At 51.2% G+C, this 144,179-nt stretch overlaps 1 protein-coding gene across 1 annotated transcript; it reads right to left on the bottom strand.

The window, feature by feature from the left end:
* Nucleotides 1-69,966: 69,966 nt before the first annotated feature.
* Nucleotides 69,967-135,287, bottom strand: slc5a5 (solute carrier family 5 member 5). The gene is made up of 15 exons (XM_072482250.1): nt 134,556-135,287; nt 121,794-121,859; nt 116,287-116,338; nt 113,277-113,344; nt 111,382-111,536; nt 106,992-107,132; nt 104,769-104,898; nt 104,136-104,224; nt 93,090-93,202; nt 86,847-86,917; nt 84,202-84,288; nt 82,199-82,404; nt 76,797-76,900; nt 73,213-73,313; nt 69,967-70,661 (listed from the first exon to the last, which is right to left on the bottom strand). The coding sequence occupies exons 1-15, from the start codon at nt 134,916-134,918 to the stop codon at nt 70,458-70,460; spliced, it is 1,950 nt and encodes a 649-aa protein (XP_072338351.1). The 5' UTR covers nt 134,919-135,287; the 3' UTR covers nt 69,967-70,457.
* Between the last annotated feature and the right edge of the window lie 8,892 nt (nt 135,288-144,179).

Genomic DNA, 144,179 nt, shown 5'->3' with positions numbered 1-144,179 from the left:
GTGCATACCTCAGAGAGTAGTATAGAGTCAGGATCTGCACATGGTTGGTCATGAGGCAAGAGCGGGTTGCAGTCGCATCAGGAGGAAAGTTGTGTACCGGCTCACCGGGGGGGGGGGGGGGGGGGGGGGGGGGGGGGGAATGTCAGAGATGAATTCCAATTCAAGGGACTCACATGAGCGCTGAGATGGGGTAGGTGGTCAGGGATTGCTGATGGGCATCCAGGGAGAATTGAAGAGGAAGATCTTGCAGGGAAAAACATAACAGAATGGGATCGACCAATTGGTTAGATCTTTCAAAGAGCCAGCACAGACATGAGGGGCCGAATGGCCTCCTTCTGTTCAAATATTAATTGAGCCATGTTAATGTAATTTTGGTTTTGGCTCTCTCTCTCTCTCAGTAGGTTGTGTTCAAATTGTTTATCTGTCTGCAAACATTTGGTAATCAGAGTGTAATAACTGGCAATGCAGACGCCATTAGGTCTGGCCACCTGAGCTTCGTAATTGAGATGTTAAAGGAGGATGACCTTGGTCACCTGCTCTTTGACATTTGAGCTCTGACACTTGACCTCTCAGAACTCAAGAGCAGCCATTTGATGTTTGCTAAATGAATTAAAGTCGGTCTAGCCGTTTAATAGCTTTGGGGATATTTGGGTTTTAATCACCTCAGGTTTTTGGGCCGGATTCACCTTTGACCCCTTGTCCTGTTGTCTTCTACATGACAAATGGGAGCTCCTTTCAATTCCACAAAAACACAGATGTCTGTTCGATAGTGTGATCAATCAGGAAGAATATTCACCCTGAATAATCATGAGATATTATTGAAGAGTGAAGCATTTTCCTGTCCTTCTGTCAAACCATGACAAGTCGATATTAATTAATTTTGGGGGGCCTTATTTACATCACTTCAAAGCTGTGTGATTCTCCTCTCACACAGATTTAATTTTTTTTAAATCTCTGGTTAAAATTGACTTTAAAAGTCCCCTGACGATGGTTCAGTCAGCGTGGACTATATCTGGTTGAAAATAAGCCAAGCAAAAACAGGCTTGCGGTTATATTGCAACCTTGGGACACCTCAAAATGCTTTCCATGTGACGTCTTCCTTGCGATGTTGACACTACGGCAGGTCGTGCACGGCAAGTCCCCGTAAATAGCACTGGCTTGCTTTCTGACGAAACGATGTTGGTTGGGGGATTAAATATCGGACAGGATACCCGGGAGAAAACAGATGGGGGTCTCAGTGATCAGCGTCTCAGTCATCAGCGTCTCACATGAAAGATGGAAACCGCCCACAGTCGCACTCTCTCAGCACGGTACTGGAGTGGGCCCCACCTTCCTCGCAGCATCTGTGATTGGTTCACAAGATTGGAGCCTAACCACCGAAGACCAATGATCTTTATCAACACGAGGTATTCTTCTTAAATTTCATCAAGCCCAAACACGTTAGCACGACAGGATGGAGATTTTGCAGCTGCCCCGGTAAGTATCAAACCTTAATCTTGAAGCTGAAATTGTCCCCACGGCCTCTAGCCTACAAGCGCACTAAATGTTCTTTTGTTCAGTTGGTATTTTGTGGAGGGTTGAAGAGAATTCCGTTGTAGTTGTTGTGCTTTCCACTTGATGGCAGTATTACAATCACAATGTCCAGGTAGTCAGGAAGACTCCTTCAATCCTTCCCTCCGGTAAACAGCTCATCACCTGAAGCACATTAACCTCGGAGCAGCCTGACTTGCTTTTGAATGTCTGCAGTCCTTGTCAAAAAAGCCTCAGATCCAAAAGCTGCGGGGGAGGTACTGTCAACAATGGCCAAACCGCCACAGCAGCAAATGACAAGGGCTTGATGCCCGCTTGACATAAAACACCCCAGGCCGCTTCGTCTGAGCATTATCAAAATAAGTATGAGACTGGGCCGCGTACAGTCCCAGACCAACATGGTGCCCCCTGCGATGGCCCAGCTAGGCACTTGGTCATTTGGGCAGCACGGTGGCCCAGTGGTTAGCACTGTTGCTTCACAGCGTCAGGGTCCCAGGTTCGATTCCTGGCTTGGGCCACTGTCTGTGCGGAGTCTGCACGTTCTCCCCGCGTCTGCGTGGGTTTCCTCCGGGTGCTCCGGTTTCCTCCCAGAAGTCCCGAAAGACGGGTTGTTAGGTGAAATTGGACACACGGAATTCTCCCTCGGTGTACCCGAACAGGCGCCGGAGTGTGGCGACGAGGGGATTTTCACAATAACCTCATTGCAGTGTTAAGCCTACTTGTGACACTAATAAAGATTATTATTTCAACCTACTGCCAATCTGGTTGAAGGAGGTGTGCTACCAACACCTTCTTGGAGCAAGTATGGGTGGGCAACAAATGCTGGCCTTGGCGGTGAGGTCCTCATCCCGGGAATTAATTAGGGAAAAAACCTGGATTGAGACGAGCAAAGCTCGTTTCACATACATTTCTCAACAGTCTTGTTTTTACCCTCTCGATATTTATCTTAATTTCACAGTACATTAATAATTAATTGCAATGACATTAAACGTGATAACTGCCGTTTAACGTTACTTCACAGGCTGTGATAAATGGTACTTTCCAAAATGCATTTGAAAGTTAATTAACTCACAATAAAAATAGATTCCTTTTTTTTCCCAGTTATTACAATTTAATCCAGAAATCGCGAGTAAACTGAAACCAACAGCAATTAAGAAGCAGCTGAAAATAATCGGAATGGCAAAGGAAAAAATGGGGGGATATTTAAACAGAAGGTTATCCCAAAAATAAAATTAAGATTTCATAAGTAGAATGGTGGAATGGATTTGAGGGGTTTGGGAAGACTGAGAATGAGGAAATCGAATCTGGGTGCTCGAACGTTTAATATATCGAATTTATTTTTCAAGAATCGAACCCTTGAGAGACCTGATCGAGGTCTTTAAGATGTCACAGTTATTCAGTTAAAGGCCTGGAGGAACAGACAAGGTTTTACCTTTGTGATGAATGACAACTGTATAAATGTACCTTTAATGTGATGATCCCTTTAAGACCGGGTTTGGAACCCTGGGGGACTCCGCCTCAGGCTCCGCCCCCAGGAAGCTGTATATAAGGTAATGTTCAGTGGGCAGCGTGCAGTGAGCACACTTCTCGGCAGCTGTCTGGTTCTCTGCTAATTAAAGCCTTTGAATTATCAATCTCCTCTCCCGAGTCGTAGTTGAGGGTATCTCAACCTTGAAGGATGGGGAGGCCTCCATTATGAGGAGGGTTTGGAAGAGTTCTCTTTTTAACAGAGAAGTTTAAAAAGTGACCTAATGGAGCTTTATAAGATGATGAGAGGTTTCGATAGAGGGAGAAAAACTATTCCCTTCACTGAGTCCGAGAATGCAAATCACTGCCGACTAATCTGGAGCTTGAGACGAGAAGAAACCTATTCACTCAGATGCCCTGATTTTGCTCCTGATTTCGCTGTGAGTGCAAACAGCGATGTGGGTGCAAAATAGCGCAAGAGTGAGAATCTTGCCGGCGAGATCTCGCTTCCCGATGGTCCCCGGCCCCCTGGTCGGTGACATCATGTCGGCAAGGTTTACAATCGCTTTTTTAAAACGGGAAGCAGGCGGAAGGGACCTGCGCAGGTTGGTATGTCGCCCAGGCGGAGAGGGACATGCTTGGGCAGTATCCTGGCATTGCCCTGGCACTGCCCCCTGACACTTTCCCCCTACTGCTCGGTTGCAGTGCCAGGGTGTCACGTGTCTGTGCCAGGGGGCAGTGCCAGGGTGCTGGGGGCAGTTTCGGGGGAACCCTCTGGGGAGCTCCATGGTGGGGGAGGGGTTCCCCTTATTGGTTGGGGAGCTTCCCCGTGTGCATGGACGGGGGGGGGGGGTCTCCTTGTCTCTTTGTTTTCAGGAGGGGGGGTCCCCTTGTCTTCAGGAGGGGGGGTGCCTTGATTGTTGGTGGGGTAGCGTGGTGGGGTCTCCGTGGGAACGTGGCGGTCACTCCTGTGTTGCCTATTCGGAAACTGGGCCGAACATTAAAAATGACGGCCTGACCGCGGGATTCCCAGCTGCCGGCATTTTCGGTCCTGCCCCGTGAGTGCGATGGCGTGGGCCACGCCTCCAGATCACCTCTGCGCAGAGTGAAAACACACGAGGAAAAACATTTTACAGGGTTACGGACAAAAAAATTTGGATGTGGGACTCGGCATGACCACAATTTCCAAGAGCTATCGGGTAAAATTGGGCAAAAGGGTCTCTTTCCCTGGTGTGTAAGCTTGGATGATTTTAATCGGGAAGGGTGTGATCGTGTATCCGGAGAGGTGATTTTTCCACATTGTGGCGGGGCCAGAACTTAGGAAAATAAATATAAAATAGTCTCCTTCTTGTTCAGCGACCTCTCACGAACGAGTATGATTGTTCACCTAAGAAACTCTGTTACGCATCATTGGTTCTGTGGGTCCTTGTGTGGCGGATGAGCCCAATCCTCGAGCCACATCTTCAACCGCAGACATAAAAGGTGCTTTCGGGAGATGGGCTCAGTCATTAGCCTGTAGATCGCCGGTATTCCTTTCCCAGGCTCCTTTTCCGGGCCTCCACTTGCCGTCGGTTGTCCGCAAAGAATTGTGTCCCTTCGATCAGGAGGTTCCTCTTCTGAGGAAGGGTCTCCCAGGCGCTGACGTCTATGTTGCATTTCTTGAAGTGACTTTGAAGCACTCCCATCGTCCTCCACTTCTGCGGGGGGGAAAAATGTAGACACGTTTCAGGGGAAGCTAGCTAAACACAGGAGTGAGAAAGTATGGTGAGGTGAGATGAAGTGGGGGTGGAAAGAGACTTGTGGGGAACTAGTTGGGCCGAATGGACTATTTCGGTGCTGTAAATATTTTGTAATATTAAATAATGAACACACACAAATACACTCGCATACAGAGACGAACATCCACACAGAGACACACAAACGCACACACAAACACACAAGCATACATAGACGCACATCCACACAGAGACACACAAACACACACTCTGCTGCTAGAAATTGTCATCATTGCTCTTCAGTTCAGAATCGTAGAATAGTCAAGAACTATCTAACACTGATTAAAGAGAAAAGAATACAGGGCAATGTGGAATGGGTAGAGGAATGGGACTAACTAAATTGCTCTTGCAGAGCGCCAGCATGGCTCGGACGGGCAGAATGACCTCCCTCTGTGCTGTAACCATTCGATGATTCTGTGGCCAAGAGTGAGTTATTAGTCAGTACGCACAACACAAGTTACAGGAACAAACATGGTTTAGATTCTGTCTACATCCCATAAACTCAAAGACATTGTGATGAATGGTTACTGTACCCTTAACACCATGTAGGGGATGCCCCTTTAAGGCCGGGTTTGGAACCCTGGGGGACTTCGCCTCCGGCTCCGCCCACCAGGGAGCTGTATATAAGGCGATGCCCTGTAGGCGGCACTCAATAAGCACACGTCTCTGTAGCTGGCTAATTCTCTGCTCATTAAAGCCTTCATTTACCATTCCACACTCTCATGTCGTTATTGAGGGTACTACAGACATCAAACCAATAATTCAATGTAGCGATTCAGGAGATGGTATAGACTGTGGGGCTCAGTACGTTAGATGTCCCCTTTCTTTTATTTTGGAGATTAAAACGCAGCCTTGAACTTCCTGTAAACAATGGTAACGTTGCTGAGATTTCTGCCATATTCTCGCGAATGTACTGGTAGCTGCTTTGTAGAACTGCACAAGTCCAGTAGTTATTCGGTACATCTCCCTCAAGGCTGTTTGTCAGACACCAACAACACCCTGCATTTATATAGCACCCTGAAGGCAGTAAAATGCCACAAGTTATTTCACAGACGTTTTCCCAAACAACATTTGACACCGAGTCAAAAAAACCCAGATATCGGGACAGGGGACGTTAAGCTCGGACACAGAGCTAGGTTTTAAGGAGCATCAGAAAGAAGGAGAGCAAGAGGTGGAGAGGTTTGGGAGAGAATTCCAAAATTTAGGGCCCAATGGTGGAGAGTTGGAAACTGTAAAAGGCCAGAATTGGAGGGGTGGCAGAAATTGTGGAGGGTTGTGGGAAAGGAGGAGGTTACAGAGATAGGGAGGGGGGGTGAGGCCATGGACGGATTTGAACACAAGGCCAACAATTTTAAAATTGTGGAGCTGGTTAACTGAGAGCACAGGGTGAACAGGTCTCGGTGAGGTGAGGCAGTGAGATTTGGCAGGATAATTGACTGTGGCGAGGAGGTTCTCACCTCAGTGATTCTGGGTGAGATGCTCCCCACTAATCCCACTGTCTTTGAAATGAGCAGCACGGTAGCACAGTGGCTAGCACAGTTGTTTTACAGCTCCAGGGACCCAGGTTCGATTCCCGGCTTGGGTCACTGTCTGTGCAGAGTCTGCACGCTCTCCCCGTGTGTGCGTGGGTTTCCTCCGGGTGCTCCGGTTTCCTGCCACAGTCCAAAGATGTGCAGGTTAGGTGGATTGGCCATGCTAAATTGCCCTTAGGTTAAGTGGGGTTACTGATGCGGTGGAGGTGTGCGCTTAAGTGGGTGCTCTTTCCAAGAGGCGGTGCAGACTCGATGGGCCGAATGGCCTCCTTCTGCATTGTAAATTCTACGATTCCACCACGATTCCAGACGGGTTCAGTCTGCACTCGCTGATATCAGATTGTGCGATGCTGTTTCCTGATCCCCCTGTAAGGAGTGCACATTGTGGGGACAGGATGCATACAGTGGGTTTGCATTTGTTTGACTTTAGATGGTTGAGGGAGGCCCCAATCAGGTGTTTAAAATAATAACTTTTCCGTTTTCGCACAGATGATATTTTGCAGGTTTGCATGTCGAAGTCCAACTCGGAGAGCCAAGTCACGGCAGTTGTGTGTTGCTCGGTGGTTTGCCTCGAACCCCCCAGCAAATTAATGGGCTGCGTATGTTGAAGTTAGTTAAAAACAGTGTGGACTACGTGACGGTTAGCATCTTCATTGAGGAGCTGAACGAACTCGTCCTGTCCCAAGGTAAATGGGAAGGAGATTAGAAACAAAATAACACAACAACCACTTGCCTTCATATAGCACCTTCAACATCATAAAATACCCCAAGGTTCTTGACAAACGCCCTTTCAACGAGGCGCTAATTTACCATGAACCTACTTCTCATCTTCATTAACCAATCATTCTTCCACTGTGAACAAGATAGACGTTAAAACCTAAACACGTTTATTTGAAAGAGACAAGGTTCTCCTTTGCTGCTTACTGCAGCGCTTATATTTAATGATTTGACCTCCAGCCCATGGAGGTTTCAGGCTTGTGTTTGCGTGTCACTAATGGTTCCGTGATGTTGAGGACGTCCGTCCCAGGCAAGAAGATTCCTGAGCAGGGTAAAGTCCTGGGAGCTGTATCAGTGAACATCTAATCAAGCAGTGGCAGATTTTTGGCAAGTTCTCCTGTCAAATGCCTTCTTCATATTTTTTTTCATGTTCATCGTGGGGTTTTGGCACATTTCCTCATGCTGTTCGTTGAGATGTTTTTTCTTTTGTAACACTGATGCTTAATTGGCCGTGCCAACACTGCCTGTGGTTAAACCCTCTGCCAGTTATAATCACACCCAAAATCACAAAACAATTTGCAAAGGAAAAATATGATTGCCATCTCGTCACTGAGAATTTGTTTGAAGATCAAAGTTAGCCTGTCCGAGACAGCTCACTGTGTAAGTACGTGAACCAGGCTGGCACAGGAAGGACTCGAGGAGTTGACAGAATTTGTTCCCATTGATCCAACATTTCAATTTGGCAGATATGGGTGGGGGGGTCAGACATAGAAATGACAAAGGTTTTGGGCTGGGTTACATGTCAGACGGTGCTCTGTTCCAGAGAGGACAGTTGACCTGGGGATTAAATTGTTGGTTCAGCTGCTAAGTGTTGGCTCTAGAACTTTCAAAGGTGATTGGGCCTGCCTGTGGCAGCCAGCAGGGCAGAGTTTGATAGCGGTTCCGTTGGCTGAGCCGCGTGTTGGTAGGGCCTCTCAAGCAGGTTGGCTGGGTGACCGCGATCACGCGGTGTCCCACCAATTAGCAGAACTGACCAGTGGGCCCATCCAATTAGATGAAGGATGTGGGTCAGTGCAGGAATGCCTGCATCGGCTGACACAACCTCATGCGTGGCACCATTTTCAAATGACATCCAACCCAACAATGTTCCTTCAATGTTCCCCATCCTTTCTAACCCCAGCTCTTGCCTTGTATTCACCATACCCTCTGACCTTCTCATCTCTGAGGCTGAATGTGCTGTAGTCAGCAAAGGGCTCAGCTTCATGTCCTTACACACCCACCTCAATGAATTTCGGGCTCAACACAATGCTGAGCTCTTCTTCTGCCGCCTTCGTCTCCGTGCTCATTTCTTCGGGCAGGAGTCCTCCCCCGTTCAACAAATCCATTTACCCGCTTTAGTATTCTCTCTCCATCTGGACCCCTCCCTCCGGCTACTTTCCTGTTCTTGATCTTTTCATTCAGAACTGTTGGTGTGACATTGACCGTCTCAATTTCTCTGCCCCACTCACCCACTCTAACCTGTCTCCTGAACTGGCTGACACTTCGCTCTCTCAGGTCAAACCCTGACTTTTGATGTGTTAGGCAGGTCGGTTCGTTGTGGACTGCACTTGATGCAGCGATGCGAGGAACAGACCTCTAACACTATAGGAGATCCAACTCGGTTTTATTGAATGATAGAACTAACATACATATTTAACTGTGGGTCGACACTATACTGAACTGACTGGAGACCTTGTACTAGCCTGACCAGACTTACTAGCTACCGCATGGTGTTTGCACTGTGCTAGCTCGTGGACTCTGACTGTCTCAGTGGCTGGGTCCTGAGAGAGCGGGAAACCTAGTGCCCTCTGGCTTTATAGTGGTGGTGTCCTGTCTGGTGATTGGCTGCGCTGTGCTGTGTGCTTACTGGTCATCCTGTGTGTCAATCACTGCCTGTCTGCACTTCATTATATACATGTATGGATATTATGACATCTCCCCCCTTTTTTTTAAATACTAAGGTGGTGACGCGTTGAACAAGGTTCAGGAGCTTGCAGGCACGAGCACCGAGCAGAGATGCTCTTTCAGGCCCGACAATTTCAAACGTCAGCGTTGCCTTGATCGCCTTATTGGATACCCCCAGTTGACACGAGCCACTGGCAGCTATGGCGTTGCCATTGTAGTCAAGGAGCTGGCAGGCCGGTGGAAGAATGCTTGGTTTGGCGCGGATGGTGTCGTGGTCGGATTTCGAGATGAGGTTCGCCAATGCGCCGGTGTCCAGTTTGAACCGGATGCGGGCCTTGTTCACTGTGAGGACAGCACACCACTCATCATCGGGATCCACACTGAGGATCGAGAGGCGTTTCGCCGTTGTGGTGGAAGGCAGTGCATGTGTAGTTATGATGCCCACCCGGTATGGGGTCTTGAGGCACTCAGCATCAAGGTCCGTTGGGCTGTCGGGATCGGAATCTGGCATGCCTTGTTGTATTGAGCGGACACTTCTGCGCCGCAGCTGGGATCGCTGGTTGCTGAGCGGTGGAGCAGATCTGCAAAGGGCTGCGTAGTGGCCAAGCTTGCCACACTGTCGGCACTGGCGTCCTTTTGACAGACATTGCCGCTTTAAATGGGAAGAGCCACAATTCGGACATGTCATGACGCCGACGTCAGCGCATTCCGTGCGCCATCGCGCATGCGCAGTGCGGTCGGTCGACATACGCACCTGCGCAGTCGGGTTGTCGGGCTTGCCGTCCACTCGGTCGAGGCGCGCATGCGCAGGGACCCGGGAAAAGCGTGCAAAACGGCCACTCTCCTCGATGCTCAGGCCCTACATTTGTGCAATGGCCTGCACCCATTCCGCCTCGTGGGAGGCCAGCTTCACAGTTTCTGCCGCCCTGATGTGAGAGTAACAATTCTTAGCATGCTCATGGACAACGCACGTCTCGATAGTGACAGAGAGGGTCAACTGTTTGACTTTCAGGAGCTGCTGCCGAAGGGAGTCGGAGTGGACCCCGAAAACGATCTGATCCCGGATCCTGGAATCAGCCATCGAGTCATAGTTACATGACTGCGCTAGGATGCGGAGATGGGTGACGAAGGACTGAAAAGGTTCATCCTTACCCTGAAGCCTCTGCTAGAAAACGTACCGTTCAAAGCTCTCATTCACCTCAATGTCGCAGTGGTTGTCAAACTTCAGCAGGACTGTTTTGAATTTCGTTCTGTCTTCGCCGTCAGCGAACATGAGGGAGTTGTAGATGTGGATGGCGTGGTCCCCCGTGGTGGAGAGAAACAGCGCGATCTTCCTGGCATCCGATGCTGCTTCAAGGTCGGAGGCCTCGATGTACAAGAGGAACGTTTGCTGGAAGAGCTTCCAATTTGCGCCGAGGTTGCCGGAGATGCGGAGCTGCGGAGGAGGCTGGATGTTTTCCATTTCGCCGGATGGCTGCTTGCTGGTCAATGCTGATTCACTCGAGGTAGGTCCGTCAATTTTCAGTATCACTCCGTGGTACCATGATGTGTTAGGCAGGTCAGTTCGGTGTGGACTGCACTTGATGCAGCGATGCGAGGAACAGACCTCTAACACTGTAGAAGATCCAACACAGTTTTATTGAACGATAGAACTAACATACATATTTAACTGTGGGTCGACACTATACTGAACTGACTGGAGACCTTGTACTAGCGTCACCAGACTTACTAGCTACCGCATGGTGTTTGCACTGTGCTAGCTCGTGGACTCTGACTGTCTCAGTGGCTGGGTCCCGAGAGAGCGGGAAACCTAGTGCCCTCTGGCTTTATAGTGGTGGTGTCCTGTCTGGTGATTGGCTGCACTGTGCTGTGTGCTTACTGGTCATCCTGTGTGTCAATCACTGCCTGTCTGCATTTCATTATATACATGCATGGATATTATGACAACTTTGTCATCACACCCGGTGACAAGGGTGGGGCTGTTGTTGCCTCTCAAACTGACCTCTACCTTACAGAGGCTGAGCGCCAACTCTCAGACACTTTCTCCTACCTCCCCTTGGACCATAACCCCACCACCGAGGATCAAGCCATTGTTCCCAGGACTGTCGCTGACCTCATCTCCTCTGCAGATCTTCCCTTGTTGCTCGTTTTGATCCCAACAGCGTCGCCAATACTGTTGCTAATATTAATGATAATGTTGGTGAACCACAAACCTCCCCTTATATTGATCAAATGACCATACAACCAGTTAGTTAGTTCAAAAGATGGTTTATTTACATACACAAGAGTTACCTCGATATGCAAACACAATATCTACTACGAGTTTAACTACACCTATCAGCTACAATAACCTAGACTTCAGGGCGACCGGCACTGCGCAAATGGATAAAGGCCTTTATCTGGATTTCACTTGGCTGGTTCAAAGAAAGCGGCTCTGTCTTTGCTGGGCTCATCCGTCAGGTAGCGATCGTTGGTCTTGAACTTGGCTGGCTGTTCCTGCTACAATTGGTTTGGCACAGGCCGGATCCAAAAGAGACAGAACACATGGCTGTGCTCTCTTTTATCCCTCTGGGATTTCGCGCTCTTCGGGGCGGTCCTTAACCTTGGACCCAATAGCTCGACAGGGCTCTGATCACTGTCTTCGATTTCGGCCAATAAAGGGGCGAGTGCCTTGGTGGCTGGGCGGGTCCTTAGCGGTCATTGACCTTGGCAGTTGGGCTCTCTGAGTAAGGGGAGTGGCGCCGATCAGTCTGGGGCTGTACCGGTTGCTTGATTGGAGTTCCATTGTCCTGAGAAAATGGGCCATTGAAATGCAAACGAGTGGGGGTTTTGATCAGGCCTGGTGACCTGTGTTTCAGTTACACATCGGCTCTGTCTCTGTCTGAGTCCTGGGTTAGCCATAATTCCCATGGTCCTTTGCAGGTGGCCATCTTAGATGGCTACACCCTCCACAGTTTCCAACCTCATCGTCTACCAAACCTGGGCAGCCCGCTCAACCTCCTCCCCAAAATCCACAAACAGGACTGACCCGATAGGCCCATCGTGTCAGCCAGTTCCTGACCCACCAAACTCATTTCTTCCCCATCTTGACTCCATACTCTCTCCTCTTGTCCGTCCCTTCCCACCTACTTGTGCGATTCCTCCGATGCCCTACATCATATCAACAACTTCTAGTTCCCTGACTCCAACCGCCTCTTCTTTACCGAGGATTTCCAATCCCTTCCCCACCAGGATGGTCTGAGGGGTCTCCTCTTCTTCCTCGAACAGAGGCCTGAACAATTCCCATCCACCACTACTCTCCTCTGTCTGGCTGATCCTGTCCTCTAAGTTAACTTAACATTTCTACTTTCACCGGTCTCACTTCCTCCAAACCAAAGGTCCCAGTTTTGCCTGTCTCTTTATGGGGTACATGGAACATTCCTGGATCCAGTTCCACTCCAGCCCCATCCCACAACTCTTTTATCGATACATCGACGGCTGTTTTGGTGCCGTTCATGTTCCCACCTGGACCTGGAAAAATGTATTCATTTCACTTCCAATTTCCACCTTTCTATCACCTTCACATGATCCAGCTCTGACACTTCCCTTCCCTTCCTTGATCTCTCTATCTCCATTTCTGGGGATAGACTGTCCATTAATAAGACCATAAGACCGTAAGACATAGGAGCAGAATTAGGCCACTCGGCCCATTGAGTCTGCTCCACCATTCAATCATGGCTGATATTTTCTCATCCCCATTCTCCTGCCTTCTCCCCGTAACCCCTGATCCCATTATTAATCAAGATCCCCTTATTAATATTCATAAAAAACCCACCGACTCGCACAGCTATCTCAATTACAGCTCTTCACACTCCACATCCTGTAAGGACTCCATCCCATTCTCCCAGTTCCTTCGCCTCTGTTCTGATGATGCCACTTTTTAAAACTGTGCTGTTGACATGTCTACCTTCTTCCTTCATCGCGGTTTCTCACTCACTTTGGTTGACAGGGCTCTCAACCATGTCTGACCCATGTCCCGCACCTCTGCTCTCACCCCTTCCCCTCCCTCCCAGAACCAGGAGAGGGTGCCCGTTGTCCTCACTTTTCACCCCACCAGCCTCCCCATTCAAAAGATCATCCTCCGCCAGTTCCGCCAACTCCAGCATGATGCCACCACCAAACACATCTTCCCCTCACTCCCCCTGTCAGCACAGGGGGCTTCGCCTGGGTGGACACCTATACGACCTGCAGCACTAAGTTCACAGTGTGCTGTTAGCGGCATGGGCAGCTGCATGGCTGCCTTACTGGTTACGGCAATCGTGGTCCGTTGCCCATCTACCGCAACCACATAACCCACCTTCTGGCCAAACCACCCCCCCACTTTACTTTTCCCGGCCCTGGCAGAAGCCCCCGGCCAGTGGCACAACTGTCAGCAAGCACACTCCCCGTACGGACACTCCCCGTACACCCCCCCCCCCCCCCCCCCCCCCCCCCCTCTCCTTCAGCAGCTACTTCGCTGGTTTCATGGTTTTTAAAAGCACGAGTGAACCGCGCCGTCAGAAACTTGGCCCATCAGAGGCGGAGCATCGCGGAGGCCCTGGAGAATACTTGGTCGGGCCCGCTAATGATACGCAAGCGATGTCTACTGTACGTGCGTTCCGGACCACAATGACGCCGCTGTCAAGGTGACGGAGAATTGCGATTTTGTGTCAAATCGGCGCCCGCCGCGCTTTTGGCGTCGGAACTGATTCTCCGCCCAATCGCGTTTAGCGATTTTGGCATTAGCCAGCAGAGAATCCCACCTCAGAACTCAGCTCCCCTCTCTCTCAAAGCTTTTCCAAACTCATAGCCTCACTGTTTTTCTGGTCTCCACGGAGCAATAACCTAATTTCCCTAAGCTAAAAAACAAATGATCTCTGCAGGCTGCAAAAGCACATTAACTGCCCAGGGACATCCCCAGTCAAACCATAATCCATTAGCCTAGACTGAAAAACACATTCCTCCATCAATTTCATCTGCTATTCCCCAGAAGCAAAGCAATGTCCTTTTTAAAACTATGATCACTTGTGAACAGAATTATTTTTAAACAAACACATTCTAACTCCAAGCTTTTAAATTGCCCATTACATTTATAATCCAATTTTCCTAACATCTTTCAATCATCACAATACACGCTCACACGCATACGCTCACACATATACACACAAACACTCCCATATATACACACACACACTCCCACATAAACACATACATGCTCACACACACATAGCACACTCCCACACGCTCACAGGCATACACACATTCCCACATACATATACACACATGCTTACACATGCACACTCCCACATAAACACACATACACATAAACACAGATACTCACTTGCACTCGCACACAAGCACAGACACATATACCCACATAGACACACACACAGATGCACTCACGCTCACACAGTCACACGCAGATACTCACATACACACACTCACATGCATACACACACTCAGACATAATCACACAGACATACACACACTCACACAGACAGATACTCACACAGCCACATGCACACAGACAACACATGCACACAGACAGACATACTCACACACACAAAGATGTGTGCACACACACTCAGACACTCAATCACACATGCATACACACAGACACACATTCACACACAAAGATGCACACACTCACTTGCGCACACAGACACACATGTGCACAGACACACAGGCGCACAGACACACATGCACACAGACATACACAGACACACATGCACACAGGTGCACACAAGCACACAAGCCCACAGACGCACACAGACACACATGCACACAGGCACACATGCACACAGGTGCACACAAACACATGCGGACAGGTGCACACAGATACACAGGCGCACAGGCACATACAAATCCACAGGCATGCCTGCACACAGACACACATGCACACAGGCACACAGGTGCACACAAACACATGTGGACAGGCGCACACAGCCATACATGCGCACAGGAACACACAGACACACATGCGCAGAGACGCACACAGACACACAGGTACATACAGATGCACAGCACACATGCGCACAGGCACATACAGACACTTATATGCACAGATACAAACAGATACACACAAAGATGCACCCACGCTTACTGACAGCTATTCCACCATGACAGCCACATTTGACAAACATCTCACAAGTCCCTTTTTAACGCAGGGTCCCTCTTTGTTTTGGGAGGAGGTGGAAACACAACACCAGGCAACAAGCTGCCACAGTGTATGGCCTTGGCCATCGGAGACACCGGAGGAGACACTTAGTAAGGATTCTAGCAATAAGAATCTTTATTAGTGTCACAAGTAGCCTTACATTAACGCTGCAATGAGGTTACTGTGAAAATCCCCCTAGTCGCCACACTCTGGCTCCTGTTCGGGTTCACAGAGGGAGAATTCACAATGTCTAAATTATCTAACAAGCACGTCTTTTGGCACTTTGTGGTGTAGCCATCTAAGATGGCCACCTGCAAAGGTCCATGGGAATTATGGCTAACCCAGGACTCAGACAGATACACAGCCTATGTGTATCTAAAACACAGGGAACCAGACCTGATTGAAACCCCCGCTCGTTTACATTTCAATGGCCAATTTTCCCAGGACAATAGAACTCCAATCAAGCAACCGGTACAGCCACAGACTGATCAGCGCCACTCCCTTTACTCAGAAAGTCCAACTGCCAAGGTCAATGACCGCTAAGAACCCGCCCAGCCACCAAGGCACCCGCCCCTTTATTGGCCGAAATCGAAGAGAGTGAACAGAGCTCTGTCAAACTATTGGGTCCAAGGTTAAGGACCGCCCCAAAGAGCGCAAATTCCCAGGGGGATAAAAGAGAACACAGCCATGTGTTCTGTCTTTCTTGGATTCGGCATGTGCCTAACCCAATTGCAGCAGGTACAGCCAGCTAAGTTCAAGACCAACGATCGCTACCTGACAGTTGAGCCCAGCAGAGACAGAGCCACTTTCTTCGGACCAGCCAAGTGAATTCCAGATAAAGGCCTTATCCATTTGCACAGTGCCGGTCGCCCTGAAGTTAAGTATAGGTTATTGTAGCTGATAGGTGTAGTTTAACTAGTAGTAGATATTGTGTTTGCATGTTGAGATAACTCTTGTGTATGGAAATAAACCATCTTTTGAACTAACTAACTGGTTGTGTGGTCATTTGATCAATATAAGGGAAAGGCTTGCGGTTCACCGAGATAAATAAATAGAGCAACAGTGGGAGGAAACCGGAGCACCCGGAGAAAACCCACGCAGACACGGGGAGAATGTGCAGACTCCACACAGACAGTGACTCAAGCCAGGAATCGAACCTGGGGACCCTGGAGCTGTGAAGCAACAGCGCTAACCACTGTGCTACTGTGCCACCATATTTCATTCTCCTTGCCTCTTCTGACTTCTCCTCTCTCCCCACACTCTGCATATCAAACTTCCAATGTTATCAACACCCGTTTTTGGATTCTCCGCTGGCCACCAAACCACAGCCTCGGTTTATGTGTTCGCTGGGGGGGCTGCAGGGTGTGGGTTCAAGCCCCACTCTCGTCAGCTGAGCACAAAAATAAAGTCTGATACATCCTGAGCTGTCAAAGATCTTTGGGACGAGATGTTAACCAAGAATACCCTGTCCGTCCTCACAGGCAGATACTAAAGATTCCAGGACACTATTTTGCACCGTATATATCAGTCAGTGATAACCTCTTTGCTGAGGTGAAGCGATCTCAGATGTTGATTCTTTGTTGAGTTTCAATAAAAAAACAAACCAGGGGAAAACAGTAAAACTTGGAAATGACTGGTACCAATATGGCTGAACTGACCTTGTGCACCTGAAAATGGAACTCCAGTAGTGCTAGCTTGTACTGTTTTTTGACAATTTTTGAACCATTTTTCTTTCTACATCCCATGGCATTTTTCACAACTTCAGGATGTGTTCACTAGTGAGAAGGACATTTTGGGAATGGATATCAGGGAGAAGGACTGTGATCAAATTAAAGAAATTAACATAGACAGAGAGGAAATTCTGAGTGGTCTGACAGGCTTAAAAGTAGACAAATCTCCAGGGCCAGATGAAATGCATCCCAGGCTATTGAGTGAGGCAATTGAGGAATTAGCAGGGGTGCTGGCAATCATTCTCAGTTCCTCTCTGGCTGCAGGAGAGGTGCTGGAGGACGGGAGGATCGCCAACATGGTGCCATTATTCAAGAAGGGAGGAAGGGATAAACCAGGAAACTACAGGCCCGGCAGTCTAACCTCAGTGGTGGGGAAACTATTGGAAGCAATTCTGAGAGAGAGAATTAATCTACATTTGGAAAGGCAGGGATTAATCAGGGCCAGTCAGCATGGTTTTGCTGAGGGGAGTCATGTCTGACCAACATGGTTGAATTTTATGGAGAGATGACCAGGTGTGTCGATGAGGGCAATGTATTTGATGTTGTCTACTTGGACTGTAGCAAGGCTTTTGATAAGGCCCCACCCACATGGGAGACCGATAGCGAAGGGATCCAAAGAAATTTGGCGAATTGAATCCAGAATTGGCTGAGTGGCAGGAAGCAGAGGGTGATGGTTGAGGGGTGTTTTCCTGACTGGAAGCCTGTGTCCAGTGGGGTCCCGCAGGGATCGGTGTTGGGGCCCTTGCTGTTTGTGGTTTATATAAATTATTTAGATATGAATGTCGGAAGGTTGATCAGTAAGTTTGCGGATGATACGAAAATTGGTGGGGTGGTGAATCGTGAGGACGATAGCCTGGGATTACAGGAGGACACAGACGGGCTGGTCAGATGGGCTGATCAGTGGCAAATGGAACTCAATCCGGTAAGTGTGAGGCGATGCACTTGGGCAGGACAAACAAGGCAAGGGAATATATGATAACGGCAGGACCCTGGGAGGCACCGAGGATCAGAGGGACCATGGTGTGCATGTACACTGATCCCTGAAGGTAGCAGAGCAGGTGGATACAGTGGTTAAGAAGGCATACGGTATACATACCTTTATTAGCTGAGGCATAGAGCTTAAGAGCAGGGAGGTTATTCTGGAACCATATAAACTGTTAGTCAGGCCACTGTATTGGGTGCAGTTCTGCAATCTGCATTAAATGAATATTTTTTGTCAGTATTCACACAGGAAAAAGACAATGTTGTCGAGGAGAATACTGAGATTCAGGCTACTAGACTAGAAGGGCTTGAGGTTCATAAGGAGGAGGTGTTAGCAATTCTGGAGAGGGTGAAAATAGATAAGTCACCTGGGCCGGATGGGATTTATCCTAGGATTCTCTGGGAAGCTAGGAAGGAGATTGCTGAGCCTTTGGCCTTGATCTTTAAGTCATCTTTGTCTACAGGAATTGTGCCAGAAGACTGAAGGATAGCAAATGTTGTCCCCTTGTTCAAGAAGGGGAGTAGAGATAACCCCGGTAACTATAGACCAGTGAGCCTTACTTCTGTTGTGGGAAAAATCTTGGAAAGGTTTATAAAAAATAGGCTGTATAATCATCTGGAAAGGAATAATTTGATTAGATAGTCAACACGGTTTTGTGAAGGGTAGGTCGTGCCTCACAAACCTTATAGAGTTCTTTGAGAAGGTGACCAAACAGGTGGATGAGGGTAAAGCAGTTGATGTGGTGTATATGGATTTCAGTAAAGCGTTTGATAAGGTTCCCCATGGTAGGCTACTGCAGAAAATACGGAGGCATGAGATTCAGGGTGATTTAGCAGTTTGGATCAGAAATTGGCTAGCTGGAAGAAGACAAAGGGTGGTGGTTGATGGGAAATGTTCAGACTGGAGTCCAGTTACTAGTGGTGTATCCCAAGGATCTGTTTTGGGGCCACTGCTGTTTGTCATTTTTATAAATGACCTGGAGCAGGGCGTAGAAGGATGGGTGAGTAAATTTGCAGATGACACTAAAGTCGGTGGAGTTGTGGACAGTGCGGAAGGATGTTACAAGTTACAGAGGGACATAGATAAGCCGCAGTGCTGGGCTGAGAGGTGGCAAATGGAGTTTAATGCAGAAAAGTGTTAGGTGATTCATTTTGGAAGGAATAACAGGAAGACTGAGTAATGGTAAGATTCTTGGCAGTGTGGATGAGCAGAGAGATCTCGGTGTCCATGTACATAGATCCCTGAAAGTTGCCACCCAGGTTGAGAGGGTTGTTAAGAAGGCGTACGGTGTGTTAGTTTTTATTGGTAGAGGGATTGAGTTTAGGAGCCATGAGGTCATGTTGCAGCTATACAACACTCTGGTGCGGCCGCATTTGGAGTATTGCATGCAATTCTGGTCGCCGCATTATAGGAAGGATGTGGAAACATTGGAATGGGTGCAGAGGATATTTACCAGAATGTTGCCTGGTATGGAGGGAAGATCTTATGAGGAAAGGCTGAGGGACTTGAGGCTGTTTTTGTTAGAGAGAATAAGGTTAAGAGGTGACTTAATTGAGGCATACAAGATGATCAGAGGATTGGATAGGGTGGACAGTGAGAGCCTTTTCCCTCGGATGGTGATGTCTAGCACGAGGGGACATAGCTTTAAATTGAGGGGAGATAGATATAAGACAGATGTCAGAGGTAGGTTCTTTACTCAGAGATTAGTAAGGGGGTGGAATGCCCTGCCTGCAACAGTAGTGGACTCGCCAACACTAAGGACATTCAAATGGTCATTGGATAGACATATGGACAATAAGGGAATAGTGTAGATGGGCTTTAGAGTGGTTTCACAGGTCGGCGCAACATCGAGGGCCGAAGGGCCTGTACTGCGCTGTAATGTTCTATGTTCTATGTTCTAGGAGGAATTTGATAGCACTGGAAAGGGTGAAGAGGAAATTTACCAGGATGTTGCCTGGGATGGAGAGTTTTATTTATAAAGAGAGACTGGGGTTGTCTTCCTTAGAACAGAGTGGGGGACATGATTGAGATGTATAAAATTATGAGGGGCATAAATAGACAGGAAGAAACTTTTCCCCTTGGTGGAGGGATCAATGACCAGAGGGAAATAGATTTAAGGTGAGGGGCAGGAGGTTTAGAGGGGATGTGAGGAAAAATCTATCACCACAGGGTGGGAATCTGGAACTTGCTGCCTGAAATGGTGGTGGAAGCAGAGACCCTCATAACATTTAAGAAGTATTTAGAAGTGCACTTGCGATGCCAAGGCATACGAGGCGATGGGCCAAGTGCTGGAAAAATGGGATTAGAATACTTAGGTGGTTGTTTTGGATCGGCGCAGACTCGATGGGCAGAAGGGCCTTTTCTGTGCTGTAGACATCTCTGGCTCTGTGTCTCAAAGCACTTGACAGTTTGGCTTTGTTCCCCGTGTGCTGTCTTCTGGCTGGATACATTTTCTTTTACTCATTGAGTGATTTGCAGGTAGTATTAAGTTATTCTTAAAACTACTTGTTTACACCTATTCACATCGAAGAACTCATGGACATAGACTGCATGTCTTGTGACTTGCTCCCTTGGAGTCTCGTAGTCACCTGACTCTGATGTCATGCTTACATCATCATTGACATCATTGTCTAATTAAAATTACAATTAACCCTTTCCTCGACATTAGGTCCCTCTGCAATGCAATATAATGTAGGAAGACAGACAATTTCGCACAAGAAGCTCTCACAAGCAACAATGTGATAATGATCACCTGTTTTCAGTGCTGTTGTTTGTTGGATAAACATTGGCCCAGGGTACTGGCAGGAATTCCCAAGCGTTGGCCTGACTCGGGCAGTAGCACTGCTGCCTCTGAGCCAGAATCTTCTGGGTCCGAGTCTCACCCCAGGACTTGGTGAGCACAGAAGACCCCATCTAATGGTGCAGGCACGTCTGTGTGTATCGGTGCTAGTCTCCAGCTAAGTAGAAATGTCACCCGGCTGTAGCAATCCAAAAATGATGGCTGACCAACCAGCATCGGGATGACTCCAGGCAAGATGGGGATAGAAGCTAAAAATCAAAGAAGGAAACATTGGTGAAAACGCCTCTGTTCTCCCTTGTAGAGTACTGTGTCGACCAGAGTCAGAGATTTGGGGGCAGTTGTAGTATAAAGCGGGCTTTTTCAAAGTGGGGATCATGCCCTGTGGGTGGGCTGTCGGCGAGTGTAAAAAGGGTCCCAGCGCACCCTGAAATTAACATAAGTATCCCAGCTGAAGGGAAAGAGTGCCCCCACGGCACAGGCCCGCCCGCGGATCGGTGGGCCCCAATCGCGGGCCAGGCCACCGTGGGGGCACCACCGGGGCCAGATCGCCCCCCCGGCCCCCCCCCCCCCCCAGGACCCCGGAGCCCGCCCGCGCCGCCTTGTCCCGCCGGTAAGGTAGGTGATTTAATTTACGCCGGCGGGACAGGCAATTTATCGGCGGGACTTCGGCCCATCCAGGCCGGAGAATCGAGCGGGGGGGCCCGCCAACCGGCGCGGCGCAATTCCCGCCCCCGCCGAATGTCCGGTGCCGGAGACTTCGGCAACCGGCGGGGGCGGGATTTAGTCTTGCTGGGTGTAACAGGCAAAGCTGATGTTGCTGTTGAAAAACTCTATTGTGTTGATTTATTTTTGGATTGTTCATTGATGGAAGTTCTCTGTTCAGTTTTGATCCAGATCCCAGGAGGCGCTACACCTTCTGGACATTTGTTGTCGGGGGAACTATCCTGTGGTTGTCCATGTATGGAGTGAACCAAGCCCAGGTTCAACGTTACGTCTCCTGCAAAACCGAGTCTCAAGCACGACTGTAGGTTTGAGTGAGTAAAACCCAAACTGAGCTGAGAGCAGCTGTTGACTGTCTTGGCTGAGGAGGTGAAGGAAAATACATATTGGAGTACGAGATGGCAGGAGGATCCCTCTCACACTCATCAAATAGTTTGTGAGGGGAAACTGGTGCCAATCAAATTCATTTTCCCCAGTTCGTTTGCAAACTTCTAAAGGATAGAGACAGAGGTCGGCATTCTCTGTTGCGAGTCGGCCCTGCTATCACTGCTCACGAGGATGGAGAATTTAGGACGCTGTTCACTGGTAGCGGGATTTTCCGCTACCGCCGCTGTCATTGCAAAATCCCATTGGAGAATCCCCACGCTGCCGGGAAACCCACGGGTGGGGGTATGCGGCTGGCGGGACAAGAGGATCCCACCACCAGCAAACGTCCGCAGGATTCCGGCCAGAATATTTGAATTCCATTTAGCGTGGCACCCAGTGTGGCAATGAATGATAAAGACTTTACAATCCAGTGTTGCAATGGTGGAGTCATACCTGGCACAAAATGGTTTTGCTCCTTGCAGGCCAATCATCTCAGTCTAAGGACATCACTGCAGGAGTTCCGCATGGCTGGTCCTAGGCCCAACCAGCTTCAGCTGCTTCATCAATGACCTGCCTTCCATCATAAGTGGGGATGTTCGCTGATGACTGCACAATGTTCCGCAATATTCGCATCTCCTCCGAAGGAGTCCATATCCAAATGCAGAAAGACCTGAACAATATCCAGGCTTGGGCTGACAAGTGGCAAGCACCATTGGCACCACACAAGTACCAGGTATTGACCATCTCCAACACCAGAGAATCTAGCCATCACCCCTGATGTTCATTGTCATTACATCACTGAATCCCCCATTATCAACTTCCTGGGGCTTGCCATTGATCAGAAACTGAACTGGACTAGCCATATAAATACTGTGACTGCAAGAGCAGGTCAGAAGCTGTGAATCCTGTGGCAAGTAACTCACCTGATCCCCCCAAAGCCTGTCCACCATCTACAAGGCACAAGTCAGGAGTGTGATGGAATACTCTCCCCTTGCCTGGATGAGTGCAGCTCCAAAACACTCAAGAAGCTCAACACCATCCAGGACAAAGCAGCCCACTTGATTGGCACCCCTTCCCCAAACATTCAAACCCTCCACTATCGACACACAGTGGCAGCCATGTGCACCATTTACAAAATGCACTGCAATTCACAAAGGCTCCTTAGACAGCACGTTCCAAGCCCATGGCCACTACCATCTCGAAGGACAGGGCAGCAGATACATAGCAACACCATCAGCTGGCATTTCCCCTCCAAGCCACTCACCATCCTGACTTGGAATTACATCGCCGTTCCTTCACTGTCGCTGGGTCAAAAACCTGGAACTGCCTCTCGAACAGCACTGTGGCTGTACCTACACCACACGGACTACAGCGGTTCAAGAAAGCAGCTCACCACCACCTTCCAAAGGGCAATTAGGGATGGGTAATGAAGCCACATCCTCTGAATAAATTAAGAGAAGGAATCTCAGCTTGGGGGGTACCTGTGCGGCTCTGGGACAAGGAGGAGATGAATCAGCCGCAATTTTTCCTCTGGGAACTGTAGCTGGGAATTTTAACCGGGATTGGGATTCAGGGAATGGAATGGCAAGTCCCCTGCACTCCTGAGATTATCTGGTTTGTAGGAAACCTAAGACACGCTAACAGAGTTCCTCAAGTACTGGGGAGTGGAAATCTGGGTCTCCCCCACAACAAAGCTGTTGGGGCTGGGGATTAAATGAGATGGACAGAGTTTTGTTGAGTAGCTGTATTAATGCCTGAAAATGGGGCAAACTGAGTCAAGACATAGAACCAATGAAATGGGGGTGGGATAGGTTTGAGGGGCTGAATGGCCTCCTCCTGTTCCTGTGTTTCCAGTTGAGGCGTCTTAAGACCGATTGGCTTTGGATTGATCCAGGCCGGCCCAGAGATCCCAGTTTGCTGCCTTAGAACAGGCACAGGTACCTCACCGGCAGAGTCACGTGTCAGTGAAGATTCCCAACAGGGATCCTCCTGACCCATTGCCATTGAGGACCGAACCGCCCATCAGGCCAGGGGAGGGACCCAGAGGGGGAGGCTAGCGTCAGCCCAAGCTCTATAGGCGTCGCTGCCTCTTCAAACAGATGATTGACAACATGTGCAGCAGGAGGTTCCGTCTCAACACAGGGAGGGTGTGGCACCTGTGCCGTGCCCTTGAGGACTTGGCACCACGTGGAGGATAACCACTCGCGGTGGCCGCCAAGGTCACCGCAGCCCTGAACCTTTACCCCTCAGGATCATTCCAGTGCTCGAGCGAGGACTTGGATGACATATCCCAATCGACAGCCCACAAGTGTAACCGTGAAGTCACAGATGCCTTGATTGCCCGGGCAGCTAACAATATAAACTTTGACATGGACCAGGCCCAACAGGATGACCAGGCAGCAGGATTCTCTGCCATTGCCAGGATGGCCCAGGTCCAGGGGGTAATATTTGTCGCTCTTGTCGCCTTGCGCGCATTGGGGCATCAAGGAGAGCCCTTCATTGACAGGAATGGGTTCCACTCCTTGAATGTTCAACTTGTGTATGACCACCACATGAAGATTATGCAGGTGTATGCATGCTTCCCAGATAATGTGCATGACAGCTAAATCCTGGGACAGTCAGTCATCCCCGGCATCTTTGAGGGACACCCCAGGATGACCAGTTGGCTCTAGGAGCTTAAGGGTACCCGCGGAGAACCTGCTAATGTCGCCAGTGTTCAGGCCGGAGATCGAGACAGAGACCCGATCTCACAGGATCCATGTGGCCACCCGGCTGTCATTGAGCGGTGCGTCGGACTGCTGAAAATGCACTTCCAATGCCACGACCGCTCTGGTGGTGCCTTGCGGTACATCCCCCCTTCACAACCTGGCAGAGCAGAGGGGCAACGGCTGGAGGTGGAGGAGGAGGAACATGCGGCCACCTCCAAGGAGGAGGATGAGGACAAGCCTGGGGAGGACCCGTAGGACCAGCTGGAGGATGGAGGACAAGCGGCAGTGGCAAGGGTCTCGCATGACCGGAGGGCCAGGGAGGCCCTCATCCCCGCCCGCTTCACATAGGACGTGGTTATGTCTGTCGTCTCACTCCCCCCTTCCCACCCATTGTTCCACCACACCCGTGCTCCCATCCCCCACCCGGCCCTCTTCAACCCCCTCAACACCACCCATTCTCTACTCTCCCCCCCACTCCCCTCCAACAACCCTGTTCCACCCTCCAAGGGTCTGTGTCGTATCACTCCAGGGTGATGATAACCCACTGTGAGCTGAGCACTGGTGTTCCTCACTCTTTCCATAGTCTGACTCCTGTCCCCCTGCTAAGTGCTCGCTCACACCCATCACCTGCAGGACCACCCTGTCCCGTGGGGTGGGGGGGGGGGGCGGGGGGGCTTGGGCAGGGGGTCAGGGGACGGCCCACATTGTGAAATAACATGCCACAGGCGTCACATGTCCCGGGTGCAGCGTATTTTATTGTTTTACACATGTTATCCCAATTGCCCCTAGCCCCCGATGGTGCTGCCCCCCTTTCCCACCCCTCCGCCTGACCCCTTTCTCCGCCCCCTTTCCCCCCTCCATGCCCCCCTGCTGTCCCTTCTCCACCCCAGGGCCCTCTCAGTCTGTTTGGCCCTCCGAGCTTGGCCTCTACTGTGAAACTATTCAAATACACACTATATTAGATCATTTTTTACCTGTGGCATGCTTAAAAGTGTTTGCATGTTTTAATTTAGATTTTGGTCATAAGATTTGTCAACCGCCCCAGGACTTTTTGCTGTCACTGCTCTTGTAACATCTGATATTTTTTTGATTTGTGTTTATAGAATCATAGAATCCCTACAGTGCTGAAGGAGGCCATTCAGCCCATCGCGCCTGCACCGACATTCCGCAAGAGCACCCTACACAGGCCCATGCCCCTGCCCTATCCCCGTAACCCCATTTAACTTTTGGACACTGAAGGGCAATTTAGCATGGCCAATCCACCTAACCTGCACAGCTTTGGACTGTGGGAGGAAACTGAATCACCCGGAGGAAATGGCGGTGGTACTGTGGCACAGGGGTTAGCACTGCTGCCTTAGAGCATCAGGGACTTTGTGGAACAATGAACAAAGAAATGTACAGCACAGGAACAGGCCCTTCGGCCCTCCAAGCCCGTGCCGACCATGCTGCCCGACTAAACTACAATCTTCTACACTTCCTGGGTCCGTATCCCTCTATTCCGATCCTATTCATGTATTTGTCAAGATGCCCCTTAAATGTCACTATCGTCCCTGCTTTGTATGTTCTCCCAGTGTGTGCGTGGGTTTTGTCCGGGTGCTCTGGTTTCTTCCCAGAGTCCAAAGGTGTGCAGGCTAGGTGGATTGGCCATGCTCAGTTACCCCTTAGTGTCCAGGGAAGTGCAGGATAGGGCGGGGAGTGGGCCTAGGTCAGGTGCTCTTTCAGAGGGTCGGTGCACATTTAATGGACCAAATGGCCTTCTTCTGCTCCATGGTTGTAGGAAATCCATGCAGACATGGGGAGAATGTGCAAACACCACACAGTCACCCAAGATCTGAATTTAACACGGGTCCCTGGTGTTGTGAGGGAGCAGTGCTAATCAGCATGCCACTGTGTTACCCATGTTATTATGTTTCTGCCTCATTTACTTCAATTATCCTATTCATTTATAATTTTCTCATAATTAAATGTTGTGTTTTGATGTTTCAGTAAGACATTTGTAGAAGGTTGTAAAGTATAATGTAAAACATTTATTCACAAAAGTAGTTTTATAAATACAAAATTTTGAAACCAGTTAACGTTTAACTTAACATTTAACTTTATCAGCTGGACAGTGACATTAAACTACCTCAACTTTTACTAATTTCTTGCAATAAATTGTATTTTCTCACTTACACACAAGGGTCAACAAAATATATTTCCCCACATAAACACCAATGGTTCTGTCTATTTGTAAAGAGGGTAGGAAGAAGACGGTTTTGACATATCAGTTATTAATGTTACAAGTTCAAAGTCGGAAAGCAGCAGCTGCTGAAGTGCAGTGTCCTGGCACACATCTTCTTTGACATCATTTCGGGGTGTCCTTTGATAGTACGCTCTTAGGCCTGGGTATTTGATTCGCTGCAATACCTGTCAGAGAGATAGTTCACATTAGCTTACAGGAGGATTGCATATGTCAACTAAGGCATTAAACTTTGTTAAAGCATTTGAAGTAATCACCGAGGCTTGTAAGGATGAACACTATATCAGGGAGACTTCAATATCACAGATTAAAATACATTGCAAAGTCCAAATGTACTTTAGCTCTGAATCAGTTGGGAGGACAGGTATGCTAACATTAGTGTCCTTGAAGGAGTCGATAGCGCCAGTATAGAGACCACGATCAGCCAAAACTAACTCCACTGGGCCACCCATATGTTTACAACTGCCAAAGCAAATCCTCTTCATTCAGCTCAAGGAAGGATCCCGAACAAAAGGAGGCCAAAGGAAGCTCTTCAAAGGCACCTTGAAGGCTTACCACAAGAAATGGAACATAGACGTCTACACCTGCGAAGCCTTTACTCAGAAGAAACCTACTTGGAGGAACCTCCTGATTGAAGGATCACAATTCTTCGAGAACACCCGATGGCAAAAGGAGGCCCGGAAAAGGAACCCGAGAAAGAATACCCGCATCCAAGGACTGATCCCATCATTTGGAAACTCCTGCTAAGTGAGTGATTGAAGATGTGGCTCTAGATAGGGCTCATCAGCCATGCAAGGACCCACAGAATCCGTGACCAGTGAGATGGAGTATCTTAAGTGGAAAATAGTCCTCTTTAGCAAGTGATCACCGCATTCTATCCATTATAGTTCCTTTAATGGAGTTAACATCCTTATGACAAACCAAAGTTTAAAAAAAAAATCTTTCTTTCACTTTCTGTGCCTCCAAACTCCCTTTAATAACAGTAATAATAATAATAATCGCTTATTGTCACGAGTAGGCTTCAATGAAGTTACTGTGAAAAGCCCCTAGTCGCCACATTCAGTAAAGTGCCCTTTTAATGGAATTAACAGCCTCATGACAAACCATTAAATAAAATAAAAATATATCTTCCTTTCACTTTATTTGCATTTTAAACATATTTATAAATGCTGAACACTAATAATATAAAACATAAATCGACCAAAAAATTTCTCCCCATGTCTCCTGCCTCACTGCTAGACCAAAAACTAAAAGTGCAAATAAAAAGGTGTAAAAACTCACCTAACATAGGGGCAAGTGGTCCAAGTTAGCGCTGCCCCTACATTGTTCATTCGACAGCTCCAGCTCAGCGCACGGCTTCAAGCAGGGGATAAAGAAACAGCCTGAAGTTTAAACACCACGCACTTCCAGCGTGCATGTCCGTACACCCGCACATCCAGGTTATCACGCCGCGCATGTGTGATCGACCAGCGACTTAAGTCGCTGAACGGAGAGGAAGTTACATGTCAGTATTAGACTATCTTAATATCACAGAAATAAAGCTTAAATAGCCAGTTAAACAATGCTTAACAATAAAAGGAACCACTTTAAATTCTAATGTATGGGAGGGTGAATTGTGACAAGGATGCAGGGATCCTACAGCAAGATCTGGACAGGTTGGGCAAGTGGGCAAACCAATGGCAGATACAGGCAGATGCAGTATAATTTGGATAAGTGTGAGGTTATTCATTTTGGAAGCAAAAACAGGAAGGCAGATTACTACCTGAATGGTTGTAAATTGGGAGAGGGAAGTGTGCAGCGGGACCTGGGTGTCCTTGTGCACCATTCAATGAAGGTAAGCATGCAGGTGCAACAGGCGGTAAAAAAGGCTAATGGTATGTTGGCCTTCAATGCAAGAGGTTTCGAGTATAGAAGCAGGGATGTGTTGCTGCAATTGTACAGGGCCTTGGTGAGGCCACACCTGGAGTACTGTGTGCAGTTTTGGTCTCCTTCTCTGAGGAAGGATGTTCTTGCTCTCGAGGGAGTGCAGCGAAGGTTTACCAGACTGATTCCAAGTATGGTGGGACTGTCATATGAGGAGAGATTGACTAGCTGAGATTGTTCTCTCTGGAGTTCAGAAGAATGAGGGGGGATCTCATAGAGGCTTATAAAATTCTAACAGGACTAGACAGGGTAGATGCAGGGAAGATGTTACCAATGATAGGTATGTCCAGAACCAAGGGTCACAGTCTGAGGAGTCAGGGTAAACCATTTTGGACAGAGATAAGGAGACACTTCTTCACACAAAGAGTTTTGAGCCTGTGGAATTCATTACCACAGAAAGTAGTTGATGCTAAAACTTTGAATATATTCAAGAGGCGTCTGGCTATAGCACTTGGGGAGAATGGGATCAAAGGCTATGGGGAGAAAGCAGGATTAGGCTATTGAGTTGGATGATCAGCCATGATCGTGATGTATGGCGGAACAGGCTCAAAGGGCCAAAAGGCCTCCTCCTGCTCCTATCTTCTATGTATTTATGTATATCTTCTTTATTAAACAAAACCCATCACAGATCAAAACCCACTTTTAAACATAGTTAGCAAACACAGGATTACTTGCCAATCTTCAGATAGAGTTTATTTTAAAAGACTGCTTGGTGAGAGGGAGTTCCAGTCAGGAAACAGCCTGTAGATTCTTGCCTGTGTCATACTGCTGCTTAACCTGACAGCCTTTTGCAGAAACTACTTTACACCTCACAACTTCCAGAAAATTAACTCCAAAGCTGACTGAGCCAGACCTGGCTCCTCCCATTAATTATATCATCCCCATTCCACTCAAATTCCAAGACCTACTTGCTTAAGTTTAAACAAAATGTTTTTAATTATCTACTCTGCAGGGGATCCCCAGAAATCATAACAAAATCCCATTAGGCTTTTCCTTTTAAACATAAGCATGGTTTGAAATAATGATGATCTCACTTTTACAACAGCTTAATTGCACCTTCTGCAGTCAGTGTCTGTCCTTCTTTTAAACCAGGATTTAAAAATAATATTACTGCAGGCTTTTTTAAAACCAGTACTGTACCAAATACATATAATACAATACGTATACCAATTTCATACATTCATTACAACTCTGCCAGTGTCCACCAGACACATCCAAAACTGGACCCAAATCGACTTCATTCTTTCAAAGGTGAATAGAATGAGACAGACTGGAGGGAGCTACAAGAAATCTGAGCAACTGAGGCCCTTCTTTACTCGTCAGGACGAGTTGACGTGTGAGGATGGCGTGATTCTGCGGGGATCACGAGTGGTCCTTCCATCTCTAGCCAGGTGACCCTCTTTTAAGAGCTACATAGCACCCTGATAGATCTGTACTTGGTTAATATATCTTATATGGCGCCGCACTATATATCACCCGACAGAACATAAAACTGAGCTTCACGTGTGAAGTAAAGTGTAGCTTTATTGTGTCAGTTTTAAAATGCTTCTTGTTCGGGTCAGTTTGTTTGCAAATACAGAGTTTTTAAAAAGTTTGTTGTGTCCAAGCAAATACAGACGACTGAGTTGAATTCAATACAGATTACAGTCCTTGATGATTTCTTCAAATCATAAATACACAATACAGAGAAGTTGGAAATAAACAAATTGGCGGCTTTCAAAGCAAAAGCACAGGAAATAGTTAAAGAAATTAAGTAAGATGATCCCGGGATGAATTGTTCAAAACTGGCACCTAGTTTAAAGGTAATTGCTATTGTTAATGTTCTGTCCTCTTTCTGTCTGTGATTGGGTCATAATAATTATAGTTCATTTAATTCGATTGAAATGTCTGTCCATCAAATTTTGATATGGTGTGACTGAGATATTTCGTTCCCACCAAACTTTATCCGTTGTCATGAAAACCGGACTAGGAACGCTGCCCAGATTTTCATACCAACAGATGTGCCCTTACTTCTGTCTGGAGTTTTAATCTGATCATTCCCATGCTATTCAACAGTTCTCACTGTCTGTTTGAACTGTGTGACCTTAATAAACAATTTTAATAAACCATTTTAATTCTGAGCCATTTCTTCCTTTAAACTTAACAGATATTAAAAGTTAGATTTCTATCACACCCGCCCAGGGCAGACAAAGATGAAGATGCTATATTTGGTGGCCAGGCATAGATAAAGCCATTGAAGAATTGGTGCAACAGTGCCACCCGTGCCAAATGAAGCAGTCCTTGCACCGACCACCACGATTCACCCTTGGGAATGGTCAAGCCTCCTGTGGGCCCGGGTCCACATTGACTACATGGGCCCTTTTATGGGCAAGATGCTTTTTGTCCTGGTGGATGCCCACTCTAGGTGGGTATTGGTTCAAGTGATAGGAACCACGACTTTGGCGGCCGTGGTGGATGCCTTGTGCCGAGTGCAATCGTTTTGGACAATGGCACTCTTTTACTGGCGAGGATTTCCCGTTTTTTTGTACGAGCAAATGGAATACAACACGTGAGGATGGCCCCATACCATCCAGCGTCTAACGGCTTGGCTGCGAGGGCCAGTCAGACCTTCAAGAATGCGTTGAGAAAGCAATCTGATAAACCACTTCGCCAGGGGGTGGTAATTTGATCCGTAATTTCACTTCAGGCCCACCTGGGTTAGCTCAGGTTTGTGGCTCAGGCGGGGCCAATGTCATTTCTGGTCAATGTCAACAGGAAGACCTTCAGGAAGTACGTCAACCACTTGCAGAGTCGGGGATTGGGCGATCCCCAGATTGGAGTCGATGAGTCCCACCAGCATCGTGAACACTCCTGTAACTCCATCCGGTCGAGGATCTACTCAACCAGCTGTAACCGTCGAGGCAGTGAGGCCAGCTCGCCTGTCGCTGAGGCGGTGCCTCCTGAGGTGACACCGACTGTTGACAATTTGATTGCCCAGAAGGATGCTGAACCTGTGGCAGGGCCAAGGAGGTCCGTTAGGGCACAATTGAACTTTTGATGGACTCTCTTTCCCCGTTGTCTCAAATAACATTTGTAACATCCGTATATAGTTTTTTTGGGGTAGTTGTACTAAGGGGAGAGGGATGTGGTAGCGTGGTCCCTTTAAGGATGGACAGGCTCCACGGACCAAGTGACCAGTTCAGGGCCAATTGGGTGAGAGCATGCGAACCTCAGGGAGTTTGTGTGGGGCCCTGGGAGCAGGACCCCAGGCAGTGTGGACCCCGGAGCTGAAGTACTAAGACCTGTTATATTGTGTTCAGTGCCTGTTACTTAACTGCCTTTACCTTTCATCTTCAAACTCTTTTGTTAACTACTGGACACCGCCAGTGTCTGTCTCGAGCCGCCACACACACATACGGCCTTCAGGGGAAGAAAGACAAATAGCCTTTGCGTCACGTACCTCAACAAGTTCTGAATCAAACTATGCTCAGTTGGCGAAGGAGGCACTGAGTATTATACCCATATGGTCGTTGCTTCATGTTGTTCACAGGCCCTTACCAGATATTTTTGGGCCACATAAATGTATTCCTTCGTTGGCAGCAAGTAGACGCCAAGGATAGTCCTTGATTTAGCCACACATTCAAATACCTTCAGTCAGAGAGCCAAGCCAGTGCTGCTGCATTGTCATGTTTGCCTTTGCCTGCTGGTCAGAAACCACTTGGTAGTGAAAATGTCTTCTATTGAGCGCAGATTGAACACGCTCCTCAGGTCCAACAATATACAGAAATGATCCCGTGATGGGCAAGGTACTGGAAATGGTACTAAAAGGGAGGATAGAGGGAACACATCCTGAATTAAACCCGTATATTTCCAGGAAACTCGAGTTGACAGTACAAGGCGGATGCCTGTTGTGGAGGATGAGAGGAATAATTCCTCAAAGTTTACGACAAAGAGCATTGGAACGGTTACATGAAGAACACTAAGATATAGTTTGAATGAAGGAGCTCGCGAGGAGCTACTGCTGGTGGCCAGGAATCGATGCCCAGATTGAGGAAAAGGCAGGACTGTGCCAGTCATGTGGGCGGGTAAGGAACGGACTACCGTTGTCCCCATGGCATCCATGGGAGTGGCCTAAAATGCCTTGCCAACGTCTACACGTTGACTTTGTTGGTCCATGAGGAGAGAAGGCAATTTGAGAAGACGCTTGTTTAAACGAGGAGAGAGCAGGTGTTGGCGTGCAGCTGGACCACTAGCGAGAAGTGGGTTCCCGCAACTGTATCGGTTCAAACTGATCCAATCTCTTACATCGTACAAATAGAAAATGAGTTAGTGTGGAGATGACACGCAGATCAGTTGCTATCTTCTAACACAGTGTTCTTCAAACTTTTTTTCCGGGGACCCATTTTTACCAACTGGCCAACCTTTGGGACCCAACCCAGCGACCCACGCCAGCCGACCTGCGCAATCCACCATTTTCTCTTACCTTGTTTGCTGCTGACAAAAATGCAGGAAATGGTTTTGGGTCCCTTTGGCCCTCGTACGCGCTCCTCCAATGGAACCTGTTGGATGAAGGTGAAGCCTTCCGGTGTCGGAAAGTATGGAGTCTCCATCTGTCCAAAGTTCTGCATTTTTAAAAAGTTTATCAAATAAAACCCCCCCCGAACTTGTAAAAAGATAAAAGTAAAATGAATAAAATAAATGAGAAAAATAAAAATTAAATGAATAAAATAAATGAATAAACCCCCCCCCCCCCCACGAACTTGTAAAACAAAAAGCTGCGACCGTTTAGAAAAAAAGCAGCCGCACTGCGCATGCGTGCCCGATCATAGTTTTGCGCATGCGCGCCGTTGATCGGGCACGCATGCGCAGTGCGGCCGCATTTTATTTACATGTGCGTGGCCATTTTGAAGGCCGCTTGCAGCCGGCATTATTAAAAGTCGGCTGCTGCGGCTGTTGCGCGCAGATTTGCGCGATTGGGAGCGCCGCGACGGACGGCTCCGTGACTCTCCCGACACCCGCGGGTCGCGCCCCCGAGTTTGACAATGCCTGTTCTAACATACCTGTGCCAGTGCCGTTTGAGGGGCACATAATAGATGCACATTTCAAGCGGTCCTGATGAAGTCAACAACCACAGAACAAACCATTGAAAAACGTGATGAGATTTCCGCCAGAATTGGGAAACTAGAACAAATCGTGAGTGACAGCGGTTCACAGTTTATAAATCAGGTGTTCGAGGATTACCTCACAATGAGTGGTATTCAACACAGAAACTCAACACCTTACCATCCGTCCATAACGGTTTAGCCGAAAGGTTTGTTCAGTCTTTGCAGCATCAACTGAAAGCTTCAAAGGACCAAGGTTCATTACATCGCCGCTTAAGCAGTTTCTTGGCGATGTATCGCAACACCACTCATGGGACTGCACAGAGTTCCCCAGCTTTACTACTACTGAAGAGGAAGCTGAGAATTACATTTGATTTACTCTTACCGCAGGAGACATCCGAGATACTGGAACGCAATCAGCAGTCACAGATCACGAGGAGAGAAGGTCATTTGAGAAAATGCTCATTTAAACAAGGAGAAAGCAAGTGTTGGCGTGCAGCTGTACCACCAGCGAGAAGTGGGTCGTGCAGCTGTATTGGTTCAAACTGATGCAATCTCTTATACCGTACGAACGGAAGAGGAGTTAGTGTGGAGATGATACACAGATCAGCTTCAATTTACACGTATCGGTGTGCCAGTGCCATGTACGTCAGAACCAACTCAAGTGGAGACACCATCGACACAGCCAGATCAGGTGACTGCGACTTCTGCTCAATTCGCTGAGGCAGAGATTGACGAAGAATCCCGAGCTGCTCATCTTCATTCCGCAAAAGAGACTGCGACGCCGTCCAGGGTTGAGTCATCCGCAGAAGAACCTGAGGATACATCTAAGTTCAAGGACAATCAAATCGCCGAAGTGCGTAGGCACCAGTGCGGAATAGATGCCCACCTGATCGTCTTTCCTATTGACTGCATCATTTCTGTGTAATGATTTACTGTCTGACCTTGCATACATATTTTAATAGCTATGTAAAATTACGATAGCGATTTGTTGTGTTGGACCTACGAAGTAAACATAGAACGTATAGTGCAGAAGGAGGCCATTTAAGCTCTCACTTCCACCCTATCCCCGTAACCCAATAACCCCTGCTAACCTTTTTGGACACTAAGGGCAATTTTGCATGGCCAATCCACCTAACCTGCACGTCTTTGGACTGTGGGAGGAAACCGGAGCACCCGGAGGAAACCCACGCAGACACGGGGAGAAAGAGCAGACAGTAACCCAGCGGGGAATCGAACCTGGACCCTGGCGCTGTGAAGCCACAGTGCCATCCACTTGTGTTACCGTGCTGCCCAAGTAGATTCATGCCTTTCTGTGGGCATTGTTGCTGGCAAGATTGGCACTTATTGCCCATCCATTATGGCCCTCGTAAAAGAGATGATGGGCTTTTCGAAGAAGGACGAGTCTCAGATGCTGGAAGGACGTTGGGGGTGACGCCAGTCCAGTGCTGAGGCATTAAAAAATTATTTCTCGGGACCTGGGCTTCGCTGGCGAGGCTAGCGTTTGTTGCCCATCCCTAATTGCCCTTGGGAAGATGGTGGTGAGCTGCCTTCTTGAACCACTGCAGCCCATGTGGAGAATGTGCTCCCATTGTGTTGCTGGGAGGGATGTTACATACGTGAGTTAATGTTGTGTTGTTACATAGTTCCTTTAAGAATTCCGTCATGTGACAGCCATGACATATTGGCTACTTATCGGGCTTAGAGTACGTCTAGATCATGCCCTTGTACACTTAACAACCACCGAATAAATCTCTGTTGATTATTGTATTCAATCCATGTGCTTTAGCAATACATTCTATCATCCTGCAAGCATAATACACAACACCCAACATCTCCAGCTTTATATTATGCGAATCTTCACACCATTTAACCAGAATTATTTCATCTATTCACTTACTTACTTGCTTGTGCCTGCGTCCATGATGTTCCACATAATGGCCCATGGCCGCCCACCTGAGCTCTCCGCCTAGAAAACTAATTACAAATCCTTCGCTCCAATTTTCTCCCCCTTTCATTTCATGATGGTGGCGAAAGACACAGTAATCCTCTACCTAAACCCAAATTATTTGATGGGACAATGTAGAAGAAGCTTAACTTTGTGGGTGGAATTTTCTGTCCCTTCCCGTCAGCAGAATCCTCCAGTCCCGCCAAAGCCGACTACCCCCGTGACTAAATTCCCCAACCGGCGAACAACGCGAATGGTCATTGTCTTTGGCAGGGCGCGATGATCGCACTGACGACCAATGGTGAACCGCCACTGCTGAGGGATAACCAACCCGCCACGGAGCAGGGGAGAGTCGGAGAATCCGACATCTAACCCCGTGCTGTACCTGTCCTGGGAGTGTTTGATGGGGACAGTGTAGAGGGAGCTTTACTCTGTGTGGTAGTCAGTGTAGAGGTATTACGGTACCTAGTAATGCTGGAACACCATTGGTAGATATTGTACGTTTCCTATTGGTCATGCTGTATGGTAGCTCCACCCTGCAAGGCGGGGTATAAGAGCCCATGCCACCCCAGCAGCCTTCTTTCTGTACCTGAGCTGCTGGGGGAAACATCTAGCTTATTACAGCCTTCAGTTGGACTACAACCTCGCTTTAGTGGTCATTGATCGTGCATCAATTTAATAAGCTAGATTTAAAAGGATGGAGCTCCGAATCAAGCCGGAGTGTCGGCAACTCAGCCCCCACGCGGCGAACTCAGCGGCAATCTTCAAGCACTGGCTGGCGTGTTTTAAAGGGTATCTCGGAACGGCCGAAAACACACCCACAGGAGAGCAGAAAATGCAAGTCCTGCACTCAAGGGTGAGCCCGGAAATTTACACCCTCATCAAGGATACGGACAACTTTGACGCAGCAATGGAGCTGCTAAAAGGACATTATATTTGCCCGGTAAACCAGGTCTATGCCCGACATCTGCTCGCAACGAGGCGACAAATCCCTGGGGAATAGCTGGAAGAATTCTACCGTGCGCTCCAGGTATTGGGGAGAAACTGCAGATGGCCGCAAGTTTCGGCGAGCGACCACACACAACTCTTGATCCGGGATGCTTTCGTGGCTGGTATGCTGTCGTCCCAAATCCGCCAGCAATTGCTGGAAAAAGCCACCCTAGGCCTCAAGGAGGCACGGGCCCTTGCAGGCTCCCTGCAGAAACGCCCGCGCTTACGTTCCCCTGGGCAGCATGGAACCCCTCCGCAGCCGACCCTGAGACATCCCCATCCCCCCACAAGCTTGTGCTGCAAGGCGGCCTGGCAACCCCGGGGGCCCCACTGCTACTTTTTCGGGCAGGCCAAGGACCCCTGGCAGCGCTGCCCGGCCCACGCCTCCACCTGCAACTGATGCGGTAAAAAGGGGCTACTTCGTGGTGGTAAGCCAGGCCCGTGCGGTCGCCGCGGTCTCCGCCGCCAAATGCGGACCGCCACAACAAACCTCTGCACGGTCCCCGTGCGGCCAGCGGGCGCCGCCATCTTCCTCCTGCAGGGCCATGTGCAGCCCCCGGGCGCCGCCATCTTGTCCCGCGGATGCCACATTCGATGGATGGGCGCCGCCATTTTGTGCATTCCCAGCCATGTGCGACCAATGGGAGCTGCCATCTTGGATTGACTCCCAGGACCCCAGCTCGGCTGACCACACACTGCCCGAAGAGAACACTCAACTGCTGCGATTAGCCTCGGTGACTCTGGATCAGTCCCGGCCTCGAACACTCTCAACTGCTACAACAACAGTACCAATCAACGGGCACGAGACGTCCTGCTTAATCAACTCTGGGGGCACAGAGAGCTTCATACACCCCGACATGGGAAGGCACTGTTCTCTCCTCGTCCACCCGGTAAATCTAAAAATCTCCCTGGCCTCCGGTTCCCACTCAGTAGAGATAAAGGGGTTTTGTGTAGCAAACCTCACAGTCCAGGGAAGGGAGTTTAAAAATTACCGGCTCTAGGTCCTTCCCCACCTCGCGTGGCCACACCCCTAGGTTTAGACTTCCAGTGTAATCTCCAAAGTCTAACTTTCAAATTTGGCGGCCCTATACCCCCCCTCACTGTCTGCGCCTCGCGACCCTCAAGGTCGATCCGCCTTCCCTGTTTGCGAACCTCACCCTGGATTGCAAACCCGTCGCCACCAGGAGCAGACGGTACAGTGCCCAGGATCGGATCTTTATTAGGTCAGAGGTCCAAAGGCGACTGAGGGAAGGGGTCATTGAAGCTAGCAACAGTCCCTGGAGAGCTCAAGTGGTGGCGATAAAGACCGGGGAGAAGCATAGGATGGTCATCGACTACAGTCAGATCATCAACAGGTTTACGCAGCTGGACGCATACTCTCTCCCCCGCATATCCTACCTGGTAAACAGGATTGCGCATTACAATGTCTTCTCCACGGTGGATCTTAAGTCCGCCTACCACCAGCTCCCCATCCGCACTAGTGACCGCAAATATACTACCTTCGAGGCAGATGGGCAGCTCTACCACTTCTTAAGGGTGCCCTTCGGTGTCACCAACGGGGTCTCGATCTTCCAGCGCGAGATGGACCGAATGGTTGACCGGTACGGTTTACGGGCAACATTCCCGTATCTCGATAATGTCACCATCTGCGGCCACGACCAGCAAGACCACGACACCAACCTCCGAAAATTCCTCCAGACCGCAAAGATCCATAACCTTACATATAACAAGGATAAATACGTGTTTAGCACCGACCACCTAGCCAACCTCGGTTACGTAGTGCGAAATGGAGTTATAGGCCCCGACCCTGAAAGCATGCGCCCCCTTATGGAGTTCCCCCTCACTCACTGCTCCAAGGCCCTGAAGCGCTGCCTAGGGTTTTTCTCTTACTATGCCCAGTGGGTCCCCAACTATGCGGGCAAGGCCCGTCCCCTAATCCAATCCACAGATTTCCCCCTGTAGATAGAGGCCCACCAGGCCTTCAGCCGCATCAAAGCAGACATTGCAAAGGCCACGATGCACGCCATCGACGAGTCCCTCCCCTTCCAGGTCGAGAGCGACGCGTCTGACGTAGCTCTGGCGGCCACTGTCAACCAAGCGGGCAGACCTGTGGCCTTCTTAAGACCATAAGACCATAAGACATAGGAGCGGAAGTAAGGCCATTCGGCCCATCGAGTCCACTCCACCATTCAATCATGGCTGATTCCAACTCCATTTGTCCGCTCTCTCTCCATAGCCCTTAATTCCTCGAGAAATTAAGAATTTATCAACTTAGCACCGACCTAAGTGTCTTAAAGACACTCAACGTCCCGGCCTCCACCGCCCTCTGTGGCAATGAATTCCACAGACTCACCACTCTCTGGATGAAGAGATTTCTCCTCATCTCTGTTCTAAAGTGACTCCCTTTTATTCTAAGGCTATGCCCCCGGGTCCTAGTCTCCCCTGCTAATGGAAACAACTTCCCTATGTCCACCCTATCTAAGCCATTCATTATCTTGTAAGTTTCTATTAGATCTCCCCGCAACCTCCTAAACTCCAATGAATATAATCCCAGGATCCTCAGACGTTCATCGTATGTTAGGCCTACCGTTCCTGGGATCATCCGTGTGAATCTCTGCTGGACCTGCTCCAGTGCCAGTATGTCCTTCCTGAGGTGTGGGGCCCATTCTTCTCACGTACCCTCCATGCTTCCGAAATCCACCACTCCTCAGTCGAAAAGGAGGCCCAGGCCACAGTAGAAGCTATGCGACATTGGAGGCATTACCTGGCCGGCAGAAGATTCACTCTCCTCACTGACGAACGGTCGGTTGCTTTCATGTTCGATAATGCACAGCGGGGCAAGATAAAAAATGATAAGATCTTGCGGTGGAGGATCGAACTCTCCACCTACAACTATGAGATCTTGTGTTGTCCCGGGAAGCTAAACGAGCCTCCTGATGCCCTGTCCCACGGCACATGTGCCAATGCACAAGTGGTCTGCCTCCGAGCCCTCCATGAGGACCTCTGCCACCCGGTGGTCACTCGCCTTTTCCAATTTATTAAGACCCACAACCTGCCCTACTCCATCGAGGAGGTCAGGACAGCCACCAGGGACTGCCAAATCTGCGCGGAGAGCAAATCGCACTTCTACCGGAGAAAGCGCACCTGATAAAGGCTTCCCGTCCCTTTGAACGCCTCAGCATGGACTTCAAAGGCCCCCTCCCCTCCACCGACCACAACACATACTTCCTGAACGTGATTGACGAGTACTCCCGGTTCCCATTCGCCATCCCCTGCCCCGACATGACAGCAACCACCGTCATCAAGGCCCTCCATAGCATCTTTGCACTGTTCGGGTTCCCCGCTTACATACATAGTGATAGAGGATCCTCCTTTATGAGCGACGAACTGCGTCAATTCCTGTTCAGCAAGGGCATCGCCTCGAGCAGGATGACCAGTTACAACCCCCGGCGTAACGGACAGGTAGAGAGGGAGAACGGAACGGTCTGGAAGACCATCCTATTGGCCCTACTGTCCAGGAATCTCCCAGTCTCCCGCTGGCAGGAAGTCCTCCCGGATGCCCTCCACTCCATCCGGTCACTGCTTTGTACCACGACCAACCAAACACCTCACGAATGTCTCCTTGTCTTCCCCAGGAAGTCCTCCTCTGGGACCTTGCTCCCGACCTGGCTGGCAGCTCCCGGACCCATCCTGCTCTGAAAACACGTGCGGGTGTAAAAGTCAGACCCGTTGGTCGAGAGGGTCCATCTTCTCCACGCTAACCCCCAGTACGCCTACGTGGCATACCCCGACGGCCGACAAGATACGGTCTACCTACAAGACCTGGCGCCCGCCGGGTCCCCACTCACACCCCAGCCACTGGTCCTACCCTCCCTTACAGTGCACCTTACAGGAGGATCGGTCCTTCCGTCGGCCCCGTCTAGGCCCCCAAACCCACCGACGCACCCCGCAGACGCTCCCTTCCCAGGTCAACCGTTTTCCCCACCAGCACCGTCTAGGGGTGTTGAAGCTGCCACAGAAATCGAGGCCACACTCCCGGAGTCACAGACGCCCGAGCCTCCACCGGAGTCACCACCGAAGCTTCGACGATCACAGAGGATGACCAGGGTCCCCCGATCGACTGATTGCTTCATTTTAAAGTGTATAGTTAATTATGAATCTGTAAATAGTTACAAAACGCCATACGGCGGTATTACGGTACATCCATAACTATAATTTCTACCACGTTACCATGTTGTAATATCAAGCCACCACCCCCGCCGGACTCTTTTTTAACAGGGGGTGAATGTGGTAGTCTGTGTAGAGGTATTACGGTACCTGGTAATGCTGGAACACCATTGGTAGATATTGTACGTTTCCTATTGGTCAGGCTGTACGGTAGCTCCGCCCTGCAAGGTGGGGTATAAGAGCCCGTGCTGCCTCAGCAGCCTTCTTTCTGTACCTGAGCTGCTGGGGGAAACATCTAGTTTATTAAAGCCTTCAGTTGGACTACAACCTCGCTTTGGTGGTCATTGATTGTGCTTCACTCTGTATCTAACCCCATGCTGTATCTGTCCTGGGAGTGTTTGATGGGGACAGTGTAGAGGGAGCTTTACTCTGTATCTAACCACATGCTGTACCTGCCCTGTGAGTGTTTGTTGGGGACAGTGCAGAGGGAGCTTTACTCTGTATCTAACCCCGTGCTGTACCTGTCCTGGGAGTGTTTGATGGATACAATGTAGGGGGAGCTTTACTCTGTATCTAACCCCGTGCTGTACCTGTCCTGGGAGTATTTGATGGGGACAGTCTAGAGGAATCTTTACTCTGTATCTAACCCCGTGCTGTACCTGTCCTGGGAGTGTTTGATGGGATAGTGGAGAGGGATCTTTACTCTGTATCTAACTTTGTGCTGTAGTCGTCCTGGGAGTGTTTGTTGGGGACAGTGTAGAGGGAGCTTTACTCTGTATCTAACCCCGTGCTGTACCTGTCCTGGGAGTGTTTGATGGGATAGTGGAGAGGGATCTTTACTCTGTATCTAACTTTGTGCTGTAGTCGTCCTGGGAGTGTTTGTTGGGGACAGTGTAGAGGGAGCTTTACTCTGTATCTAACGCCGTGCTGTACCTGTCCTGGGAGTGTTTGATGGGGACAGTGTAGAGGGAGCTTCACTCTGTATCTAACCCCGTGCTGTACCTGTCCTGGGAGTGTTTGTTGGGGACAGTGCAGAGGGAGCTTTACTCTGTATCTAACCCCGTGCTGTACCTGTCCTGGGAGTGTTTGTTGGGGACAGTGCAGAGGGAGCTTCACTCTGTATCTAACCCCGTGCTGTACCTGTCCTGGGAGTGTTTGTTGGGGACAGTGCAGAGGGAGCTTTACTCTGTATCTGACCCCGTGCTGTACCTGTCCTGGGAGTGTTTGCTCGGGACAGTGTAGAGGGTGCTGACAGCATTGTGTGTTAAATTTGTGTGTGTGGAGAATTTTTGTGTGTGTGTGTGTCTGTGGAGGTTTTCTCTGTGTACATGCAGAGCTTTCCTGTGTGTATGAGAGTGTGTGTATGGATTATAGATACTCGCGCACCAGAAATGGAAAATGAGATAAAGTGAAATGACTGGCCTGCTGGGCTGTGCTGTGACATTGAGGCCAAGGTGATGCTTGTCTACTCATGCAGAGAGCACAGACTGATACTTTCACATGAGCTAATATGCCAATAATATATTCACCAAGAGTATCAGTAACTCCCCGGGGTAGTACTTTGTTAGTGAGCAAACTTATTTGTTTGCAACTGGTTGGTAAAGATTCCATTAATCTTTAGTTTGAATTTTACAAAGGGATGACTGAGGGGTCATCACAACGATTGTCCAAATCCACAAAAGGGACGACGTCCTCTTCCTTTAATAATTTCCTCATCCTTCCGATCACTTCAACATACGCAGACTCCATCTGCCATTCCGACACCCTCATATCAACTCAATCTATTAACTCAAATCCCTGAGAAACATGTCAGAAAGGTGAAAAATTGGAAAGGATTAGCACACCATGATTTCCTTCTGGATGTTAGCGGTTCATTTATGAATCTTGCGAAAGGTTAACTCTTCCTTGTCACCAACACACAACGACCAGAGGAAATCCCTTCTCGTATTCACAGTGTCAGTAGCACACACACACGCACATGCACACGCACACACACGCACGCACACACACGCACGCACACACACGCACACGCACACACGCACGTTACGTGCCATTTCCTTATTAAATTCTTGTGCGGGATGCTCCGATCCCTCGCCGGGTCCGCGATGGGCCGAGAGTCCGCCCGTTTTCAGCCTGTCCCGCCGGCGTAAATCAAACAAGGTCCTTACCGGCGGGACTTGGCTCTGCTGGCGGCCTGCGGAGTCCTCAGGGGGGCGCGGGGGATCTGGCTCCGGGGGGGGGGGGGGGGGGTACCCTCACGGCGGCCTGGCCCGCGATCGGGGCACACCATTCCGCGGGCGGGCCTATGCCGTGGGGGCACTCATTCCCTCCGTACCGGCCGCTGTAAACATCAGCCATGGCCGGTGCGGAGAGGAACGCCCCTGCGCATGTACTGGGATGATGCCAGCACGCGCTGGCGCTCCCGCGCATGCGGCAACTCGTGCCGGCCGGTGGAGGTCCTTCGGCGCCAGCCCTTCGGCACCGGCTGGCACGGCGCCAACCCCGCTGGCACCAGCCTAGCCCCTGAAGGTGTGGAGGATTCCGTACCTTCCAGGCGGCCTGACGCCGGAGCGGTTCACGCACAGCTCATCGCCGCTACGGCCCGTCCCGCTGGTTAAGGGAGAACCCACCCCTTATGTCTAGGATAAGGGATTCCCTGGACTGCTTGGCTCTCTCGCGCTTGCTTCGTAATATTACAAATCAGTTACAGAGACGATGGGCTGAATGGCCTCCTCCAGTGCGCTATTTTTCAATGAATTCACCCTACAACCAACATTCTATCAACCAATAAGCCACTCAGGAGTTCAACAAAACCTTTGAATCACTGGTCCTAGATTTATATAGCGCCTGTCACAACCACTGGCCACCCCAAAGCACATTACAGCTAATGAAGGACTTTTTGAAGTCTGGTCACTGCTGTAATGAAAGAAATGCAGCAGCCAATCAATACACAGCAAGCGCCCACAGACAGCAATGCGATAATGACCATATCACCTGCTTCAGTGATGTTCAGTGAGGAATAAATTTTGGACAGGACATCAGAGAGAACTCGCCTGTGCCCCGCAAGTCATCCCGCCCCAGACTTGATCGGAGGGAGCAAGGGGAGCTCCGCCCCACCCTCTCCCACCTGATCATATGGTTCCCGTCCCACCTCCATGTGGTGATATGCATCTACACATCAATATATATAGTTGTCTGTCAGTGTACACAGTTATCGGTACAACCTCCGACCAGCAGGTGGCGATAGAGATCCACCACATGACTTGAGACAACGGTCAGTTGGTAGTTAGTCGTACAAGAGGATAGTCGCACTTGTAAGTCCAGGATAATTCACTGAATTCATTTAGTAGCCATTGTCTGAATTATAGTTTGTTAGTTATCTTTCCATCTTTCCATGCATCATCACCATGGTCATAACATAGAACACAATACTCCAAACTTGCTTCCCAGAAGAGAGAGGGCACGAACTTCCACCTAAAGTGACCAAAACTGTGTGTCGTGCTCTGGGATTGCTCCTGCCACCAATCTGTCAGTATAACTGGTGTTGAGAGGGTCATCCCAGTACTTGACCAGATGCATTCTAAATCTGCACTTTTGCAACCTAATTTACTTGGCTCCAGAGCCAACGCCGCTAAAATTCTCATTCTTGTTTGTAAATCCATCCACAGTCTCACCCCTGCCGAACTCTGTAACTTCCTCCAGCTCAAACACGAGGGTGGGATTCTCCGTTGGCTGATGCGAAACCGCCAAACGCGTTTGGGCGGAGAATAGGTTCCGACATCAAAATTGCAGAGGGCGCCGATTTCACGCCAAATCACAATTTCAATCGCCACACAGGCGTCAATGCATTCTGGAATGCACGTAAAGTAAACACCGTTTGCATGTCATTAGCGGGCCCGACCCAGTATTCTCCGGGGCCTCCGCGATTCTCCGTCTCCGATGGGCCGAGTTCCCGACGACGCGGTTCACTTGTGCTTTTAAAAATCGTGAAACCGGCGTGGTGTCTGACGAGAGAGAGAGCGGGGGGGTGCGGAAAGCGCCCAATGTCACCATAGTTGCTGGCAGTTGTGCCACTGGCCAGGGGACCTCTGCCAGGGCCGGTGGGCAGTAGCGGGGGCTGGCCAGGAGATGGGCTATGGGATCGGGGAGGACGGGCACGGAACACCATTGCCGCAGCCGGCAAGACAGCAACGCAGCTGCGAACGCCGTTAACAGCCCACTGTGAACTTAGGGCCACGGGTCATATGGGTCCCCCCCCCCCCGCCCCGCCCCAGGCCACCCCCCCAAGTGTTCTCCGGCCCCAGCTGACCCATCAGCTGTATGGGCGCGCTCCAGCACAACCAGTGCCATCTTGTTGACTGGGATGAGTGTGTGTGGGGAGTGTAATGTGTATGTGTACAGTTTGTCAGCCTCCCGAGTGTCACTCACGGACCCGGCGAATCCCGCAGCGTTTTTCATTGGAATCGATTGTGTTCCACGTGTTGTCGGTACGAGCCCCTCTGACAGCTGCTGAAAGCTTTGGCCAGTTTCGTTGGCGTGGAACTCCACGAATTCTGCCCCGGCGTCAACATTTAGTCTCAGGAATGGAGAATCCCGCCTGATATATCTACATTCCCCCAATTCTGGCCTCTTAAACATCCCTGATTTCCGCCAACGCTCCTGTGGCGCTGTCAGGGATTGGAGAGGTGCAGGCCTCTGATTGGCCAGCATTTGTGGGGGTGGGGGCGGGAGAAGCTCGGGCTGGGGGAGGGGGCAGGGGAGAGATTTCAATCCTACTAGGGGCTAAATCAGACGCCAGGCCCAACGCTGCCAAGGTAAGTGCCTGATTGAACTGAAATAGCTTCAGGCGTCCCGGAGACAAGTGATGCACGGCTTCCATTGGTTCTTCATCGGTTGGACGAGGCCCCCGCCACCCACATGAAATCCCGGCCCATGGGCGAGATTCTCCGACCCCCCGCCGGTTGGCGGGGGCCCCCCCCTCGCAATTCTCCGGCCCGGATGGGCCGAAGTCCCGCTGCTAGAATGCCTGTCCCGCCGGCGTGGATTAAACCACCTCTCTTACCGGAGGGACAAGGCGGCGCGGGCGGGCACTGGGGTCCTGGGGGGGGGGGGGGGGGGCGCGGTGCAATCTGGCCCCGGGGGGTGCCCCCACGGTGGCCTGGCCCGCGATCGGGGCCCACCGATCCGCGGGCGGGCCTGTGCTGTGGGGGCACTCTTTTCCTTCCGCCTTCGCCACGGTCTCCACCAGGGCGGAGGCGGAAGAGACCCCCTCCACTGCGCATGCGCAGGGATGTCGGGAATTCGGCAGCCGGCGGTGGCGGGATTCACGCCGCGCCCCGGAGATTCTCCGGCCCGGCGGGGGGGGTCAGAGAATCCCAGCCCCTGTTTGAGATATGGGGCAAAATTCTTCGATATCGGCGCGATGTCCGCCAAAAACGGCGCAAATCTGTCCGGCGCGGGCCTAGCCCCTCAAGGTTAGGGTTCGGCCGGTCAAGATGCAGAGGATTCCGCACCTTTGGGGCAGCGCGATGCTGGACTAATTTGCGCCGTTTTTGGCGCCGGTCGGCGGACATCGCGCCGATATCAAAGAATTTCGCCCCATATCTCAAACAGGGGCTGGGGCTCTCTGACCCCCCCGCCGGGCCGGGGAATCTCCGGGGTGCGGCGTGAATCCCGCCATTGCCGGCTGCCGAATTCTCCGGCGCCGGGGTTTTGGCAGGGGTGGGAATCGCGCCGCGCCGGTCGGCGGCCGCTAGCAGCGGCCCCCCCAGCGATTCCCGACCCGCAATGGGCCGAGCGGCTGCCCGCTGTAGGCCGGTCCCGCCGGCATAAATTAGACCTGGAGCGAAATTCTCCGGAAACGGCGTGATGTCCGCCGACTGGCGCCCAAAACGGCGCAAATCAGACGGGCACCGCTCCGCCACAAAGGTACGGAATGCCCCGCAGCTTTGGGGGCCGAGCCCCAATCTTAAGGGGCTAGGTCGGCGCCGGACGAATTTCCGCCCCGCCAGCTGGCGGAAAAGGCCTTTGGTGCCCCGCTAGCTGGCGCGGAAATGACATCTCCGGGCGACGCATGCGCGGGAGCGTCAGCGGCCGCTGACGGCATTAACGCGCATGCGCAGTGGAGGGAGTCTCTTCTGCCTCCGCCATGGTGGACACCGTTGCGGAGGCGGAAGGGAAAGAGTGCCCCCACGGCACAAACTTGCCAGCGGATCGGTGGGCTCCGATCGCGGGCCAGGCCACCGTGGGGGCACCCCCCGGGGCCAGATCGCCCCGCACCCCCCCAGGAGCCTGGAGCCTGCCCGTGCCGCCTTGTCCCGCCGGTAAGGTAGGTGGTTTAATTTACGCCGGCGGGACAGGCATTTTAGCGGCGGGACTTCGGCCCATCCGGGCTGGTGAATCGCGCGGGGGGGGCCCGCCAACCGGCGCGGCGCGATTCCCGCCCCCGCCGAATATCCGGTGCCGGAGACTTCGGCAACTGGCGGGGGCAGGATTCACGCCAGCCCCCGGCGATTCTCCGACCCGGCGGGGGGTCAGAGAATCTCGCCCCTTGTCCTTACCGGCGAGACCTGGCTCTGCAGGCGGCCTCCGGGGTCCTCGGGGGGGCGCGGGGGGATCTGGCTCCGGGGGATGCCCCAACGGTGGCCTGGCCCACGATCGGGGCCCACCGATCCGTGGGCGGGCCTGAGCCGTGGGGGCACTCTTTCCCTCCGCACCGGCTGCTGTGGGCATCCGCCGTGGCCGGTGTGGAGACGAACCCTCCCTGCTCATGCGCTGGGATGACACCAGCACACGTTGATGCTCCCGCGCATGCGCCAACTTGTGCCGGCCGGCAGAGGCCCTTCACCTCCGGTTGGCATGGTGCCAAGCCCCTTCCGCGCTGGTTGGCGCGGTGCCAACCCCGCCTGCGCCGGCCTAGCCCCTGAAGGTGCGGAGGATTCCGCACCTTCCAGGCGGCCCGACACGGAGTGGTTCACGGCACTCCTCGGCGCCGGGACCGCCCACCCCGCCGGGTAGGGGAGAATCCCGCCCAGGATATCAGGGCATTCACAAAGGTTCAGTTGATGGGAAGAGTAACCAAGATAATTCCAGGCCTCAGGGGAAATGAGGAAAGGTACAAGTGATTAATGATGGTACTGGAGTCTCCGCCCCGCCCCGCCACATTTCTGCCCCGATCCACAGGCGGGGTTTCCCATTGTGGGGCAGCCCCACGCCATCGGGAAACCCCCCGGTGCCGGCAAAACGGAGAATCCCGCCGGCGGAGAATCCCGCCCCATATTTTCACAAAGAAGTAAATTGAAAAAAGGCATTCAAACGGTCAAAATAGTAAAATTTGTGAAGTCGGGCTGGATTCTCCCAGCCGCGTGTTTCTTGGCGGCGCGCTGTTCGCTGGTGGCGGGAAGACGCTTGTCAATGGGATTTCCCATTGAAGCCACCGGGAAACGCGCAGGTGGGGGGGGTGCGGCCGGCGGGAGCAGAGAATCCCAACGGCCGGAGAATTCCAGCCGTAATGGGAAGAAAACCAAAGTGATTGAACTTGGACAACAAGTCAAGGACAAGATGGAGGCGTCTTGAGCAAGGTTTCCTCTCTCAGGCCAGCGAGCATGTGGGGTCAGACCGCTCTTGGTCACGTCAAAGTCAATAGTTTTAGTGTAAACCAACCATTTTCAGATAAAAGCAAATCACTGCGGATGCTGGGATCTTAAACAAAAACAGAAAATACTGGCCTGTCCCAGCAGGTCTGACAGCATCTGTGGAGACCCTAGGTGTGGTGTTGGGTGCTCTGGTGCACAGATGAGCCAACACAGTTGTATTTGGTACAACTCTATTTTATTATAACTCTTATAATACAGTTCGTTCTGGATACTCTGCACGTGCTGTCTCCCTGAGTGTGTTTGGTAACCGATGTGTCCTGGTTCTCCTCTGCAGCTAATACTGACCACCGGGGGTCGTGTCTGTGCTTTTATATCTTTCTGTCATTAGTTGTGGTGTTGTGTGTTCTGATTTGTCTGTTGGTGTGTCTATCATGATGTGTGTGTTTGAATATCATGACATCCCCCCTTTTTACAAAGATATGTGCCTACGTGGTTATAAATATAATTGTGTCGTGAGTGCATCGAAGAGTGTGTGTGTGTGTTATGTACAGCGTGTGTATATGACGTAACTATTTACATGGGGCGATGTCGGGTGCATCACACTACCAAGGTTGTACCATAACAAAACTTGGATGCGAGAGAAAAAAAAAAAACAACTTGAACATTGGTCTGGTCAGACGATATCTGGAACAATAAACAACAACAGGTTATAATACAGAAGTGTTTGACTTTTTGAACGTATGAACAGCGTTATAAGTCCAGTCTAATGGGTGACCGCCTCAAGAATGGGCTGGTCCTCAAGCCGGTTCAGCTGTGGAGATTTGGGGTCACACTGGTTCACCTTGGACTGTTGGAGGTGATGCTGTTGCCGAAGTCTCTACTTTACCATTTGTTGTACTTCGTGCAGTGCTTGGTCTTTTCATTCGTGCAAATATAACATTCAACATCTTTGTTAGTGGTGCCTTGGCTGTGGTTTGGTTCTGGTGGCGATGGAAGGGGCATGATCCGTGGCATCTCCACGAAGTCATCCTTGGGAACCAGTGGCGGATCCGACGTGTGCGTACGGTTCAGTTGCGAGCGTGGAAGGCGGCGCAAAGCTCGCTGATTGCGCCTACGCACCAATCCATCCGTCCTGCATGCCAGGAACAAGGTGGAGTCTTTTTCTTTTTATGTTTGTGGTGGACGGCATCTTGTAGCCGATGGGTCGTTGCCATCGAAGTAGCACCATCACTAATATCATGCAAGGCGATGACTGTGCCAGATGTGGAAGTTGGCCGAGACCGTGTACGCTGGTTCCGGCCACCTGCTGTGCCGGAAGGGCGACTCCGTAGAGATACGTCGAAGCATGTCGCCTTGGAGAGAGAATTGTTGCTCGCATCAACGTCTGGCGATGGCGCGAATTGGTGTGTCCATCTTGGACCGCCGGTGCTGGTTGCCACTGCCGACCCAGTGGGACTGCCACGCGATCCATTCCCTGTCGCCGTGGCATCCGCCGTCACCCTGAGCGTGCCATCACCGAGGCTGCGACACCGCCCGTCCGGAGCAAGGTCTGGCGTGCGCGAATCAGAGTCGGCGCTTGGCTGCTCCCTATCTGGAGTCCGGTCTGCCTTCCGTCGATGCCCCCCGTCTGGAGTCCCAACAGGTTCACTGGAGGCAGCCGAGATTCCCTGAAGCTGCACTTCTGGAGTCGGAACATGCAGGAATGCACCAACCAGTGGAGAGGGTCGAGCCATCGAGGGCGGAAGCGGTGCGCTGCCACCGCAGTCGTCAGTGGTCCCACCGTGATCGTCGAGTGCCTCGGTACGCACTAGGCGAGGTCTGTCACCTTGCACCTTTTGCATGGGAAGTGGGATGCTGTCGTCACTCGTCTCACATCCCGTGGATAGATCCTCATTAGCAGCTTGCTGTTCACTAGGGTTGGGTAAATTGTCAGAGTTTTCATCTGGTGGTGCACACCATGTCGGTGGACTGTCATTGTCTTGCCGTTGTCCTTCATTTGGGCTTTTCTTCTTTGGAATTTTAAATCTTCCCCCAGACATTGCAGAACCTTGTTTATTACCCCCAAATTCTCCCATAGGTATGGTCTCGAATATAGGATCCAATGTTTCTATCGACATTGTACTATTTTCCAAAGAACATTCCGTTTCACTTTTCTTCTCAGGTGCCTCATATGTATCTTTGTCTAATGTACATGCCTTCATGGTCTCTGGGTCTGATTTTGCTGGGACTGGCATGGTCACAGTCTCTCTTTTACTGTTCTCAATTGCCCACATTATACTCCCCATACATAACTGCTTAATCACTGGGGTTAGTGTGGTACAATGGATAATCGGGTCGACCTTATCTGCATCTTCACCATTAGTGGAAAGCACACTTGGTTCACTTGAAACTGCTGTGGGTTTTAAATTCGTTATCTGGCTACTCGATGTCGGTGTCCTCAGGATTCTTGCTCCAATGTTCTGCTCAATAATCAGTGGAGTGTGTATAGGTTCAATGCAATTAATGTTCCCCTCAAGGTTTGAAGAGTCATTACTGACTAACTGCTGGTCTCCGAAGTTGGGATTTTGCGGTGTTGTGTTGAAGGGAGACATTTGTCCCTGCTGTAGATATGATTCAGGTTGTGTTATTTCCATTACCTGAGGATCAATGTCTTGTCCATTTTTTCGATCCGTACTAAAACACTGGCAATTCTCAGTCTGCTCCTTGCAAGTTAAACATTCAATTAATTTCTTTAGCAGATCCTCAGCATCCTTCTGTGGCCGTGCAGCATTATTAATCTCTGTTCGGCTATAATGATCCTGAAGGTCAGCGCATAAACCTTTTTTCTTCGGGCTTGGACGAGGCGATTCCTTTGGCTTGTCTTCAGTTGGGCTTGAACAGTCTTCAGCGCTGTGCCCTTCATTGTAGCATGAGAGACCGTCATGTTCATGCTGCTGTGTAGTGGAGCATGGTAGGCTGTTATAGCCTTCTTGCTGTTCACGTGAGCATGGCAGACTTGCATCGTCTGCCGCTGGTTGGTCAGGAGAGGTTGCTAGACCCTCATGGTCTTGTTCCTGCAAGGACTGCGCTCTGGAGTCTTGCGTTCCTTCCATCGTGGAGTCCGTCCACGAGCTCTCTGTGGAGGCTTGTGACACTGGAGTCACTTCTTGTTCGTGCAAGGACTGCGCTCTGGAGTCTTGCGTTGCTTCTATCGTGGAGACTGTCCACGAGCTCTCTGTGGAGGCTTGTGACACTGGAGTCACTTCTTGTTCGTGCAAGGACTGCGCTCTGGAGTCTTGCGTTGCCTCTATCGTGGAGGCTGTCCACGAGCTCTCTGTGGAGGCTTGTGACACTGGAGTCACTTCTTGTCCGTGCAAGGACTGCGCTCTGGAGTCTTGCATTTCTGCAATTGTGGAGTCTGTCCACGAGCTTGCTGTGGAAGCTTGTGACACTGGAGTCACTTCTGGTTCATGCGAGGACTGCACTCTGGAGTCTTGCATGTCTTCTTTCATAGAGTCGGGAACGTTGAGCGGGACGTGGACCACGCTCTGTGTGGCAGCAGGGCACTCTCCGTGTGCTTGCACCGCTCCCTGTCTGTTAATGTCAGGCTGCAGCATCATCCGGTACTGATAAGTTGGAACGTCATATCTGCTGGGTTGAAGATCCTCAAATCCGAAAAATGAATCCGCATCTGCGTCGGATTCAATGTGGGGGCCGCCAATGTGCAACACGAAAGGTTCATCCGAGTCATAGTCATATAGGACCACGGAGCTATCATTGGGCTCGCGAGGTCCGGAAACACTGTAAAGATCGTCATCGAAGTATTCAAGGTCGGAATCATCGGCTTGTGCGTAGGTAACTGCTTGTCGGAGGGTTCTTCGGAGGTCAAATTCATCTCCTGGGTCAATTTGCGGCACTGTGCTGTCATTCCAGGTGAGGGAAGGTTGTTTTACAGCTTTAACAGATTTTTGTTTTTTTGATTTGGGACGTTTCCCTTTTAAATTGGATTTGGGACATTTCCCTTTTAAATTGGTGCAGTCTGGGGCCTCTGACATCCTGACGCTCGGTATGTAGCACGTAGGAAGCGACTGCGCATGCTCAGATCGCTGTTCCTTTACCGATGGCCGTTTTCTTGACTGCGCATGCGCAGCATCTCACGCATGCGCAAACGAAACTTCCGGTTCTGCGCACTGCTCGCGCAACTGTGCTAGCGTTATACCTTTAGCAAGATGGCCGCCGACCTCGACCCAGCCTTCTCTCAGGCCCGGGATTTTGGCTTCTGGGAATTCGGGCTCTGGGATCCCAGCCACGAGGTGAGTACTGCAGCTTTTCTTACCTTTACTTGCCGATTGGATTGCGTTTTCTTCACAGTACTTGGAGAATTTGTCCAGGACTGCCTGGTAATCGTACCTTTGCTGCCTCCTGAAGAACCTGAACCTTGTGAATATTTCTCTTGCCCTTGCACCGGCGATGGTGAGGAGAAATTCAATTTTTTCGCTATCATCCAGGTCTTGGAGTTCAGCTGCCACCAGGAACAATTCGAACATTTGCCGGAATCGCCGCCAGTTTTCGCGGAGATCGCCGTAGCACTGGAGCGGCTGCGGAACCGGGAGCTCTATCATTTTGCCTGGGCACTGCTGGTTGTCTGTGTACACTGAGGTATGCCGGCAGGTATCGATCCACTCCTGTACCATGTGGTGTTGGGTGCTCTGGTGCACAGATGAGCCAACACAGTTGTATTTGGTACAACTCTATTTTATTATAACTCTTATAATACAGTTCGTTCTGGATACTCTGCACGTGCTGTCTCCCTGAGTGTGTTTGGTAACCGATGTGTCCTGGTTCTCCTCTGCAGCTAATACTGACCACCGGGGGTCGTGTCTGTGCTTTTATATCTTTCTGTCATTGGTTGTGGTGTTGTGTGTTCTGATTTGTCTGTTGGTGTGTCTATCATGATGTGTGTGTTTGAATATCATGACACTAGGGAGCTAACGTTTCGAGCCTCGATGACTCTTTGTCAAAGCTAGCAACGATTTTCAGGTTAATTTAAGTTATTTTCATTGTAACGAAAGGTTGAAATGCAATTTGGTGCTGACACCTCAGATAAGAAGCCATTTTGAACTCATCCAGTGGACATCTTGGAAACCAAACCAATTACTGCACTATTGGAAACCAGCTATGTGGAAATGACCGCTACCCCATCAATTGACTTTGATTTTGCTGGGGAGACAAACTGATGCAGTTGTTGACTTTATAAAGGTCTGTTGAGAAGGGGAATTTTTGCTCACTCACAGATATACATGCTGGTTGATTTATTTCCAGGTTTCTGGGAATCATAAAATCAGTGAAATTTACGGTGCAGAAGGAGTCCATTCGGCCCATCGAGTCTGCACCGGCCCTTGGAAAGAGCACCCGACTTAAGCCCCACACCTCCACCCTTTACCTCCGTAACCCACTAAACCCAACTAACCTTTTTGGACACTAAGGGCAATTCAGACTGGCCAATCCACCTAACCTGCGCATCTCTGAACTGTGGGGGGAAACCGGAGCACCCGGAGGAAACCCACGCAGACACGGGGAGAGCGTGCAGACTCCACACAGACAGTGACCCAAGCCGGGAATCGAACCTGGGACCCTGGCGCTGTGAAGCAACAGTGCTAACCACTGTGCTACCGTGCTGCCCTTTCCAGTCCTTGCTCTGTAGCCATGCAAGTTTCAGCGCTTCATGTGTGAGACCAAGTGTTTTCCCCCCCAAATGAATTGAGGGTTTCTGATTCAGCCGCTGTTCCAGCTATTCTGACCCCAACCCTCTCTGGGGCAGCTTCTACCAATGAATAGAAATCAATTGCCCCCTTCTTATTGATCTCTCTGGAATAGACCTTACCTCCCCACTCTACCTTGACAGCAGATCTCCTGGTGGGAGTAGCTAAAATCAACAGTAGTGAGTAGATGCCGATGTGACAGCTGAACTAGACCAACCTGGCTAGGAACATGGCTCGACCTAGAGCACAAGTCATCAGTATTATTGTCAGGGCCTTGGCAGTAGGCTGTGCCATCAGCCATTCTTGGGAGGGGCGGGGGGCACTGTGAGATAATGGCAACATTACTGGGGACAAGTAACGCAAAAGGCAAGGCTCATATTCTAGGGACATAGGTTAAAATCTCACCAGGGCACCATGAAAATAAATTCAGTTAATACATTAGAAAAATAAAGCTAGTCTCAGTTATGGTGACCATGGCAATTATCATTGATTGTCGTAAAAATCCACCTGGAGCCCTGATGTCCTTTAGGGAAGCAAATCTTCACAGTAATTTCATTTGAAGCCTACTTGTGACAATAAGCCATTTTCATTTTCAAATCTGCCGTCCTTACCTGGTCTGGCCTACATGCTATCACAGTACGTCACACTCGTCTGTCTAGCTCATCTGCAACTGCTCTGTGATGTCTGTCATCTGATTCTGCCTAAGCCGACTCCTCTGTCTGTTGCTTCTACCTGGGCAGGTACTATCTACAAAAAGCAGGATAAATCCAATTGGCCAATGACCACCTTACTCTTAATCATCAACAAAGTGATGGGAAGTGTCATTGTCAGCGCTATCAAGTGGCACATATGTTATGGGTCCGGGTTTACAGAACCCCAAAGTGTTTCATGGAGTTCAACCGACCCACAACTTTGAATACATTGTGGTGTGGGAAGCACACGGCGTACTCTCCAGGTGTGATACAGCAGAAATGGACAAGTGTTTTTTAAAACAAAACAATGTTTATTCTATGAACTCAAGTTAACCTTTTAAAACAAACATTGAATATCTTAACACCCATTACTTTAAAGATAACCCCAAAAGACTACAACACGAAATAATCCTTCAAACTGTTCCTTTAAACATGCAAAAGACTTCAAACCTTCAAAAATAGGAGCACATTAGGTTACATTCAATATATTTCTAGTCTTTGGATTGCAGAAATCAACAGTCCAGCTCTGTGTTTCTTCATGCAGCTCACAGCAAAACACAGAGACACTCCCAGCTGCGTTCTCAAACTGAAACTCAAAAAGCAGAAGTGAGCTCAGCTCCCCCCACCCTCTGACATCACTTTGGTAATATGATCAGCTCCATTTCTTAAAGGTACATTGCTTAAACATCCATTTATTAAAGGTACTCTCACATAACACTTACACAACAATAACCTTCTCGCTGACACTCAGTTTTGCTAGGGTCACGCAGCACTTATCTCATGCAGCCCTGATCCAAACATGAATTAAACAGACCTCAAGAGGTGAGGTGAGAGTGAGCGCCTTATTTGACCAAATACAGCATCATACAGCCCAAGCAAAGTTTCATCTATTCTTTAAATAAATTGAGAGTACCCAATTCGTTTTTTCCAATTAAGGGGCAATTTAAAGAAGCGAATCCACCTAGCCTGCACATCTTTGGGTTGAGGGGGTGAAACCCACGCAGACACGGGGAGAATGTGCAAACTCCACACGGACAGTGACCCAGAGCCGGGATCGAACCTGGGACCTCGGCGCCGTGAGGCTCAAAATTGAAGTTAATGGGAATCAAGGGAAAACGCCACTATCTGGAATCAAATCTAGCACAAAGGACGATGGGTTCTGGCCAACCATCCCAGTGCTGGGAGATTGCCACAGGAGTTCTTCAGGGTAGTGTCCTACTGGCGTAGTTTAGGTCCTGCCATCTTTTAAGTAACTCACATGACACACAGGTGTCAGGAAATGATCATCCTCACAAAGAGGGAATCTGATCATCTCCGCTTAACATTCAACGGCATTACCATTACCGAATCCCCCCCCCACCAACCTTCTGGGTGTTACCATTGACCAGGAACTGAACTGCGTCAGCCATATAAATACTGTGGCTAAAAAAGCAGGTTAAAAGCTGGGAATTCTGAGGCAAGTAACTTGGGCGGGATTCTCCGCCGGCGGGAGTCTCCGTTTTGCCGGCACCCGGGGGGTTTCCCGACGGCGTGGGGCTCCCCACAATGGGAAACCCCATTGACCGGCTGGCGTAATGGAGAATCCCGCCGGCGGGTCGGGGCAGAAAAGTGGCGTGGGGGGGGGCGGAGAATCCAGCCCCTTACCACCTGACCCTGCAAAGCTTGCCCACCATCCACAAGGCACATGCCAGGAGTGCGACGGAATATACAACTCGGTACAGTTCCAACAGCACTTAAGACGTTCAACACCATCCAGGAAAAAACAGCCCACTTGATCTGTACCCCAACCGCCACCTTAAATATTCACTCCTCCACCACAGATGCAGACTGGCAGCTGTGTGCTGCATATAAAAAGTGCAACATGCCAAGTCTCCTTCAAACAACAGCATCTTCCAACCGTGCACCTTCTACCAGCTAGGGCAGCAGATGCATGGGAACACCACAACCTGCAAGTCACACACCATCCTGACAAATGTTGTTCCTTCACCGTCACTGGGTCAAAATCCCGGAATTCCCTTCTGCAGGTGCAGCTACAATGTATAGACTGCAGGGGTTCAAGAAGGCAGCTCACACTAATTTCTCAAGGACAATTAGGGATGGGCAACAAATTCTAGCCCAGCCAGTGAAGCCCACACCACGTGAAAGAAAGACAAATTCAGTTTGGCCGCTGAGACTTTTTGTGTCCATATGTGTGGTGTTCTTTGTGTGGCTTATTTCAGGATGGTTGGCATAGTGTTCACAAAGACCACAAAATAGCTTTAACTTGAACAAAGCTATAAATTTATTAACATTACTAATTAGGATTTGACACTTACTGCTAGATAATACACAGTTGATAATAAACATATAATCTACACTCATCTACTACTAATCTCTATACTGTAACATTAACTATGATCTGCTCTCACTCACACTATCTTTCCTTCAGTCTGCTCTCTAGCCTTCTCCTCAACCTCTCACCCATAAGGCGTAGCATCAATGTCTTATATACTTGTACATCTAGCTCCTTCTATTGGTTGAGTTACACATTTCATTAACCCTTGCAGTTCTTACATTTATGATAATGCCACAATATGCTCAGTGCTATTGGTTCCAATGCTCATTAATCTATGTTTGTTTACACTAGAATGAAGAGAGTTATGAAGGGGGGGGCTGGTTAGGCTGTTGTTGGTCTTCTTAGAGCAGAGAAGGCTGAAGGGGGACCTGATGGAAGTGTACAAAATTATGAAGGACATAGTTAGGGAAGATAGAAATAAACTTTTCCCTTTAGTTGCGGATGTCAATAACCAGGGGGAATAGATTTAAGGTCAGGGGCAGGAGATTTAGAGGGGATTTGAGGAAAATCCTTTTCACCCAGAGGATGGTGGGAATCTGGAATTCGCTGCCTGAAAGGGCGGGAACCCTCACACCATTTAGGAAGCATTTAGACGAGCACGTGAAACACCGCAGCATTCAAGACTATGGACCAAGTGCTGGAAATGGGATTAGAATAGAGAGGTGCTTGATGGCCGGTACAGACTCAATGGGCCGAAGGGCCTCTTTCTGTGCTGTAAAACTCTGTGACTCGATAAAATCCATCTGTCCTTCCTCAGCCTGTCCACATAATTCACCCCAGACTCTTCAGGGGTGTACTCACCTCTCTTGGCCGTTTATATGGAATGATATTACTATGGACATTGACAGGGCAACGTCACAAAGTCCGAACCTCTAGAGATCCACGTGAGGAACAGGCAGGATTTATTATAGCGTTGGACATTTTTTATTTCAGGTGATTGGCTGAAGTACCAGTAGCAACATAAGGGATTCATTTTCTAATGCAGTAAGTGTCAAAGACCTGGAGGCATTGACTGGGAGGCAGGTGGAAGTAGAATCAATATTGACTTTCAAAGGGGGCACAGGGCTAAATCGCTGGCTTTGAAAGCAGACCAAGGCAGGCCAGCAGCACGGTTCGATTCCCGTAACAGTCTCCCTGAACAGGTGCCGGAATGTGGCGACTAGGGGCTTTTCACAGTAACTTCATTTGAAGCCTACTTGTGACAATAAGCAATTTTCATTTCATTTCATTCAACTGAAGAGGAAAAGAGAAGGAGGGGTGAGAATGGGATCAATTGGTTAGGTCTTTCAAAGAGCTGGCACAGAATTATGGGCCGAATGGCCTCCTTCTGTTCAACTATTAATCGAGCTATATTTATCTAATTTTGGTTTTGTCTCTCTTCCTCAGTAGGTTGTGTCGGAATCGTTTATCTGTCTGCAAACATTTGGTAATCAGAGTGTAATAACTGGCAATGCAGATACCATTAGGTCTGGCCACCTGAGCTTCGTAATTGAGATGTTAAAGGAGGATGACCTTGGTCACCTGCTCTTTGACATTTGAGCTCTGACACTTGACCTCTCAGAGCTCAAGAGCAGCCATTTGATGTTTGCTAAATGAATTAATGTCGGTCTAGCCGTTTAATAGCTTTGGGGATATTTGGGTTTTAATCACCTAGGATTTTTGGGCTGGATTCACCTTTGACCCCTTGTCCTGTTATCTTCTACATGACAAATGGGAGCTCCTTTCAATTCCACAAAAACACAGATGTCTGTTCGATAGTGTGATCAATCAGGAAGAATATTCACCCTGAATAATCATGAGATATTATTGAAGAGTGCAGCATTTTCCTGTCCTTCTGTCAAACCATGACAAGTCAATATTAATTAATTTTGGGGGGCCTTATTTACATCACTTCAAAGTTGTGCAATTCCCCTCCCCTGGGATCTTTCAAACTCTGGCTAAAATTGACTTTAAAAGCCCCCTGATGATGGCTCAGTCAGCATGGACTATATCTGGTGTGTTAATAAGCCAAGCAAAAACAGGCTTGCGGTTATATTGCAACCTTGGGACACCTCAAAGTGCTTTCCAGCCAGTGAAGTCTTCCTTGCGATGTTGACACTACGGCAGGTCGTGCACGGCAAGTCCCCGTAAATAGCACTGGCTTGCTTTCTGCCAAAGCGAGGTTGGTTGGGGGATTAAATATCGGACAGGGTACCAGAGAGAACCCTCCTTCTCTTCTTCAAATAGTGGCACAGAATGTTTTATGTCCAGTTGAAAGAGCAGATTTGAGAGTGATCAGCATCTCATCTGAAACAATAGAAATCATCGACAATTCTGCCGTCCCATCGGTCTACCGTTGATCATCAGCAAAGTGATGATGGATGGTGCATTGAGAGAGCTATCAAGCGGACTGACACAGCAATACGCTGTTCACTGACACTCAGTTGGGGTTCCACCAAGGCCACATAGCTCCTGACCTCACTATAGCCTTGGTCCAAGCTGTGGTGATATGTATCACTGTATATACACAAGGGGTTAATGTAAATACACTACAACTAAGTAAACACTAGAGGGAGCACCGGAGATATCATGACATGCAGACAAAGAGCTAATGAACACATAGAATAGGACACGACCAATGCGCAGTCAAGATACCCAGAGGTGACACTACCATAAGAGGGCAACCCAGATATAAGGACAGGGCACACATGCTCTGTCTCTTTCCACAGGCGACACTCAGAGAGAAGGACAGGGGCAGATCAGAAGCATCACACCCACCACGTGGCTTAGAGCAGACTGGTTAGTTAGACTGAGTTACTATAGCAAGATTAGCAGGAGAGTCAAACTCATAGAAAACTGTGCTAATGGTTCAATAAATCACATTGAACTTACTTCAAAGTCTGGAGTATCTTATAGTCAAAGCTGCATCGAGTTGCAGCCTGTGTTATCCCAGAGTATATAACACATCATGGTACCAGTAGTGCCTGTTGAATCTATATGGTTCAACTCAGCAAGATCCAGCAACAGCACCCAGGCAAGATGATCGAGATTCCGGTTCCTCAGCAGCTCAGGTACCACGGCAATCTCAGTGCAAACTGGCGTGCATTCAAGCAGAGATTTGAGATCTACATGGTAGCATCCGACATGGACAAAGGCGATGAACATCCAGAGGTGATGAGAGAGCAACTGTCGTTGACATCAAGGTAGAATTTGACCGAGCGTGGCATCAACCATTGGTAAACCTGGAGTCAATTGGAATCAAGAGGTAAATTCAGCTGTTTGGAGTCATACTTAGCATGAAAGAAGATAGTTGTAGTTGCTGGAGGTCAATCATCTCAATCCCAGAACATCACTGTGGGATTCCTCACAGTAAAGTCCTAGACCCAATCATCATCATTAGCTTCATCAATGACCTGCCTTCCATTGTAAGGTCAGAAGTGGGGATGTTCGCTGATGACTGCACAATGTTCAGCACCATTTGAGAGTCCTCAGATACCGAAGCAGTCCATGTCCAAGTGCAGCAAGAACTGGACAATATCCAGGCTTGGGCTGACAAGCGGCAAATATCATTTGTGCAACACAAATCAATCTCCAACAAGAAAGGATCTAAACGTCACCTCTTGACATTTAATGACATTACAATCACTGAATACCCCCACGATCGGCATCCTGGGGATTACCATTGATCAGAAACTGAACTGGACTAGCCATATAAATACTGTGGCTAAAAGAGCAGGTCAGAGGCTGGGAATCCTGCGGAGAGTAACTCACCTCCTGACTCCTCAAACCTTGTCCATCATCTACAAGGCACAAGTCAGGAGTGTGAAGGAATGTTTTTCACTTGCCTGGATGAGTAACATTCAAGAAGCTCAACACCATCCAGGATAAAGCAGCCCACTTGATTGGCACCCCATCCACTAACTTAAACATGGACTCCCAGCACCACCAATGCACAGTGGCAGCAGGGTGCCACACACACAAGATGCACCATTGTCCCTTCAACAGCACCATCCAACCCATGATCTGTATTATCCAGAAGGACAAGGGCACCAAATTCTTAGGAACAACGCCACCTGTTGCCCTCCAAGTCACACACCATCTTGACTTGAAAATATATCGTCGTTCCTTCACTGTCGTTGGGTCACAATCAGACTCCCTCCCTAACAGCACTGTGGGTGTACCTACCTCACATGGACTGCAGCGGTTCAAGAAGGCAGCTCACCACCATCTTCCCAAGGGCAATTAGGGATGGGCAACAAACGCTAGCCTCGCCAGCGAAGCCCAGGTCCCGAGAAATAATTTTTTAATGCCTCAGCACTGGACTGGCGTCACCCCCAACGTCCTTCCAGCATCTGAGACTCGTCCTTCTTCGAATAATTTTGGTTCCCGGCAAACTTCTTCATCGTGTTTTTTCTCTCCGCAGAACCCGGGTATTTTTAGAATTTTCTGTTCTTATTTGAGATTTTTCAGCTGCTTCGCTAAGTATCAAACCTTAATCTCCAAGTTAAAATTTTCCCCTTGGACTATTGCAAGCAACATATTTTCAGTGGGTCAGTTGTGGAGGGCAGTGTCTCTCTGAAGAGAATGCAATTGCAGTTTTTGCGTTTGCCACTTGATGGCAGTATTACAATCACAATGACCAGCTTGCTGGAGGAGACTCCTTCAATCCTTTGCTCCATGAAAAAAGGTATAATCTGAAGCACATTAACCTTGAAGCAGTCTGACTTACTTTCGAACATAGGAACACAGGACTTAGTAGCAGGAGTAGGCCATTTTGCCCAACGAGCCGGCTCTGCCGTTCACAGCTGATCTCGTTGTGGTCACAGCTGGTGGGCAGCACGGTAGCACAGTGGTTAGCACAGTTGCTTCACAGAGCCAGGGTCCCAGGTTCAATTCCCGGCTGGGTCACTGTCCGTGCGGAGTCTGCACGTTCTCCCCGTGTCTGCGTGGGTTTTCTCCGGGTGCTCCGGTTTCCTCCCACAGTCCAAAGATGTGCAGGTTAGGTGGATTTGCCATGAAAAATTGCCCTTATAGTGTCCAAAAAATGCTAAGTGGGGGTTAAGGTACATACGTGGGCTTCAATGGGGCGCTCTTTGTAAGGGCCGGTGCAGACTCGTTGGGCCGAATGGCCTCCTTCTGCACTGTAAATACCATGATCGATGAACTCCTCAGGCGGGATTCTCCGTAATCGGCGCGATGTCCACCGACCGGCACCAAAAACGGCGCAAATCAGTCCGGCATCGCGCCGCCCCAAAGGTGCGGAATCCTCCGCATCTTGACCGGCCGAGCACTAACCTTGAGGGGCTAGGCCCGCGGCGGACTGATTTCCTCCCCTCCAGCTGGCGGGAAAGGCCTTTGGTGCCCCGCCAGCTGGCATGTAAATGACATTGTCGGGTGGCGCATGCGCGGGAGCGTCAGCGGCCGCTCACGGCATCCCCGCGCATGCGCAGAGGGAGTCTCTTCTGCCTCCGCCATGGTGGAGACCGTGGTGAAGGCGGAAGGAAAAGAGTGCCCCCACAGCACAGGCACGCCCGCGGATCGGTGGGCCCCGATCGCGGGCTAGGCCACCGTGGGGGCACCCCCCGGGGCCAGATCGCCCCGCGCCCACCCCCCCCCAGTACCCCGGAGCCCGCCCGCGCCGCCTTGTCCCGCCGGTGAGAGAGGTGGTTTAATCCACGCCGGCAGGACAGGCATTCTAGCTGCGGGACTTCGGCCCATCCGGGCCGGAGAATCGCCGGGGGGGCCGTCAACCGGCGCGATTCCCGCCCCCGCCGAATATCCGGTGCCGGAGAATTCAGCAACCGGCGGGGGCGGGATTCACGCCAGCCCCTGGCGATTCTCCGACCGCCAAGGGAGCAGCGGTAGTGTAGCTTAACTTACGTGTAACTTATAACAGACACAATTCGGCAACTAACTCAAAATATAACACTCAGTGGAATATCTTCATCAAACACTCCCAGGACAGAGGTTAGATACAGGGCAGAATCTCACCAGAACTTGGTCAAGTGTCGAGCTCAGGCAGAAAGCTGGCGTGGATATCTCCAGCTCCAGTTTTTTCACAGAATCTTGAGCCTCTTCGAAAAAAACAATTGAGTGGGCGTGGTTTGCGCCGTCACTGGGGAGGCGGTGGAGCAATGGTATTGTCACTGGACTAGTAAACCAGAGACCCAGAGTAATGCTCTGGGGACACAGGTTCGAATCCCACCCACTGCAGATGGTGAAAGTTGAATTCATCAAAATCGGGAAACTATTGCCGATTGTTGTGAAACCCCATCTGGTTCACTAATGTCCTTTAGGGAGGGAAATCTGCTGTCCTTACCCGGTCTGGCCTACAGGTGACTCCAGACCTACAGCAATGTGGGTGACTCTTAACTGTCCTGTCAAGAGCAATTTAGATTGCTGGATTTTAGACAGCAGGATTTAGATTGTCTGGAGACTTGGGCGAAGAAATGGCAGATGGAGTTTAATCCGGACAAATGTGAGGTAATGCATTTTGGAAGGGCTAATGCAGGTAGGGAATATACAGTGAATGGTAAAACCCTCAAGAGTATTGAAAGTCAAAGAGATCTAGGAGTACAGGTCCACAGGTCATTGAAAGGGGCAACACAGGTGGAGAAGGTAGTCAAGAAGGCATACGGCATGCTTGCCTTCATTGGCCGGGGCATTGAGTATAAGAATTGGCAAGTCATGTTGCAGCTGTATAGAACCTTAGTTAGGCCACACTTGGAGTATAGTGTTCAATTCTGGTCGCCACACTACCAGAAGGATGTGGAAGCTTTAGAGAGGGTGCAGAAGAGATTTACCAGAATGTTGCCTGGTATGGAGGGCATTAGCTATGAGGAGCGGTTGAATAAACTCGGTTTGTTCTCACTGGAACGAAGGAGGTTGAGGGGAGACCTGATAGAGGTATACAAAATTATGAGGGGCATAGACAGAGTGGATAGTCAGAGGCTTTTCCCCAGGGTAGAGGGGTCAATTACTAGGGGGCATAGGTTTAAGGTGAGAGGGGCAAGGTTTAGAGTAGATGTACGAGGCAAGTTTTTTACGCAGAGGGTAGTGGGTGCCTGGAACTCGCTACCGGAGGAGGTAGTGGAAGCAGGGACGATAGTGACATTTAAGGGGCATCTTGACAAATATATGAATAGGATGGGAATAGAAGGATACGGACCCAGGAAGTGTAGAAGATTGTAGTTTAGTCGGGCAGCATGGTCGGCACGGGCTTGGAGGGCCGAAGGGCCTGTTCCTGTGCTGTACATTTCTTTGTTCTTTGTTCTTTGTTCAATTAGGGATGGGCAATAAATGCTGGCACAGCCAGAGGCACCCATGGCCCATGAACGAATTTTTTAAAACTCTAGGGTCGGGCCCTCATGGTGCCGAGGACCAGCTCCAAAGAGACCGGGGGGGGCAGCTTTAAAGGGCACCCCAATCAGCGCTGCGGCCTAATGGCTCCCAGATGCAGCACAAAGGTCCCTAGGGTTCTCGTCACCTCTTCTCTCACACCCTCCCTCCCAACATCACTGCCAGTACACCACCCCCCCCCCCCCGCCCCCCACCAATGTCTCCTCTACCCCACCTATCATGAGACATAGCCCTCTATGCCCCCACCCTGGGCTATACCTCAATCTGCACCTACCGGAGGAATGCCCTCGACTGCCACATGCCTGGCTCAACCGGTTCTAAACTCACATCGAATGAGCGTTTAGTGGGCAGGGATCGTTCTGTGGCTAATAGCATTGAAATAAATTCAAATTTATTTCAGTGAGGTGTACGCCCTTTGTGGCCGTGAATTTCAATGCTGGCGAGAGGTGGGGGTGGGGGGGGGGGGGGGGGTGGGGGGGGGGGGGGGTGGTGGGGGGGGGGGGATCAGGAAACTCAATCTCTCCGGCGAGATCCGCGTTTCCAGATTCTCGTGAGATTTTCCACTCGTGCTGCTAACCCTGGCACGTGTGAGCTCAAATCACGGCCACAGAGTAAAGCTCCCTCGACACTGTCCCCATCAAACACTCCCAGGACAGGTACAGCACGGGGTTAGATAAAGAGTAAAGCTTCCTCGACACTGTCCCCATCAAACACTCCCAGGACAGGTACAGCACGGGGTTAGATACAGAGTAAAGCTCCCGCTACACTTACAAACACACCCAGGACAGATAAAGCACGGGGTTAGATACAGAGTAAAGCTCCCTCCACACTGTCTCCATCAAACACTCCCAGGACAGGTACAGAACAGGGTTAGACACAGTAAAGCTCCCTCTACACTGTCCCCATCAAACACTCCCAGGACAGGTACAGCAGGGGGTTAGATACAGAGTAAAGCTCCCTCTACACTGTCCCCATCAAACACTCACAGGACAGGTACAGCACGGGGTTAGATATAGGGTAAAGCTCCCTCTACACTGTCCCCATCAAACACTCCCAGGACAGGTACAGCACGGGGCTAGATACAGAGTAAAGCTCCCTCTACACTGTCCCCATCAAACACTCCCAGGACAAGTGCAGCACGGGGCTAGATACAGAGTAAAGCTCCCTCTACACTGTCCCCATCAAACACTCCCAGGACAGGTACAGGACAGGGTTAGATACAGAGTAAAGCTCCCTTTACACTGTCCCCATCAAACACTCCCAGGACAGGTACAGCACGGGGTTAGATACAGGGTAAAGCTCCCTCTACACTGTCCCCATCAAACACTCCCAGGACAGGTACAGCACGGGGATAGATACAGAGTAAAGCTCCCTCTACACTGTCCCCATCAAACACTCAAAGGACAGGTACAGCACGGGGTTAGATACAGGGTAAAGCTCCCTCTACACTGTCCCCATCAAACTCTCCCAGGACAGGTACAGCACGGGGTTAGATACAGAGTAAAGCTCTCTCTACACTGTCCCCATCACACACTCCCAGGACAGGTACAGCATGAGGTTGATACAGAGTAAAGCTCCCACTACACTGTCCCCATCAAACACTCCCAGGACAGGTACAGCACTGGGTTAGATACAGAGTAAAGCTCCCTCTACACTGTCCCCATCAAACGCTCCCAGGACAGGTACAGCACAGGGTTAGATACAGAGTAAAGCTCCCTCTACACGGTCCCCACCAAACGCTCCAAGGACAGGTGCAGCACGGTGTTAGATACCGAGTAATGCTCCCTCACACTGTCCCCATCAAACACTCCCAGGACAGGTACAGCACGGGGTTAGATACAGAGTAAAGCTCCCTCTACACAGTCCCCATCAAACACTCCCAGGACAGGTGCAGCACGGGGTTAGATACAGAGTAAAGCTCCCTCTACACTATCCCCATCAAACACTCCCAGGACAGGTGCAGCACGGGGTTAGATACAGAGTAAAGCGCCCTCTACACTGTCCCCATCAAACACTCCCAGCACAGGTACAGCACGGGGTTAGATACAGAGTAAAGCTCCCTCTACACTGTCCCCATCAAACACTCCCAGGACAGGTGCAGCACGGGGTTAGATACAGAGTGAAGCTCCCTCTACACTGTCCGCATCAAACACTCCCAGGACAGGTGCAGCACAGGGTTAGACACAGAGTAAAGCTCCCTCTACACTGACACCATCAAACACTCCCAGGACATGTACAGCACAGGGTTAGATACAGAGTAAAGCCCCCTCTACACTGTCCCCACCAAACACTCCCAGGACAGGTGCAGCACGGGGTTAGATACAGTGTAAAGCTCCCTCTACACTGTCTCCATCAAACACTCCCAGGACAGGTACAGAACAGGGTTAGACACAGTAAAGCTCCCTCTACACTGTCCCCATCAAACACTCCCAGGACAGGTACAGCAGGGGGTTAGATACAGAGTAAAGCTCCCTCTACACTGTCCCCATCAAACACTCACAGGACAGGTACAGCACGGGGTTAGATACAGGGTAAAGCTCCCTCTACACTGTCCCCATCAAACACTCCCAGGACAGGTACAGCACGGGGATAGATACAGAGTAAAGCTCCCTCTACACTGTCCCCATCAAACACTCAAAGGACAGGTACAGCACGGGGTTAGATACAGGGTAAAGCTCCCTCTACACTGTCCCCATCAAACTCTCCCAGGACAGGTACAGCACGGGGTTAGATACAGAGTAAAGCTCCCTCTACACTGTCCCCATCACACACTCCCAGGACAGGTGCAGCACGGGGTTAGATACAGAGTAAAGCTCCCTCTACACTGTCCCCATCAAACACTCCCAGGACAGGTGCAGCACGGGGTTAGATACAGAGTAAAGCTCCCTCTACACTGTCCCCATCAAACACTCCCAGGACAGGTGCAGCACGGGGTTAGATACAGAGTAAAGCTCCCTCTACACTGCCCCCATCAAACACTCCCAGCACAGGTACAGCACAGGGTTAGATACAGAGTAAAGCTCCCTCTACACTGTCCCCATCAAACACTCCCAGGACAGGTGCAGCACGGGGTTAGATACAGAGTAAAGCTCCCTCTACACTGCCCCCATCAAACACTCCCAGCACAGGTACAGCACGGGGTTAGTTACAGAGTAAAGCTCCCTCTACACTGTCCCCATCAAACACTCCCAGGACAGGTACAGCACGGGGTTAGATACAGACTAAAGCTCCCTCTACACTGACGCCATCAAACACTCCCAGGACATGTACAGCACAGGGTTAGATACAGAGTAAAGCCCCCTCTACACTGTCCCCACCAAACACTCCCAGGACAGGTGCAGCACGGGGTTAGATACAGTGTAAAGCTCCCTCTACACTGTCCCCACCAAACACTCCCAGGACAGGTACAGCACGGCGAGTTCAGGATCAAGTCCAAAAATGGTGAGTATACCATTAACCTTCATTTGCATTATTTTCAATCTCTTTTACGAGATTGAAGTCGAAAGCAGCGGTCTCCCGGGAATGACCAGCGGGGTGTCACGTGGGCGTCTTTTAGAACTCCTTTTCAAAAATGGGGACCTGACGCAGTGGCTACTGAGGGCCACTGAGGAGGTGAGTGGCTATTTCCATTTTCCAACATGCAGCCCAATGGCCCCCTTCTACCATTACCCTCCCCCAACCCCCGACCCTCACCCCCATTGCCCTCCCTCTCCCATTCCACCCACCCCCATGCCATGCCCCCATTTCCCTCTTTTCCCCCCCATTCCCCTAACCCCCAATCCCTCCCTTTCTCCCATTTCCCTCACCACGTTTCCACCCCCCCCACCCATCTTACCACCCCCTCTCCGACCCCCCTGCTGCCCCCATGTGAGGGTCTGTGTAACATCACCCCAGGGCAGTGGGCTCGTGTCATCACGGTCAGCGGGTTACCGTACAAGGCAGGAGGGTGGTGACCGCTCGCTCTGATGTTCCTCAGTTTGTGTTAACGCGTGACTCCAGTCTTTCTGCTGACCGCCCGCTCACACCCAGCCTCCGAAAAGGGGCTGCTTCGGGGGCTTGAGATCTTGGGCCTTCACATGTACGAGGTGTGGCATGTTTTAATAGTGGACGTATCACTGTGACAGATTTCCATTCTCCCTAGTCGGAAACAATGAACATCCCCTGCAAGCGCCCACTCAGTGCTCCTTGTTCTTCCATGGTCTACTGCGGCAGCTAGGTGTCCCCCCCGGATGCACATCAGAGGTGGAGGCAGCCTGCTGCTTTCCGCGTCCTGTGGCCTTTGATGCCCTTGGCAGACGTCAGCTGGGGGGGCTCCAGCCAACTTAACGGTGTCGCCGTGCCAACTTGTTCTGCCGGCTGCCTTTGAGATGCACTGGAAGGGGGGATTCAAAGAAATGGAGACCGCAATATTCTCCTTGGTGGCGGGCCCCGAGTTGGCTTCCAGCGCATTCTCCTCCCTGAGGGTGCCCTGGGAGACCCGATTGGACGGAGGGGCGTTTGGAGTGAGGTCCAGAGACCTCAGAGTCATCTGGCTCTGCCAGTCCTGGAGGCTCGCCATTGTCTGCGCCATGGTGTTGATGCCCTCAGCGATGCTCCTCAGTGACTGGGCCACGCTCTGCAGAGCCTCGGCAATGTCCATCGCATTTGGGACCCATCCTCAGCAACTGGGCCATGATGTTGAGGACCTCAACCATGGTCATCCGACTGCTGACTCTCTTGGAGGTTCCTGCCTCCACCTGATGTCAATCTGTGTGGTGCGGGGACATAAAGAGGGCAATGAGATCCACACGCTTGATGGGTCAGGTGGCATGTGGGGGCACCGCACCTGAACATGAAGGGGTTATGCTGCTGGGTGCCAAGGAGTTCTGAGGAACAAACATGAAGACCGGACGTGGGGAGGCGTCAGCCAGTCAATTGGGGGTGGGGGGGGGTAGAAGGGGGGTTTGGGAATTTGAGGGGTTGCAGGTGGAACTGATGCCAGGAGAGAGGTGGTAACTTACCCATGCAGCTCATGGAGGTCATTGGTCTTCACCCTACATTGGACGGCAGTCCTGCTGGTCACGCTGCCCGCACTGACGGCCGCTGCCACCCAGGCGGCATTGCTGATCCTGCTGCTGGTTCTCCGACCGCCTGGGGGGGAACAGGGTGCCTCTCATCCGCAGCGTTGAGAGGCCTGACCAGGTTGGAATCCTCAAATCGAGGAGCAGGTCTGACACGCTGCCATGCTTGTGTGTTGACTGGGAGTGAGTGGTGAGTGAACTGTAATGATATGTATCGTCCAAGTATAGTAAAGGGTTAACAAGATGATGTTCCTGCATATCAGCACTAGATGGCACCACTGAGTGATCTTATAAAAGGCTGCGTCTCTAGGCATGCTGGGAGAAGCTGATGGAGATTTTGATGTAGAAGGATAGTGTGAGATTGAGTTAAAGTGTAGTTTATAAATTAGAGAGATTATTAATTACTGTATCACAGGTTCAGTACTATTATTTTATTATCTGTTACTCAGTAGAGTGTACAAACCAAATCAAGTTAAGCAGTGTAAAATAAAACTAGATGTTTGAATCAAAACTAATTTATGTTCTTTGTCAACACTACATCTTTCGCTATCTTGGAGAACAAGACAAGGAACATAACCGGAATGTTTAAAAGCAGCTCCCCCTTGTTAGCAGCTGAGGCGCAAGTCGGGCGAATCAGACAGCGAGGCAACCATGTCGAGTATCTTGCGGGGGTTCATTTTTGGCACTAAGTGCCGTTGAATATGGGTTGCGATTCCGTCACGAAACACTCCGCCAAGGGTGCCCAAAACCGGACTTCACCTTGAGTCTGCTGAATTGCGCCCGAGGTTTGCGAACGAGGAGTATGTGAAATGAATCCACGATAGACAGCAGCATTGGGACTCACGTTGACAGCCATTGGTTGGGTACAGTTCAGTTTCATCTCCTGTTGGGAGGATTTTAATTCAAACACAGGTTTCTGTCAGTGAAGACAAATAAGTTTCATCCAGGATTGCGGAGCGGTTTTCACCCATGTGTGCGTCCCAATGAATGGATTCTTCGGGCTGGACTAGTAACTCCTCGCGACCTGCTTCGTCCGGAGCCCGGAGAATTGATGTTGTGGAGCCTCTGCGTTTCAGCATGGGCTGGTTGCTTTGCAAAACAGGAACCTGCGGATAAGGAAGCAGGAGGAGAGTGAGACGAGGATGGAGTGTAGTCTCCACAATAAAGGAGTGTGCCAGGAATGGCGAATTGAGGGACAGGGGGGGGGCGGGGGGGTGAAGAAAGAAAGACTTGCATTTAAGTGACGCCATGGCCCCATCCCCGAAAAACAAAGTGTTGTTGGGGATCTAGTCACTGCTGTAATGCAGGAAATGGCAGCAGTCCCTTTGTGCACAGCAAGATCCCACAAACAGCAAAGTGATCACGGCCAGCTCACCTGTTTCAGGTGTTGATTGAGGGATAAATATTGACCAGGGTACCCTTTGGAATTGTGATTCTAAAATTAATATGCACTCCTGGCAGAGTTAAAAACCCTGGTCACGACAGCCAGTTTTACCGCACATTTGTGGATGGCGAAGTGGTCTCCCGAAAATCGATCTTCGCCTCAAGATCCAGGTCTGGTCTGTTTATTTCTGACTATTTCACTGGAAAAATTCCTCGCCGCCAGTTTTGTCTTTCCACTGTTGTGTCTTAAGGGATTTTACTTTTACTTCACAGCAGAGACAGAAGGATAACCAGGTTCCCACACCGTAGGTTACTGAGCCGGTTACCAGAGTTTATTTACAGAAGCGTTTCTTGCTCACAGTCTGAGATGGAAGAGAGGGAAGATCTCCCAAGTGCCTCTGACGATGTCCCACGTAATCGTGTGACACACTACACAGAGGGCATTGGTTACAGTACACGACACGCATCTCATCCAAAAGACAGCACATCTGACAGTGCGGCCCTCGCTCAAAGCTGCACTCAAGTGTCAGCCCACATTTGTTACAGGCCTCTGTGTGCCCCATGTTGGAATCAGCTGTGAGGCAGTGATTAGCACTCATGTCTCAGTGGCTGACTCCAACTCGAGTGCCGGAGCACAAAGGTTGTGGCCGATGCTCCAGCACTGTGCTGAGGGAGTGCTACACTGTTCAAAGTGCTGTCTTTAAGACGGGGCCTTAATCTGAGGTCCTGTCAGTCCTCTCGTGCGGATGTCAATGATCCTATGGCATTATTTCATAGAAGGGGAGGGAATTCTCTCCCTGTGTTTTGGCCAATAATTATCCCTCAATCAACACCATGATAAATATATTGTTTTGTCACATTGCTGTTAGTGGGAGCTTGCTGTGCACAAATTGGCTGCTTTGGTCCTATATTACAGGAGTGACTATCCTCCATAACTGCTCCACTGCCCCAACGCACTTTGGGGTGTCCGCTGTTCATGAAAGGCACTATAGAACGTCTGCCGTCCTCGTTTTGGTGAGAGAGATTTCCATCGGGTCAGTAACGAGGTGATCATCAACATTGTGTGTCGATTGCATCAGGTGAATTGAAGAATTTATGATCAGCAGATCCATTGAAGAGAAAAATACCCGTACACCCCTCCCTTACACCCCTCCCCTACACCCCTCCCTTACACCCCTCCGTTCCACCCCTCCCCTACACCCCTCCCCTACACCCCTCCCTTACACCCCTCCCTTACACCCCTCCGTTCCACCCCTCCCCTACACCCCTCCCCTACACCCCTCCCATACACCCCTCCGTTCCACCCCTCCCCTACACCCCTCCCCTACACCCCTCCCCTACACCCCTCCACTACACCCCTCCCCTACACCCCTCCCTTACACCCCTCCGTTCCACCCCTCCCCTACACCCCTCCCCTACACCCCTCCCATACACCCCTCCGTTCCATCCCTCCCCTACACCCCTCCCCTACACCCCTCCCTTACACCCCTCCGTTCCACCCCTCCCCTACACCCCTCCCCTACACCCCTCCCTTACACCCCTCCGTTCCACCCCTCCCCTACACCCCTCCCCTACACCCCTCCCCTACACCCCTCCCATACACCCCTCCGTTCCATCCCTCCCCTACACCCCTCCCCTACACCCCTCCCCTACACCCCTCCCCTACACCCATCCCCTACACCCATCCCCTACACCCATCCCCTACACCCATCCCCTACACCCATCCCCTACACCCATCCCCTACACCCCTCCGTTCCATCCCTCCCCTACACCCCTCCCCTACACCCCTCCCCTACACCCCTCCCCTACACCCATCCCCTACACCCATCCCCTACACCCATCCCCTACACCCATCCCCTACACCCCTCCCCTACACCCCTCCCCTACACCCCTCCCCTACACCCCCCCCTACACCCCTCCCCTACACCCATCCCTTACACCCCTCCCCTACACCCCTCCCCTACACCCCTCCCCTACACCCCTCCGTTCCACCCCTCCCCTACACCCCTCCCCTACACCCCTCCCCTACACCCCTCCCCTAAACTCCCATAACGACACCCCCCCCCTACACCCTCATGCCTACACCCTGCCCCTTTCCTACACCCTTCCCCTATAACTCGCCCTTACACCTATCCCACACACTCCATCCCTACCCTACACCCCACCACTACACCCCTCCCTTACACTCCTCCCCTACACTCCTACGTCCTGAGGAGTTTGGTCGATATTGTCGTCCCCCTCTGTTATGGTCAATTTAATATTGTTCAAACTTACCTCTCTGTTTCTCAATTGCTCAGTCTTGTCAGAAACTGCCTCCATTTCTGAAAGATCCCACCAGAGTAGACCTTTGGCAATCTCTTCTCTCTTAGTTGGCCCTAAGAAAATAAGAAACAATCAGTGAATAGCCATACTCACCTTTCATCGCCCTTTCCTCTGGTCTGAGGGATTTGACTTAGTTAAAACACACGCACACACAAACACGCACACACATGCACGCGCACATGCACACACACATATACACACACACACGTATATACACACAAACACACGCTTACACATATGCATCATGCATTCATGCACACATGCATGCACACACACTTGCATACATGCACACATGTATGCACATACACATGCATACATGCACACATACATGCACATGCCCACAAACATACACACACATATGCAAAAATGCACACATGCACGCGCGCACACATACATACATGCACACATACATGTACACGCACACATACATGCAGACACACATGCACACAGGCATGCACATAGACAGGAGGGGGTGGGACAGGAAATTCAGGGGTGGTAGAGAGATGGGGGGTGGTGGGCAGGGTGGGAACGCAGGGCGGGGGGATACCGAGGAAACCTGGAGAGAACTGGGAAAATGCATGGAGCACCGGGGGAAAGTGGCCAGGCCTGAGCAACAGGAACTGGGGGAAAGCCTTCAGAGCCACATAAACGTGTAGTGAACGTGGGCTTTGTGCACACGCGCACTCTAGAGTCTCTCGCCAGGTTCACATACTCACAGTCGACGGTGTTTTGGTACATTGGCCCTTGGGCCATATGCTAGACCAGCCTGTGCTATAATATACCTGTGAAGCATAGTGCAATCAGGTACCACACAAAAGGCTACTTAATAAGATAAGAACCCATGGTGTTGGGGTACTATATTAGCATCGCGAGTGGATTGACTCACTGATAGAAGACAGGGAGTTGGGATAAGAAGGGCTATTTCAGGATGGCAAGTTAAAACTAGAGGAATGCCACAGGGATCAGTGCTGAGGCCACAATTATTTACAATGTGCGGGATTCTCTGACCCCCCACCGGGTCGGTGAATCGCCAGGGGCCGCGCGAATCCCGCCCCTGCCGGCTGCCGAATTCTCCGGCACCGGGGTTTTGGCGGGGGCGGGAATCGCGGTGCACCCCTTGGTGGCTGCTGGCAGCGGCCCCCCCCCGGCGATTCTCCGTCCTGCGACGGGCAGAATTGCCGCCCGTTTTCGGTGGGTCCCGCCGGCGTAAATCACAACAGGTCCTTACCGCTGGGACCTGGCTCCATGGGTGGCCTGCAGAGTCCTCGGGGGTGCCCCCATGGTGGCCTGGCCCACAATCGGGGCCCACCGATCCGCGGGTGGGCCTGTGTCGTGGGGGCACTCTTCCCTCCGCACCGGCCGCTGTCAACCTCCGCCATGGCCGGCGCGGAGAAGAACCCCCCTGCGCATGCGCTGGGATGACGCCCGCACACGCTGGCGCTCCCGCGCATGTGCCAACTCGCGCCGGCTGGCGGAGGCCCTTTGACGCCGGCTGGAGCGGCGCCAACAACTCCGGCGCCGGCCTAGCCCCTGAAGGTGTGGAGGATTCCGCACCTTCGGGGCGGCCCGACGACGGACTGGTTCACGTCACTCCTCGGCGCCGGAGTTGCCCACCCCGCCGGTTCACGGAGAATCCCGCCCAATGTATCATAACGATTTGGACGAGGTAAGTGAAGGTACTATTGTCAACTTTGCGGATGACACAAAAATAGGCATGAAGACAAGTGGTGAAGATGACAAACGCGGTCTACAGGGGCACCTAGACAGGTTAGATGAGTGGGCAAAAACATGGCAGATGGAATACAATGGCCGGGATTCTCCGGTATCTGGCGGGGCGGGCCGTACCGGCGACGAGGGGTGGCGTGAACCTCTGCACCTTCAGGGGCTAGGCCGGCACCGGCGGGGTTGGCGCCATGCCAACCGGTGTCGAAGGGCCTCCGCCGGCCGGCACGGGTTGGCGCATGCGCGAGAGCGCCAGCGTGTTCTGGCGTGATCCCAGCGCATTCGCAGGGGGGTTCTTCTTCGCACCGGCCATGGTGGACCGTTACAGCGACCGGCCGGCGCAGAGGGAAAGAGTGCCCCCACGGCACACGCCCGCCCGCAGATCGGTGGGCCCCGATTGCGGGCCAGGCCACCGTGGGGACCCCCCGGGGGGGGCAGATCCCCCCGCGCCTCCCCCGAAGACTCCGCAGGCCGCCCGCAGAGCCAGGCCCCGCCGGTAAGGACCTGGTTTGATTTACGCCGGCAGGACTGGCCGAAAACGGGCGGCCACTCGTTATTATTTCAATGGAGAAGGACTGCAGAAAGCTGCAGCACCGAGGGGTTTGGGAGTCTGTGCATAAACCATAAAAGCGAGCATGCAAGTCCAGCAGCAATTGGAAATGCAAATGGGATGTTGGCCTTTACTTCAAAGAGCATGGAGTGTAAAATAGGGAAGTCTTGCTGAAACTATCCAAGGGACTAGTTAGACCACACCAGGAATACTGTCAACAGTTATGTTCTCCTTATCTAACAAAAGATATACTGATACTGGAGGCAGCCCAGAGAAGGTTCACCAGGTTGATTCCGGGCATGGAGGGAGTTTCTTATTACGAGAGGTTGAGTCGGTCAGGCCTATTCCCATTGAAGTTTAGAAGAATGAGAAGTGACCCTATTGAGACAGATAGGGTACTCAGGGAACTTAACAGGGTAGATGCTGAGAGGTGGGAGAGTCACCAGAGGACATAATCTCAGAGTACGCGATCACATATTTAAGACAGAAATGAGGGGCAATTTCTCCTCTCAGAGGGTAATGAATCGGTGGAATTCTTTACCACAGAGGGCTGTAGAGGTTGGGTCATTAAATATGTTGACGGCTGAGATAGACAGATTTTTAATCAGTCATGGTTATGGAGAGAAGGCGGAAAAGTGGAGTTGAGGATTATCATATCAGATCAATCATGGATCTCGTTAAACGACAGAACAGACTCGATGGGCCGAATGACCCACTACTGCTACAAAGTCTTAAGGTCTCATGTTCCATAACTTTCATTAGGGCAAAGCCTCCTGGGAGAGAGGACACTTTGCTTTAAGACCAAATCCATCGCTAGCATAGCTGAATTAAACTCTTCTGGTGACTTAAAATCTCTTTTCGTTAAGAATTTAAACCGACAATGAACTTGACTGAACAGGTTCACCGTGTTGGGGGATGAAGATTGCAGAACCTCCAAAGTCCATCCCTCTCAGGCCCAATATAGATTAATGCAAGACTTCCTTTGTCATATTTTGTTTGAAAGTTTGCGAAAGGCTTGGGCCGAATTCTCTTATCGTTGGGATTCCCTTTCTCGGCAGCGTCGGGTGACTTGAATGGGAAATCCCATTGACAAGCGGTGGGAGGTGAGAATTCCGCTGCCACGGAGCGGCGCATCGCTGAGAAACACGTGGCTGGGGGGGGGGGGGGGGCGGAGAATCCCACCGCCAGGTTTCATAATTTAATAAAACTGTTTTATGACCAAAACCCTCTGCTCAGGATTCAGCCTGAAGCGCGTCCCAGATACCTGTTAAATAACTGACTCCAATTCCAACCACCACAGTTGTTAACGTTCCCAAAATTCCATAGTAAAGGTAAGATAAGGCATAGAACACATCTGCAATGCTGGCCCTGCAAAGGAAATGACAGCAGAACAGTCAGAGGTGTCAGGGGGCGGAATGTGCAGCCTCCTCCCATCTGGTTCACTAATGTCCTTTAGGGAAGGAAATCTACCGTCCTTGCTGTCATAATATACACCAGTATATCATGGTGCAGACACACACTGATGGACACACAGTGGGACCAATCAACACACACAACACTGCAGCCAATCACCAGTCAGAGCACATGCACTATAAAGACATCCCGTTCATTCGAGTTGCAGCTAGCTAGGAGGACAGAGCTCACAGCCTGTAACACAGACATTCACCATGTGCTGAGTGCATCGACTGGCTAGGACAAGGCAAAGGTCTTTAGTTAAAGCTAGTATCGTATTTACCCACAGTTCAAGTATGTTTAAATAGTTAACCTTTTAATAAAATAGTGTTGCACTATTTCAAGTGTTGGTGACCTCTATGTGATCCAGAACACACAACGCATTATGATACCAGGAGTGGTGGGATATTAGCATTTCTTAGACCTACCTGCAAGTGATCTGCCTTCCGCCAGCATTCCGTCATCCTGCAACATGGACAACATCAGCCCGCCGCCGCCGCTCCGCATCGCCGGCAACGGCGGGGCCACTGGAAGATTTTCAAACAGCGCTTCCAGCTCTTCCTCGAAGCCACGGATCGGGAGGGCGCCTCGGACACCAGAAAGATTGCTCTTCTCCTCTCCACGGCCGGGGACCATGCCATCCACATTTTCAACTCTCTCACCTTTGCAGATGTCGAAGATAAGACAAAGTTCAAGACGGTCCTCCTCAAGTTTGACACTCACTACAGCGCAGAGGTGAATGAAAGTTTCGAACGCTACGTGTTCCAGCAGCGTTTGCAGGGTAAGGACGAACCTTTCCAATCCTTTCTAACGCACCTCCCCATCCTTGCGCAATCTTGCAGCTATGGGCCCACCTCTGACTCCATGATACGCGACCAGATCGTTTTCGGTGTTCAGTCAAACCCCCTACGTCAGCAGCTCCTCAAAGTAAAGCAACTCACCCTAGCGACCGCCATCGAGACCTGTGTCTTACATGAAAACGCCACGAGTCGGTATTCCCAAATACAAGCGTCTGAAACGGCACGGCAAGGTCCCCACGAGGCAGAACGGGTCCAAGTGATTGAGCACCTCCAGGGCCTCAGCCTGGATGAGAGCGGCCATTTTGCACGCTTTTTGCGGACTCCCGCGCTTGTACGCACCAAACGAGGGGACGGCGATGTTGAGGAACGTAATGCGCAGGCGCGCACACGCGCAACCGCACCGCGCATGGTGGCGCAACAAACGTGCTGACGTCACGATGTGCGGCAACTGTGGCTCCGCCCACTTAAAGCCGCAATGCCTACGATGTGGAGGACTTGGCCACTATGCTGCCTTCTGTTAAGCAGCTCAGCCTGCCAATTCATCTCGCTTCAGCCAGCCTCGCAGGAATGTTCGGGCAATTGAACCAACGGTTACCTAGTCCGATTCCGACCTCCCACACAGCAGTGACACAGAGGACTCAAAGGCGCCTTTTCGAGTCGGTATCGTAACGAAAAACAGGCTGTCCCTTAAGCAAAGACACCAGCTGCTGTCGGTATACAGCATTGATGCAGACGATGAGTGGTGTGCCACCCTGACGGTCAACCGGTCCCAAATACGATTCCGCCTGGGCACTGGTGCCTATGCCAATCTCATGGCGTGGTCTGCTTTCCAAAGCCTTCGTGTCAAACCAGCCATCCTTCCATCGGCCTGCCAGCTATTAGACTACAATAGCAACATCATTCCTGCTACCGGCTCATGCCAACTTGAAATGACGCACAAGTCACGAAGAGCCATCCTTCCTTTCGAGATCGTGGGCTCCTCGAAGGACTCCCGCTAGGCGCACAGGCGTGCAAGCTGCTGAACCTTGTTCAAAGAGTCCACTCTCTCCCTCCTGATGACACGTCTGTCTTCCAGGACGCTGACTTCAGGGCGCAAATCGACGCCATCATCGATCAGCACCGCGACGTCTTCGAAGGCATGGACACGCTCCCATATACTTACAAGATCCTACTCAAACAGAATGCCACGCCTGTGGTGCATGCACCTCGCAGAGTCCCAGCACCCCTCAAGGACTGCCTCAAGCAGCAGCTGCAGGACCTCCAAGACCAAGGAGTGATCTCCAGAGTTACGGAACCAACAGACTGGGTCAGTTCCATGGTGTACGTAAAAAAGCCTTCCGGCGAGCTCAGAATTTGCATTGATCCCAAGGATCTGAATCGCAATATCATGAGGGAGCATTATCCGATTCCCAAGCGCGAAGAGATCACATGCAAGATGGCTCACGCCAAGCTCTTCACCAAACTTAACGCCTCGAAAGGTTTCTGGCAAATCCAGCTCGACAAATCCAGCAGGAAACTGTGTACCTTTAACACCAACTTTGGCAGATATTGTTACAACAGGATGCCGTTTGGGATCATATCGGCTTCAGAAGTGTTCCACAGGATCATGGAACAAATGATGGAAGGCATTGAAGGTGTTCGCGTCTATGTCGATGACATAATCATTTGGTCCACCACCCCGCAAGAGCATGTCAGTCGCCTCCAGCGCGTGTTCAAACGCATACGGGAGCAGGGCCTACGCCTCAACAGAGCCAAATGCTTCTTTGGTCAGACGGAACTCAAGTTCCTAGGGGACCACATCTCCCAGTTGGGTGTGCGGCCGGACGTGGACAAGGTGGCTGCTATCACAGCCATGAAAACGCCAGAGGACAAGAAGGCGGTCCTCCGATTTCTGGGCATGGTCAACTTCCTAGGGAAGTTCATCCCTAACCTCGCCTCTCATACCACGGCTCTCAGGAACCTGGTCAGGAAGACGACAGACTTCCAATGGCTTCCTGCCCACGAGCGCGAATGGAGAGAACTCAAAACCAAACTCACCACGGCCCCGGTCTTAGCTTTTTTTGATCCAACAAAAGAGACAAATATTTCGACCGATGCCAGCCTGGTTTAGCACACTGGGCTAAATCGCTGGCTTTTAAAGCAGACCAAGGCAGGCCAGCAGCACGGTTCGATTCCCGTACCAGCCTCCCCAAACAGGCGCCGGAATGTGGCGACTAGGGGCTTTTCACAGTAACTTCATTTGAAGCCTACTTGTAACAATAAGCGATTTTCATTCATTTCATTTCATTTCCATTTCATTCACATAGTCAAACAGCTCCTCTGCTAGGCTGCCGATGCTGGGTCCGATTTCTACCTCGCCCAGCTGGCCTATCACTCGGCTCCACTGTCCACTGGACTGTCGCCAGCCCATCTGCTCATGGGTCGCACCCTAAGGACGACGGTGCCGTCCATTCATGTCCCAGACCTCAACCACGTTCCGGTCCTTCGCCGGATGCAACTGTCTCGTGCACAGCACAAGGCGGCTCATGACTCCCGTGCAGCTGATCTCCCGGCTCTGGCTCCAGATGACAACGTCCGCGTCCATCTTCCGCATGGTGGCTGGTCGGCAACTGCTGTGGTTCTTCGGCAGGTGGCTCCCCGCTCGTTCCTGGTTCGTCTGCAGGACGGCTCCATTCTGCACCGTAATCGACGTGCCCTTCGTCTCGTTCCGCGCTCACTACGTGATCCTCCACCATTGCCACGCCCTCCTGTTGCCCCTGACCTGAACCATGCAGAGATTCCGGTCACTCTGCATCCTCCTCAGTCTGACGCAGTCCAGCCCGCTCCTCAGCCGGCGGCTCCCAACCCACCCTTGAGGCGGCCAACCAGAATTCTTCGCCCACCTCAGTGAGTTAATTTGTGAACTTTGTGGACTTATGGACTTTCTGATTTGTTTTGTTCTTCCGTTTAATCGTTCAAGTGGTTTGTATATAGTGTTCATCTCGTTATTCTTGTGACACACTGTTTTTCTGCACCAGGCACCTTCCCATGTAAATAGCTTAGTTTTTATGTACATTGGTCCTGTAAATATTTCGCACACACGTAGTCAGGAACATTCACCATACACTATTTATTGCCACGCAGGTACATTTTTTATAAAAGGGGGATGTCATAATATACACCAGTATATCATGGTGCAGACACACACTGATGGTCACACAGTGGGACCAATCAACACACACAACACCGCAGCCAATCACCAGTCAGAGCACACGCACTATAAAGACAGGGGGCATCAGAGTTCCCGCTCATTCGAGTTGCAGCTAGCTAGGAGGACAGAGCTCACAGCCTGCAACAGACATTCACCATGTGCTGAGTGCATCGACTGGTTAGGACAAGGCAAAGGTCTTTAGTTAAAGCTAGTATCGTATTTACCCACAGTTCAAGTATGTTTAAACAGTTAATGATTCAATAAAATAGTGTTGCACTATTTCAAGTGTTGGTGACCTGTATGTGATCTAGAACACCCAACACATCACTTGCCTGGTCTGGCCTACATGTAACTCCAGATTCACAGCAATGTGATTGACTCTTAAATACCCTCTAAAATGGCCGAGCAAATCACTCAGTTGAAGGGCAATTAGGGAGGGGCAATAAATGCTGGTCCAACCAGTGACACCCATGAAGGAATAAAAAAAATTGAGCTTGTTAACAAGCTAATTGCCTGAATAATACAATGCCCACTTCATTATATGGTTAACGTGGGCAATCAGACAGGAGTTGGCAGGCCATTGAACAGAAAGCTTTAAAAAAGGACAGGAAGGAAGGGGGGGGTGGTATTTTATCTTCGGGGGTGCCCTTTGCCATCAAGGGGTAGCCCCCTAAGGTAATAACCGCCCCTTTCTTCCTATCCATCTGCTTGCCAAAATCCATAACTCCAAAACCCTGCCCTTGCTCCCTAAACGTCCCTGCCCAATATCTAAGATACTCTTGTCCTGGGATCCATTGAGCCTTCTTCTTAGGACTGCGTGCAGTACTGTCAGTGGCCACTAATGAGGTTTTGGTGCTGTGGAGACTGGCGGAGCATTGAGGGTGGAGGTCCCACTGGCAGGCAATATATACTGCCCGCAGCCAGGCAGGCAGTCATGCAACTAGTTGGCTTCCTGATGACCTTTCTTCTGGTGGGATTGGGTCAGACATCTGCCACCCACCCCTGCCTGCCAGCCCCCTGTCACATCCAGCCCTGAGTTTTTGCAGCCTCTTTATCCAATTCTGGATCTTGACCAAAAACAATTCCACGTCTGGATTTGCTTGAGAACAGAGTGAGGAAGGTGAGTAAGACACAAAGATGGTGGCGTGTGACTAGAGACATGTGTTAATGTCAACGTTATAAAGAGTGTATTGAACTTTGTGATGTAGCGGAGTTCATTCTCACCTGTTCTTTGAGCCAGAGGTCGATGCTCCCGTCTCAGGAAGCCAAATACTGCCATTGACTGTGGCATTGGAGTTGTCCGAAAGCTGACAGCTGCCTGTGTTGAATGGCAGGATGCCCATTATCTCAGGGCTAGGCGGGTAGAGAATGCCCCCAACAGACACCCAGAGTGAAATTACAAATCCAGCTGCTAAGCCGGAAAATACACCCTGGAAAAGAGATGACACGGATCGGGATTAATTAATCCAAATCAAACCATGGTTAATGAACTTCAAGAAACACTTCAATAACAGGAGGCCAGTGACTTACATTAGAGAAACGAAAGATTGACAGGTTAGTTTGAAGGAACACAACACATAGGACGGGATTCTCCACCAATGGGGTCTTCCACTTCTACCAAAGTCAATGGCGATTTACATTCCTCACCTGTGTCACCGCCAAGGAACCCACAGCCGGGGCCTACTTTAGATCATAGAATCATGGTGCACAAGGATGCCATTCGGCCCATCGAGTTTGCACCGACCCTCTGAAAGACACCTTAGGCGGGATTCTTCGTAAACCGGCGGGGCGGGCAACTCCGGCGGGAAGGAGTGGCGCGAACCACTCCGGCGCCGGGCCGCCCCGAAGGTGCCGCCGCGAGTTGGCGCATGCGCGGGAGCACCAGTGTGTGCTGGCATCATCCCAGCGCATGCGCAGTGGGGGGGTTCATCTCCGCACCGGCCATCGCGGACCGGTACACCAGCCCGCGCGGAGGAATAGTGTGCCCCCACGGCAAACGCCCTCCCGCGGATCGGTGGGCTCTGATCGTGGGCCAGGCCACCATGGGGGCACCCCCCCGGGGCCAGATCCCCCTGCGCCCCCCGGAGGCCGCCCGCGCAGCCAGGCCCCGCCGGTAAGTACCTGTCGTAACATACGCCGGCAGGACCGGCCGGAAACGGGCGGCCACTTGGCCCATCGCAGGCCGGAGAATCGCCGGGGGGGGGGGGGCCGCTGCCAACGGCCCCCGACCGGCGCGATTCCCGCCTCCACCAAATCCCTGCCGCCGGAGAATTCGGCAGCCGGCGGGGACGGGATTCACGCCACCCCCCCCCCCCCCCGGCGATCCTCCGACCCAGCGGGGGGTCGGAGAATCCCGCTGCTTATCCCCATAATCCCTTAACGCCATCTAACCTGCACATCTTTGGACTGTGGGAGGAAACCGGAGCACCCGGAGGAAACCAATGCAGGCATGGGGAGAACGTGCAGATTCCGCCCAGACAGTGACTTTGTCTGTCACTGTCACGGAGTGACCCCTGGCACCGTGATGCAACAGCGCTGACCGTGTCACCATGCCATCCACCATACTTCGCTGGGATCAGAAGATAGCGTCAACGGGAGTGGCTGGAGAATTCTGCCCATAGAATTGCCATTCAGCCCCACTCGTCCATGCTGGTGTTTCGCATGAGTCTCCTCCCACCCTTGATCACCTCACCCTATTTGCATATTCTTCTATTTCTTTTCCTATCTCGTGTTTACTTAGCCTCCCCTTGATCCTTCATATCATTGATTTTGTTAGTCTTCAACTTGAGTCAAACACAAGCTTGAAGCTGCTCCTGTCTTCCAGTCGACAGGATTTCACTCCAGTTTAAAACTGTGCCTCAGAGAGTGACGGTCGCACGGGATGGGAGGGGTGAGGCCATGGAAGGATTTGAAAAAGAGGATGATTTAAAATTGAGGGGCCGGTGAACAGGGAACCAAAGTGGGTCATCAAACACAAGGGAGAACGGGACCTGGTGTGATTTGGGTGGCAGAGCTATGAATGAGCTCACGTCTTTGGAATGTGTGCAAGCTGGGTGGTCAACATTATATGGAAATACAATGGGACTTGGCCTCATATAGACTTGCTGCAAGATCTCCCACCAAAGGAGAGCTGCCTCCGAGCAGCTCAAGGACATATATTGATTCTGGTGGGTGTATAAGCCATCGAGAAAAAAACAACTTGCCGAATACTTTTAACCCGGACTTACCGCGGTGTTAGCAGGAGGTATAAATATCCCGAGAATAAATGCTCCCAATAAAGGATTACTGATGACACTCATCACTGTGAAGGAACCCTAGAGAAAAGTTTGAATATTTGATGTTAGACTTTGTGTGGAGACCAGTTGTTGGGTTATTTTGAGTTTGAATGCTGCTGTGAAGTGGGGAATACTGCCTGATAAGATTAGCTTGGGATACACGTTAAGCATCTCTCTCAATTTTTGTTTTCCCTGGAAGGAGAAATTGGCCACGGTGTTCATCGCTAATAACACTTATCCCGCCAATTTACGGTATTACCCCAAGTCAAAATTGGCTCCCGCCAGGTGTGCACATTTTTAAACACCCTTCTCTTCGCCATTCCTTCTTTCTCTTTCACATTCCCTGCCCATCCCTCACCTCCAACTTAACCCCTTTCCAAATCACTCCATCCCCGTGTGCAACCGGTGTACACAGAGAGGTGACTGCGTCACCCAGGCATTCACCTCTGAGCCTGGACGGCAAGAGTGGGCAAGTCAACTGTGGTGGGGGTGGTGTGGTGGGGATGGTGGGGTGGGGGTGGGGGGGACGATATCATGTTCTCTCTGGATAGGCACTGACTATTTTCTAAATGGGGAAATGCTTCGGAAAGCAGAAGCACAAAGGGACTTGCGAGTCCTTGTTCACGATTCTCATTAAGTTAACGTGCAGGTTCAGTCGGCAGTTAAGAATGTCAGCATTCATGTCGAGGACGCTAGAATACAAGCCCAGGGATGTACTGTATAAGGCTCTGGTCAGACCCCATTTGGAGTACTGTGAGCAGTTTTGGGCCTCGTATCTTAGGAAGGATGTGCTGGCCTTGGAAAGGGTCCAGAGGAGGTTCACAAGAATGATCCCTGGAATGAAGAGCTTGTCGTATGAGGAACAGTTGGGGACTCTGGGTCCGTACTCAATAGAGTTTAGAAGGATTAGGGGGGGATCTTATTGAAACTTACAGGATGCTGTGAGGCCTGGATAGAGTGGACGTGGAGAGGATGTTTCCACTTGTAGGAAAAACTAGAACCTGAGGACACAATCTCAGACTATTGGGACGTTCCTTTAAAACAGAGATGAGGAGGAATTTCTTCAGCCAGAGGGGGGTGAATCTGTGGAACTCTTTGCTGCAGAAGGCTGTGGAGACCAAATCACTGAGTATCTTTAAGACGGAGATAGATAGGTTCTTGATTAACAAAGGGACCAGGGGTTACGGGGAGAAGGTAGGAGAATGGGGATGAGAAAGATATCAGCCACGATTGAATGGTGGAGTAGACTCGATGGGGCGAGTGGACTAATTCTGCTCCTGTGTCTTATGGTCTTATGGTCCTGGATCATACCCATCCAGCTGTCGAGAACTCAGGAATGGAAACATTGACTCGAACCACAGCACTCCAGCAAAATGAATCATCTTCAGCACAGGTCCCTGGGTTGGACCTAGTACCTTTCTAGTTCTGTACAACTCACTGCCACACTGTACCCTGCAGGTGTGTGCTGTGGCATTGGGAACCAAAACAACCTCAAATCACACCAGTGCTGGGATAAACAGGAGACTGGGTTCTCCGCTCCCCGACGCCAAAATCGTGTTCGACGACGGGGCGGAGAATCCGTTTTGATGGCAAAATCGGGAGTGGTGCGGGCTTTCAGATTATCCGTCCCCTGAAAATCGATGTACTCTAGGTTTACGCCGCGCCGTGAATCCACCCCCTCAGGCCATTGCCTGAGACCCACCCCGCGACGCGCTGGCCCCAACCAGCCAAATTCCCGACGGCGTGGGACTCTCATGGTCTAGCTGCTAGGGACCCTCGCGAGGCGACTGCGGTCTCAGTCCGGGGCCGCCAGAGTCGGGGAGGGCCCATCGACGGGCAGGGGGGGGGCATCATTCGGGGCTGGAGGCAATGTGAGCAGGCTGTCTGGGGCGCGCAACGGGCACTATTTCAAAGGTCCAGGTCCGTGGGCAGAGTCCGCCATGGAGCACGGCACTGTCGTTGCAGGCCGTCGATCTGCCCATGCGTGACCTCTGACCCGGAGGTGCTGGTGGCCCTATCGGCAGCTAGAGATGCGAGCTCTACGATGGCTCCATGCTACCCCCTAGCAAAACGGGGAATCTGTGGCCTTTTGACGCAAGTTTTCCTGGCGTAAAAGACCCCAGTTTTCCCGACGGCGTGGGGACTTAGTCTACAAAATGGAGAATCCAGCCCAGGGTTAACGGATGGTAATAATAATAATCGCTTATTGTCACAAGTAGACTTCAATGAACTTACTGCGAAAAGCCCCTAGTCGCCACATTCCGGCACCTGTTCGGGGAGGCTGGTACGGGAATTGAACCCGTGCTGCTGCCATTGTTCTGCATTACAAGCCAGCTGTTTAGCCCACTGTGCTAAACCAGCCACTTGTGCTAAATCAACACCCTGTGTGGGAGAGCTTGCAACATTTGAGTTTATATCAAGCGCAAAGGCATTCGGTCCTCCACACCTGACTCCCGCCCCCCCCCCCCCCCCCCCCCCCCCCCCGCCCCCCCACCCCCAAATATGACAACCTCCCTCCCCCACCTCCAGCCAAATCTGAGGCTGCCCCATCTCCAATAATGGCGGCACATCCCTGACCCACATTGACGTCAACGTACCTGCAAGACCCCTCCTCCAAGCAGGGAGGCCAATGCGGCAAATATAACACAGGCGGTGCCATACAGCAGGGCTGGACAAAACACAGAGAAGGTGTTTACAACAATAATAACAACAAGTTGCATTTATTTAGCACCCTTAATGCAGTTGAAAAAATACCAAGCGGCTTCAGAGGAGCATTTCCCGATAAAATGTAACCTTGAGCCACAAAAGGAACTATTAAGACAGCTGATCAAAATCTTGGTCACAGGGGGAGATTGAAGGAGTGTCTCCAAGGAGGGGAGAGAGGCAAAGAGGCTGAGGAGGGAATTGTAGAGATTTGGACTAGGAAAGCTGATCAACAGCGTTGCAAATGGTGGAGTGATTAAAACTGGGGATGCTCAAGATTCTCGAATTGGAGGAGTGCATAGACTCTGGCGGGTTTTAGGGCTGGAGGAAGTTACAGAGATAAGGAGGGGCAGAACCAGAAGACAGTGTCCCACCTCATTAAATTATGCTAATTTTTGTTCTTATTCCTTAATGGGCATCATTGGCAAGGAATTCATTTATTGCCCATCTCTAATTGCCCTTGGAGAAGATGGTGATTCACCACATTCCTGAGTTGCTGCAGTCCATACGGTGTAGGTACATGCACAGTGCCACTGGGTAGGGAGTGAATCGGGTTGGCTGAAGACTGACATCGAGGACCCTGGAGTCAGTGGAGACAAGATGGTTCACCCACTTGGCTCTTCTGGCTGAAGTGATTCAACCTTGACCTTTGCTCCGCCACCTTTGAGAAGGGCCTTTCAACCTGAAGCCTGGTCCTTGCTGAAACTACTTTGTTGTTTCATCGTTGACTTTACCTAACTCACTGTAATCTTCTGAGACAGGTGAATGGGCAGAGGGAATGTGTCCAATGAGATAAAGCCATATCAAACCTTCAGGGGAAACTTTGCAAAGAATCGAGGATTTCAATCACACGTGACATTGTCCTATTCAACCGGGGCCAGTCACATGACACAGATCAGGGGCGAAATTCTCCCGAAACGGCACGATGTCCGCCGACTGGCGCCCAAAACGGCACCAATCAGACGGGCATCGCGCCGCCCCAAAGGTGCGGAATGCTCCGCATCTTTGGGGGCCGAGCCCCAACATTGAGGGGCTAGGCCAGCGCCGGAGGAATTTCCGCCCAGCCAGCTGGCGGAAACGGCCTTTGTTGCCCCGCCAGCTGGCGCGGAAATGACATCTCCGGGCGGCGCATGCGCGTCAGCGGCCGCTGACAGTTTCCCACGCATGCGCAGTGGAGGGAGTCTCTTCCGCCTCCACCATGGTGGGAAAGAGTGCCCCCACGGCACAGGCCCGCCCGCGGATCGGTGGGCCCCGATCGCGGGCCAGGCCACCGTGGGGGCACCCCCCGGGGCCAGATTGCCCCCCCCCCCCCCCCCCCCCCAGGACCCCGGAGCCCACCCACGCCGCCTTGTCCCGCCGTTCAAAATGTGGTTGAATCCACGCCGGCGGGACAGGCAATTTATCGGCGGGACTTCGGCCCATCTGGGCCGGAGAATCCAGCGGGGGGGCCCACCAACCGGCGCGGCCCGATTCCCGCCCCCGCCGAATATCCGGTGCCGGAGACTTGGCAACCGGCGGGGGCGGGATTCACGCCAGCCCCCGCCGATTCTCCGACCCGGCGGGGGGTCGGAGAATGACGCCCATGGCTCCCAAAAGACACTTAATCATCTCCTACACTTGTTCTGAGAGCCTGTAATCCTGGCATTAACTAATTATGTCTCCACTCTAACCATGCAAGTTGCATGGAAGACAAGCGGGATACTCCGCCCATTCCCACCAGCGGGATTCTCCGCCCATTCCCACCAGCGGGATTTTCCATGCGTTACCATCAGCGGGATTCTCCGCCCGTTCGCACCAGCGGAATTCCCCACCCGTTCACACCATATTCTCCGCCCGTTCACACCAGCGGGACGCCCCGCCCATTCCCACCAGCGGGATTCTCCGCCCATTCCCACCAACGGGATTCCCCGCCCGTTTCCACCAGCGGGATTCTCCGCCCGTCCCCTCAAGCGGGATTCTCCACGCATTACCATCAGCGGGATTCTCCGCCCGTTACAGCCAGCGGGATTCTCCGCCCGTTACAGCCAGCGGGATTCTCCGCCCGTTCCCACCAGCGGGATTCCCCGCCCGTTCCCACCAGCGGGATTCCCCGCCCGTTCCAGCCAGCGGGATTCTCCGCCCGTTCCCACCAGCGGGATTCCCCACCTGTTCACACCATATTCTCCGCCCGTTCACACCAGCGGGATGCCCCGCCCATTCCCACCAGTGGGATACTCCGCTCGTTCACACCAGCGGGATTCCCGCCCGTTCGCACCTGCGGGATTCCCCTCCCGTTCACACCTGAGGCGTCATTCTCCGACCCCCCACCGGGTCGGAGAATCGCCGGGGGCTGGCGTGAATCCCGCCCCCGCCGGTTGCCAAGTCTCCGGCACCGGATATTCGGAGGGGGCGGGAATCGCGCCGCGCCGGTTGGCGGGCCCTCCCGCTCGATTCTCCGGCCCGGATGGGCCGAAGTCCCGCCGATAAATTGCCTGTCCCGCCGGCGTAAATTAAATCACCTACCTTACCGGCGGGACAAGGCGGCGTGGGCGGGCTCTGGGGGCGCGCGGGCCGATCTGGCCCCGGGGGTGCCCCCACGGTGGCCTGGCCCGCGATCGGGGCCCACCGATCTGCGGGCGGGCCTGTGCCGTGGGGGCACTCTTTCCCTTCCGCCTCCGCCACGGTCTCCACCATGGCGGAGGTGGAAGAGACTCCCTCCACTGCGCATGCGCGGGAAACTGTCAGCGGCCGCTGGCGGGGCAACAAAGGCCGTTTCCGCCAGCTGGCGGGGTGGAAATTCCTCCGGTGTCAGCCTAGCCCCTCAATGTTGGGGCTCGGCCCACAAAGATGCGGAGCATTCCGCACCTTTGGGGCGGCGCAATGCCCGTCTGATTGGTGCCGTTTTGGGCGCCAGTCGGCGGACATCGCGCCGTTTCCGGAGAATTTCGCCCCACATTCTCCGCCCGTTCCACCAGCGGGATTCTCTGCCCGTCTCCACCAGCGGGATTCTCCGCCCATTCCCACCAGCGGCATTCCTCACCCATTCCCACCAGCGGGATTCTCAGCCCGTTCCCACCATCTGGGGCTGTTTAGCACAGAGCTAAATCACTGGCTTTGAAAGCAGACCAAGGCAGGCCAGCAGCACGGTTCAATTCCCGTAACAGCCTCCCCGAACAGGCGCCGGAATGTGGCGACTAGGGGCTTTTCACAGTAACTTCATTTGAAGCCTACTTGTGACAATGAGCGATTTTCATTTCATTCATTTCACCAGTGGGATACTCCGCCCGTCCCCTCCAGCGGGATTCTCTGCCCGTTCACACCAGCGGGATTCCCCGCCCATTCCCACCAGCGGGATTCTCCGCCCGTTCACACCAGCGGGATTCCCCGCCCATTCCCACCAGCGGGATTCTCTGCCCGTTCACACCAGCGGGATTCCCCGCCCATTCCCACCAGCGGGATTCTCCACCCGTTGACACCAGCGGGATTCCCCGCCCATTCCCACCAGCGGGATTCTCCGCCCGTTCACACCAGCGGGATTCCCCGCCCATTCCCACCAGCGGGATTCTCCACCTGTTCACACCAGCGGGATTCTCTGCCGTTCGCGACAGTGGGATTCTCCGCCCGTTCCCATCAGCGGGATTCTCCGCCCGTTCCCACCAGCGGGATTCTCCGCCCGTTCTCACCAGCGGGATTCTCCACCCATTCCCACCAGCGGGATTCTCCACCCGTTCACACCAGGGGGATTCTCGGGTCCCGCTGCAGTGAATATCGTTTTGGACGAGCACCAAATTCTCCCCTCTCGCTGGCAGCAGTGATGGACGATCACGGATCACGGATTCTCCCCTCTCGCTGGCAGCAGTGATGGATGATCACGGATCACGGATCACTGATCGGAGAATCCCGCCCAAGGAATTTACAGCACAATTGGTCTAAGTGACTTTCTGTGGGTGGGTCAGACAAGTTCTGAAAGTGAGGGTAACAGCGCGTGAGGGTAATATCTGCTTTGGATATTGATGAGAACTTTTGTAACCTTGGTCCTTTAAAGCCATTAAATGTGAGAAGTGTTTGTGCTGGAAAATGGGAAACATTTCCATTTCAGTCAGGAGTTGTCAGAACCAATTTCACGCGGCACAGATGTGGCACGGGGTTAGATACAGAGTGAAGCTCCCTCTACACTGTCCGCATCAAACACGCCCAGGACAGGTACAGCATGGGGTTAGGTACAGAGTGAAGCTCCCTCTACACTGTCCTCATCAAACACACCCAGGTCAGGTACAGCACGGGGTTAGATACAGAGTAAAGCTCCCTCTACACTGTCCCCATCAAACACTCCCAGGACAGTACAGCACGGGGTTAGATACAGAGTAAAGCTCCCTCTACACTGTCCCCATCAAACACTCCCAGGACAGGTACAGCACGGGGTTAGATACAGAGAAAAGCTCCCTCTACACTGTCCCCATCAAACACTCCCAGGACAGTACAGCACGGGGTTAGATACAGAGTAAAGCTCCCTCTAAACTGTCCCCATCAAACACTCCCAGGACAGGTACAGCACGGGGTAGATACAGAGTAAAGCTCCCTCTACACTGTCCCCATCAAACACTCCCAGGACAGGTACAGCACGGGGTAGATACAGAGTAAAGCTCCCTCTACACTGTTCCCATCAAACACTCACAGGACAGGTGCAGCACGGTGTTAGATACAGAGTAAAGCTCCCTCTGCACTGTCCTCATCAAACACTCCCAGGACAGGTACAGCACCGGGTTAGACACAGAGTGAAGCTCCCACTACACTGTCCCCATCAAACACTTCCAGGACAGGTACAGCACAGGGTTAGACACAGAGTGAAGCTCCCACTACACTGTCCCCATCAAACACTTCCAGGACAGGTACAGCACAGGGTTAGACACAGAGTGAAGCTCCCACTACACTGTCCCCATCAAACATTCCCAGGACAGGTACAGCACGGGGTTAGATACAGAGTAAAGCTCCCTCTACACTGTCCCATCAAACACTCCCAGGACATGTACAGCACAGGGTTAGACACAGAGTGAAGCTCCCTCTACACTGTCCCCATCAAACATTCCCAGGACAGGTACAGCATGGGGTTAGATACAGAGTAAAGCTCTCTCTACACTGTCCCCATCAAACACTCCCAGGACAGGTACAGCACGGGGTTAGATACAGAGTAAAGCTCCCTCTACACTGTGCCCATCAAACACTCCCAGGACAGTACAGCACGGGGTTAGATACAGAGTAAAGCTCCCTCTACACTGTCCACATCAAACACTCCCAGGACAGTACAGCACGGGGTTAGATACAGAGTAAAGCTCCCTCTACACTGTCCACATCAAGCACTCCCAGGACAGGTACAGCACGGGGTTAGATACAGAGTAAAGCTCCCTCTACACTGTCCCATCAAACACTCCCAGGACATGTACAGCACAGGGTTAGACACAGAGTGAAGCTCCCTCTACACTGTCCCCATCAAACATTCCCAGGACAGGTACAGCATGGGGTTAGATACAGAGTAAAGCTCTCTCTACACTGTCCCCATCAAACACTCCCAGGACAGGTACAGCACGGGTTAGATACAGAGTAAAGCTCCCTCTACACTGTCCCCATCAAACACTCCCAGGACAGTACAGCACGGGGTTAGATACAGAGTAAAGCTCCCTCTACACTGTCCACATCAAGCACTCCCAGGACAGTACAGCACGGGGTTAGATACAGAGTGAAGCTCCCACTACACTGACCAAGTGTTCAAATTAGGTTCAGAGGCAGAACTAGAGTTCTCCCATTTAGGACTGGGTGTGGAAGAAAGTTCTTCAGAGGTTTGTGAATCTTATCAATTCTTTATTCCAGAGGTCTTTGCCGACTCAGTCATTGAAGTTTATCAAAACTAAAGGAAATAAGTGTCAGAGGGATGGTGTGGGTCAGTTAAGGTAGATGATTAGCCGTGGCCATATTAAATGGACGAGCAGGCTCCATGGTCCACATGACTCATTCCTGCTCTTATTTATTATGTTCTTCTGCTGCAGACTATAATACAGGGAGACGGAAAGTAGATCTGTCAATCCTAATCGTGATTGTTCTATATTGCTGTTATCCAGGATCCTGCAGATTGGAAACATGGAAATATACGGACAGATACTTACACAATCCCTTTGAGATTAGGATCAGCTTCTTCTCAGACTGCATTTTCATTCTGGGTTTGATGATGTCCTCCACAGTGACTGCAGCCATGGCATTGATACTGGTGGAAACTGTGCTGGAAAAGAAACATCATTTGAAGGTCCTGAAACCGCATTGGCCTGAATTGACTGCCAGCATTCTTCACCATGGGATTTATTGGCTTTGAAACCGCATATAAGTAAAATAGGTTAATGTTCCAGTGCAGAAATGTGGGAATATTGGAGAAACTGGGACGAAATTCTCCGGAAACGGCGCGATGTACGCCGACTGGCGCCCAAAACGGCGCAAATCAGTTGGGCATCGCGCCGCCCCAAAGGTGCGGAATGCTCTGCATCTTTGTGGGCCGAGCCCCAACCTTAAGGGGCTAGGTCGGCGCCGGACGCATTTCCGCCCGGCCAGCTGGCGGGAAATGACGTCTCCGGGCGGAGCATGCGCGGGAGCGTTAGCGGCCGCTCACGGCATCCCCGCGCATGCGCAGTGGAGGGAGTCTCTTCCACCTCCGCCATGGTGGAGACCGTGGCGAAGGCGGAAGAGAAAAGAGTGCCCCCATGGCACAGGCCCGCCCGTGGATCGGTGGGCCCCGATCGCGGGTCAGGCCACCGTGGGGGCACCCCCCGGGGCCAGATCGCCCTGCCCCCCCCCCCCCCCCCACGACCCCGGAGCCTGCCCGTGCGGCCTTGTCCCGCCGGTAAGGTAGGTGGTTTAATCTACGCCGACGGGACAGGCATTCTAGCGGCGGGACATCAGCCCATCCGGGCCGGAGAATCGCGGGGGGGGGGGGGGGGGGGGGGGGGCCCGCCAACCGGCGCGGCGTGATTCCCGCCCCCACCGGATAGCCGGTGGTGGAGAATTCGGCAACCCCACGGTGGCCTGACCCACGATCGGGGCCCACCGATCCGCGGGCGGGCCTGTGCCGTGGGGGAACTCATTTCCCTCCACCTCGGCCACAGTCTTCACCATGGCCAACGCGGAACAGACACACACTCCTGCGCATGTGTGGGGATGACGTCAGCAGCCGCTGACGCTCCCGCGCATCCGCGGATTTCCGCCGCCCGGCGAAGTCCTTTTGGCCCCGGCTGGCGTGGCGCCAAAGGCCTTTCCCGCCGGCTGGCAGCGCACCAACCACTCAGGCGCGGGGCTAGCCCCTCAAGGTGAGGTCTTGGCCCCTGAAGGTGCGGAGAAATCCGCACCCTTGGGACGGCCTGGCGCCGGAGTGGTTCCGCCGCTCCATCCCGCCGGGACCCCCGCCCCGCCGGGTAGGGGAGAATCCCGGCCCAGGTGTGAACTGTGAACCTTTCGGCTTGTCGGTGGATGCTAAATATCAGATAGGGAAATAAGAAGATGAAGAAGGCAACCTGCTCAACATTCATCCCTCAATCGGCAATGCTGGAATTGTCATTTACTGGCTGCTGAAAGCAACAGATTTTGTGTTTCAACTAAAGCATGATGTCATCAGGAGACATTAATATCTAAACACCTTTCCCAATCTCAGAACGTCTCATAGAAACTAACAGATAGTGAATTACTTTTGAATTGCAGCCAATGTACGCAGAGCAAGATCCTGCCAACAGCAATGGAATGAATGACCAGTTAATCTGTGATCGGACGATAGTGACATTTATGGGGCATCTTGACAAATATATGAATAGGATGGGAATAGAGGGATACGGACCCAGGAAGTGTAGAAGATTTTAGTTTAGTCGGGCAGCATGGTCGGCACGGGCTTGGAGGGCCGAAGGGCCTGTTCCTGTGCTGTACTTTTCTTTGTTCTTTGTTCTTTGTTAGTGGTGGGTGAGGGAGACGTTGTTGAGTATGGACATCTTTGTATAACATGTCACGGGGGCGGGATTCTCCTCCCCGCTGGGTCGGAGAATCGTCGGGGGGGGGGGGGCGGCGTGAATCCCTCCCCCGCCGGCCACCAAATTCTCCGGCACCGGAGATTCGGCGAGGGTGGAATTCGCGCCGTGGGCGGAATGGGCGGGTGTTACCGGAGCAGGCAGGTGTGAGCAGAATGGGCTGGTGCGACCAGAATGGGCAGGTGTGAGCAGAATGGGCAGGTGTGAGCAGAATGGGCAGGTGTGAGCAGAATGGGCAGGTGTGAGCAGAATGGGCAGGTGTGAGCAGAATGGGCTGGTGCGACCAGAATGGGCAGGTGTGACCAGAACGGGCAGGTGTGAATAGAACGGGCAGGTGTGATCGGAATGGGCAGGTGTGAGCAGAATGGGCAGGTGTGAGCAGAATTGGCAGGTGTGATCGGAATGGGCAGGTGTGACCAGAATGAGCAGGTGTGACCAGAATACGCAGGTGTGACCAGAATGGGCAGGTGTGACCAGAATGGGCAAGCATGACTGGAATGGACAGGTGTGACTGGAATGGGCAGGTGTGAGCAGAATGGGCAGGTGTGACCAGAACGTGTTGGTGTGAGCAGAATGGGCAGGTGTGACCAGAACGGGTTGGTGTGAATAGAACGGGCAGGTGTGATCGGAATGGGCAGGTGTGACCAGAACGGGTTGGTGTGAATAGAACGGGCAGGTGTGATCGGAATGGGCAGGTGTGACCAGAATACGCAGGTGTGACCAGAATGGGCAGGTGTGACCAGAATGGGCAAGCATGACTGGAATGGACAGGTGTGACTGGAATGGGCAGGTGTGAGCAGAATGGGCAGGTGTGACCAGAACGTGTTGGTGTGAGCAGAATGGGCAGGTGTGACCAGAACGGGTTGGTGTGACCAGAATACGCAGGTGTGACCAGAATGGGCAGGTCTGACCAAAATGGGCAGGTGTGACCAGAATGGACAGGTGTGACCAGAATACGCAGGTGTGACCAGAATGGGCAGGTGTGACCAGAATACGCAGGTGTGACCAGAATGGGTAAGCATGACTGGAATGGGCAGGTGTGACCAGAACAGGCAGTGTGATCAGAATGGGCTGGTGTGACCAGAACAGGCAGTGTGATCAGAATGGGCAGGTGTGACCAGAATGGGCAGGTGTGACCAGAACAGGCAGTGTGATCAGAATGGGCAGGTGTGACCGTAGATAATGTGCACCTCTAATGGTGTCATGCTCTCTCAGTATGTCACTGCGCTGTCATCTTTTTTTTAAATTTAGAATACCCAATTCATTTTTTATCCAATTAAGGGGCAATTTAACGTGGCCAATCTACCTAACCTGCACATTTTTTTTTGGATTGTGGGGGCGAAACCCACGCAAACACGGGGAGAATGTGCAAACTCCACACGGACAGTGACCCAGAGCCGGGATCGAACCTGGGACCTCGGCGCCGTGAGGCAGCAGTGCTAACCACTGTGCCGTCACTGCGCTTTCATCTTACATTCTGTGTTCAAACTGGGAGTGGGGCTTTGAGCGGGACAATTGCTTTCTAATTCATCATTGTGAGTGTTACCAACTCACCCCTCTTCCCTCAAAGACTTTATCACCATGGAGAAAAAGCAAAAAAAGTGTGTAAATGCATTAGAAGCAGTTCAGAGAAGGTTGACAGACTAATACCTGGAGTGGGCGAGCTGTCTTATGAGGAAAGGTTGGAGGGGATAGCCTTGTATCAGCTGGAGTTCAGAAGAGTGAGAGGCGACTTGAAACATACAAGGTCCTTAGGGGCCTTGACAGGGTGGACGTGAAGCGGATGGGCGCATTCCGATGGCCACGCCGCGGCACAGCGTGGCTGATAAAAGCCGGGAGACCCAGGATCTACCCAGCTTGCAACGCCTCATGAGATCTAACGTAATCTCACGAGACGTTGCTATGTAACTCCTGCCCAGTATGGGCGGGATCACTTTTTGGCAAATCTGAATATTAGACTGAAACAGCTAGTCTCGCTTTAATGTGTAGATTCCTGAGGCACCCAAGGCATGGGATCTATCCCCTTTGCCTTGGAGACCTCAGGCAAGCACCATTTCTATGATCTAAATTCTATGATTCAGCACTGGTCACTCCCAGGGGATTCTCCCAGAGGATTGGAGGTTGCCAGGTGCATGCCCTTTGGGAAGGCGGTACCCTGGCACTGCTTGTGCTACCCAGGCATGCTGATGGTGCCACTGGGGACTCTCCCATAGTGCATTGAGGCTTGGAGGGGAAGGTCTGGGGTTGTGTTGGGGATCTTGGTGATTGTGATGCCATTTCAAAATGGTGTCCAGGGGTGGTGTTATAACCTGCCTGCTTACCATTGGCTGGGGACTAATGACAATCCCACAATCCTGTGGGAGTATGAGCTTCCCCAATGAGGGGGGGCGGAGAGACCATTAGTAAACTCCTAATATAAATAAAACTGGCCAGTTTAGAACCCAGCAGGAAGGAGTGTGCAGCAAGGGAAGTTGCTGCTGCTGTTATATATATATCTGATGTGGAGATGCCGGCGTTGGACTGGGGTGAGCACAGTACGAAGTCTTACAACACCAGGTTAAAGTCCAACAGGTTTGTTTCGATGTCACTAGCTTTCGGAGCGCTGCTCCTTCCTCAGGTGAATGAAGAGGTCTGTTCCAGAAACACATATATAGACAAATTCAAAGATGCCAAACAATGCTAGGAATGCGAGCATTAGCAGGTGATTAAATCTTTACAGATCCAGAGATGGGGTAACCCCAGGTTAAAGAGGTGTGAATTGTCTCAAGCCAGGACAGTTGGTAGGATTTCGCAGGCCAGATGGTGGGGGATGAATGTAATGTGACATGAATCCCAGGTCCCGGTTGAGGCCGCACTCATGTGTGCGGAATTTGGCTATAAGTTTCTGCTCGGCGATTCTGCGTTGTCGCGGGTCCTGAAGGCCGCCTTGGAGAACGCTTACCCGGAGATCAGAGGCTGAATGCCCTTGACTGCTGAAGTGTTCCCCGACTGGAAGGGAACATTCCTGCCTGGTGATTGTTGCGCAATGTCCGTTCATTCGTTGTCGCAGCGTCTGCATGGTCTGCCAATGTACCACGCTATATATATATATATGTTATTGTAAATAAATGTTATTACTTTGTATCCTTAAAACTCGTGCTGGATTCTTCGTGGCCCTCACAAAACTGGTGACGAGGGTTAAAGTGAATAGCTGAAGCCACCTCCCTGGATTTTTGTTGGATACAGGTTGGAAGTTGTTTTCTATTATACCATGCCTCTGTACGGATGTTTGGATGTTTTTGATGCTGCGTTGGAAAGCTGGAACCAGTACGCACAACGGATGCGTTACTATTTCCGGGCAAACAATATCACCGAAACCGAGCGCCAGGTGGTCATATTGCTCACCGCCTGCGGCCCGCATACATTTGGGGTGATTAGGAGCCTTACGTACCCAGCTGCGCCGGACACCAAAACGTTTGATGAACTTGTGAATATAGTGGGGCAACATTTTAACCCAACCCCGTCCACGATAGTCCAGCGTTACCGGTTTAATACCGCTGAGAAGACCCCAGGAGAATCCCTTGCCGACTTTCTATCCAGGCTACGCAGGATTGCGGAGTACTGTGACTATGGTGAGACCTTGTCAGAAATGTTACGCAACCGTTTGGTTTGCGGTATTAACAATGCGGCCACCCAGAGAAAGTTGTTAGCTGAGCCAACATTGACTTTTCAACAGACCATTCAAATAGTATTGTCCCGAGAGAGCGCAGAACGAGGAGTGTAGGAGCTACAGGGAATCGAGGTGCATGCCTTGGGGCGCAACCCCTTCCGTCCGAAAACATCCCCCCACACTCCTGCGGTACCTTGGGCTAGGCGACGTCCAGACCGACGCCAGTGGCCGTCGGACATTCCTCCCCGAAGGGAGTCTTCTCCCGAATCAATGGATGAGGAGCCATGTCCGTGTCAGACTTGTAGGCACTGACCCCGTCGCGGACACCGATCCTGGGGGCGCCAGAGGCGCCGTCGTTCCGACCCAAACTGGGACCAGCCCAGGGGCTGCACCTTCCATGTGGATGAACCTGTGGCAACTACTCCTGAGGACGTGGAGATGGAGGACGACTGCCTGCAGCTGCATTGTGTGGCAGCTCCCCGTGTGGCCCCCATTAAGGTGACAGTACGGATCAATGGTCACCCGCTTGAGATGGAGTTGGACACTGGCACAGCGGTCTCCGTGATCGCCCAGAGGACATTCAACCGCATCAAGCAGGGTATACAGACCCTTACATTAACCGACTCACAGGCCAGGTTGGCCACCTACACGGGGGAATCACTGGACATTGCAGGAACTACAATGACCCCTGTTGTCTATGGACGCCAGGAGGGGCATTTCCCACTTATCGTGGTGCGCGGCCATGGGCCCAGCCTGTTGGGTCGGACTGGTTGCGCCATTTGCGGTTTCAATGGCAGCACATCCTCCAAACAGTTTCTGGAGGGTTGACTGAGGTGCTAGGACGATACCCAGATGTATTCCAGCCTGGCTTGGGGAAAATAAAAGGGGCCGTAGCCTGTATCCAAGTCGAACCAGGAGCCACGCCGCGCTATTTCCGGGCGCGCCCGGTGCCTTACGCCTTGCTCGAGAAGGTAGAAGGGGAGCTCATTCGTTTGGAGAGTTTGGGTATTATCAGGCCCGTCCGTTTCGCTGACTGGGCAGCACCAATTGTACCTGTAATGAATCCAGATGCCACAGTTCGCTTGTGTGGCGACTATAAACCTACAGTGAATACGGCTTCCCGACTCGACCGATATCCAATGCCTTGCATAGAAGATCTCTACGCGAAGCTTGCAGGCGGACTCTCGTTCACAAAATTAGATATGAGTCACGCCTACCTACAGTTGGAGCTGGACCCTGCCTCCCGACCATATGTAACGATTAATACACACCGGGGCCTGTATGAATATACACGGTTGCCCTTTGGAGTATCTTCTGCCTGCGTTATTTTTCAACGAGTGATGGAGGGCATTTTGAGAGGTTTACTTAGATGACGTTTTGATTACAGGGACGTCGGAGCATGAACATTTTGGAAAATCTGGAGGCTGTCCTTAGACGCTTTTCGGAGGCTGGAGTCCATTTACGTCGCACAAAGTGCGTATTTCAGGCAAAGGAAGTCGTCAACCTAGGTTATCGGGTGGACCGCGAAGGTTTGCACCCCGTCGCAGAGAAGGTGCGCGCGATTCAACAGGCCCCCGCCCCGACTGACGCTTCGCATCTTCGTTCTTTTCTCGATCTCGTAAACTATTACGGCCCCATGTCGACCCCCACGATCGGTGAGGTGGTTGCAACCCTAAATTTTATGGACACCTTGCCTGTCACGGCATCACAGATCCGTGAGTGGACCCAGACGGAGCCAGTCCTGTCAAAGGTTCGGCATATAGTCCTGTATGGTGGGCAGCATAGACAGCTCTCAGGCGAGTTGCGGGCATTTTCCTCCAAGCTGTCAGAATTCAGTGTGGAAGACGGCATCCTCTTGTGGGGGACGCGTGTGATTGTCCCGGAAAAAGGCCAGGAGCTGATACTAAGAGACTTGCACAATGGGCATCCAGGTGTGACCAAAATGAAAATGTTGGCCCGGAGTTATGTCTGGTGGCCAGGCCTCGACACCGACATTGAGAAGGTGGCCCAAAACTGGCAACAATTGAGAAGATGCGTTTGTCTTTTAGTATGCATGGCCTCCCTGAGGTGCTGGTCACGGATAACGGCACTCCATTCACGAGTGAGGTGTTTGCGAGGTTCATGAAGATGAACGGCATGCGCCATATCCGCACTGCCCCTTACCATCCGGCTTCAAATGGGTTGGCAGAGCGCGCAGCGCAGACATTCAAACGAGGCCTAAAGAAGCAGTCTTCCGGATCAATGGACACGAGACTGGCTCGCTTTTTGTTTACGTATAGGACCACCACCCATGCGGTGACTGGGGTAGCTCCCGCAGAACTCCTAATGGGCCGGAGACTTCGCACCCACTTTAGTATGGTTTTCCCGGACATTGGGGCAAAAGTACGCCGCACACGAGAACGGCAGGGACAGGGTTTTTCTCGGCATCGGCCGATTCGGCAGTTTGTGCCCGGTGACCCAGTGTTCATTCGGATTTTGCTGGTGGTGCCCAGTGGGTTCCTGGTGTAATCTTTCGCCAAACGGGCCCTATATCTTACCAGGTGCAAGCCCAGGGTCATCTCCAGTGCAAACAGGTAGACCACGTTTGGCCCAGAAGACTATCCCTTCCAAAGATTCCCCGCCCCCGGAGCTCATTTCTACAGCCACAGAGACCGGAGACAATGGAAGGTAGTCCTCACAATCTTCCTCTGGTGCCTCACTCAAAGCCTGCGCAGGTCGTTACAGAACTGCGCGGAGATAGAGACGCCGAGATGACAGAGGCAGCAGACTCTGACTCCGATATTGAGACACAGGACGCATCAGAGGGGGAATCCTCGGGCCCACGGGCCGTGGATGTACAACCGTTACGCCGTTCATCACGGAAGCGCCGGTCTCCGTCTCGTTACACGCCACCTGATCGAGCGCCGCGTGCAAATGGTGTCCGGCCCGTGGCAAAACGAGTCCGATGCCCTCCTTCGCCAGGGTCTTCGGTGGATTCCTTGGACTTTGGGGGGGAGGGATGTTATAACCTGCCTGCTTACCATGGCTGGGGACTAATGACAATCCCACAATCCTGTGGGAGTATGAGCTTCCCCAGTGAGGGGGGCGGAGAAACCATTCGTAATAGATGCGGAGCATTCCGCACCTTTGGGCCGGCGCGATGCCCGTCTGATTGGCGCCGTTTTTGGGGGAGAATTTCACCCAGGGTTCTTTGAGTTCTTTGAGGAGGTAACAAGCAAGTTAGACAAAGGAGAACCAGTGGAAGTGATTTATTTAGATTTCCAGAAGACCTTTGACAAGGTGCCGCATAGGAAACTGTTAAATAAGTTAAGAGCTCATGGTGTTCAGGGTAAGGGGCGAGATTCTCCGACCCACCCCCCCCCCCCCGGCCGGGTCGGAGAATCGCCGGGGGCTGGCGTGAATCCCGCCCCTGCCGGTTGCCGAATTCTCCACCACCGGATATTCGGCGGGGGCGGGAATCGGGCCGTGCCGGTTGGCGGGCCCCCCCAGTGATTCTCCGGCCCGGATGGGCCGAAGTCCCGCCGCCAAAATGCCTGTCCCGCTGGCGTAGATTAAACCACCTACCTTACCAGCGGGACAAAGCGGCGCGGGCGGGCTCTGGGGTCCTGGGGGGGGCGCGGGGCGATCTGGCCCCGGGGGGTGCTCCCACGGTGGCCTGGCCCGCGATCGGGGCCTACTGATCCGCGGGCGGGCCTGTGCCGTGGCGGCATTCGTTTCCTTCCGTCTTCGCCACAGTCTCCACCATGGCGGAGGCGAAAGAGACTCCCTCCACCGCGCATGCACGGGAATGCCGTCAGCTGCCGCTGCCGCTCCCGCGCATGCGCCGCCCGGAGATGCCATTTCCGCGCCAGCTGGCGGGGCACCAAAGGCCTTTTCCGCCAGCTGGCAGGGCGGAAATTCGTCCGGCGCAAGCCTAGCCCCGAAAGGTTGGGGCTCGGCCCCCAAAGATGCGGAGCATTCCGCACCTTTGGGGCAGCGCGATGCCCGACTGATTTGCACCGTTTTGGGCAGCAGTCGACGGACATCGCACCGTTTCCGGATAATTTCGCCCAAGGTCCTGGCATGGATAGAGGATTGGCTGACTGGCAGAAGGCAGAGAGTGGGGATAAAGGGGTATTTTTCAGGATGGCAGCCGGTGACTAGTGGTGTGCCTCAGGGGTCTGTGCTGGGACCACAACTTTTCACAATATACATTAATGATCTGGAAGAAGGTACTGAAGGCACTGTTGCTAAGTTTGCAGATGATACAAAGATCTGTAGAGGGACAGGTAGTATTGAGGAAGCAAGGGGGCTGCAGAAGGATTTGGACAAGCTAGGAGAGTGGGAAATGAAGTGGCAAATGAAATTCAATGTGGAAAATTGTGAGGTTATACACTTTGGAAGGAGGAATTTAGGCATAGACTATTTTCTAAATGGGGAAATGCTTCGGAAAGCAGAAGCACAAAGGGACTTGGGAGTCCTTGTTCACGATTCTCTTAAGGTTAATGTGCAGGTTCAGTCGGCAGTTAAGAAGGCAAATGCAATGTTCGCATTCATGTCAAGAGGGCTAGAATACAAGACCAGGGATGTACTTCTGAGGCTGTATAAGGCTCTGGTCAGACCCCATTTGGAGCATTGTGAGCAGTTTTGGGCCCCATATCTAAGGAAGGATGTGCTGGCCTTAGAAAGGGTCCAGAGGAGGTTCACAAGAATGATCCCTGGAATGAAGAACTTGTCGTATGAGGAACGTTTGAGGACTCTGGGTCTGTACTCGTTGGAGTTTAGAAGGATGAGAGGGGATCGTATTGAAACTTACAAGATACTGCGAGGCCTGGATAGAGTGGATGTGAAGAGAATGTTTCCACTTGTAGGAAAAACTAGAACCAGAGGACACCGTCTCAGACTAAAGGGATGATCCTTTAAAACAGAGATGAGGAGGAATTCCTTCAGCCAGAGGGTGGTGAATCTGTGGAACTCTTTGCCGCAGAAGGCTATGGAGGCCAATTCACTCAGTGTCTTTAAGATAGAGATAGATAGGTTCTTGATTAATAAGGGATCAGGGGTGATGGGGAGAAGGCAGGAGAATGGGGATAAGAAAATATCGGCCATGATTGAATGGCGAGCAGACTAGATGGGCCAAGTGGCCTAATTATGCTCCTATGTCATATGGTCTTATAACGGGGAGAACGTGCAGACTCTGCACAGACAGTGACCCAAGCCGGGAATCAAACCGGGGTCTCTGGCGCTGTGAAGTAACTGTGCTAACCACTGTGCCATCTAACTATTGGGTGACTATCCAGGAATTGTCTACTCAACACCATTGCTGGGGCAACACCACCAAGGACATCAGAGGTTCATGAAGAATTGCCATCTTCTCAAGGTAACTGGCGATGGTAAACACAAACCAGCCTTGCCAATATCAGCCACAATGAATTTCAAAGCAGCCAGACACCGTGAGACATAACCAAAATTCTTTCACATATTTTCAAATTATTTTAGCATCCCCTCCATCCCATAGCGAGTACCTCAGTGTCCCACTGAAAGCAGCAGAAAGGAACAATCCAGGAACTCCAGGGTACCTCTGAAATATGTCCAGCACCATGTACGGCATCATCTGAAAGTGGAAAGGGAGTCTGATAGAAACCAAAACCAAGGATCACAATGTGTCAAAGCGAGCAGCAGCAACTCATGTTTCGAAAGTGTCTTTAATGCATGAAAATGCCCCAGAGGCTCTTCACAGGAGCGTGAATGATCAAAACATATCACCCACGTCCACAGGGAGACATTAGGGAAGATAAGCAAATACCTTTGATCAAAGAGATGGAGTGTTTTACAGGAGGCGAGTGTGTGAGGGAGGCAGATACGTATAGGGTGGAAATTTCAGGACCTGGGAGCTGGGCAAGAGAAAGCAGTGACGACTGGGCCAGCATTTTCTTTGCATGACTTGACCTAAAGAAAGTGAGAGTGGGATGGTGGGGAGTGGGAGGGGAGGGGGGGGGGGTGTGATTAGAGAAGACGTTTGGCAGCAGAGTTGCGGGAGGGGGTGCCGGGTGATGTATGACAACAGTTTCTTTTTCTTATGTAAAGACTGTAACATTCTGGTGAAAACCATTCCTACCCCCGCCGCTCACTCAGCCCCCGTCCTGTGTTTGCCTCACCTGATCCGGTGCGGAGACATGCCCGGCTTTGACAGGGTCGCACCCCCTGTACAAGGCAAACATTATAATGCCGCAGGTTGCTGCGCTCGTCACTATCATCCACAGACCGAGTTGGTTGACAAAGATGGCCCTGTAAACAAACACAAGCAGAGTCAGGCACCCAAAACGTTCCACACTTGACGTGTTCTTCATTTCCCTCTCAAACATGAGGGGACAAACGGAACTAGAGAGTCACGTTTCATTGAAGAGACAGAATGTTTCCCTCCGCTCCGCCAGGCTTTTAAACCTTAACCCGAGGTAACGGTTGAAGAAGCAGCGAGGACTCTCTCAGAGAATTGAAGAGGGGCTCCGCTGAGACGGGCGAGAGCTTTTGCCGTCTCGTTTCCCTTCACTAATTTCAGTGTTTAGTCTTTGTCCGACACTTGTTGCAGAGGTCAAAGGTTATCCCCCTTGAGAAAGCTTCTCCCACACACGGTCCATGACCCTACTCACTGAGAGATCACAAGAAAAGCCACTTAAAGAGGAACAGCCCCGTCAGCCTTTCAGTGAACCAGTCAGCATTTTACACAGAGACTGGGTAACGCCTGATGTCACAAGGCAATGTGTTGCTGCTGTTTCTGGTTAAAAGAACAGAAGCAATAGGAGCAGGAGTAGGCCATTCGGCCCCTCGCCCCTGCCCCCCCCATATTCAATATGATCAGGACTAATCTGCCTCAGCTCCACATTCCTACCCTACCCCCATATCCCTCGATTCTCGCAGTGTCCAGAAATCTACCGACCTCAGTCTTAAACTTTCCCAATGAGGGAGCATCCATTGGAAGCCCCCTCCTAACTTTGGGCGCCCTTCCCCCCTCAGCACCCTCATGTCTGGTGACCAGTGGACCTTCATCCCCACACTGGCCTCTCCCTCAATGCCCCAATCATCCTTTAGCAACAACCCCCCCCCCCCCCCCATTCTCCCAGTCTCATTACTTCTCCGGGGAATCTGTTGAATTTGCCTGAAGTCGATGGCAATGGGTCAGGAGGATCCCTGTTGGGAATCTTCACTGACACGTGACTCTGCCGGTGAGGTACCGGTGCCTGTTCTAAGGCAGCAAACTGGGATCTCTGGGCCGGCCTGGATCAATCCAAAGCCAGTCGGTCTTAAGATGCCCCAACTGGAAACACAGGAACAGGAGGAGGCCATTCAGCCCCTCAAACCTATCCCATCCCCATTTCATTGGTTCTATGTCTTGACTCAGTTTGCCTCATTTTCAGGCGTTAATACAGCTACTCAACAAAACTCTGTCCATCTCATTTAATCCCCAGCCCCAACAGCTTTGTTGTGGGGGAGACCCAGATTTCCACTCCCCAGTACTTGAGGAACTCTGTTAGCGTGTCTTAGGTTTCCTACAAACCAGATAATCTCAGGAGTGCAGGGGACTTGCCATTCCATTCCCTGAATCCCAATCCCGGTTAAAATTCCCAGCTACAGTTCCCAGAGGAAAAATTGCGGCTGATTCATCTCCTCCTTGTCCCAGAGCCGCACAGGTACCCCCCAAGCTGAGATTCCTTCTCTTAATTTATTCAGAGGATGTGGCTTCATTACCCATCCCTAATTGCCCTTTGGAAGGTGGTGGTGAGCTGCTTTCTTGAACCGCTGCAGTCCGTGTGGTGTAGGTACACCCACAGTGCTGTTCGAGAGGCAGTTCCAGGTTTTTGACCCAGCGACAGTGAAGGAAGGGGCGATGGAATTCCAAGTCAGGATGGTGAGTGGCTTGGAGGGGAAATGCCAGCTGATGGTGTTGCTATGTATCTGCTGCCCAGTCCTTATAGATGGCAGTGGCCATGGGCTTGGAAGCTGCTGTCTAAGGAGCCTTTGTGAATTGCTGCAGTGCATCTTGTAGATGGTCCACGCTATTGACCTGTTATCTTTTCAAATGTGATTACTTCCCCATCCAACCTTTCTGGAACTTTCTTCCAATGCACAGGACCTCTTTTGTGAAGTCGTGGGATTATAAAATGCCAACTATGAACTTAAATGTTCTGTCTGTTTGCGAAAGAACTGGGGAAAATGAATTTGATTGGCACCAGTTTCCCCTGGCTCCTCACAAACTATTTGATGAGTGAGAGAGGGATCCTCCTGCCATCTCGTACTCCAATATGTATTTTCCTTCACCTCTTCAGCCAAGACAGTCAACAGCTGCTCTCAGCTCAGTTTGGCTTTTACTCACTCAAACTTACAGTCGTGCTTGAGACTCGGTTTTGCAGGAGACGTAACGTTGAACCTGGGCTTGGTTCACTCCATACATGGACAACCACAGGATAGTTCCCCCGACAACAAATGTCCAGAAGGTGTAGCGCCTCCTGGGATCTGGATCAAAACTGAACAGAGAACTTCCATCAATGAACAATCCAAAAATAAATCAACACAATAGAGTTTTTCAGCAGCAACATCAGCTTCGCCTGTTACACCCAGTAAGACCATAAGACCAAAGTTACTTTCTTTGCACTTTTTAAGGGAAGGGCCAAATCTCCCAGAAAACGTTTTTTTAAAATTCATTCATGGGATGCGCGCTTTTCAGACTAGGCCAGCATTCATTCCCCACGCCTAATTGTCCTTGAGAAGGGGGTGGTGTGTCGCCTTCTTGAACCACTGCTGTCCATGTGGTGTAGGTACAGCCACAGTGTTGTTGGGAAGGCAATTGCAAGATTTGACCCAGCGACAGTGACGGAACGGTGATAAACTACCAAGTAAACATGGTGAGTCTTGGAGGGGAACTTCCAGGTGTTGGTGTTCCCATGTGCCTGCTGCTCTTGTCCTTCTAGATGGTAAATGACGTGGGTTCAGAAGGTGCTAACTAAGTAGCCGTGGTGAGTTTGTTTTAACCATTCTCAGTGTGCGGGCATCTCTGACAAGGTTGGCGTTTATTGCCCATCCCTAGTTGTCACCTGAGAAGGTGATGGTGAGCCACCTTCTTGAGCCAAGGTCAATTAGGAATGGACAATAAATACTGATCTTATTGAAACATATAAGATCTTGAGGGGCCTTGACAAGGTAGATGCTGGGAGGATGTTTCCCACGCGAGGGAGGGACTAGAACTAGGGGACACAGTTTAAAAATACCGGCTTCCCCATTTAAGATGGAGATCTGGGGCGAAATTATTCCCCAACGGCGCGATGACCGCTGACTGGCGCCAAAAGCGGCGCCAATCAGACGGGCATCGCGCCAGCCCAAAGGTGCGGAATGCTCCGCATCTTTGGGGGCCGAGCCCCAACATTGAGGGGCTAGGCCGGCGCCGGAGGGATTTCCGCCCCGCCAGCTGGCGGAAATGGCGTTTGTTGCCCCGCCAGCTGGCGCGGAAATGCGGCGCATGCGTGGGAGCGTCAGCGGCCGCCGACAGTTTCCCGCGCATGCGCAGTGGGGAGAGTCACTTCCTCCTCCGCCATGGTGGAGACCGTGGCGGAGGCGGAAGGGAAAGAGTGCCCCCACGGCACAGGCCCGCCCGCGGATCGGTGGGCCCCGATCGCGGGCCAGGCCACCGTGGGGGCACCCCCCGGGGTCAGATCGCCCCGCGCCCCCCCCAGGACCCCGGAGCCCGCCCACGCCGCCTGGTCCCGCCGGTAAATACCAGGTTTGATTTACGCCGGCGGGACAGGCAATTTCTGGGCGGGACTTCAGCCCATACGGGCCGGAGAATTGAGCGGGGGGGGTCCCGCCAACCGGCGCGGCCCGATTCCCGCCCCCGCCCAATCTCCGGTACCGGAGACTTCGGCGGGGGCGGGGGCGGGATTCACGGCGGCCAACGGCCATTCTCCGACCCGGCAGGGGGTCGGAGAATGACGCCCAAGAATTCTTTTCATTCAGAGGATGGTGAATCATTGGAACTCTCTTCCCCAGAGAGCAGTGGAAGCAGGGTCATTGAATATTTGCAAGGCAGAGTTCAATATATTCTTGACTAACAAGGGAGTAGAAGGTTATCGGGGATAGGCAGAATGTGGAGTTGAATCACTATCAGGTCCGCAATGATCTGATTGGATGGTATAGCCCCTAGTCTCGAGGGGCTGAATGGCCAACTCCTGCTCCTAATTCATATGTTCAAATATGTTCATAAAGACATTTCTCTTTATTTCCATATTGAATTCATTAGTAATTATCCAGGTTTGGACTGAATTGGAAACATTTCTTTTCAAATCTACCCCGTTCAACCATTTGTAATTTAAAGATCACTGAATTCACTTTTAAACATTTTCCTTTCTAATTAAAAAGCCCCAACATGTTCAATGTTTCCCTTTTGTGCTTGCCTCTCAGTTCTGGTGTTACCCAACCCATACGGAGAAGGTGACATAAATGATAATGTCACTGGGCTGGTAATGCAGAGGCCCAGGCCATTCCTCTGGGAGCAAGGGTTCAAATCCCACCATGGTATTAATTAATAATCTAGAATTGTAAAGCTAGTCTCATTAATAATATTCTTTATCAGTGTCACAAGTAGGGTTACATTAACACTGCAATGAAGTTACTGTGAAAATCCCTTAGTTGCCACATTCCGGCGCCTGTTCGGGTACACTGAGGGAGAATTCAGAATGTCCAAATTACCTAACAGCATGGGCGGGATTCTCCGACCCCCCCGCCGGGCCGGAGAATCGCCGGGGGGGCAGCGTGAATCCCCCCCCCCCCGACGTCGGCTGCCGGATTCTCCGGCGCCGGTTTTTCGGCAGGGGCGGGAATCACGTATCGCCGGTCGGGTGCCGTTGGAAGTGGCCCCCCCCCCCCCCGGCGATCCTCCGCCCCGCGATGAGCTGAGTGACCGCCCGTTTTCGGCCAGTCCTGCCGGCGTAAATCAAACAAGGCCCTTACTGGCGGGAACTGGCTCTGCGGGCAGCCTGCGGGGTCCTCGGGGAGGGTGCGGGGGGATCCGGCCCCTAGGGGGGCCCCCACGGTGGCCTGGCCCCTGATCGGGGCCCACCAATCCACGGGCGGGCCTGTGCCGTGGGGGCACTCTTTCCCCCCACGCCGGCCGCTGTAACGGTCCGCCATGGCCAGTGCGGAGAATAAACCCCCTGCGCATGCGCTGGGATCATGACAGCTGGCGCTCCTGCGCATGTGCCGGCCGGCGTAAGCCCTTTGGCGTTAGTTGGCGCGGCGCCAACCCCGCCGGCGCCGGCCTAGCCCCTGAAGGTGCGGAGGATTCCACACCTTCCGGACGGCCCGGTGCCGGAGTGGTTCACGCCACTCCTCGGCGCTGGTACGGCCCGCCCCGCCAGATAGCGGAGAATCCCGGCCCATGTCTTTCGGGACTTGTGGGAGGAAACCGGAACACCCGGAGGAAACCCACGCAGACACGGGGAGAACGTGCAGACTCCGCACAGACAGTGACCCAGCAGGGAATCGAACCTGGGACCCAGGCGCTGTGAAACAACAGTGCTAACCACTGTGCTACCGTGGCACCCTAATGATGGCTATGAAACTATTTACCATTGTGATAAAAACCCACCTGGTTCACTAATGCTGTTCAGGGAAGGAAATCTGCTGTCCTTACTTGATCTGGACTTCAGATCCACAGCCATGTGGTTGACTCTTAACTACCCTCTGAAATGGTGTGGCAAGCCACTTGACTCATGAGTAATTATGGATGGGTAACAAATGCTGGCCTTTCCAGTATTGTCCATGCAATTTCCCTGGTCTTTCTAAGCATTTTACACAGTACAAAGGCCAGAACTGTGCACAAAATGCCATGTGTGGTCTGACCAGGGACCTATACAAGTTTAACATGACTTTCAAATGCTACACTTCGATGAATGAATCCAAATGCTTTGTTGACTCAGAGCAAAGGATGCTACCCACTGCACCACAAGATCTTCCTTTTCAATCCATTCAGCTTTCTGTTTTCTAAGGTGCAGTTGGTGTTTGTATTTTTCCACCAAAGTTCATCAACTTTCATCAGTCTATGTTCAACTTCATTTACCACTTAACTGCTCTTGTCTTCAAGTTTCTTCCTGTCTTCTAACATTATGTTGTATTCGTCCTCCGTGTTACCTATAGCACCCAGTTTGGTATCATTTGTAAATGTTGTTGCTGAGTTATTTATTTTTATCATTTGATTGTTGTGCAATAGTGCTTTCCAGCTTCTTTCAACCTGAATAACTCCACTTTCCCGTTACAAGGCTATGGGGAAAAGGTAGAGGAGGCGGAACTAACTAAGTTGTTCTTGCAGAAGATGGCAGCTCACGATGGGCTGAATGGCCTTCTTTCTGTCCTGTAACCATTCGGTGACACAAATTTCTAGTCAATTTGTTCTGGGTCAATTATTTGACCCCTGAAACGGCAGACCTTGACCATTTGTCATGAGCCTATTGTGTGGGAATCTATCACTTGCTTGAGGGACTGCAGGTTTCCTGGGGAGGTTGGTTGCCTTCAAATCTTGAAAAGAGCAAATTAATCAAATCAATTCTTCAAAGAAAAGCACCCAGCGCCAGACGGGGGTTGTTTGCAGCAACTTTTCCCCTAACTTTTGAGTTCTGCGCCGGTCAAGGAGTGTGGATACATTGGCTCAGTAAGGATGGAGATTTGGGATTGACTGGGGTGAAAGGTGCCCATTGAGGAACATCGATAGCAAAGACATTTTCTTACTCTCCAAAATTGATCCTGGACCCATTGTATGCAGTCTCCCAAACTCTGTCAGTTCCTCCAACTAAATAGGTTCCCCGGATCATGATAGCAATGAATCCAGACATCATTATGATGACCTGAAAGACATCAGTCCAGACGACAGCTTTCATCCCTCCCTGGAGGCACAGGAGTGAAAACCATTAAACAGGGAAACATGGCGAGGGACAAAGTAACACCTCTCCAAAACCTCGACAGCTGTGAGAGTTCAGCATCAGTAAAAACTATTGAAAACCGTTTCCATCGGCAGAAGGGTTGGTAACTTGAGGACAAAAAGTTTAAACTATTGGAAGGAAAGCCAGAGGGGAAAGATGCAGAATTTATTGCATAAGACCATAAGACATAGGAGTGGAAGTAAGGCCATTCGGCCCATCGAGTCCACTCCACCATTCAATCATGGCTGATTTCAACTCTATTTACCCGCTCTCTCTCCATAGCCCTTAATTCCTCGAGAAATCAAGAATTTATCAACTTCTGTCTTAAAGACACTCAACGTCCCGGCCTCCACCGCCCTCTGTGGCAATGAATTCCACAGACCCACCACTCTCTGGCTGAAGAAATTTCTCCTCATCTCTGTTCTAAAGTGACTGCCTTTTATTCTAAGGCTGTGCCCCCGGGTCCTAGTCTCCCCTGTTAATGGAAACAACTTCCCTACATCCACCCTATCTAAGCCATTCATTATCTTGTAAGTTTCTATTAGATCTCCCCTCAACCTCCTAAACTCCAATGAATATAATCCCAGGATCCTCAGACGTTCATCGTATGTTAGGCCTACCATTCCTGGGATCATCCGTGTGAATCTCCGCTGGACCCGCTCCAGTGCCAGTATGTCCTTCCTGAGGTGTGGGGCCCAAAATTGCTCACAGTATTCTAAATGGGGCCTAACTAATGCTTTATAAAGCTTCAGAAGTACATCCCTGCTTTTATATTCCAAGCCTCTTGAGATGAATGACAACATTGCATTTGCTTTCTTAATTACGGACCCAACCTGCAAGTTTACCTTTAGAGAATCCTGGACTAGGACTCCCAAGTCCCTTTGCACTTCAGCATTATGAATTTTTTCACCGTTTAGAAAATAGTCCACGCCTCTATTCTTTTTTCCAAAGTGCAAGACCTCGCACTTGCCCACGTTGAATTTCATCAGCATACAATAGGTTTTATTTATGATCTGGAATGTGCTGCCTGAAAGGGCGGCAGAAGCAGGTGCAATCGTAGTTTTTCACAAAGAAATTGGAGAAATGCTTATCATAGAATAGGAGAATTTTCAGTGCAGTAGGAGGCCATTCAGTCCATCGAGTCTGCACCAGCCCTTGCAAAGAGCACCCTACTTAAGCCCAGACTTCCACCCTATCCCCGTAACCCAGTAACCCGACCTAACCTTTTCGACACTAAGGGCCAATTTAGCGTGGCCAATCCACCTAACCTGCACATGTTTGGACCGTGGGAGGAAACCGGAGCACCCGGAGCAAACCCAGGCAGACACGGGGAGAAAGTGCAAACTCCACAGACAGTCACCCGAGGCTGGAATTGAACCTGGGACCCTGGAGCTGCAAAGCAGCAGTGCTAACCACTGTGCCGCCCGCTTGGAGGGGGGAAAATTGCAAGGTTCCATGGAAAGGGCAGAGAGGTACTTCCAATATCATATCACAGTAACGGGTACTAATTTTGAATCCATTGTGCGATTGGTTGAGGAATAGACGATGCTGCTTCCTTTACACACTATCTGGAGGGAGCCTGTATTGTACAGAGTCAACCATGAAGGTACCAGGTTATGCCAGAATCTAAAAGTGTGAGCATTGTAGAATATCAGGATTTTTAACAGGGCGCTGTTGATTTCTGAATAAATGTTCTGTGCTCACCACGGTGGTGTAGAATGTACAGATGATTCCAGTGGACAACAGAGATGCCCAGATGTTCAGGCCGGTAACTGAAAGACAACAAACCACATCAGGATAAGATGATACCACATTTTAACAGTTCCACAAAGTCCATTAAATAAAACATCCTTGTCGAGAACCTTGCAGATAATGGCCTTCCATCCCAGATTTTTGTTTAAAGCATTTATGGGATGTGGGTGTCACTGGCTGAGACAACATTTGTTGCCCATCCTAATTGCCCTTGAGAAGGTGGATGTGAGCAGCCTTCTTGAACCACTGCAGCCCACGTGGTGTAGGTATACCCGCAGTGCTGTTAGGGGGGGAATTCCAGGATTCGGACCCAGCGACAGTGAAGGAAAGGCGATATATTTCCAAGTCAGGATGGTTAGGGGGATTTGCCCGCCCAGTGTTGCCAGCGGGAGGGGGTGGATTCAATGGGAAATCCCATCGTCAGCAGCGGGACCAGAAAATCCTGCCGCCAACCAACGGCTTGGAGGTGTTCCTAAGTGTCTGCTGCCTTGTCCTTCGACACGGTAGTGGTCGTGGGTTTGGAAGCTGCTCTCTGAAAACACTTGCTGAGTTCCTGCCGTGCATCTTGTAGATGGTGCAAACTTCTGCCACCGTTCGTCAGTGGTGGAAGGAGTGAATGTTTGCGGATGAGTGCCAATCAAATGGACTGCTTTTTCCTGGATGGCATTGAGCTTCTTAAGTGTTGTTGGAGCTGTCGTTCCAGCTTTGTTCCCTTAAAGATGGAAATGACCCTTGTCAAAGTCAATCTCAAGTAAAAGCCTACCAATTAACTCAATGGCTTAAAAGTTTGTACTTATTCATATATAAAGTCAGCATTTATTTTTCAGGCATCAAAGCCAAAGAGCATTCCTAGAGAGGTTTTGGTTAGTTTAGGATGCTAAAATCCTCAGTGTATACAATCCGAATCTTAAATTTGGAAGTCAAATATCGGCATTGAAGAGCGAGAGAGTGGTTGCCGCTTGTTAATTTCACGAATCGTGTTTGTTTTTGCCATTTCGACTGAAATTTGTTGGTTTTTACTTTCTTCGTCGGGAAATTTGAAAGATGAAAACTGATGGTGGAATCTTATCACATAATGGACGAGATAATGACTGCCAACCGTATACATTTAGCCGATGACTTGATACTCACATTCACTAGCCTTAAAAATGGAGGATTAGATAATGGTTACTTTCTTCAAAAGTGTTACATATATCAGCTGTTCCTTCATGTCACTGGGTCAAAATCCTGGCTAGCTTCCTAGCTCTGCACTGGGGGTGTCATCTACACTACGTGAACTGAGACAGCTCAGGAAGCAGATTCACCAGCACTTTCTTACTGGCAACTAATGATGGAGAATCCAGGCTCAACTTTCCAGCAATAATTCTGAAAATTATTGTCCCCGTCAGATATTTTTGTCCAATATTTTGGGCAATATTTTTGTTTTGTGGGATCATCACGTTATCCAATCTCCAAGTCACATCATCAAGGTTCTGCCGAATTTTTTCTTTCATTCATTTACAGGATGTGGCCGTCGCTGGTTAGGCCCAGCATTTATTGCCCATCCCTAGTTGCCCTTCAGAAGGTGGTGGTCAGTTGCCTTCTTGAACTGCTGCATCCCTGAGGTGTCGGTACACCCACTGTGCTGTTAGCGAGGGAGTTCCAGGATGTTGCCCCAGCGACAGTGAAGGAGCGGCGATATATTTCCAAGTCATGGTGGTGAGTGACTTGGAGGGGAACCTCCTGGTGGTGGGGTTCCCAGGTATCTGCTGCTCTTGTCGTTCTCAATGGTTGTGGTCGTGGGTTTGGAAGGTGCTGTCTAAGGAACCTTGGTGAGTTACTGCAGTGCATCTTGTAGATGGTACACATGGTTGCCACTGTTCTTCGGTGGTGGAGGGTTTTAATGTTTGTGGAAGGAGGGCTGCTTTGTCCTGGATGGTGTCGAGCTTCGTTAATCCCAGAGCTGAAGGGGTTGGATTACGAGGAGAGGTTGAGTGGACTGGGACTGTACTCGTTGGAATTTAGAAGGATGAGGGAGGATCTTTTAGAAACATATAAGATTATGGAGGGAATAGATAGGATAGATGTGGGCAGGTTGTTTCCACTGGCGGGTGAAAGCAGAACTAGGGGGCATAGCCTCAAAATAAGGGGAAGTAGATTTAGGACTGAGTTTAGGAGGAACTTCTTCACCCAAAGGGTTGTGAATCTATGGAATTCCTTGCCCAGTGAAGCAGTAGAGGCTCCTTCATTAAATGTTTTTAAGATAAAGATCGATGGTTTTTTGAAGAATAAAGGGATTAAGGATTATGGTGTCCGGGCCGGAAAGTGGAGCTGAGTCCACAAAAGATCAGCCATGATCTCATTGAATAGCGGAGCAGGCTCGAGGGGCCAGATGGCCTACTCCTGCTCCTAGTTCTTATGTTCTTATGTTCTTGAGTGCTGTTGGAACTGCACTCATCCAGGCAAGTGGACAGTGTTCTATTACACTCCTGACTTGTGCCTTGTAGATGGTGGACGGGCTTTGGGGGGTGCGGGGCGGTCCGGAGGTGAGTTACTTGCCGTACGATTCCTAGCCTTTGACCTGCCCTGGTAGCCACAGTATTAATGTGACTAGTCTAGTTCAGCTTCTGATCAATTCTAACCCCCAGGATGTTGGTTGTGGGAGATTCAGCGATGGTAATGACATTGAATGTCAAAGGGATTGGATTTGTGGCACAGTTTATCAAGCACCTTTAATGTGTATTGGATAAAAGATGGTGCTGAGACATAGGAGATATTGGAGAGGTGATCAGAAATTTTGGTAAAAAAGATAGGCTCTGTGGTGGGTCTTAGAGGAGGATAGGGAGGTCTAAAGAGGTGGAGGGAGTTTAGGGCAGATACTCCACACTAACACTAGCTGATTAGAAAAGGGTTTGAACTGCCCAGTCCAGCTCACACGCAATTGCAATTCTACAAAAAGGGAAACAAAAGATTGGCTACTTGCCTTGGTTTAGTATTAGTGAAGGCGCATAAATGACGATCCCAGTGTACAGGACCTGCAGTGTTAACCAGAACATCAAGAATCAATCAATGGAGTGACAGGGCAAAGATTGGTCTTTCAACAGATTAACATATGTGCAGTCCTGTTAAGCAGGAGTTTGTTTTACGAACAAGGAGAGAAAATGGCATTTGGTAGAAATGGCGGCACGGTGGCACAGTGGTTAGCACTGCTGCCTCACAGCACCGGGGACCCGGATCGATTCCGGCTTTGGGTGACTGCCCGTGCGGAGTTTGCACTTTCTCCACGTATCCGCATGCGTTCCGCCCGGGCACGCCGGTTTCCTCCCACAGTCCAAAGACGTGCAAGTTAGGTGGACTGGCCATGATAAAATTGACCCTTCGTCTCTGAAGGGACTGATGGGGTTATGGGGATAGGGTGGGGCGCTCTTTCAGAGGGTCGGTGTAGACTCGATAGGCCCAATGGCCTCCTTCTGCACTGCAGTGATTCTATGATTCCATTGCTGGACAAGTGACCCAGAGTTGAGGGCCGGGATTCTCCGTTGTGTGTCCGCCCCTCTGCCGCTGCTAGCGAGGTTGGGGAATCTCACGCTTGACCAAATATCCCATTTACTGCAGGTGGACCGGAGAATCCGGCTGCCGTTAAGGCACCGAGGATCCAGCACCTGGTCCATAAATTCAAACCTCACCATAGCAGCTGGTGGAATTTAAATTTGATTAAATAAACCTGGATTAAAACCCTCGTTGCTCCTTTCAGTGATAGTGACCGTGAAGCTATCTGATTATTTTTTTAAAACCTATTGGCATAAATAACTTATTTTAGGGAAAGAAATCTGCCATCTAAGGGGAGGTGATGGCGCAGTGCCATTGTTGCTGGACTAGTAATCCTGAGACCCAGGGTAATTCTCTGGGGAGCCGGGTTCGAATCCCAGCACAGAAGATAATTAAATTTGAATTCACCAGATGACCAGAATTGTTGTTAAGAGCCATCTGGTTCACTAATGTCCTTTAGCAAAGGAAATCTGCGTCCTCACCTAGACTGGTCTACATGTGACCCTCTGAAATGGCATAGCAAGCTTTTCAGTTGATGGGCATTTAGGGACAGGCAATAAATGTCAGCCAGCAACGCACACTTCCTATGAATGAATGAAAATAAAATCTACCCAACCTAGAAGGTACTCCAGACCCACAGCAATATGGTTTACTCTTAACTACTTTCTGAAATTGCCGAGAAAGCCACTTTATTGTATTCAAGGGCAAATGGGATGGGCAACAAGTGATGACCTTGCCAGTGACAGCCACGTCCTATGAATAAATAAATCAGTGATGAGAAAGAGGCCATGAAGCTCGTAGCTTTGGTCATTGCAAAACTCAGCTCTCTCATCTCACCTAACGGGATCAGGGGCAAAGTCCCCCTTCTCAGCCTCTATTCATCCACTGCTTCAATATTCGTCAAACTTGCGCTTCCCTATCCCGCTGTGGGGAAGAGTTTGCCTTCTGTTCCCATGCTCCCAGGGCATCATCACAACTGAGAATGGAACTTCACAACGGGAAGACTTTGGGCAGGAAGCGGATTGTAACCAGTTTGTGACACTTGTGCAAAGCTCTGTGGTTCTGGTAACTTCGCTGCCCATTCTGTGGCCTGTTTGCCCCAGGGACAGGACAGCATTTAGACCATGCTGGTAAGTAGAAAGTGACATTTGCACCGCCAGACAATGGGCGGACATTTCGCCCAGAAATTCTAAGTGCGGTCTATGGCGGGAAACAATGTGCGATTCCTGTCAGGTTGAATTGCACCCACATTTAGAGATTGTTCTGGAGCCAGTGGTGATTTGCGCCACGGGTCCTGAAGAAGGCGACAAGGCTGGATCCACAGAGGCAGAGGCATCGTTTTTAAAGGGCGTCCCGATTTCTGAAGAACACCACTGCAGCCCACCAGAATCGCTGGCAAGCTCCCCCCTCCCAATTACTGGCGAAGATCTCCCCCCATTCACTGCCAAGGCTCCCCCTCTGAATCATTGGCAAGGCCCACCCCCCCCACAATCGCTGGCAAGACCCCCCTTCGAAGGGAAGGCAAAGCGGTGGCACGTCCGTTAGGATCAGGCGAGTAGTGGGAGCGAACTCACTGTGACCCCAAAAGCGGAGGTCACCGCTGCTCATCAGGAAGACGAAGCTTCTGCAGCAGCGTGGGTTCGACAGGTCACCAGCCTGATTACCAGGACTGGCAGCCCCCAAACACTCAGGGGGCGATAGAAAGGCAGACATGTAGGCAAATCTCTAAAAATTGTAAGGAAAATTGGGTAGGGATTTCAACTTCCCCAATTTTAATTGGGATTGTCAAAGTGTGAAATGCCTAGATGGGGCGCAATTCATAAAATGCATCCAGGAGAGCTTTTTATGCCAATATATAAAAGATCCTACAAGGGAGGCGTAGGTGCTGGATCTAGTTTTAGGGAATGAAGCCGTACAAGTGGATTAAGTTTCAGTGGGGGAGCATTTTGGAAACAGTGACCATAACTCAGTAGAATTCATGGTGGTTATGGAAAGGGACAAAGATAGACGGGAAATGAATGTTCTTAATTGGGAGAGGGTCAATTTTAATAAATAAGACACAATCTGTACAAAGTTAACTGGGAGCAGCTACTTGTAGGAAAATCTACATCAGAGCAATGGAATTCATTCAAAAAGGAAATAGAGAGAGTACAGGGCCAATATGTTGCCATGATAGTCAAGCGTGGGACCGATTTGGTGAACCCATAGCAGAATGTCACTCACTTGGCGGGGGGGGACCTGCCAGCAATTGCGGGGTGGCCTTGCCAGTGATTAGAGTCACAGAGTTTCACAACACAGAAAGAGGCCCTTCGGCCCACAGCGTCCATGCTGACCATCAAGCACGTACCTATTCTAATCCCATTTTCCAGCACTTGCTCTGTAGCCTTGTATGCAAAGGCATTTCAAATGCTGATCTAAATACTTTTTCAATGTTGTGAGGGTTCCCGCCTCTACCACCCTTTCAGGCCGAGAGCTCCAGATTCCCACCATCCTCTGGGGGCAAAAGCATTTCTTCACATCTCGTCTAAACCTCCTGCCCATTACCTTAAATCTATGCCCCCTGGTATTGACCCCTCCGCTAAGGGGAAAAGTACCTTCCTGTCCACCCTCTCTATAGCCCTCATAATTTTATACACCTCAAACAGGTTTGCGTGATTGCCCCCAATGACCATCTTGCCTTGATGTTTAACTGCATTTCCACTGCTAAATCCCCCACTATCAAGATCCTGTACAGCGCCATTGACCAGAAAATTAAGTGGACCAGCCATATAAATACTCTGGCTACAAGGACAGTTGGAGATGTGGGAATTCTGCAGCGAGTAATTTACCTCCTGATTTCCCAAAGCATGTCTCTTGTCCACCAGGTACAGTCATAAGTGAGATGGAGTGTTGCCTGAATGAGTGCGTCTCTGACAACACTCTGGAAACTTGAACAGTTCAAGACAAAGCAGCCAGCTTGAACAATAACCCATCCACCACCATAAACACACACTCGCTCTTCCTGTGCACAGTGGCAGCAGTAATTTACCATCCATAAGATGCACTGCAGCAACTCGCAAAGGCTCCATTGGCACCACCTTCTAAAGCTGCAACCTCTGCCCCCATCAACACCCCCCCCCCCCCCCCACCCCCCAGAAGGACGGTAGATACATTGAAACACCATCACCTGCAAGTTCCCCTCCAAGCCACACATCATCCTGACATGGAAATATATAGGCCGTTCCTTCCCTGTCACTGGGTCAAAATCCTGGAACACCCTCCCTAACAGCACTGTGGGTGTGCCTACATCACATTCACTTGTCGCAGTTCAAAAAGGCATCTCACCACCACCTTCTCAAGGGACAATTAGGGATGGGAAATAAATGTTGCCCGAGCCAATGATGATCACATACCAAGAACTCTCTGTTTTCATTTGAATAGAATGATTGCTTTGTTATTCTATATGAGCCTCATTGTGATTGACACATTCTGATCCGGTTACACCTTGAGTTAAAATTGCGCTTTGTCATTTCTGTGTACAGAACTCAAAATCTGAACCAATCATGCCCAGATCAGGTCGAGCAGGCGTTAAAATTTGCAGTCAAACCTGTGAAAGTGTACCTCACCTAACTCCAAAAGAAATGATCCACCAATGAAATGGTCAAGCACTGTCAACTCTAGTCGGCTAATGCCAAATGCATTTACTTAATCAGTTCATTGTAAGACTGGAAAACCAATCATACTGCGAGGAAGGGTGTGGCGCAAGTACCATTCGAACGAACCTACCCTGAAGGAGAGGGGAAATGGCTAAGCCTGAAATTCCTCATCCCGTGATCCCGAAGGGTCATATCAGGATTGAGCCCAATAGTCAACAAAGAACAACAAAGAACAAAGAAATGTACAGCACAGTACACCCAGCACTGACTCCATTAAAGATTGAGTTAGGGCCAACCCATAATAATAATCGCTTATTGTCACAAGTAGGCTTTGTTTTGTTATGCTCTTATCATAGACGTAGCATAAGCTGCTTCCTCGATGTGCACTCTGACAAAGGAAGGTTCAGACTTGGAGATAGCTTTAACACATTTATTAAGCTATTAACGATTCTCCTACTCGGATGCGACGCTACTGTTAATCCTGCGATAGCTACTCAGACTGACTAACCAGTCTGCTACAATCCACGTGGTGGGTGTGATGTGTTTCAATCAATCCTGTCTGTATTCACTAAATGTCTCCACTGGAAAGAGAGAGATCATGCGTGCTGTGTCCTTATATATGGGTAGCCCCCTGTTGGTAGTGTCACCTCTGTGTGTCCCTTGACTGCCCATTGGTCGTGTCCTATCTTACTGACCTATTGGTTGAATGTCTGTGTGTCATGATGTCTCTGGTGCTCCCTCTAGTGTTTAGCTAGGTGTAGTGTATGTACATTAACCCCCTGTGTATTTACAGTGATGCATATCACCACAGGCGTCAATGAAGTTACTGTGAAAAGCCCATGGGCACCGGGAAAAGCACTTGTGTGGTTACATCAGACTGTAGGGAGATCAGAAGGGTTGGGAGGGGGATGGGGGTTGTTAGATTACAGTGGGTGAAGCAGCTTAACTAGATCCAGCAGGTTAAAATGGCGCCTGGGCAGGTTTGCGGAGATTTCACTTCATATACATTTTCACCTGCGCCCCTGACCCAAACCCATTGTTTTGATGGGTTAAAATTTGGATGTAAATTTGGGAGAAAATGTGAAAAAGGAGGAGAATAAAAAAATATTTTTAAAAATTCCAACTCCCCCTCACCCCCCCCACCCCAACACAGAGTCTCACAAAGGTTTCGCCACCAATGCTTCCAGCCGTTTTGAGGAACAATGCTGGTTGGTGGGAGTGAACCCCGAATTTCTTAGCCTCAGCCCCAATTCCCCAGCAGAGATCCAGTTGCGGTTTTAAACAGAAAACGTGTTGAAATTCTTACCGTGGCTGCTGTGAATTGTATCGTCCCACACAGACGGACGCCTTTGCTGAAACGCAGTTCCAGGTACTGTAAAAGTAAACCATTATTTCCAGATACACACATTAGCTTTTTAAAAATAAATTTAGAGCACCCAATTCATTTTTTTTCCAACTCCGGGGCAATTTAGCGTGGCCAATCCACCTAGCCTACACATATTTGGGTCGTGGGGGCGAAACCCACGCAAACATGGGGAGAATGTGCAAACTCCAGGTTCGATCCACAGTCGGGATCGAACCTGGGACCTCGGCGCCGTGAGGCAGCAGTGCTAACCCACTGCGCCACCGTCCTGTTACCACATTAACTTTTTTAATACTATGGGAGGGGTCTTGTGCCCTCCCCCATGACGCGTTTGGTGGTGAGGGGGCATCTAATCAGCTGGGAAAGTGGCAGGTAGAGACACTGCCAACCCCATGCCCCCATTCTGATTACGCCTGGGGCAGAAAGGCTCAAGGAAGGCCTTCCTGCCCCGCTGTCAACCGACACAAGAAGTTAGGTAATTAATGTCCATTTAAGGGCCTCATCCCGCCATCAATGGTATTAAACCAGCAATAGTGCCTGATGAAGGGGCCGGACATTAGAAAGAGGACGGGAACCTGCTGAGACCCAGCCTTTGCTGCCAAACTCCCCACCCAAACCCCGCAACCACCCCTCACTGCACAAACCCCCTCCTGCCATCACTCACCTGGGAACCAATATAGTAATATTTATTATCACAAGTAGGCTTACATTGCAATGAAGTCACTGTGAAAAGCCCCTAGTCGCCACACTCCGGCGCCTGTTCGGGTACACGGAGGGAGAATTCAGAATGTCCAAATTACCTAACAGCATGTCTTTCGGGACTTGTGGGAGGAAACCGGAGCACCCAGAGGAAACCCACGCAGACACGGGGAGAACGTGCAGACTCCGCACAGACAGTGACCCAAGCTGGGAATCGAACCTGGGACCCTGGCGCTGTGAAACAACTGTGCTAACCAGAATTATTGTCGTTCCTTCACTGCCACTGGGCCAAAATCATGGAACTCCGTCACTAATGGCATTGTAGACTACAGTGGTTGAAGAAAGTGGCAGGACAACACGAATTGGGAAATAAATGCTAACCACCGTGCTACCCAATAAGGATCCTAGCCTCAGGTGGGTGTTAAACCGGCAGTGGGCACTCTTGCTCCGTGGCACTACCATTCAGTCAAATTATCTGTGGCTCCGATTGGCCGGGGGACGGGTTGGGGGGGTGGTGAGAGACTGGGCTGCCACTCTTCCCCCGAGGCACGGATTCTTAGGGAAGGGTCTGCCGCTAGTTTGCCGTGAATGGAACAAGAGGTGACCTGGGTGAAGGATTTGAAGTTTAAAGTTTAAGTTTCAACTCCCCACAGTGAGAAGGCCTGGGGCCTCGGAACGGGATAACTGATAAGGGAAACTGATGTTCTGCATTTTCATGAACCTGGCCTCAGCCGGTTGCCATTTAGTTGCCATAAATTCCCCCTCAGCAGTTTCAAAGGAGTCTCAGCTTAACAGATGTGTCGACCCGTTATCATTTCTATAGGTCACAGGAGAGTCCTTTTTAATTAATAATCATAGATTATCATAGAATTTATCATAGAATTTACAGTGCAGAAGGAGGCCATTTGGCCCATCGAGTCTGCACCGGCTCTTGGAAAGAGCATCCTACCCAAGGTCAACACCTCCACACTATCCCCATAACCCAGTAACCCCACCCAACACTAAGGGCAATTTTGGACACTAAGGGCAATTTATCATGGCCAATCCACCTAACCTGCACATCTTTGGACCGTGGGAGGAAACCGGAGCACCCGGAGGAAACCCACGCAGACACGGGGAGGATGTGCAGACTCCGCAACTTTACTGTCACAAGTGGGCTTACATTAACACTGCCACGAAGTTACTGTGAAAATCCCCTAGTCACCACATTCTGGCGCCTGTTCGGGTACACAGGGAGAATTCAGAATGTCAAAATTACAAAATAGACCGTCTTTCAGGATTTGTGGGAGGAAACCGGAGCACCCGGAGGAAACCCACGCAGACACAGGGAGAACTTGCAGGCTCCGCACAGACAGTGACCCAAGCCTTCTATCGAACCTGGGACCCTGGCACTGTGAAGCTGTAGTGCTAACCACTGTGCTACCGTGCTCAGACATTTGGAATAATAACGTCATCTGTCAGACCTCTGATGGTCAGAACACAGATTGCTTGTTTGAGAAAGACAGGGATACAGAACGGCGGTGGCGGTAATGAGAGTCTTAAAAAGTATGTAACCTCTGCTTTTGCGCTTGTGTAGCCGGGCTGAGACGAGACTGACATACTCCGAGAGTGGAGGACTGCAAGCTCTTCTCCTCTCCGTGAAAGATCTTCAGTACAGCTCATGTACGGAACTATCCACGCCTGATCCTTGACTACGCTTTCGAGTCCAACAGCTGGTGTCAGGAGTGGGACACTGCAGGTAAGGACCTTCTATCTTTTTTAAAGTCACTGGACGGTGGGGTGGCAGGGAGTATTGGACAATAATGACCCTTTAAGGTTTTGACAAATTGTCCAATGCCACAACTCTGACCATTCAACCTGAGGGCGGCGTAATCGGTCATTGACAAACCTGACAACCCACATGTAAATTTATTTATAAGGATCAGTATGTTTATGTACTTTTAGAGTATAAGATTAGATATAAGAGTATAAAATTAGATATGCACTTTCAGATTATAAGATTAGATATGCACCTTAGAGTGTAAGGTTAGATGCGACAGTACCCGGTATGGTATAGATGGGAAAATACCGAAGGTAGTGACGCTCAAACTGAGTCAGCGCAAGAGGGAGCACAGGGAGTGCCAACCAGTAGGAGGCTGGTAGGATCAGGCAAATTGGTCGGACAGAACAACTCCGGTGCCCCGGTTCGAGGTTGGCGCGGACAGACCGCCAGTCATGAGAAGGTCAGAGGAACGGGGGAATTTACTGAGTCGACAAGTCTAAGAGTTATCCAAAATGTTCAAAAGAAATATCTAAAACGGCAAGCTGCTGTGGTAACGTTCAGCTGGAAGGAAACTGGGCCAGTCATGGACCAAGTCAATTGGTGCGGATCACAACAGGGCAAAAAAACCAAACCTAAATTCGGAGTGGTTCTATGTTGTAGTTGGATGGGACAAATGATATCCCAAGGGAGGGAAGGACAGTAACACCCGAATGCATTGAAAATTTGTTTAAAATGTTGTGCCCCTACACCGCCAGACTCATGGGCTTATTAACTAGCTGCTCCCCCCAAAATGATCTTCCAAAGGGAGATGGAATAGGGGTTTTCTCCATTCACCCTACACATGGAGCTGGTATTGCACTCACTGGAAATGCAAAGAAACTGGCTCTAAAAATGTCAGAAGTACGACAGAGATTCCACATTCCCAGTTCCGGCATGAATTGAACTATGTTTTTCAAAATTTAGAGTATCAAATTATTTTCTTTTTCCAATTAAGGGGCAATTTAGCGTGGCCAATCCACCTACCCTGCACATCTTTGGATTTGTGGGGGGGGTAACCCACGCAGTCACGGGGAGAATGTGCAAACTCCACACGGACAGTGACCCTGGGCCGGGATGGAACCCGGGTCCTCGGTGGCATGAGGGTGCAGTGCTAACCACTGTGCCACCGTGCCGCCCCAAATTGAGCTATTAAAACATCCCTCACAAACCAATTCCGCAGACTGCTGGGATGGCTCTTTTCAACCCCTTCTAACAACCACCACCTCGGTCTGTGTTAAAGGAAAACTGGATAACCAACGGAGACACTGGGGGCAAGCCTACTTTTTGCACTAATAAAGATTATAAAACCAAACCAGTGGAGCCCCTGAGGCCTGGAAGGAATAGAGTGACCCCACAGCACAGGCCCGCCCGCAGATCGGTGGGCACCGATCGCAAGCCAGGCCACCGTGGGGGCACGTCCCGGGGCCAGGTCCCCCCGCGCCCACCCGCCCCCCCCCCCGAGGCTGCCCGCTTAGCCAGGTCAAGCCGGCAAATACCTGGTGTAATTTACGCCGGCGGGACTGGCCGAAAACGGGCGGCCACTCGGCCCATCACGGGCTGGAGAATCGCGGGGGGGGCGCTGCTAGCGGCCGTTGACCGGCGCAGCGCGATTCCCGCCCCCGCCAAAACCCCGGCGCCGGAGAATTCGGTAGCCAGCAGGGGGCGGGATTCACGCCGCCCCCCCCCCCCCCCGACGATTCTCCGACCCGGCAGGTGGGTTGGAGAATCCCGTCCCAGAAATCCGCTGCAGAGGGATGGAGAAACCTGACCACAATGTTTACATTACTGGTAGTATCATGACCGGTACAGGCTTGGAGGGCCGAAGGGCCTGTTCCTGTGCTGTATTGTTCTTTGTTCTTTGTACTTCATGTACGGTTTAATTGTGGATTGAGGAGAACTCAGTGACACCAGTTAAAAGTGGATATTTTAAGCAAACTCGAGAGGAGTATGGAACAAATGCGAGAATTCTATTGTGCTATCAAATCACCCCCATTAGAGAACCGTAGGTCATAATGCGTTTGGGTGCGAATGCTTCTGAGAATTGCATTTAACAAAGAATAGTAGTTGAAGCCTATGAAATTAGTTGTTGGAAATTGGCTTAAATGGAACAAAAAAAAATGAATTAAATAAATAATTCAAGTTTTATAGTGAAGGAGAATGGAGGATCTTGTTTATTATTTTAACCAAGAGAGTCTGAGCTTGCAGGACTCTGAGGACTCTGTCTCTTTAAGAGTCTGTAGCCACGAGAGAAGGCTCATGGTTAACTGGGCATGATTTTATGCCAACCCTCTGCCCGAAAAGTAGCTCGCTGCAGCGCGGTGTGGCCATTAGAAGCCGAGAGATCCCGCTCCCAGGATTTACCCATCTCGCAATGCCTCGTGAGATATAAAATTCACATATGTGAGAATGAGATCATTTCAATTCAATTGGGTTGATTAGAATTTGGGACATCAAACGTGGGCGGCACGGTGGCACAGTGGTTAGCACTGCTGCCTCACAACTCCAGGGTCCCGGGTTCAATTCCAGCCTCGGGTAACTGTGGAGTCTGCACTTTCGCTTTGTATCTACGTGGGTTCCCTCCGGGTGCTCCGGTTTCTTCCCACACTCCAACGATGTGCAGGTTAGGTGGATTGGCCATGATAAATTACCCTTAGTGTCCAAAAGGTTACGTGGGGTTACGGGGATAGGGTGGAGGCTTGAGCTTAAGTAGGGTGCTCTTTCCAAGGGTCGGTGTAGACTCGATTGGGCGAATGGCCTCCTTCTGCACAATAAATTCTATGATAGCCAATTATGGCCCTTGCCTTTTAACAGTTGAAGATGTATTTCTATTTTTACAGGAATTGGGAATTACAAAATTTTAAGTTTGAATTGTCAGATGTGTTCAGATTAATTAACCCATTTTGCCCCAAGCAGAATGGGTCTTTGTGGTTTATTTTGCAGGTAGTTCAAAGAATTTGAGAATTTATTTGTCGACTTTCAATATTGCAGCAATAATCGGCCCAATTCTCAGGGACATAAGGACAAAACGTCTTTTGAAGAAGAGATAACAATAGAACATTACAGCGCAGTACAGGCCCTTCAGCCCTCGATGTTGCACCGACCTGTGAAACCAACCTAAAGCCCATCTACACTATTCCATTATCATCCATATGTTTATCCAATGACCATTTAAATGCCCTTAATGTTGGCAAGTCCACTACTGTTGCAGGCAGGGCATTCCACACGCCTACTACTCTCTGAGTAAAGAACCTACCTCTGGCATCTGTCCGATATCTATCTCCCCTCAATTTAAAGCTATGCCCCCTCATGCTAGCTATCACCATCTGAGGAAAAAGGCTCTCACTGTCCACCCTATCTAATCCTCTGATCATCTTGTATGCCTCTATTAAGTCACCTCTTAACCTTCTTCTCTCTAACGAAAACAGCCTCATGTCCCTCAGCCTTTCCTCATAAGATCTTCCCTCCATACCAGGCAACATTCTGGTAAATCTCCTCTGCACCCTTTCCAATGCTTCCACATCCTTCCTATAATGCGGCGACCAGAACTGCACGCATACTCCAAATGCGGCCGCACCAGAGTTTTGTACAATTGCAACATGACCTCATGGCTCCGAAACCCAATCCCTCTACCAATAAAAGCTAACACACCGTACGCCTTTTTAACAACCCTATCAACCTGGGTGGCAACTTTCAGGGATCTATGTACAGAGATCTCTCTGCTCATCCACACCAAGACTCTTACCATTAGCTCAGTACTCTGTATTCCTGTTACTTCTTCCAAAATGAATCACCTCACACTTTTCTGCATTAAACTCCATTTGCCACTTCTCAGCCCAGCTCTGCAGCTTATCTATGTCCCTCTGTAACCTACAACATCCTTTCGCACTGTCCAGAACTCCACCGACATTAGTGTCATCCGCATATTTACTCACCCATCCTTCTACACCCTCCTCCAGGTCATTTATAAAAATAACAAACAGCAGTGGCCCCAAAACAGATCCTTGTGGTACACCACTAGTAACTGAACTCCAGGCTGAACATATCCCATCAACCACCACCCTCTGTCTTCTTACAGCTAACCAATTTCTGATCCAAACCGCTAAACCACCCTCAATCCCATGCCTCCATATTTTCTGCAATAGTCTACCGTGGGGAACCTTATCAAACGCTTTACTGAAATCCATATACACCACATCAACTGCTTTATCCTCGTCCACCTGTTTGGTCACCTTCTCAAAGAACTCAATAAGGTTTGTGAGGCACGACCTACCCTTCACAAAACCGTGTTGACTACCCCTAATCAAATTATTTCTTTCTAGATGATTAAAAATCCTATCTCTTATAACCCTTTCCAAGACTTTGCCCACAACAGAAGTAAGGCTCATTGGTCTATAGTTACCGGGGTTGTCTCGACTCCCCTTCTTGAACAAGGGGACATTTGCCACCCTCTAGTCTTCTGGCACTATTCCTGTAGACAATGACGACATAAAGATCAAAGCCAAAGGCTCTGCAATCTCCTCCCTAGCTTCCCAGAAAATCCTAGGATAAATCCCATCCGGCCCAGGGGACTTATCTATTTTCACACTTAACATTAATGAACTCAACATTAATGAATATCTGAAAGCCAACAACACTGTTGTTTGAATTTGGGGAAATTCTCAGATGTGAAAGTGCAATGTAATTTTGCAAGTTACCTTTACAAAGAAAATGTCCTTCAAGACAAAGAGCAAGCAATCAAAATGTTACTGCCTGGGATCAAATAGAAATGTTTGATTTCTGTTTCAAAGATGTGATGAAGATGTTTCATTGGACTGCAAGAATTCTCCAGGGCTCATGATTGGGATTGGATTCAGTAACTGAGGGTCGATGATAGAGACAGGAAATTAAAACAGCAAATGGGATTCGGAATATTGGGTACAATTCACTAGAATATTTCAATCTGGCTTTGAAATATCTATATAGAAGGGGAAAGTCTAGAGGAGGCGAGTAAATTGATAAACTTTCTCTTGGTAATGCTTGTGTCCTTGTCAATGTTTTTATTTAAGCAAACAAAGTTTGCTGCTCTGGCCACCACCCAGGTCATCCCACTCAAGGGCGAGAGGAAAGAATAATAATGAGATAAGGGGCGAAGGAGGAAGATCTCACCCTGTGAAAACTGGAACCTTGTACATGACTCGCAAGTTGAAAAGACATTTAATCGACAGGGGAAGCAATGAATGAAATTAATATGGGTCCAAGCCCCATGTTGAGAGCAGGAGTTGGAAGTGGGGGGGGGGGGACTGAAGGATTCAAAGTTTAAAGTTTAAGCCCCCCCACCCCTTGAACTAGTCAGAACAGACTGAGGGTCTGTCGATTCGGTAAGTCTTCATCTTCATTGAATTTACAGTGCAGAAGGAGGCCATTCGGCCCATCGAGTCTGCACCGGCTCTTGGAAAAAGCACCCTACCCAAGCCCACACCTCCACCCTACCCCATAACCCAGTAACCCCACCCAACACTAAGGGCAACTTTGTACACTAAGGGCAATTTAGCATGGCCAATCCACCTAACCAGAGGAAACCCACGCACACACGGGGAGAATGTGCAGACTCCGCACAGACAGTGACCCAAGCCGGGAATCGAACCTGGGACCCTGTAGCTGTGAAGCAATTGTGCTAACCACTATGCTACCGTGCTGCCCCTATTGGACAATACATGAAAACCAGATAGAACCTAAGGAGATTTGCCGCTAATCTGCCATGCTCACTCCCAGACGTAAATCATGGCTCTCTGATAGAAACTTCATTGACCTCTGCTCATAGACAACGGACTTGAGACCTCTCTTGGCATAACAGAACCAGAAGGTCTGCGCGAACCACGTTCTTCAAATGGTTTGGCTAAATTAGGCCTCCTCAAAACCAAAATATGGTTTTGGTAATCATTGATTTAAGGCCTGAGGCCACTGCAAACAATCACCACGGGACTCTCAGTCCTTCAAGGCGAGTGGACTGCTCACATTTGTTATCAGCAGAAGGAATAATCAACAGGAGACTGTGGGTGCCAGGAAGCAAAGCAGAACCACAGATATTCATTATACTAATGTACCTCATAAGAGTTCAGAAGAAGTAATTACTTCTAACCTTGTATTAGAACAGACTTTGTGACAGTATGTGATTAGTTATAATAGTACAATTCTCTAGATCATTATCATTCAACGCTATGTATTATCTCAATGTACACAGAGACTGGTTTAGAATGTCACATTTTAAACAGTGACCATTGCTATACACTTACATTGTATACTCACTCTGTATTATTTTAAATATAACTTGCATTGCAATCTTTCTGTACCAGTAGCAGTGAGGCCCCTAGTGGGAGGGGGGAAAGGGTCGGTGGATGGCGAGCCAGCCTGGGGGCTCCCGGTCGGTGCCAGGAGCCTAGGACCTCAGGCAGAGAGGCCCGAGAGCCGCAGGCCGCCCGCGGACAGGTGACATAGTTCCCCAGGGCCTCGCTCCTGGTCTGGGATTTCTGATTTCGCTTCTCATCTCCACCCTGCTGCTGACTCAGTCTGTTCCTGGACCTGCCCCCCCCCCCACCGTTGAACAATTCTCAGGGTGGGAAGTCCCGAAAGACGTGTGTGTTGGGCGAATTGGACATCCTGAATTCTCCCTCCGTGTAACCCGAACAGGCGCCGGAATGTGGCGACTAGCGGCTTTTCACAGTAACTTCATTGCAGTGTTAATGGAAGGTGAGTCGTGAAAATAAAGATTATTATAAGTTGGTGCAAAGTAACCACTGGCTGCAGGGGCCACTTTGTTTCCCCGACTTGCTGTTTCCCGACTTTGCAGCCATGAGCAATTGGTCTCTCTCAGCACTTGGTTGGCCCAAGGGGAAGTGTCACCCAGTAACTACCAAAACCAAATGCATTTTCCCTCGCGCCTGGTGATTTCTGAGTCGGTAGATGGGTTCGCTTCTTTTATCTCTCAATTCAATCTTGCTTTCTTTCACAACCTTTATTTCATTTCCTGTGCATAGGAAAGCAGGGTTTAAGCTTTCTGTTTTGGACCCTGCCCAAGGGAGGATCTTCAATTTGGTTGGAGACCCTCGCTGTTGGCTTGTCCTGCTTATAGACCCCTGTAGAGGACACAACATTGGATCAGATGCACAATGGTTAAAAGCCCATGAGCACCTGTCACTGCAGTGAATAGCGAGTTACTGCTGACTGTAACATTTAGACCAGTAATCTCACAAAGAATCCCAAGAGAGGTGGGATTACTGGGTTGCGGGGATAAGGTGGAAGTGTGGGCTCAGGTAGGGTGGTCTTTCCAAGGGCCGGTGCAGACTCGATGGGCCCAGTGGCCTCCTTCTGCGCTGTAAATTCTATGATTCTATGATACTATGTAATATGCTGTAAGTTACAAGCTTTTACCACATTATCATTTGTTCCAGAATCATAGAATTTACAGTGCAGAAAATGTTCTAAAAGTAAAGTGACACATTTTAGGTTTTAACGCCCACAGTGAGAAGACCTGGGGCCGCGAGCGAGATAGCTGATAAGGGAAACCAGTGCTCTCTGTTTTCATGAACCTAATAATAATAATCTTTATTGTCACAAATAGGCTTACATTAACACTTCAATGAAGTTACTGTGAAAATCCCCTAGTCGACATGTTCCGGCGCCTGTTCGGGTACACGGAGGGAGAATTCAGAATGCCTAAATTACCTAATAGCACGTCTTTCGGGACTTGTGTGGGAGGAAACCGGAGCGCCCGGAGGAAACCCACGCAGACACAGGCAGATCGTGCGGACTCCGCACAGACAGTGACCCAAGCCGGGATTCGGACCTGGGAGCCTGGCCGCGCTGTGAAGCCATAGTGCTAACCACTATGCTGCCCTAGGCGGCTGGTCTCAGCTAGCTAGGGGATGATGGGGGGGGGAGGGGGGAGGTGCTTAGCAGCCATTAATTCTCCCTCTGTTTTGAAGGTGTCTCAGGTTAACAGACATGTTTAATGTGTGGGACCCGTTATCAATTCTAAAGGTCGCAGGAGATTCCTCGGACATTTGGAACAATAACGTCGCCAGTCAGATTTCTGAGGGTCTGAACACAGGTTGCTTGTTTGAGAAAGACAGGGATACAGAATGGCGGGCGGGGTAATGAGAGTCTTAAAAAGTATGTAACCTCTGCTTTTGCGCGTGTGTAGCCGGGCTGAGACGAGACTGACATACTCCGAGAGTGGAGGACTGCAAGCTCTTCTCCTCTCCGTGAAAGATCTTCAGTACAGCTCATGTACAGAACTATCCACGCCTGATCCTTGACTACCATTTTGAGTCTAATATGGGGATCCCACTGTCTCGCCAGTCAGCAGCTGCAGCCTCCATCGACTCCCCGCGGTTATGCCCTTTATCTTGTCGAAACATGCACGAAAGAGATGAGAATTTTTTTTAAAATTATATATTGTAAGCGGCTCACTTTTTTGGGAAATGCTATAGTTGGGGAATTTGGATTTTATTTATAAGTTGGATCTTATTTAGGTTGCCAGAAACATTTGCAGCTTTGTTGAGCAAGTTGGGGGGTCAAACCCCACCCCAGAGACGAGCACTTAACCCAGCAAATCGCGCCACGCCGCTCCGATGTCGGGACGCGAGTCTCCGCAGAGTGGAGCATCGGGACCATTGGCGGCGGCACGGTCGGCTCGGCGCCGGTCGGGGGCCGTTCTGCGTGGCCGCCCCGCTGGATTCTCCGGCCCGGATGGGCCGAGCAGCCGTAGCAAAGTACCCGAGACCCGCCGCCGCCGTTCACACCTGCTCTCAGCCGGCGGGACCTCGGCGTGGAAGGGTCCGGGGGCGGCCTGTTGGGGGGGGAGGGCGGTCCGACCCCGGGGTGGGGGCCTCCGTTGTGGCCTGGCCGGCAATCGGGGCCCACCAATCGGCGGGCCGGCCTCTCGGGCTGGGGCATCCTTTCTTCCGCGCTGGTTCCTGTAGCCCTACGCCATTTGGCATCGGGGCCGGCGCGGAGGAGAAAGCCGGCGCGCATGCGCGCATTGCCGCCGGTGCCACCGCACATGCGCGGACCCCGCGGCGCCCAGGTGACGCCAGGATCAGCAGCTGGAGTGGCGAGGGCCGCTCCAGCGCCATGCTGGCCCCCTGTGGCCCGGAGAATCGGGCGCTGGAAGGCCTGTTGACGCCGGACTAAAACACTCCCGGCGTCAACACATAGCCCCCCGATGGGAGAATCCCGCCCAATGTTCTCCCACCAGAGATGAATTGCAACTGATTTACGCTCAAGTTAGGGTTTTCCTCCTCCCACCCCGGCGTTGGATTCTCTGCCCTATCCGGATCACCGCTGCCGGTGATGGGCGGCGGAGAATGCAGCCTATTTATTTCACTGCTGTCTGTCGGAACATTCTCGTCGCAAATTGGCTGCTGTGTTATGGTGACCAGAGATTTTGAAAGTCCACCATTGACTGTGAATCTATTTGAGACATTGTGTGCTGGATTGTCCGGTCACCGACACCGAAAGCACGTTCGGAGAATCATAATTCCCCACCGAATCGGGGGTGTCGCCGCTTTCGCGACGCTCCGCACCCTCCAAAGCGGCGTATCGACGCCCTCAGGACGTCGCCTGAGGCCCGCCCCCCCCCCCCCCTCGATGCTCCGTTCCCGACAGGCCGAGTTCCCGACGGCACAGGACACGTGTGGTCTCATCCGTCGGGAACTCGGCGTGGCGGCTGCGGACTCAGTTTAGCGCCGCCACAGTCGGGGCAGGGTCGATCGGCGGGTAAGGGGGGACATTACTCGGGGCTGGGGGCACTGTGGTGGGGCGGTCCGGGGCGCAAGCCAGCCGAAGGGTGGGGGGGCCTATTTCACGGGCTGGGCCCGCGAGCAGCCTCCGCCATGAAGCACGGCGTGGCTGCTGCAGGTCGCTGCCGTGCGCATGCGCGGCGCGAACCCGGAAATTCTCCGGGGCGTATTGGCAGCCAAAACCAGGTGCTCAACACTGCCGTCCTGCTAGCCCCCAGCAAAAACGGGGAATCAGTGGCCGTTTTGCGCCAGTTTTCCTGGCCTGGGGACATAGCCCCAGAGTTGGAGAATCCAGCCCAATGAGTCCATGATAATCTCTGTGTGACTGCAAGTTCCGGCTTTCATTTATGCCAGTGGTTTTTAAAAGTGACTTTTATGTTGGATTCAAATCGAGGGATGCAATCGGCAGGTCTCAAGCATGCTTACCTCATAGGTGCTGGTCACCCTCAAGCGATAGAAAATCGGCAGGAAAAGGTAGGCAGTGAGGACAGCATTCAGCGTTTGCCCCAAACACATCTGTATGAACTTCGCCCCGTAGCTGTAAGCTTCAACTGGAACTCCCAGCACCTGAACTGCGGACATGAAGCTGGCCGAGAGGGATAGACCCACAGGCACAGCCGGCATCTGTCGGCCCCCCGTGAAAAAGTCGCCTGCCTTCTTCTGCCTGTCCCCATGGCGAGCAGCAAAGAATATCCCAATCCCAGTGGAAATCAGGAGCATCACTGCAAAGAGGGCATAATCCCAGGGTGAAAATGTTATCCTTGTTGATCCTGTCGCGGTTGTGTCCATGATCTGCACTTCGCTGAAGACCTCACGTTAAGAATGCAGATTGCATGGGAAACAAATGTCAGAACACGTTCGGAATTACGTCAGGAACTTAAGCAAACCATCCAAAGGATTAAAGGAGATTTCGATCAATTCAGCCCAGAACTGGTCTTTTTTTTTGCACTTTGGAAATCGGCAAAATAATGAATCTTCGGAACAGGCATCTGTCCCAGTGTCGAGAAAGCACCAGAAACTTTTGAGAACTCGAGAGCCCTTTGCAAGCTTCCCACAAAAGTGCTTCTGGAACTTAAAACAAACTGTACTGGGTCCGAGCTGCCACGAAGCATTTGTCGCTAAATAATCTACTTCAGTTTTGTGTTTCCTTTTAGCCTGGAAGTGTTGCAGAGGCACCCAGTGAATGAAAGGTAGGTGATTAGGATGAGGGAGGTGTGTTTATTAAACTTGGCACCTCAGGCAGTCATTTGTTTCTGTCAAAGTAGGACACTCCTAGGAGGTATTTAACCCTTTAAAAGGAGCAAAAAGGTGAGGGACGGGAGTCTCCGGTAGCCGACGACGAAATCGGGGCCTGCGATCGGGCGGAGAATAGCTCCCGATGCCAAAATTGCAGCATGACGGTTTGACGCCGAGTTGCGATGCTTCACCTCCCCGAAAACGCCGTCAATGCGACGCACACAACGCGTACTCTTTTTTCAAATAAATTCAGAGCATCCAATTTTTTTCCAATTAAGGGGCAATTCAGCGTGGCCAATCCACCCAGCCTGGGTCCCATATCCCCCATATCCCCTCTTCCCCCATATCCCCCTAGCCCCCCTATGGTGGAAGAGGGAATATGGGGGGAAGAGGGGATATGGGGATATGGGGAGGAGGATATGGGGGAATGGGGGAAGGGGGATATGGGGGAAGGTGGGATAGGGGGGAGGGGGTATATGGGGAAGGGGATATGGAGGAAGGGGGATTGGGGGACAGGGATATGGGGGATATGGGGGGATATAGGAGATATGGGGGGTTATGTGGGAAGGGGGGACATGGGGGAAGAGGGATATAGGGAAGGGGATATGGGGGAAGGGGTATATGGGGGAAGAGGGATATGGGGGAAGGAGGGATATGGAGGATATGGTGAGGGGGGATATGGGGGAAGGTGGATATGGGGAAGGGGATATGGGGGAGGGGGATATGGGGGGAATGGGGGAAGGGGATGGGGAAGAGGGATATGGGGGAAGGAGGGATATGGAGGATATGGTGAGGGAGGATATGGGGGAAGGTGGATATGGGGAAGGGGATACGGGGAGGGGGATATGGGGGGAATGGGGGAAGGGGGATATGGGGGGTTTGGGGGAAGGGGGGATATGGGGAAGGGGGATATGGGGGAAGATGGGATATGGGGGAAGGGGAATATGGGGAAGGGGATACGGGGGGAAGGGGGATATGGGGGAAGTGGGATATGGGGGATGTGGGGGAAGGGGGGATATGGGGAGAGGGGATATGGGGAGGGGGGATATGGGGGAAGGGGATATGGGGGAAGGGGTGATATGGGGGAAGGGGGGATATGGGGAAGGGGATTATGGGGGTATATGGGGGAGGGGGTATATGGGGGGAATGGGGATATGCAGGAAGGGGATGATGCACGATCAATAACCACTAAAGCGAGGTTGTAGTCAACTGAAGGCTTTAATAACCCTCCCCAAACAGGCGCCGGAATGTGGCGACTAGGGGCTTTTCACAGTAACTTCATTGAAGCCTACTTGTGACAATAAGAGATTTTCATTTCAGATGTTTCCCCCAGCAGCCCAGGTACAGAATGAAGGCTGCTGGGGCGACGCGGTCTCTTATACCCTGCCTAGCAGGGCGGAGCTACCATACAGCTTGACCAATAGGAAGCTTACAATTTCTACCAATGGTGTTCCAGCATTACCAGGTACCGTAATACCTCTCCTTGCACATTCACCCCCGGTTGAAAAAGAGTCTGGCGGGGGGGGGCCTGATACTACAAACATGGCAACGTGGTAGAATTAGTTATGGCGGTACCGTAATACCTCCGTACAGCGTTTTGTAACTATTTACAATTCTAGTAACTATTTACAATTTATGATTTAAATTTACAATTTAAAATGAAGCAATCAGTCGATCGGGGGCCCTGATCGTCCTCTGTGATCGTCGGAGCTTCGATGGTGACACCGGTGGAGGCTCGGGCGTCTGTGACTCCGGGAGCGTGGCCTCGATCTCCGTGGCAGCCCCTAGACGGCGTGGTGGGGAAAATGGTTGACCTGGGAAGGGAGCGCCTGTGGGGTGCGTCGGTGGGTGGGGGGGCCTCGACGGGGCCAGTGGAAGGACCGATCCTCCTGTAAGGTGCACTGGTGGGAGGGAGGGTGGGACTGGTGGCTGGGGTGTGCGTGGGGCTCCGGCGGGCGCCAGGTCTCGTAGGGAGACCGTATCTTGTCGGTCGTCGGGGTACGCCACATTGGCGTACTGGGGGTTAGCGTGGAGAAGATGGACTCTCTCAGCCAACGGGTCTGACTTGTGCGCCCGCACGTGTTTTCGGAGCAGGATGGGTCCGGGAGCTGCCAGCCAGGTCGGGAGCGAGGTCCCAGAGGAGGACTTCCTGGGGAAGACAAGGAGACGTTCGTGAAGTGTCTGGTTGGTTGTGGTACACAGCAGTGACAGGATGGAGTGGAGGGCATCCAGGAGGACTTCCTGCCAGCGGGTGACTGGGAGATTCCTGGGCCGTAGGGCCAGTAAGACGGTCTACCAGACCGTTGCTTTCTCCCTCTCTACCTGTCCGTTACCCCGGGGGTGGTAACTGGTCGTCCTGCTCGAGGCGATGCCCTTGCTGAGCAGGAATTGACACAGTTCATCGCTCATAAAGGAGGACCCCCTATCACTGTGTATGTAAGCGGGGAACCCGAACAGTGCAAAGATGCTATGGAGGGCCTTGATGACTGTGGTTGGCGTCATGTCGGGGCAGGGGATGGCGAATGGGAACCGGGAGTACTCGTCAATCACGTTCAGGAAGTATGTGTTGCGGTCGGTGGAGGGGAGGGGGCCTTTGAAGTCCATGCTGAGGCGTTCAAGGGACGGGAAGCCTTTATCAGGTGCGCTTTCTCTGGCTGGTAGAAGTGCGGTTTGCACTCCGTGCAGAGTTGGTAGTCCCTGGTGACGGTCCTGACCTCCTCAATGGAGTAGGGCAGGTTGCGGGTCTTGATAAAGTGGAAAAAGCGAGTGACCCCCGGGTGGCAGAGGTCCTCGTGGAGGGCTCGGAGGCGGTCCACATGTGCCGCGGGACAGGGCGTCAGGAGGCTCGTTTAGCTTCCCGGGACGATACAAGATCTCATAGATGTAGGTGGAGAGTTCGATCCTCCACCGCAAGATCTTATTGTTTTTTATCTTGCCCTGCTGTGCATTATCGAACATGAAAGCAACCGGCCGTTGGTCAGTGAGGAGAGTGAATCTCCTGCCGGCCAGGTAATGCCTCCAATGTTGCACAGCTTCTACTATGGCCTGGGCCTCCTTTTCGACTGAGGAGTGGCGGATTTCGGAAGCATGAAGGGTACGTGAGAAGGCCACGGGCCTGCCCGCTTGGTTGAGGGTGGCCGCCAGAGCTACGTCAGACGGGTCGCTTTCGACCTGGAAGGGGAGGGACTCGTCGATGGCGTGCATTGTGGCCTTTGCAATGTCCGTTTTGATGCGGCTGAAGGCCTGGCGGGCCTCTATCGACAGGGGAAAAGCAGTGGATTGGATCGGGGACGGGCCTTGTCCGCATAGTTGGGGACCCACTGGGCATAGTTACTCAAAAACCCTAGGCAGCGTTTCAGGGCCTTGGAGCAGTGAGTAAGGGGGAACTCCATCAGGGGGCGCATGCGCTCAGGGTCGGGGCCTATAACTCCATTTCGCACTACGTAGCCAAGCATGGCTAGGTGGTCGGTGCTAAACACGCATTTATCCCTGTTGTATGTAAGGTTAAGGATCTTTGCGGTCTGGAGGAATTTTCGGAGGTTGGTGTCGTGGTCCTGCTGGTCGTGACCGCAGATGGTGACATTATCGAGATACGGGAATGTTGCCCGTAAACCTTACCGGTCAACCATTTGGTCCATCTCGCGCTGGAAAACCGAGACCCCGTTGGTGACACCGAAGGGAACCCTTAAGAAGTGATAGAGCCACCCATCTGCCTCGAAGGCAGTGTATTTGCGGTCACTAGTGCGGATGGGGAGCTGGCGGTAGGCAGACTTAAGATCCACCGTGGAGAAGACCTTGTAATGCGCGATCCTGTTTACCCGGTCGGATATGCGGGGGAGAGGGTACGTGTCCAGCTGCGTAAACCTGTTGATGGTCTGACTGTAGTCTTTACCACCACTACTTGAGCTCTCCAGGGACTGTTGCTGGCTTCAATGACTCCTTCCCTCAGTAGCCTTTGGACCTCTGACCTAATAAAGATCCAGTCCTGGGCACTGTACCGTCTGCTCCTGGTGGCGACGGTTTGCAATCCGGGGTGAGGTTCGCAAACAGGGAAGGCGGATCGACCTTAAGGATTGCGAGGCCGCAGACAGTGTGGGGGGTGTAGGGCCGCCAAATTTGTAAGTTAGACTTTGGAGATTACACTGGAAGTCTAAACCAAGGAGTGTGGCCGCGCAGAGGTGGGAAGGACCTAGAGCCGGTAATTTTTAAACTCCCTTCCCTGGACTGTGAGGTTTGCTACACAAAACCCATTTATCTCTACTGAGTGGGAACCAGAGGCCAGGGAGATTTTTTGATTAACGGGGTGGACGAGGAGAGAACAGCACCTTACCGTGTCGGGGTGTATGAAGCTCTGCGTGCTCCCAGAGTCAATTAGGCGGGATGTCTCAGGCCCATTGATAAATACAGTCGTTGTAGCAGTTGAGAGTGTTCGAGGCCGGGACTGATCCAGAGTCACCGAGGCTAATCGCAGCAGTTGAGTGTTCTCTTCGGGCAGTGTGTGGTCAGCCGAGCTGGGGTCCTAGGGGTCCATCCAAGATGACTGCTCCCATTGGTCGCACATGGCTGGAGGTGCACAAAATGGCGCCGCCCATTCATCTAGATGGCGGCGCCCGGGGGCCGCATGTGGCCCTGGAGTAGGAAGGTGGCGGCCCCCGCTGGCCGCACGGGGACCGAGGAGAGGTTTGTGATGGTGGTCCGCATTCGCCGCCGGAGACCGTGGCAACTGCACGGGCCTGGCATACCACCACGAAATGGTCCTTTTTACCCCATCCCTTGCAGGTGGAAAGGCGGGCTGGGTAGCGCTGGCGGGGGGGGCTTGGCCTGCCCGCAAAAGTAGCAGCGGGGCCCTCCGGGGTTGCCAGGCCACCTTGCAGCGCAAGCTTGTGGGGGGATGGGAGATGTCTCGGGGTCGGCTGCAGAGGGGTTCCACGCTGCCCTGGGGGCTGCCGCGCGGTCGGGAACCTAAGCGCGGGCGTTTCTGGAGGCCACATCCACGGAGCCTGCAAGGGCCCGTGCCTCCTTCAGACCTAGAGTGTCTTTTTCCAGCAATCGCTGGCGGATTTGGGAGGACTGCATACCTGCCACGAAAGCGGCCCGGACCAAGAGTTCTGTGTGGTCACTTGCCGAAACTTGCAGGCAGCTGCAGTTTCTCCCCAACACCAGGAGTGCACGGTAGAATTCTTCCAGCGATTCCCCAGGGATTTGTCGCCTTGATAGTAGCAGGTGCTGGGCGTAGACCTGGTTTACCAGGTGAATATAATGTCCTTTTAGCAGCTCTATTGCTGCATTGAAGACTTCCGCTTCCTCGATGAGGGTTTAAATCTCCGGGCTCACCCTCGAGTGCAGGACTTGCATTTTCTGTTCACCCGTGGGTGTGTTTTCAGCCGTCCCGAGATATCCTTTAAAAGAAATAATTGGGTACTCTAAATTTTAAAAAAAATTGATGTCTCCCCGAGACAGAACCTATGTGCAGGTATGGGGGTCCCCATAGATCGGCGACCACACCGTATGGCTTCGCTCCTATCTTCGCTGCCTCCGAGTGCTAAAACGTCCGGAGGGGCGGGTGTTTTTGGCGATGGCCGTGCGTGTTTTCTTCTTGCCGCTGCGATTGCCTCCCTGTGCACCCTCACCCTCTGTCCCTTCCGGTTCCCTTCTTCTGCTTACCCTGTGTTTCTCCTGGCGTCTTCCTCGTGTTGTGGAAGCTTTCCTTTAACCCTCAAATGGCGTATTTTATTTGCTCCAGATTGAGAAACTCTGCCAAATCGGACAGCCAGTCTGCGGCCTTGGGAGGCACTGCCGCTCTCCAGCCGAGCAGGAGTCCTCGGCGGGCGATAAGGGTGGCGAAAGCTAGGGCACCTGCCCTTCTCCCCATAAACAGCTCTGGCTGCTCCGACACCCCGAAGACTGCCACCAGTGGGCACAGCTCCACCCTCACCCCCACAACCTTGGACATGGCCTCAGAAAATGTGGTCCAGTACCCGCCAAGCCTGGAACATGACCAGAACATGTGGGTGTGGTTGGCCGGGCCTCCCTGTTACCGTTCATGTTTGTCCTCCAGCTCCGGGAGGAACCCGCCCAATCGTGTTCTTGTTAAATGCGCCCAGTGCACCATCTTTAGCTGCGTTAGGCTCAACCCTGAGGGGGTGAGGTTCGCTCTGTGCAGTGCTTCGATCCAGAGTCCTCCTCCTATCTCCATGCCTAACTCCTCCTCCCACTTCTACCGTAACTCGTCAAGAGGTGAATGGACCTTCTTTGGTAGCCATCCATACATGTCAGTTGAGCTCTGTCCAGTCGGGAGTGTCCTAGAAGCTCGGGGAACATCGCCATCTCCTTTTAGAGGAGGTTTCTGACTGGCAGATATCGTAGCTCCTTCCTTTTAGAGAGCTGGGGCGAAATTCTCCGGTATCGGCGCGATGTCCGCCGACTGGCGCCCAAAACGGCGCAAATCAGTCGGGCATCACGCCGCCCCAAAGGTTTGGGGGCGTCTTTGGGGGCCGAGCCCCAACCTTAAGGGGCTAGGCCCGCGGCGGACGAATTTCCGCCCCGCCAGCTGGCGGAAAAGGCCTTTGGTGCCCCGCCAGCTGGCGCGGAAATGACATCTCCGGGCGGCGCATGCGCGGGAGCGTCGGCGGCCGCTGACGGCATTCCCGCGCATGCGCAGTGGAGGGAGTCTCTTCCGCCTCCGCCATGGTGGAGACCGTAGTGAAGGTGGAAGGGAAAGAGTGCCCCCACGGCACAGGCCCGCCCGCGGATCGGTGGGCCCCGATCGTGGGCCAGGCCACCATGGGGGCACCCCCCGGGGCCAGATCGCCCCGCGCCCCCCCCCCCCCCCCCCCCCAGGGCCCCGGAGCCCGCCCGCACCACCTTGTCCCGCCGGTAAGGTAGGTGGTTTAATCTACGCCGGCGGGACAGGCATTTTAGCGGCGGGACTTCGGCCCATTCGGGCCAGAGAATCGCGGGGGGGGGGGGGGGGGGGGGGGGGCCGCCAACTGGCGCGGCGTGATTCCCGCCCCAGCCGAATATCCAGTGCCGGAGAATTCGGCAACCGGCGGGAGCAGGATTCACGCCAGCCCCCGCCGAATCTCCGACCCGGCGGGGGGGTGGGGTCGGAGAATCTCGCCCCTGAAGGTTTTCCCGTGAGGTCCCCAGGGTCAATCCTCGGCCATCCTCGTACAGGTCCCCTATCTTCATCCCCTGTCTCCGCCTTTTAAAGGATGCATCCATACAGCGATTGTAATAACAATGAACATCAGGAAGATGTTTAGATCCTCTCTTGTAGGAGATGGTCACTGCCTGGCACTTGTGTGGCATGAATGTAACTTACCACTTGTCAGCTCAAGCCTGGATATTGTCCAGGTCTTACTGCATTTGGACATGGACGGCTTGATTAGCTGAGGAGTCGCGAATGGTGCTGAACATTGTGCAGTCATCCGCAAACATCCCCACTTCTGACCTTATGATGGAAGGAAGGTCATTGATGAAGCAGCTGAAAATGGCTGGGCCTAGGAAACTCCTGCAGTGATGTCCTGGGACTGAAATGATTGATCTCCAGCCTCTGCAACCACCACAACCATCTTCCTTTGTGCCAGGTATGACCCCAGCCAGCGGAGAGTTTTCCCCCTGATTCCCCGAATCCCATTGATTCCAGTTTTGTTGGGCTCCTTGATGCGACCACAGTAACTTGATGCCAGGAGCAGACCCTCTCACATCATCTCTGGAGTTCAGCTCTTTTGTTCTTGTTTGAAGCAAGGTTGTAATGAGGTCAGGAGCTGAGTGACCCTGAGGGACCACAGGAGAAGGCCGAGATGGAGTATCCACTCAGCACTTCTGGCTGAAGGTTGTTGCGAATGCCTGATCTTTCGTATCAATGTGCTCGACTCCTCCACTGTTGAGGACAGGGATACTTGTAGGGCGTCGACCTTGACCTCCAGTGACTTGTTTAATTGTCCACTGTTGCTAACTTTGGTTGGCTCTTAATTTGTTGCCCGTTGTGTCTTTACTTAATTTGCTGTTTCTATAACCTTTGCTCTAGAGTCGCCAGGTATCTTTATGATACCACCACGAGGTTCAAGTTCAAGTACTGATCAATAACTCAACACACCAATTAGTAAGATTCAAATCAAAACACATTTATTATACACAGTAAATCACTACTCATGCATAAAACTCTACTTACTAGACTATTCTCTATCACTAAAAGGCCTATACTTAGCTTGGAACTGGCCCACCAGGTCAGGGGAACAAATGGCCTTTCGTTCGATTCTGAGTCTGCAGGATTCAAAAGCTGGTAGGGACTGGTAGCTAGGAGCGCCTATCTCGTAGCGTGCATTGACTGGAGACTTACTTGGTTGTTGCGGTAGTTAGACAATTCACTGTCAAGGGTTGATTCGCATTGCTGAGTGACCTTGCCAAGAAGAACGATTTGAACTTGGGGACTCTACTTTATAGTCCCCAGGGGCTTTGCACCGTTCGGGGCGGACCCCATATCTGGTTCCAAGTGATTGGACTACGTTCCGATCACTTGGATCGATTTCTCCAATACTGGAGCTGTTCCCTGATTGCTGGGCGGTCCTGAGTGTCCGTTGGCCTTCCTTTGTCTTGGCTCCTGCTGGCGCCGAGGAGTCTGGCTTGACCTTGTTTTACTAAATGTTTCTAATTGTTCCCGGGGATCGCTCATTAGGCTGCAGATGGTCGGTAGTTTCAGTGCTGTCTGGGCTTCTGCAAGTTCTAATACACAGGATTTTTGCACTTGCTAGTTTTTGCCTGTGTTGGCTGAATTTCCCTGTAGTCTTTGCAGACCTCCATTTTAAGTCG

The sequence above is a fragment of the Scyliorhinus torazame genome, chromosome 18, assembly GCF_047496885.1.
Source record: "Scyliorhinus torazame isolate Kashiwa2021f chromosome 18, sScyTor2.1, whole genome shotgun sequence".
Lineage (NCBI taxonomy): Eukaryota > Metazoa > Chordata > Chondrichthyes > Carcharhiniformes > Scyliorhinidae > Scyliorhinus > Scyliorhinus torazame.
Note: the sequence above shows the minus strand (reverse complement) of the source record. Positions and strands in the feature narration are given on the sequence as shown.

Bases quoted from the DNA above. Each gene is read 5' to 3' on its own strand.
- slc5a5 (XM_072482250.1), bottom strand. From the start codon at position 134,918: ATGGACACAACCGCGACAGGATCAACAAGGATAACATTTTCACCCTGG. The intron at 93,203-104,135 runs GTACTCGCTATG...TTTCTTTTCCAG, and splicing joins GCTTTCAGTGGGACACTGAG to CACAGTTTCCACCAGTATCA. The intron at 84,289-86,846 runs GTACGTTGACGT...ACTTTTCTCTAG, and splicing joins TTGGAGGAGGGGTCTTGCAG to GGTTCCTTCACAGTGATGAG.